This window comes from Lepeophtheirus salmonis, chromosome 14 (assembly GCF_016086655.4).
Source record: "Lepeophtheirus salmonis chromosome 14, UVic_Lsal_1.4, whole genome shotgun sequence".
NCBI classification, from domain to species: Eukaryota; Metazoa; Arthropoda; class Copepoda; order Siphonostomatoida; family Caligidae; genus Lepeophtheirus; species Lepeophtheirus salmonis.
The window spans coordinates 34,492,003-34,636,181 of NC_052144.2; the positions used below are offsets into that span (position 1 = coordinate 34,492,003).

Sequence of the window (144,179 nt, forward strand, 5' to 3'; positions counted from 1 at the left end):
CATCACAAAAGGTTTTCTATCATTTACTAAAAAATATATTTTTCGTTTTTTTCTTTCTATAATCCAAATATTTGATTTACCTAAAGTATGTTATAATATACATAATTATTACTTCTTTAAAATAAAAACTACAGGAATGTCCGCAGATGATGGGCTGGAGGGAAGGGTCCAAAACAAGTGTATTTCGTTTTTTATTATATATTTTTTTAAGCCAGAATGAAAAATTTGTACGTAAACATAGCGGAATTTTTTTTTCTATAAGCAGTTGTGGAGCACTATACATATATGATTACATTTTTATTTCTTAGATCAAAAATAAGAATATGAAATACATCAGTGAGTACTTTATACTATGCCCTCTGTTTACATTCTCGAATCTACATGCAAAACGCCTCTTGGATTTCATTAACCTATTTTACCACTACATATAAGTATAAATAAGTATAAATTTTCCTACCGACTTGTAACATTTTATTACTGACTTTCTGAGCATCTGTCGTTTCAGAGTACTTTATTTAATATTATATAAAAAAGGCTAAAAAGCAACCTGTTGACGTGGTTTGGACATGCGTTTATTTTTGGCAAAAGTTTTAAAATTAATTACGCAGAGGTATATAAACCTACACATCAATATAGGTTAATCCAGGAGTCCATGTTTCTATTGGAACATAAGAAAAATGTCTACTTCCCAGAAATAATCCCTCTCCATTCCACCATAACCACTCTCTGAGTGAACCCCTCTTTTCTACCAAGATTGGTACCATCATAATCGAGAGTACAACTTCTGTAGAAGCAGGCTCAGTAGACATATTTGTCATCAAATAAGGAGGTTATCCTTTAGACGAAACTGTATTGTCACTTCTAATCATAATAGACGAAACAAATGATAAGGAAAGTAATGACAAAAATTCAGAATTTGTGGAAGGGTTTGGTCTTTTTAAGAAAGAATACTGTAAATTTTTCAGACTCAATCCCTAAATTGAAGATCATTTACCACCAAAAAACATTGAATTCATAGACTACTAAGTGGTAGAGATAGCTATTCACAAACTGGATATGCCAGTATATGAACTATTTCACATAAAATTGCAAAGAGGTAAATAAAAAGGTAGGATGCAAATTATTGCAAAGGATTGGAAAAGTCAAAGTGTAAGAAACAGAGGATGGGCAAGGTATGGAAAGACCAAGGTTTCTTGTCATAACTTGTCAAAGTTTGAATAAAGTTGTGTCCAAACAATCCTGGTTTTGTTCTGTGATTCACCAAGACAGTGTAGAAGGGTCATCTTTAGGAAGTGAAGATAATGTGGAGGCTCATGATCCTTTAGGGACCAACAGCAAAAGTAACTCACGTAAGACAGTAGACGAGGCTCTAATAAATTCTCCTTCCTTGAGTGTAGATTTAAAAATATAAAGAAAAAATCAAATATGCGGAAAGAGGGGTAGACCGCATAAGTTATTAATTACTAGCTCCATAACTTATCCTCGAAGGGTTGCCCGAGAAGTCACGTATATCAAGGATGGCGGCTTTGAAGAAGTTAAACTCCATAACAGTGACCCACCATCCCAAATTGAAGATTAAATATATTTAAAAACACTAATAGGATTTATATGGGAACACTAATCACAAAAAAAAATGTAAACTCTATTTCTTGGTTGGTTGGGACATCAAAGATCTTTAATAATGGTGAATTATTTACGATTCCAGACATTTTGACCCTTGTTGATCGGTAGTATATCTCTTCTCGTTCCTGAATCTCATGCAGTTTTTTACGCGACGACAAGTAGAAGAACAACTAATCCGTCAAGAGGAGTTATATCACTAATGAAAAAGTCGTTAAACCTACGAGAAAGAGTTATTGACCTGGTTGGAAACTTTGTACTGACTCATAGAGAATTTCTGTGAAAAAGTACAACATTATAAGAGAACGTCGATTATAACGCTTGGTTCTCGAAAATTATTATATAAATACCCCCACTACCTGGAATGACATTATTCTTATAGAAGATCTCAATATCACCCGTAAACCTTATCGGGATACTTGTGGATATAATGGACATAAAGAATTTTAAAAAATGTCTAAGATATGAAAATTGTCATAAATAAATTGAGCTTGCAGGATTTAGGACTCAAATTTCTACCTATCCCAGGAATGACCTTCAAATCTAAGATAAGAGGTGGAAATAAAATAAGTTGAAGGTTTTATTATCTTTTTGACATCCAATGGAATCGCTTATTTATTAGTAAAATTTAAAATCATAACCAACCTGTATAAAATCCTTTAAACCTCCAAAATCTTACTGGAAGCTTAACATTTCTCTCTTAGACTCTGAGTTTGCATTTGGGAGATATAAATGTAATTTTGATTGAGAGAGCTAAAATAGATTATAGTTATTTTCTTCATGGGATTTTCTGAAACAGATTGAATCGAAAACAAGAGAGGTTTTTAAGCTGGAATGTAAAGAGAGAGCCAAAGTGAAGAAAGAAATCCGAAAGAAGATTATGATGTTGCGTGTGTTAATTCGATATCAAAACTAGAAGAAATAATCAAATATGTTACGAGAAAAAAAGATACAAGGGTTCCCTTTATAATAAAATTGGTGAAGCTAAACGTGAAGGGGAAATCCTTTTTTAAAGTTTAGAGGTCAATAACATAATCCATAAAAGTTTCTAATATACGTTTTCTATCGGAAAAAATAAGTGACAACACCGTTAAAGTATCAAAGGGAGTGAGTTATTTTCAAACATAATTATATGCCTTGAATATGCTCCCTAAAATGTAGGTGATTTTTTTTTATTATTACTGCGTTGCGGTGATCACAGATATGGAAGGAAACTGACGAAAGTGCATTAAGGAAGCAAGTCGAGAGTATCGAGTTAAGAGATTTTTAAAAGAGTTGGGCACACTAATTTTGGAAAAAAAAATTATTAGAGGTTACGGTAAGAAATTGTAAAACCCCTGGTTCCTCGGGGCTTACATTTGAATTTTATAAGACATGCTTCAATTTCCAGTGTAGGAAATTGAACTGTTGGAAAGTTGATATTAGAAAAATGTTAGAATTATGTCAGTTATGAAAAATAAAAACACTCTTTCATAAATTTAAGCAAAGAATTACAAAATGTCCTTTTTGGCCTCGAGCAAAAAATTCAAAAATTCACCACTCGACTCACAACTAACCCTTGGGATTGAGAATATCCCAGTTCAATAACCGAGGTTTAATGGCACAAGAAGATCCGTCTTAATGGGTACTTACGTGAGTACAAACTTCTTCAAATAAAAATAAGCATCTTATACAAATAGTAAGTATATGTACGGACATATTTTTTCTCTTTTTTTAATGTTGATTTAAGACTACATATATATACTTTTATATATAATATCATTTTTGTTCTATTTATACCCTTACGATAAGAGTCAGAAAATAAAGAAGGAAAAATGGAAGGCATTCAATGTCAAAAGGTCATAGTTTTGTAATAAACTTTAGAAAATTCTATGTATAATTATATTTATATGAGACCTCTTCAAATTTTACTTATGTTATTAAACATTTGCAAACTGATATTTTTCCCATTCTCTAATGTCTAAACCAAAGATCTATAAAATAACTTTGACTTTGGATATGCCGGCCTTAACAGCCATTTAGCTTTATTATTGAAGTTGTTTTTTTTTAATGCTGCAAAATTTGAGATACTTTGTCTTTATTTTCATTGCCTAAAAGTTGATCCCATCTTTTATTAATACACGAACATATATATTTTCTATGCTTGAAAAGGATGGCATCATAGGATATATAATTTTATCTTAAAATTTTTGCCCTTCATACACCCGTATAATGAGAAGACATTGATAAATATTTAAATGACAATGCAAACTTCCTACTAAAAGCGATGACCACTTGCAGGGGATCCATGTGAAGTCATGACAACGTGTTTGAGAATAAGTCTAAATTGAGAAAAACCTCCTGGAACAAAGAAAAGGAAGAATGTTATCATAAGTGACTGATGAATAAGCATGGACACGTTTGGTCAAATAAATAATTTTTTTAAGATTAGAAAAGGAAAAGGGTTGTTGTATTTCCTTTTTCTTTTTCTTTTTTCATTATTTATTAATAATTGCTGCTTACCTTGGTGCAATATTGAATATAATTAACTTTATTAGTCAAATACCATAAAAAAGTTCCCTCTCCGCCTGGACTGCATATAATTTAATCTCCATTGATACATTTTCCCTCGGAGTTCGTATTTTTTTCATTTGGATATCCTGGCAACACGCCTTCTGATCCTTATTTCATGTTCTGTTCAAGGGATCTCGTCTCTGTGTGCCTCACTTGATGGATATCATCTTCTTTAATGGAGGGATCCTTCATTGTTCAGATTCCCATCCCCTTTCAAGGTATGTGATAGTGACTTCTGACTTCGGGAATCGTTGCCTTAATGCTCAAAAATACATAAATTGTTCCAAGTCTTCTATGGAATAATCGTATACAGATATAAGAACCAATTAACTCCATAAAAAGAAAGAATAATCGATTGAAAACCCAGCTGAGGAACAGAAAGGATTTTCATCCTCCATTCACTGCTCATTCATTGAATTTTGAAGTCCTTCTATTCCTTCCCTTACTCTAAGAAAAATATTTCATTTATAAGGGTCTTCAGTTTCCTTGATGTATATAATCCGGATATAACTTATCTCAATCACAACTACATTTATTAAGTGGAGTTTGTAACGTATAATCTATATGGATAATTGTATAACCTGGACCTTTTTTTTATTACTTGTGTACTTCTTTTGTTATTGGAAAACAATTCGAAGAATAATAAAAGACTCTTAAAAATAATGTGCCTGTCTTTTCTCGATAGTTTTGTCTACATTTCCAATACATATTAATTTTTGTATAAAAATGTCTCATTTCATTTTGTATAATGTCATTAATAATTTATTGAATCTATTTCTTTTATTCATAACTTCTATAACGTATCATTTGTTATTTTAAATTTGTCTGATTCTTTGCTTATAACTTCTCTTAAAATTTATAAATAATATAATTTTTTTTAAATTGGATTTTTCTTTTTTTTAAATTTACTCATACATATTTAACTTATTTTTATTAACAAACGTTATAATATTTTAATAAATTATCCTAATAATGTTGAGTATTTCAATGCAAAGATAAAGACGTCATTCTTCGTAATTAAATAATATAATTAATATCACTTTATATAATACTGTTCTTCGTACAAATTTAAATAAAGTAAATACTAATTATATTGAAATATTGAAATTCACTACTCATTGTGAATTGATCTTTTCAATGTTGCAATCTTGGAATCTCCTTTGCAAGGAAGGAGTCGAATCTGCTCTCTTGAAATGGATGATCTGGTTATAAATATATTTTTCTTGATTTTCTATATCTGGCTTCGGTCCTACCTCTTGGAGAGTAAATCTGAAGAGTTTCGATCGAGATAGATTCGAACATGTAGATGGGCAATTTACAATAATTTAAAATTTATTTAAAAATAAATAATGTAATAAGTCTTCTTAGTATATTGAAAGTATGATAGGATGAAGACAGATTTTATTTCTATTAATAATTAGTATATCTATTTTTGTATAAAAATATCTAATTATATTTAGTATATATAAACTTTACATTTGTCGCTAATTATTTCTTCAATCTATTTGTAATATTTAATATCAATAACTTCTATGTTACATCATTAATTTGTTTGATTTTCAAATATACGTTATAATACTTTAACTTGTCAATTTACTAGTAATCTACTGCTACGGCTAAAGGGTTAGCCATTAGTTTTTGATTACTCATTGTAAAAAATATCATATTAGCGACTTTTAAGGAAAAAAAATTAAGAAAATTCAATGTTAATAGATTTATGATACAGAAATTTTTTTGGATGAGTTTCACGACTGCTAATGGTTGAAAGATAATAAAAGAACAAGACAAAATTTTCGAAAAAAACGTCAATTTTCAAAACTTTAAGTTCGTTGTGCTACCTCTAAAACTTTTTTTAAATTGTTCAAAATTTGTCACACATCTATTTTTACCCAAATGCATATTTTAAGCCTATGACGTCTCAACAGTTCCAAAAAAAAAGTGCAAATTGGAACAGTGTACTGTACATTGCTAGTATAGGCTATCACAGACAGCATCGTACTTAACACCACAAAGAGAAATAGAGTCATCAATATGTGAGCAGTGAAGCTAATTAAAAAAATCCAGAGAAAAAGGTGTTCTAATTTAATTTTTTGATTAAATATCAGAAAAAATAGTTAGAAGTGCATTTTGTGCACCACAAAGAATATTCAGGATTGGTACACTATAAACATGCCTTGCTTGGACAAAGACTTGTGGTCCCCAAACACTTCTAATTTCATTCCCTTGACTACAAGGTATGATGGAAAATAGAGAAAAAGGCCTGTAATACCCGACATCAAAATTTTAACTTCATCCGATGCTAGTATCAATGAGGAATGAGTGGTCATGAAGGCTCAGTTCATTATTAACGTCTGCAAAGCCTTCCTTGGCCGTTTAGAGGGTGTCTTTGCAGCCAAGGGGGGGGGGGTGAAATATTTTCTAACTATAACCTCGTATATGTAGATATATTAATTATTATAGATATGTAAAAAAATTGTTAAAAACGTGTTCTAATACGTTAATAACAATTCCAAATTTTCCTGCAATAATACAAACGCAGGAAGAAGCCTATTAAATTCTAACAGTAATAATTACACTATATGAAATTCTCAAACTGGACTATTATAAATGTTTATTTTAATTAGAACTTTTAATTGACTCCTTAAAACTTTGATTCATTGGGTGTATCTCTGGTACAAACTCTTGCTGTGTTTTTAGTAAAGTTCTCCATTCCTCTTTACACGGCATGATACAATATCAAGATGAAGGAGTGATTGACAATCTCAGGCAAAATGTTGTTTTTTTATTCATAACCTCAAAATGTGTCGTAAAGAGGCTTTTTCCATCTATTTTTAGCGTGACGATGTAATTTTCATGACTATCTTATGGTTTCTATATGTATATAGAAAGCTTTATTTTTTAATCTACAAAAGGAACAATTAATTTTTATAAATAGAAAAATATTGCTACAAACTGAAATTTCCTCTGTTGTCCATTTCCTTGTACAAACAATTTTCTGTTCTTATTAAAAATTTTCTTTTATTTTCTCAAATCATAATTCTTATAATAGTTTCAAAAACTTTAATGGAACGCTATTTTTTATTTTTAGAGTTATAGGGGAAAATATATTTTTATATTGTGTGAATATATTGCAGTTTAAGTGAATATTGAGCTTCTTGAAAAAATACAAATCACCCACCCAAATATCAAATTATTGTAATAATTTCTTGAATATATGTTTCGCGTATGATATTTTTGAATATTTAATTTTATTATTAAAATATATACATATTATAGTTTTTGGTTGATAGTTTCAGTTACCTTTTTAGTTAATTTATGAAACATATATCAAATGGTTTCATCCTCTTAGCTCAAGCTACTTTTTTTCATTAACATGAATACTAATGTTTCTTTTAAAATACATTATTACTAGAGACACTTATGATGTTATTCTTGACTGAATACACAGATATCTTTTCACGACCAAAACACTTTACAGAACACTTTTTCATTTGAATGTAATTCCTGCGCTGTATTTGAGTCCATATGTCCGAGTTTAAGTTCTATATAGTATTATCACACCTTTAGATACGTAAAAACAATATTGATAACCACGAACATAGAGTAATCACGCAGCCTTTTTATTGCCATATAAAGGCAATATAAAATGAATGATTGGTTGTAAAGCGAGTCAACGTCATTTTGTACTCAATTCCTTTAAGAGGGTAAATAAAGGCAAAAAATTTGATTACTCAATGTGTCTAAAATTCCATACCAAAACTCAATTTACTCATATTATGGATCCATCAGCGATATAACAATGAGAAAAATACAAGGATGAAGAAATTAGTATGAATAAAATAGTATAAAAACCAACTGTTGATCTATCCTTTTTAATTAAATTGGCATTATGAAACAAAGATGTTAATTCTTCATAAATTATAGACTTCCTTCAATTATATTCATCATAGAATGAAACTAATTATTCTCATATGGAGAGGAAGTCTAAAATGATTTATTCTTTATTGCAGATTGTAAAAGAAATTAATCGAGAAACGTTGGCTAAAAATAATATTATCCCATGATTCATTTGGATTTGGTTAAGATTGTTGTTTTTGTAAAGAGCCTCTCATAAAATATTAGTTGATTATTAATTAATGGTTTGACTCTCATTTGGCCAATGTTTAATGATTGATATTTGTGGTGTTGATTTATCCCGCAGAAAATAACATATCATCTTGTTAATGTGTTTAATTAATTTTAAAAGAACCAGTTGGTTTTTTAGAGCTTACAAGTTGGGGCATACTCGTATAATTCAAAAGTAGCAGGCCCATTGTATCTAAAAAAATTATTTCAACTTACTCATCTTTATAAACATAAGAAGGAAATTTTTTATGACTCTTAAGTATAATAAATAGCAGAATTTGTTTGCATTTTATAAAAAAATTATTTGATTATTATCATAATATTTCCGTTACTCTAATTTTCCATGTCAAAAACAACAAAAATAGCAGAAAAAAAACATAAATGCATTGTTACGATGTTATAATGTTCTACGTTATCTCCATTTATATTTACATATATATTGGTTATATGTTATATGTGCATAATCTCATATTATAGTTGTTTTTTTTTTCATCATCAAATTAAAAAAAAACATTTATATGTTTACATATTTATTTTGCAACAAAAAAGGTTTGAATAATGACATAGATATTTCAAGGAATTAAAAAAATTTTTAAATTAAACATTCAAATGATCCACGCTCGTATATAACTAGTTAAAGTATGACAGGTTTATTGATACGAGTATCTATATATGTACTTGTAAGTTTTGTTGAAATGCTTGTTAAACAGCTACTCACTATATGTAAAATCACGCACATGTAGCTGTAAAACCTTTGTGTAAGCATTGGGAAATATTCCATATTTATCTTTCTTGAACTTGCATACGTATATAATTTGCTATACCTATGCCAACAAAAACTCTCTTGGGTTTGTATTTTATATACCACACTTATACAAATGGTAATTTATAAAAAGTGGAACAAATTTAGGCTTAAATTAGCTATAAATATTGCTACAAGTTGAAAAATATAAGAATATAAACTTATACGCGTGTAATTATTGATTTAATTTCCAATTTAAAACACACATTATAAGTTTAATTGATGATAAATTCACTAAACTTATAATTAAAAAATGGTTAGAAAATATATTTTGAATATTTCTCCAAAAGTAGTAAATTTTCAAATTTGGTATGATGTTTTGTATAGAAGTTTTATTTCATGATGTCTATTGAAAAAAAATATTGTTTAAATTAACAAATACAGATTATGGTTTTTACATTTAAAGGGGGATATGATGGTCTATTTGATACGTGGGTGATTTTCTAAAAAGATTCTAGGAGTAATTCTTCAGGATATTCATTCGATAATAAAATATACACGCTACATTAGAAACGGTTTGTTGAGGGATCTGAGGGCACCCACACCTAAGTTGTGTTTCCTGAATTGACACACTTGGAGTAACTATTTCCATGTTAGTTTATATTATTCTGCAAATTTAAACTTACAATAGGGCATGAGCGACTATTTTTAGCTCGTAAGAGAATGGCACCGTGATAAAGAACAATAATAAAACTCCGACAATAATAATAGCTATAGGGTAGGGTTACCCAGCCATGGACGTCTCGATCACCTGGATAACAGACTAGAAAACGCGCCCTCCAAGGGCCGGCTTAAAAGAAGTTACCAAATATGTGACTTTTTTAATAAAAATATATTAATACGGTTTTTCAATACAGATTGTATGAGTTAAAATCTATAAATATTTATATATAATAGGACAATTAATAATAGTTCAACACTAAATAAGCTGTAATATATCACCAATATAATTTACATTAAATACTTCTAAAATATATATACACACCAGAAATATTAATGTTCATAACTTAAACATTATCAGATTAAAGTTTGGCAACCTTTCTGGATTTGAGCTTGTTTTCAGATGATCTTTTTCTGACTTCCTGTCGGATGATGTCATTTAGTTGAGAAACCAAATGTTTGCCCATGATTTTGAAGAGAATGTGTGAAATCTTGCCAAGAATGCTTGCTCATTTGTGACCTTGATCACACACAGTATCAACTATTGCTTCGAGTGTATATTCTGAGCTCTTTCTTGACTCTTTATTATGGGTTTCTTTAGTTGTTTGGTTGTTCTCGAAGCCCAAGAAGTTACATTTAACAAACTCGACTCTTTCTTCGAAATATACTTCATTGATTATAAATTGTCATTACGCTTTCTGCTGTTAAGGTGTTTTATCCTAGTTCAAAGTTATTTAACTATAGACGACGTTAGTCCAGTCTCCACGGTAACTGCAGTAGAGATTGTTCTAAAATACATGGGACATTGTACTGTAAGGTAATTCGACTTAAGTATTTGTTCATAGAGGTCGTAATAACATTTTACCACAGAATACAAAGAGGGAAAACAAGGTGAAAATCTCCTTCGTTGGGTTTCTTGAAGAGTAATGTCATCTGTTCTATGATGAAACACAATTTTGAAGAATGAAGTGGCTCCAAATCTCAGGATGCAAGTAGTTTGTTCAATAAGCCAATGATGATTTCATAAGTCTCTTCATTATTCAAGAACTCTTTTGATCCTAAATACGCAGCATTGTTGATACCTTCAGGTCTTTCAAAGCTAGACTTAATGTCAAGGACTTCAGTTGCTTCCAGCTTAACAAGGGTCAATTTGGGCTATTTAATTAGTGTAAATCCCGCGAGTAATGTTTCATTAAACAACTTTTCATAAAGCTCGTTAACTGTTAGTGCTCTTCTTCACCAAACATTTTGAGATTTAAGGCTTCCTGATACTCGTTTTCGAGCTCGAGTTGTAGCTCACAAGATGATGCTCGGGTGGGTCTAGGAAGAGGCGGAGGAGAAGAGAGGTAGAGCAGAAAGTTTTTTAACACTGAAGGGACATCAGTCTCCCGAAAAGTTAAGTTATTATTTTATTAAGTGCATATTATGTCAATTCTTGAAATAGTTCTACATTTTCATTTTAAAGTAACTTAGGCTTTTACCCAAAGCTGGAAACTGTTCTTCAGGTTGTGAAGTTGCGAATAATATATATTTTTATAAGGAGACATGATGTTATGAATCGCCTTTAAACAGTTCAAAATCGTAACTATCTAACAAAAATGTTAAATAAAGGTATGATATAGTCAAACTAAAATAATGTAAATGCTGTTTCAACTAGAAGACAACTTAACTTTAAGTACTTTTCTTTGTGTTTTGTGGGTCATCCTGAAGTTTTTTTTTTACTTTGAAAGATCAAGCTATCATTTAAACTTGCAGCAGTATTTTTGCACATGACAATATAGAGAATAACACAAGGTTTTTGTAAAATATTAATCTTTTCATATCATTCTTCATAATTCGACCTCATTATTGCATCAATTGCTGTCTCCAAACTATAAAGCATCCTCCCGACAAAAGTAGAGAGAAATGTTGCATTTGAGGCATTCAAGAGGCAATTATTATCCTTGTCATGTCTAGAAATAAAATCGAAGAGCTAATATGAATAAATGCATGAGAGGAATAGTATGTCCGAAGGGGTCGAAAGACATCCTCGATATTCAATTTCAATGAATCTCTGTAGCTCAACTTTTTATTCATTGAAGTCTGCAATATAACTTATGTTATCCGGAGGAGAGTCTTTTTGAGCTAATGATCCCCTGCAAAATAGATATTGCACTTTTTTGCGGAGAGGAAAAAAATCTATCCCACGACGAAGTAAGGGGAATTACTCACTCTAATTTAAAATTTAATTTTTCAAGGCCAAACTGCTTTTAAAAAAAAGATAAAATGCCAACCCTGTTAGTGCCTTAGAAAATATGGGATATCGTCAAGTATTTTTCAATGCTTGTACGTATTATATACATACGTTCTACGTGGTTTGATAATATTGCAATAATTTTGCTAAAAGATACTACTTGAATTGAGAATGAGTAGTGGGCCACACCTAAACATTTGGTATCCAAAGGTTGAACATCCCTGCACTAGATTACTCTATCGGAAATTTTATAGATTGCCCGGGCATTTTGCACATTGCCCATTGCATATATACAGATTATAATAGAAAAATAAATTTTTAATTTAAAAAATATACATTAGAGAGAAACCACCTTGTCGGGTGTGGTTCTCTACTTATTTTTTATTACTAAATTGAATACTATCACGACAATATGTGGATAATATACATTTCTTACTTTGCTCATATCTATTTTTATTCTTCTTTATTTATCTAAATTATTTACGATTAATTTAATATTTAACTCTATAATGCAACTAAGTTACCTCATATATCAAATATAAAACATATGGCGTTATAGAGTTAAAAATTGTTAATTGGATATATATTCAGGAGTCTGAAATATTCTTTTCGCATATTCCAAGCTTTGTATATCAATTTTTATGAAAAAGTTTGAAAATTTTGTGACAAAAACAGACAGTTATTTATTTAAATAACTTTTCAAAAAAGAGAAATTTCCGTCTTTACCATTTTCATAAACAACTATATTTTCTTCCTTATATATATTTACACTTTTTAACAAGAAGACTTTTAGTGAATATAAATATATATAGCGTTCTTCAAATTATTTCCCGTCGGGATTTTTAATTATTTACAACATGATCCTGATAGAGATTCTATATGATAGGAAATTAGAATAGTTAAATATATAGTAAAGTGAAACAAAGGATAGTTTTAGTACTTTTCGTGTTTTTTCAATTATCTTAAATTGGTTTGGCTCAAATATTCAAAAGTTTAACAAAACATACCAACAACTGTTTGCTATTGTTTAATCATATTTATTTATTTCGTAGTGTTTACATAAACTAAATATGAATGCAATCTATCAAATTTGGCTACTTGACTTAATAGGTCTAGAACAGTATGCTAAGCCCACGGTTCGGTAAAAACACCCTTTAGGGTACGCAATTCGGTACCGAATTTTGTAAAATGTTTTATTCATAAAATTAATTAAGTTTTTCAAGTTTTTTTCGATATTTCATTCTTTCATAATTTTTTTTTCTGTTCTCTAAAAAACAAAGCTGTATATAAAATATACACAGGGTATATAGTACTATTATTTATGAATTTATTTATTTTTGCAAAAAGATGAGCTTGTCTACATTTTCTGCTAATAAACTAGACCGATTAGCAGTCACAAAATCGCCAGCTGTCGAAAAAAATATTTTTCTTGATACAAATGTACGTGTAGTTACGAGGTATTGACAAGCTAAGTTGAGAACACTGGAAAAATTATTTCTATTATACCTTGGTGGGGGGGGGGAAGGATGCAGATGGTTACATCGAAATTTTTGATAAAAAGTACTACCTTTGGCTAGACATAAGTTGAAGGACAACTTTGTTTTCACTCATGATGGATCACCGAGTCATTAGGCCGCTAAGACGATAAGCATTGCTGAGAGACAATTTTCCGCACTTTTGGGAGCTCAACATGTGGCCGCTCTCCTCTCCAGACGTGAACCCCTAGTTCTATTCTATCTAGGTGCATCTAGATGAGAGGGTGTATGCTACTACTCCCAGTTGTTTCCTAGAGGCTTCCATCGAGAAGGAGTGGACAAAGTCGAGAGTCTGACTACAAAGTCAAGGTCTGCAGGGAATTTAGGCATCGTATGGAGGCAATTATTAGAGATAAGGGATCACATATAAAATAAAAGTTATGGTGAGCACTATTTTCATTTGATTTTGTAAAAAAAAAAGCCCCAAAAACCTCTGATTCAAATTTTACTCTTGAAAAATTGAAACTAATAAAATTTGTACCACTACATAAAGTCAACCCTGGATAAAAATATATAATAAGAAAGAAAATACAAAAAAATATTCAATACTCCTTATCTTTGTTCTTTTTACATTGAACAAGACAATTTTAGTAATCCACTGATAGCCAAATAGTTAGTAAATGAAACGATTTTACTTAGATTTTCATTATAAGAATAGCTTATATACAATGCCTCAAGGTAAAGTTGAAAAAATATTACATTTTTCGCAATATTGTGCATTGTATTATACAATTGTAATATCAATTTTGTAGTAGAAGCGTTTTTAATGTTCGAGAATAAGTGTTTATCAAATTTTATGAGAATGTTGGGTAAAATTGTACATTTAAAGTTGAAATTCGAGTTGGAATTACTGATGATGCTATTCATTTCCTTTTCCTTTTTTACAACTTATCCCAACTTATAGGTTCATTCCAAACAACTAGAGACATATGATGATAAATAAATTAAAATCCTGTTTTAGTTAGACTTTATATGCGATATAGCAAGTACATAACGAAGAAATTAGACATGGAAAAAAAATATTCATTAAAAGATAAATCCGTACTGCTTCTTAACTCTTTAAATCATGGTAGGAAATTACATATTCTTTCTCCATAATGAAATATTCTTTTTTTATTTTAAAATACTTATTTTATATAGTTATCTTTAAGTTCATATTTAGGGTCAAATATTTACATATGTTTTTTTATAAAAATAGTCCCCCGCAGTGCATATAAAATTAACTTATTTTACAATGAGTTATTAGAAAAAATTAATTATGTATGTAGAAGGATTTTAAAAAAAAAAAAACTATTTTTCTTAAAGAGTCACTATTTTAAATATTTCATTGTGGTTTTTTTTTTTAAAGAAAAGTATGAAACTGCAAAGTATAGTAAATATCTGTTTTCATAACATATTCAGATTGATATACTTCGGCTTAATATCATCACTTTTTACAAGAAATATTTAATATTACGCGTATACAGTAGAATTATTTTTGTCAAATTGAGTCTGGATTACATTTGTATAATTAATAGAATTATCCTCAATTTCTTTCATCAAATTATTATATATACCCCATTGGAGGTAGAGTCAATCCCACTTAAATAAGTCTAAATTGTCACTACAAAAATATAAGAAATGTATATATCTAAATTGAAAGGCCACATCGAGGTCAATATGAATCTCCTAAACAACAAAAAAGTTATAAGATATACTTAAAATTCTTGGGTATCTTAACTTACTGCAGATAAATGTTACACAAACCAATAATTAACTAATATATGTTAATGAAAAGTTGGCCTGTGCGTGTATATGAAGTAATATAATTATTAAAGATTAACTCCTCGTCTAACATCACCTCACATGCATATAAGATAAGAAAATTTTTAATCTTGCGTTGTATCACTCAGAATAGGGAAATCTTAATTAGTTATTTTCCAATCAGTCAATATATATACAAAATACACGACATATTTGGTTAGAAATCTCAAAGATAATTATCCACTATACTACTTGATTAATTGAAATCACAAACACCTAACTACTAAAAAAAAACAGACTATAAATATATTTATGAAAATATTAAAAAAGTGTAAATAACAATTACCAAAGATATACATAGTTGATACAAATATTAATCATATAATATTTGTGACATCTGGTCTATCTAAACGCCATCTAACGCAGGAATGCATTGACTGCAACCCTTTTTATCTTCTCTTTGTAGGTACTTCAACATTTTCTTTTCATTTCACATCTTAAATCCACTTCACATTTTTATATCAATTCTTTTCTTCTTAGTACTCTCAACTCGTTCATTCTCTTTCTCTTCATACTCTCTGCTACAAAAGTACGGTCCATAGACAACAACTTAATCTGTTCAGTATCACAATGAAGCAGCAGGAAGAAAAACGTAAAGTCATTGTAGAATTGTTTGAGGGTGGTGTGATGCTAAGGCAATTATCAAAGTCACAAAATATGTCAGGAGCACTGTCTATGACATCTGCAAACAATTGAAGGCGAATAAGGGGCTTTCCCATTCCTCGTGTAGTTTGCGAAAGCCAAAAAGGGGACTGGCCGCTTCCTGGAGGTGCTCAAAAGGTCCATTAAAGCAAATCCTGGCATCCTAAGCGCTGTCCATGCTTAGAAGATATATATCAGTAAGAAAACGGTAGTCAGGCCCATCAACAATAACCTTGGCCTGAAATCCTTTTCAAGAGAAGGCTTCACTTTCTTACTGTGAAGATGAAGGACATCAGGTTGCAAAGAGACAAAAAAACCTGCCAAATTCGTAAATCAAATCACAGGATCATAAAGCTATTCATTGGCTAGTCATACATCACCTTGGACGCTACCCACAACCCAAAAAATGACCACAGGTTGGCAAAAGACTGAATTTTCCTCCTGTGATCATCAGTGACGGCAATGTTACCCCTGCTCACATTTTTGACAACGGTCTCAAGTTTACCTCCTCAGTATACTTGTACCTGCTTAAAAATGTTGTGATACCATGACTAGAAGCCGCATATCCTCCAGGTATAAGATTTGAGGGGATGTAAGACTCATCACCTTGTCATTTAGCCAAAACTGTCATGCATTATCTCGACAGCTAGGTCCACGTTGATTTCAAAGCTGATGAGTGGCCTTCCAACAGCCCTGACCTTAACTTGCGTATTTCTAGTTGTGGTCAGAGCTGAGAATGAAGGTAAACAAACATCCCTATAGCTCCTTGAGATCCCTGAAGCTCTTTGTGAAGAGGAACATGTCCTGCTTCAACAAGAAAGATGCAATTAATGCCTGCTAAGTATTTATGTCCTGTTTACAGTTGGTGACCGAGGGAGATCATATAGAATGATACAATAGATAATTGTTCAGTTCAAATTCTATATATTTTGAATTTTGTCTTAAAATGTCATCCACTATTATCTAAACTTAATTGAAAATATTGTGCGTATATTTCTGCACAGCCCTGTATATTGTGTTGCAAGGGTAACTGTTTTTTTTACTTTTTGTATCCATCAAAAGAATAAACATATCTTATTTAGATAAATGTATGTTTGTAGAATAATACTTACAAGCATATCTATATTCAAGTCATTCGTATCCAAGTCTGAATAAGCATGGTATTGAGTCAAATTCAAGTTTCAGTCAACACTCGAGTACTATAGTTCTGAGTTGATAAAGTATAATCTAGGTACACATTTGACACAACAAATTTTCAAATCTTGACTACGTCCCAGTTATATTCCATACAATAATAGAAAATTGTTTTCCTAAGTGATTCTAATTAGCATTAATGTATTTATTCTAAAACAATAATATGTGATTAATATCAAAAATTTGGAGCAAGACACCACTTATTTAGTTACAGGTCGGTTTGAGGAAAGTCGCCGCCCAGACCATCACCGAGCCACCTGAACATGCTGCACTCGTTCAGAAGAAAATTCTTAATGCTCCAACCCAACACCCGATCGTTGTGGTTGTTGTAAACCAGCTCCACGGTAAAAATATTATCGTCGGTCCAAATGATTGAAACGTGTGTGCAAAAATTGAGAAATTTCAGAACCATCTTCTCCCGGATCCGCCTCTTGGCCACTGTGGGCTCGCTGAGAAGCTGCCGCCTTTGTAGACGATACGGCTTCATCCTCATGTCCTACGCATGGTTTGTAGAGACGTACCAGCCTCATGAGGTATCTTTCAAATGGAACACTTTTCACGGTTGATCTTCGATCTCATTGCCTGGATCAATCTGTGTGTCCTCATAGACCCTGAGAGACCACTCTTGGGCCTGTCATCGACACACCCGATCTCTTGGTACAGCTTGATCGTATAGTGGACGATTACTGTACAAATTGAGGTCCTTCAGAGCCTTGGTAATGGCCATACAACTCTTCCCTTCCAAATGAAGTGAAATGATGGCGGGATTCGGGTGCATGATGCCGTTGTTAGAGGCTCAAGAACACGTTTTAGAAAAAAGTTCATTTTCCAACGAAAAAATGGATGTTGCATGAATTATATGCAACAAACAAAAATAAAAAATATAAACCCTTCTAGGAGAAGTATTAAGTTGAAGTTGCTGTCCTAAGATTTATGGGTCACCTTCTATCTTTTAAAAAAGTTTGTCATTTTAAAGGTATAATAATTTAAACCAACATAGAGTCCAATCATTTTAACGTCCATCTGTTTGTAAGTTGTACCTTCACTAAACCATTTTTCTAATTTAGAATTGATACAAATAGGAAACTTGGCTTAAGATGTCACCTGCATTAAGTGCTAACTTTTTCAGTTTCCATAAATGTGAGATAATTACAGATTTGGCTATATTTTTTTCTTAAATGCTTAAGTAGAAACTCAATTTTCTTGTACTGTATGTCTTACATTTAATTTAACGTATGTAACACGAGGTAATACAGTACTTAGTTAAAAGTTATAATTTACAAAACTAAGTTAAGTTATAGTACATTTGAAGGATGATCAGAACGTATACTCAATGTTTTTGACTTTTTTTTGGATATAAAGATCATATTGCACAAAAAAAAAAAAAAAAAAAATACACAAGTACTTCATCAAACGATATGATATATTTTGACCTTGACAAAAATATTAATTTACCGAATGCATTTACAATGTACTTTGACGTATTTAAATATATTTGATAAATTATACTTTTATTCAAGTTTCAATGAAGTTAACAAATGGATAAGTTTTACATTCTTTTTTTTTTTTTAATTAAGGGATACTTTTAGTCTTCTACTTAAAGTGTAAAAGATTTCAAAATAATTTCCCAACTAAAAATTTAATAGTGTAATAATATTAATGTCCGACAATATTAAACTTAAAGAACGTAGGAAAAACATTTTTATTAAACCACATTTTCAATAAATCAATCAAAATTACTTGTCTTTAAAATTTATTTAATTTTTCCTCTAAACAAATGACATTCAAACTCTCAATCCCAAATAAAATCATTGTTAAACAAGGTAATACTTTAAATAAGAACTTTCAACTTGTTTGATGATGTTAAAGAAATTTAAGGTTAGTTTATAATTAACAATAAATTTACAGTTGTGATTAAAATGAATTTTACTGAGTTTGTAAATTCAAAAGTAGTTTTTATTTTAACTAAATTCTTAATAAATCTTAGAAAGTCAAATATGATATATTTTGCAATTTCTATCAGTTATAGAAATGGGATTAAAAAATTACATGAAATGATACTATCTATAATGGTTATATAGTTGTAATTATCAAACATAATAAATTCCTTACTGTATTGACAAAGTATTGCTCGTGAATAAATTGGAGTTACATGAATGCATCCATAATCGTCAAAATTTGTTTTTGGGTTGAAAAAAACGGAATTTATTATCAACTTATATTGCAGATATTGTCAAGGCGTGAATAAATATTACTACGAACTAATAAAATAAAGAAATGGAATAATTGTAAAGTGAAAAAATGGGATACAAGATTTTTAATTTCTGGCCTATTTTCTGCGAAAATACAGTATTTGTATTACAAGTTTTGCTTTTGAACTTTTCTTTTATAAATATATAATATAGCTAGAAGGACTTTATATACCTTCTATGAGAATAATTTAAAGTTTAAGACTCGAGCTTAAATAATATATAATTATATCATCAGAAAGACACAAAATATTAAATTCAAGGTAAATTTGAAATTATATATATTTATAACACTAATTTTTTTGAAAAATGAACTGGATACAAATTTGAAAAAATTCAATTTATTCATCAATACACATACATTGATATGTAATTCCTAATAGTTGATTTATTTCTTTTGAAATTTTTTTTAAAAAAACCAAAAAAACAGAAAGGAAGAATCTCTACGACATTCATTATAATAAGGTACTTATTTTTGAAGTTGCATCACTAGTACTGGGGGTGTCTGCAGGGGAGGCAGGAGGGCCGTAGCCCCCCCCCCCTTTTTTTTATTCTTACTAGAAAATTAATATTTGAAATTTGATTAATTTTTTAAAAAAAATTTCCGAATAATTTAATTGTCTGTGCATAGCTATGGATTTTTGAAATGTTTATCCAAAAAATTTAAATATTAAATATACTTATACAAAATTTGTATTAAGATTTAATTTAAAGAATTTCATTTTTTGTGAACAGCTGTAGATTTTTGTAATTTTTTTCACTTGAGAATAGCTATGGATTTTTAAGATTTTATTCTCATTTTTTTTTATGAATAACTTTTTATTTTTGAATTTTTTTTCCAAAAAAATTAATTTTCCAATTTTTTCAAATGAATTCCATAAAAACAACCCCCCAAAAAAATTGTATCAATTTTGACCTATAAAAAACATTTAGTATTTTTTCAAAAAATAATTGAACTATTTTAATTAATCCTGTTATAATAAATAGTAATTTTAATTTATTAGACCCGTCAATACAAAAGAAAGATAAATGGACTTTTCTCAATATTTGATGAATTACTGTCAATTTCTATAAGCAAATTATTATTTTTTTACCATTTTGGTGTGCCACAAATTGTACTTAATGTAGTCAAAATCAATCATATCCACAAAAAAGTGATAAATAGACAATTGTTTTTGGAAGGCAATATCCAGGGCCATCAAATAAAGGTTTTACACTATCACTAAAATCATTGAGATCTTAACTCATCCCTCAAATTTAAATACAGAGCCAATAATTGACTCAAATATATATATGAAATATTGGGGCTCATGTATGCTTATATGAAGTAAAATAATATACTAAATTTTTCTTGACTTTTCTTGAATATTTTTTTGTGTTGACGCACCACAAGTGTAGATGGGGAATTTGTTGGAAATATTGTAGTATGGAGGATAATTCCCTATGGTTGATTGATCAATACTTTCAGTGGGATCATTATTCGATGCTTACATGCGAGTGAGACTGAGATACCAATGTGCCTTTATTAAGGCTTTTCAATACCTTATTTAATATTTCATAAAATTCCCCCAATACTGAGCATATTTTCCATGACTTCAATAAATAAAAACGTTAACTTGATATAACTATCTCTCGTTCAAGCTAACCTTGTGTTATTTTGATTGCACTTTTAGAAAATGCATTCATGGAACTTTAGAAAAAGTTGGTTCTCGAGAAACTTTGAGGTTGGATTTAAGTGTAAAGTGGATTTTTTTTTTTTAAATGAGGAGAAATATCATTTTTGAAAACTGTCTGTGGAAGTGTTATTTAACTAATCATGTAAAAGTTCCTAAATACAGAGATTTCCACATAATAATAATGATGTCGTTGAGAATAAATATTATCAAGAGTAGCTATATATCGCCCTCGTTGACTGTTACTGTTAGAGTACAATTGTTATTCTCTATAACGTCAAAACCTTTGTTTTTTGAGTAGCAGTCGGTGCAATACATCAAATTGAAAATTCTAGCCAGCCTGATTACAAATATGGACTAACCTAGTATTCCTATTAAGCTTGATATGTTCTAATTTAAAAAAAACTGAAATCTTTAATACTTATTTCTTAAATATCATTAGTTTCTTAATTGAAGGAGAAATAACTATGAATTTATGTATTAATTGATAATTTAATTTTAATATATGATTTGATAATAATTTTTGATGGTTAAGAAGAGTTTCCACTGATTGTGTGATGTCAATTATTTCTGCATGATTATTTAATGATGCTGATGATTGATGAAGTGACATGTCATCTCGAGTGATAGCCTATCCTGTACCTGTGTTACCTTTCTTATCTTTGGATCCGTCTGTAAATATAATTGTATCAGGGTGTTCAACTTGATGGTTGTTAAACCAGATACGATTGCCGGTGATATAATCAATTACTTTATTCAATTCAACTTGATCAAGAAATATATAGCAAAGAAACGAGGCCCACGATCCCTTGGAAGATCACTGATTCCAACACAGGTTCACCGGAGAAGATACCTTGTTCTCCATCTATACTTCGTTACTTGGGATTATATGTAGAGGTTGAGGGAAGTAATCCCCAACATTATTAGGTATGAGTCATGCCCAAGAGTGTTTGTCTCTGAATGGTGGTAAATTTCCTTATTCTATCTTTCTTTGCAATAAAGGTGTCCCCCCATACAAGACCCCCATAGGTTATGATGGGTCTAATCTTGGCTTCGTAGAGCCAGAGAACATTATCTGAGATTAACCCTAACATTTGCCCTATGACTACCTTTACCACGTTTCATATACAGGAACACTTCGCAGCTTTTTCTTCCAGGTATTTGGTCCTAGTGAGTCCTTGATCAAACACCAGTTATACGTTGAACAATACTTTTTATATATATTTATAAATAAAGCCTTTAGTACTTTGTTTGCAAATTTGAACAATTTTTTTGAATTATATATTATATATTTTTTGATTTTTCTGTTGAATAATTATAATTTTTGAATACATAATTAAATTTTCAAATGAATATAATTTTTTCTAGATTTAAGATATACGAAATTGTGCAATGATTGAATGTGGGTAACAAAGACTTTAAATTCTTATATAGTTATAGTTAAACAAATTTTACTGTTTTTTTAAAGGATTCTATAGATATTGATGTTATAAAGGTTTTCATGACAGAAAAAACATTTTTACATATCGTATCATTTTTTCATTTAGAACATTTCTAAGAGGAAATATGGCATAAACTTCTATTACCGATATTCTAAAACCCATACCCGTTTAATATTCATTAGTCAAAGTTTTGAAATATTTTATTCAAATTGAAGGTATAATTGTATAATATCCGTTGACAAATCCCGAGCTTTCATGGTTGGCATATATCTAAACCAATTGAGATAATAGTTAATAACCAAATTAAAGATTTTTTTAATGATAAATAGAATGGAAAATTTGTTGAGCGCAAACCTCAGCCTATTTTCCTTTTTCCTAAATGAAATATAATTTCTTCTACTTTTTTTAAGTTAAAAATATGACATGTTGAACGATTTGAACTTAATCAAATTTAATAGTTATTGCATTCATTTTTTAATATATATTATAGATGTATTGTGTTCCATAAAGAGATAAATTCAAATCCGTATCTCACATTGTTCAAAAATAATGGTTTATTATGCATTTTTCGTAATAATAACTTATGTTTAATTTAAATATCTAAAAGTTGTATTATTCATATTTCTAATTTCAAGAGTTTCTTTGATAAATAAAACTCTATAATTAGATTGTATATTTTCCATAAGAATGCATATATGTACGTACGTACATAAGGATTTAAAGTCATTAAGAACATGATTATTGGAGAAAATAAATTATCCAAACAAGAATATGAAATAATGGGAAATTGATAAACTTTTCAACTTGTTTATTTTCATTCTTTTCGTAATAAACATATTAAAATCTTTTCATTAGTACAAATTTAATTTTTACTCTAATTAAATTATAATTTTTTATTCATAACAAAATATTTCTTGAAATAAATTATTTTTTGTTATGTTACATTTCTGATGTATTGAAAACAAAATTTTGGTGTTGGAGAAATTTGAAATTGTGAAAAGAAAAACATTCAAAGAATCACAAGTTATACTTTTTGCTCTTTAAAATCATAAAAAAATTATGATTATTATATTCAATTGAAAACCCGTTCCTAGTAAAATTGTTAGCACAAGCTTGAATTTCCTTATTGTGTGTGGTGGAATAAAATGTATTTAACATATATTATTCCCCAAGATAAAATATTGACACTCAAATATCAAATTTTTGTTTGTTACACTATGTATTTCTCGACTGTACTCAAATGTATTTCACTGCTTTTATTTGGAAAATTAGTGCAAATCAGTTTTTGCAGTTTTTTTCACGAATTTCGATTGGGCAATTTTTTGACAAAAAATAAAAGATGGACTTCTCATTTAGACAAATTATTTTAAACACATATATTGAAATGTCATTTGAAGTTTATAACTCATCTTTTTAAATTCATAATTATACATTTCATGTAATATAAAGGTGATATATTATAATGAATTATAGAATATCTTAACACTCGCCCGCACTAAAGTTTAAACATGAAGAAAATTGCATTAACCATTCTCAATGTGATTTTCCGCACCCTCCTTAGCTAGATAAATACTGTGTATCCCTTTGCTAGTTACATTGAAAAATGGATCCCCAATTTTGGGATCAAACCCATCTACTATCTCTTTTAAAATTGATTTCTGCTGAATTTTGTTTCGATTAGAGCTTACTATTAGGAATGATGTACAATGACAGGATCGTAAATTTTTGACTCTGTAATGAAGCATTGAAGATATTGGAGGGATAGTTGAATATTTTTTAGATTGTTAAATTATACCGGGTGCGGGAAATAAATCTTTACACTTCGTTTTTGCTATAAATCAAGGTTTTTGTAAATGTGATAAAATTGTTACAGTCAAATACTACAAAATTAATGAAATAACCCAAATCAAACTAGACCTTCTTAAGTGTTTTAGAAGCTGAGAAAATGCCACCTGAAAATGAAAAAATCCAAGGGAGATTGCATTGATATTATGAATCTAGACCAACTACCCGTACATGAACGTGGTTTTCCAGCAGGATGCTGCGCCTGCACGCACTTCCAAAACAAAGCAGAAATTGTTTGAGGACAACTTGCCTTTTTGGCCAGTAAAAATGTGGCCCACTCACCAGATGCCAACCCATTAGACTTCACTTTTTGGGTGCATGTTGAGTGCAAGGCCTGCACTGTCCGTCACCCAAATATCAACAGCCTAAAGGACACCATCAACCAGCACTAGGATGCCATGTCTGAGGACTACATCCGCAATGGGTACCATCATTGTAACCAAGGGGGCTCATCGATGATAAGGGTAGCCAAGACATTAGTTGTTTTTATTTTAATGACCTACCCTATTAGAACTGTTTCCTGAAATACATCTTGATAAATTTCTAAATTGAAATTGTAAAGATTTTTTCACTGCACACGGTAGTTTCAAAATAAACAATAGTTTCGTTAACAATTGATTATCATTTGTATCAAAGTGATTTAATTTCTAAGATATTCAAATTTATAAACTTCAACTAAAGACGTCAATCGAATTTTCTATTTGGCTACTAGGAATTGCTTTGTCGAAGTAAAACAGTTTATTTGTTCTAAGAAACAATACATTAAGAAGCTTTACTCCATTCTACCGGAGTTAATATTGCCAAAAAGTGCATATTTTATGCACTAAAAGGATAATAACGAAGAAATTAAACATCCTCAATATAAATATTTAAACCAAAAATATAATGTGTATATGATATAATCAATAAAACTAAGGAACTCTTTGTACTAAAATTGAATATATTATAATTGTGTACTATAAAAATGAACGAGAAAATATGTATAGAAAAAAGATTTTTGAAAAACTTTTAAATTGAACTTGAAACTAATGGTATATATAGTCTATATAAACAATTGATAAATATTTTGTTCTCGAAATCCTATAGAAGGAGATATCATTAGGACTATCAAAATATTATATAGGAGTTTAATTTTATATTTTTGTTTGTTATAATTACTGGATGGTCTTAATTACTAGTCAAACTGTAATCAATGTTGGAAGATAGCACAACAAAAGATATGTAAGACTTAAGTAATATAACAAGTAATTCTCTGGCTTGAAACATTTCATTATGATTTTTGAACTATGAGTAGAGGCCAGTAGCTAAATCCAACTTTTCTTAGATTTTGACTCCAAATATTTATGATTCCAAGACAAGGGCCATAAAAAACAGTATTCCAAAATCCAGACACGAGTACTACAACTTTGCTAGAGGCTAAGAGTCTTTCAATCTTAAATAAGGACCCATTAGAGACTAAAACTCCATAATTTGATTATATTTTCTTAATAAGGTCAAGGTGATTATGACTTGCCCATAGTTTCTTTTAACGGATTAGGTGAGAGCCTCTCCTGAAACTTATTTTCCAAAATTTTAAGTACTCAATAACTTCATTAGTTATATCGTTAGCAATGAGACGTGATTTCTTGTATTGATCTATCTTGTTTCTATTAATTAAAACTTAAAAGGCTCCACTCTGCGAATGTCTGAGGATTCCATTTTTTTTTGTACGTTTTGAAGTAATAAATATAAATTTCCGTCATGGAAAGCATTATAAATCACCTTGAACAAAATCCTCCTCATGTTCTAGAGTAAAAAACATGGAGCAAAGGCTCTAAAGTCTCTTCAAACCCCATGATTATTGGTTTGAGATAGTATCTACACAAATGGTTACGTTGTAGGTAATTATCCAGCACGGTGTTACCTCGCTAACACAAAAATACTCCATGTTTTTTGTTGTCAGCAGTCGATTTCCTCTTTTCCCTTGATGCATCATGGCTATTTCATAAATACACCAAGTAATAAGATATTCTATACATATGCTCCGTTTCCAAAAGAACAAGAATACAATATCTTGTTGATCCCTCGTCGTTTATATAACATATATATTGGCCATTTATTATTTCTATTAAGAAATTTTGTCTATTTCTTCATGGAAATAATATAATAACTAATCATAGCTACTCTTTTAATCAAATATTACTAAGAAATATTATAATACAGTATCGAATAAAATACAATGTTGATTTAAATAACATGTAATTTATTTTAAAAATGGTGAAGAAATAATATAATAGTCTGCGAGTATATAAGAAATATATAAGCAGTCGGTATGATTGATTTATTTGGCTAACTACCAGGTAATTTCGGGCTTTTTTTGTTTCTTTTTGGCTGAAAGGTTGCATGATACAATAAAGATAACGACGTGCCAGATGTGAAGACCCAAGAGTCAAATTTAATGGATTCTTCTTGGTTACTTTATAAAACTCTTTTAATGATGGACGATTTTTTAATTACAACAAATCGTTATATATACCCTTTTTGTATTTATACCTAGATTTGATCTACTTATTATCCTTTTTTGACATACCACATAATTACTTATCAAATTACGAATCCCATTTTTTTATGCAAAATGGTGTTCCTTCCTACATTCTTTGTTTATTTCATTCCTTGGGACGTAATATAAAATGTGTGGCTGTGGTGACCTGTTTATATACTCAGTAACGCCCTCAATATAGATGAAGAATCAGCAATCTAGACTAGACACCTTCCTTGGAAAGGGAAAAACAGGATCGAAACAATAAAGCGATCCATTCACTATGAGTAGAAAATTTTAATATTTCCAAATACGATCACTTAAAAATGCTTATTTATTAAATATATATATTTTTAAATTGAATATTTATATATATATATGTATGAGCTTTGATATTTCTCAAAACTATGTATTATGAATAAGTTATAAGGGTCTGAATAAGTGTGTCGTTCTCATCATTTTTCAGCCTAAAAATGGAAACATGTCGAGTTCAGAACAAGATACAGAATCATTTAAAACACTTTCACATAAGTGTTATTATTCTTAAGTTTAATTTGGGGATTATTTTAAATGTAAAAAAATTACTCTGAAAGATTAAAGTCCCGATATATTACAATCCTTGGTACTACAAAATTCAGATGACTGAGAGAAAAACTAAAATCCAATTTTGGATTTTGCGTTCAAAAATAAATTCCTTTTTTGGCTTGAATTCATTTGTACAAAATGAGTGTTCCCCGTTGTAATCAATCATATGTTACTATGTATATATAAGTGTTAAGATGAACCGTTTAATAATAAAGAACATTAAAATACACTTTTTGAGTTAAAAAAAAAATCCCAAAATGTCTACATTTTTGGTTCAATAATTTTTCGGATATTCTCCTAAAAAAATGGCTAAGATTGTCTATCAAGCTGCCTCTTAAAAAATAATATTATCGTTTCACTAATTTTATATACCGGCAGGACATATTTTATAGAGCTTTGAGTATCACTCAAATGGACAATAAAATATTTGCGTTTTTTGTATATAAATATTAGACCTGTAAGCATGAAACTTAACACATATATTCATATAGATGCAATTAATCATAATATAAAAGGATTTTTAATGCATAAATATTTATTTATAATATGAGAATAATTTTAGTAATGCGATTATGTACATATGTTTGAAATATTGAACATTTCAGTTACAGAAGTATCATAAATGAATAATCTTATGCATCAACTGTTAATCTAAAATATAAATTCCAATTGATCATGGTTAATAGAAATACAAGGTTATGCCATAACGTGTTTACGACTGATAGTTGACTTCCATCACCATTTTCAATATTGACGTCATAGTGGTTACGTGCATTGTCAAAACCTGTCTTTCTTAACCAGCAGTCAGTACGATGCATCAAATTGGAAATTCTATTAATATTGACGTCAAAGACTTATGATTGGTTTCTTTTTTTGTCAAAATCTGACTGTCTTGCCCAGCAGTCGGTACAATACACCAAATTAAAAATTATAGCAAGAATATTTCTAATGACCTTGCAATTAATGAGTACTTATGCGAAGTACAATCAAGTTCAATCAATCGCAGTTGATCCACCATCTTTATCAGCTGCAAATAACTAGAGCTGGCTGTCAATTCTACCTACTTAAATAACAGGAGCGTCTGCAGAATTATATTTTTTACGAGGGGAGGGCTTGTTTTTCGGATTTTTTATGAAAAAAATTCACAAAGATTAAATTTTTTTTTAAGTAGTTTGATAAAACAAAATAAAATATATTACAGAAGTTAAAAAAAAAAATAAATTGAAAAATTTAATGTAGTATATTTTTAAGTAGTTTGATACTTCATAACTTATTACAGGAGCGTTTGCAGGATTTTTCTTTCTTTTGTTGAAAAAAAATCCCCAAAATTAAAATTTGTTGAAAAAAGTTTCAAAAATTAATAATTTTCAAAAAAAACTTGAAAATTAAAACTTTTGTTTCCCAGAAAAAACAATCAAAAAAAAATCCGATAGATACTTTTTGAAAAATTTTAGAAATAACAGGGTGCGCTGGAGGGTCTGTTCCCCCTCAAATTACATTTTTGCTTTTTAATAACAAAGAATTTACTTGAGCAAGGCATACAATTTTTCCTTTCATTTTTTTTTTTTTTTTAGAGCTTATCTAAAACTCCCAACTCTTTAAAAACGCCCAAAAATATTATTTCAATAAACTAATACTTTTCAACATTTTATCAATGATATACAAGTTACGTACAATGATTACTTGACTTTTAATTATTTTTGAGTATCTTGAAGACGCCCCTGGGATTGCTTTTGGAAGTTGGTGTCCCCCCTATGTGATAATTATTATTATTATTCAGGGAGTTGTTTTATTTGTCGTAATACGGTTCCACTCTCTGTCCCCTTATTTACAAACTAATATAAGTGAAAAACGCACATGCACTAACATCCAAAAAAAAATCATTATTATATATTAAAAATAATAACTAATGTGTCAAAGTTTGTTATTACTTTTTTGAGTGTTAATAGATGCAAAAAAAAATATTGTACAAAAAAATATTTTATAAGCATTTTAATAATAAGATAATTAATTTTGTAACTCATGTTTTTATGATATTTTTTCTTCACATTTTGCAGATTTCATCACGAAGATATACGAAGAGATTAAAAATTGTGGAGCTAAATGCATCGATATATTGGAAAATATTGGTAAATAATATTTATTTAATTCTTATATATTTAGAAAATGATGAATATCATTTGGAGGGATTGTTAATACCAAATGCATTGTATATATATTTTTCCTAAAACTAGTTTCTGATATGTCCCCAAACCAATATCTGAATTAGTTTAGACTGAATTGTAAAATTTAATAAATTTTTTTTCCAAACTAGCCGAAGAAAAAGAGAAAATCTTATTGGATTTGTAGATTTTAATGTAAAAAGCAAATTGATAATTTTTAACCTGAAGAAGTTGAAATATGAATAAAAAAACTTGTAAAAATTGTGCTTGAAATCCTACAAAATTAAGTACAATGCTTATTGAAAAAATAAAGACAAAAACAACAAAATTTTACCAAAATAATACAGAATAGCATAAAACACCCTCTAAAGGAAAACATCCAGTAATCTACTTTTATATTGACGAATAATTAACTGAAGATTCTTTTTATTTCGTACGGACATCTGTGAGAAGTATTTTATTAAATTGGATGCATGATTCCACATAGCCCCATCGAAGTTTATATCTTAAAAGAAAATGTAGCGTGTAATGCAGCGGCTATAAGTATTGATATTATATCATTAAGACCAACCACCCAGCATACAGTATGCTATTAATGACTTATTATTACTAAGAGAAGCGTTTATTTCCTTTTTTTTTTCTTGAGAAAATTCAGTCCTTCGAGAGGAAACACCGAACAGAATATATCCTTTAATTGCCTCTTCTTTATAGTTCTCGATAAATATATGATGAATATGTATATCATGCTCCACTAACTCCTTGGTGCCTAAAATTGGTCAACATAATTTCTCTTTCCAAAGAGGCTAAGGAAATACTCGTTCTCAACCCTGATAATTCCTGGAAAAAGAAAATTGTACACTCTTTAAAGATAAATGATGGAAGGAAATTTATGACTCAATTCTTGGTAACAGCATAGCTGTTAAAGTTTTCAAGTCCTTACAAAGACTGTCTACGAATTTTTAATAATAGTGTCTGTGCTTTTGTTGACTGCCCAGTTCTTTCCATCATTGAGCAGTTTATTGTGCTTCAGCCTTTATCAAGTACCATTATATTAACTTTAAGCAGCTATGAGAGGACAAGGAAGGAAATAAACAAAAATCTCATTCAATATCTTGTAAGGACATAGGTAGTAAATACTCCAATATTGATCATCTATAACTCCCCAACAAATACTTTGTGTTATTTTTTGTCCCTCATGAGCAAACACGCACGTGACTACCTTATGCTTATAATATATAACGATAGCAGGATTGAAAAATAAATATTTCTTCTAAGATTGTCAACGAAACAAAAATTTTCACTCGTTTGAGTTCATGTTTGTTTCAACTTTAGATATGGATAAAAGAACTTATAGTAAAATTAATTTACCCAGAACTAATTGTGTGATGCTTATTTGTTTATTTCATATAATTATTACATAAAAAAACCTCTGTAGATGACACATTTATAAACATAAGTAAAATAGTTACTATGTTTATCTTTAATTTACAGACAAGCACAATAAGGCATTGTTGTAGGTTGCGTGAGCTTTAAATTTAAAGAGCTTAGAGGTAAACATTCAAGACTTTTACTCAATTTTATCTTTGAAAGTTAAAACAACTCAAACTATGGAATTACCAGTGAATAACAATGGTGAATTATTCTAGTGTACCTGGATGTAAAGGCGTAGGAGGCTTCAGGTTCCCCAATGAACCCACTTTACATGTGAAATGGAGGGTTGCAATAAATTGTATCAAAAACAAGGCCAATAATCTTTGGGCTCCTTATTTTCATTCAATAGTACGTCACGAACATTTTTGAAGAAAGAAGATAAGGATCTTCCAGGAGGATAGGATACTGACGTTCCTAGGCTTCGTAAATGCTTTTAAAAAAAAGTAGTACCATCGATTTTTTCCTAAAGAAGATCAACAGAGCCATCATACCGTGAAGAGAGGTATAAAAATTGTTAAAAACCAAAAGAAGTCAACACCACTCAAGATGATCTTAAAGTGACATACTTTTGAGGACAATGTCATTGAAGTTGAGATTGATGTTCGTGATTCAAAGGAAGAGCATATGGAAGAGGATGCGATTGGTCAAAAATGTACTGTTCAGACACAGACACATAATCATGCCTCATCCAGTCTCTTCCTTTCCATTAAGACCCTAACCAATGATTCAGAGCTATTTTGAATCTCAACATTTGCATCAATGACTAATTTTATTCAAAATTTATTGCTTTCTTCATCTCAGCTGTTACGAAACCTGTGAAAAAGATCGTAGAGTTGGATGGGCTTAAGGTTTTGTTGAAGCTCAAGTCTTCTATTGTTCTGTTATTCACTTAAACTGGCTTCAGTAACTGTCCTGAATATAGCAATGTCAGGGAAAATAGGGATGGGATCCACAGTAGCCACAGGATAACGAACTGAAATTACAGTTTCTATCGAAAGATTGCAGTAAATGTATAAGCTCATGTTTCCAGCCTGAAGTATGAGTATTTCGACGCTTTAATTAAGAACAAAGGTCCTTAAGCGTCCAGTTATTGTAGTCTCTCATTATTTTTCTTCGGTTTATAAGGAAAAATTAGTAGAAACAAGGTCAACAAGACTATCAAACCGGAGTAAAGATTCACAAGTTGGACATTTATGTATTAATGTTTTTGCTTACCTCTAACCATACCATCTGGAGAGGAAATCTTGCAACTTGGATAACATCGTCATTAGTTTAATTGATATATTTCGAACTCCTACAAAAACAACATAAGAAAATGTTATTGAATCCACTATCATGGGGAAACGTGTTTATCTTTTCTGGCATTAGAATGGTACACAAATAAATCTAATTAAAAAAATATTGAAAATTTGAATATTTTATATGTAAGGTATATCAGCTCTCTGGCCTTGGAAAAAGGATACTGTATCATCTTTTGATACAACTGTCTCAATATCAAGGGATTTTTGATTTCACTGCTACTGAGATGCTGTTTTTAGGATCCAACCGGTTTCTGCATTTAGTTTTGAGTTTTACAAGGGGGAAAAACCTTGTATGTTATTGTTGGTGGCTCCAACGGGTAGCAACATTTTAGTCATTTCTAAATATGCAGTTTCATAACCCTCTTCAGGTTTTGACATCTAAAAGCTTAAGAGCTCATCATTGGTCTCAAATTCAATACTTCTTTCACTGTGGAAACGAAGGTCAATAAGTTCTTCTGCCAATCCTTATAGCTGGTCAAGCAAATCAGCTAGTTCATATTTGAAGGGATTTATAACCCAGCTAATACTATATGAATCAGACTCTAGAAAGTAGTCACATAACTTTCGAGTAAGTTTGGTCAGGGACCTTGTGACTGGTTCCTTCATGACACTAACACTGCAGTCTTCCATTACTACCAAAAAATTTACAATTACCCATTTTGGATAATTTACAGCTGTTCACCTACCACTGCCTTAGGCAATGTGTCTGAAAAATCATTAAATTCCATTTCAAAAGTCCTGATACTTACTTAATACGATTTGGAGGTAAGTTCAGTGTTTCTCATTGTTTGAGTGCTAATTTTGCCCACAACAACTTTATTACGATTCTCAAAAAGTAGAATTATAAAGACATTGAGACTTTATATATTTATCCTACTTGATAAGAAATTAAATCTCAAAGTCCCCATTCTTGGCCTCTACCATAGCGTCGATCGCATACTTGGAGGCATTGCAGATCTTTTTCGCGTATTCCTCCGACATGTTATCCCACGTTTTCTCGAACAGCCTTCCTTATGGTATTTACATTCTCTGGATGGCACATCATACTCTATAGTGAAGAGGGTTGAAGTTTGGTGAGGATGGATCACAGATTCACCAGGAACAGAAATTCGCCAAGTTGTCTTCATACCACTTTTGAGTTTTTGCCTTATGGCTTCCAAGCTACCTCTCAAGGTGTTGTCGTCCATTAGCTTTTTAATCTTGCTAATGGCACCCTTGGAGTAGGATATTATACCAGAGATATCCACATAGTGTATTCCTACGTCAAGAATCGCTGACTCACGATTTCTTTTGACCTCCATCTCATTTGTTCGTGGTCTGATAAAGAAATTAATTGGACAATTACTATTCGTTTGTATTGCTCTACCAGTTTTTATTACATTAAAAAAGTCTAAAGTTTCATTTCGCTGTAGTTGAATTTCAAAGTTTTAGTTTGGGAAATCCATGAAGTTCACGCAATGAGATAGGAAGAACGTAACATTTCGTAAAAATGTTCATTAATAGTTCTTTAAAAAAAGTTGGACTATGTAGATGATGTACTCAAACATTTAATTAGCCATGTAAAGCAACTAAGGATAATGCTTAAAAATATTTTTGAGCAAACGTATGTAACAATTTATAATGTAAAGATATGAAATGATAAAAAAATATTATTGCACAAAGTGAAAGGATATTAGACTGATGTTAAAATTTCATAAATGAATGTAATAAGAACATGTTAAATATATTACTTCAAAAACAAAATTTAATCAAATGATAGAGCAAAAAGATTTAAACATTTAAATTGACAAATACAACATCAAAATACGCATAATATCTTTGTTCCTTATCTTGAGTCTTTCCAACACACTCGTTAGGACTGTATGAAACTAATCGGAAGCCTTGTTTATGTAGCTCCTGTATAGATTTCAAAAGTTCTAGGATATGAGATATAACTTTTCCATCAGTTTCTAACGTGGCCAATCCTAAATGAAACTCAATTCCCAGTTGTTGGACATTTTTTAATATTCCTGAGGACACCCATGTTGGAAAAGCCTTTAATTCTGATCCTTCAACATCAACTTTCATGTAAGTAATGATGGTACTCAAGTCATTGTTGGAAGAGAGTATGTCCTTTAATGACTTATTCTTTGTTTTTAATTCAGCATTGTTCTATAAGAAAAAAAAGGAAAGAATATATAATAAACTATAAACAAGATTTTGACTAAACTTTTAGGATTTTACCTTTAAATTATTTTTTATGACAGATTTCCCGCTCTTGACTGCAAGTCCAATCTTATAAAAATATATATTTTTTGATCGCTTAGAAGGGGACTCAATAGTGGGATCATAAGCATGGACCTTGCAATTTGATTCTGCTAATAAGTCCTCAAAGCTCCAATCATCTCCAATACCAAAGGAATATACAAGACAAGTCCCGTTATCGACTGCTGGTAGAAATTTGTCCATACAAATGTATTTGGAGCCATCCAGTGCTCCACAGTTTCCAAGCCATTTTCCCCCGAAAAGGCTAGACACCTGGCAATAGGTTTGTAAAGGTGAGGCTACAGCTCGATAAAATCTGCTTTTGAGTCGTTTACCGTCAATGGCTGATTGGAAATTAAAGCCCACTTGCTCCAATAGATACGCTTCTCTTTCTTGATCTTGTCTAAAGAGACTTGCCAATGGGTCTACAAGAATTGATTGAAAAGTGTTAAGAACTATTTATTAAAGAATGATTCTTATAATGTCGCCACATAAAAAAGCCATGAAAAAATTTCATCACGATGCTCATATATTTTCAACAATTTCTAGCTTTAACCCCAAAAAAATATTTCTAAAACAAAGATTGAAATTTTCCTTATTAAGAATTCGCACATTTTAAGGGAACATTTTTTGATTCGTTACAATATAAAAATCTTTTAAAACATATTTAACATATAGACATTTCGTCTTTTTTTTCAAAATTATTTTAACATTATCTCAAGATAAATGTGGTTGGTACTAGAAAACTTTACATTTTCACTAGTATGATTTATATTCTTAACTCTGCTTATGAAATATTTATTTATTCATTTTCATTTTTGTATGAATGTACATACATATACTTACATTTGAAAAAAAATAAAAACACACACTTACATTTAACTATTAGATATATGTATTATACTTTAAACGGAACCATATTTTACAAAAGAATACTCACTTTTTCCAACTTTTGTATCCTTATTTTGATTGCATTTTTCCAAAGAATCCTATACAAATATTTTCTCAATAAAGTAGTTTTGAAAGTAAATCCAATGTTCTAAATACTCACTAAAGATATGGAATGATAAAATAGAAGAGAAAATAGAAAAAGAGAATAACGACCATACCACATTATCTTCTACTTTATGAAAAAAATATGAAATGATAGTGTGGGTTTTCTAACTTTGTTGTATCATAGTGATTTAGTATTATTTTGACTTGTACAACAAAGGTAAACTCAACAGAAGAAGAACAGAGCCAAGAACATTTGGAAATGTAAAAACGCATGTACAACTATTCTTACGTCATTTTAACCTTTAAGACGGGTCTCCGCATCTATCTTGCGTGTAAAATTCTACATGTATATATATAAAAAATAAACATTTTTGAATCTTCCTCCTCCTTCGTTTTTTCTGCCAAGCAATATTTTTAAAACTACTAATAAAAATTGGAAGGGAAGATTGCATTAATAATAAAAGAAATCTGTGAAAATTGCAATTTCGTTTCTTTTAAGTGTAAAAAAATGAGCTTTCAATGAAATATTGGATTCATAAATAAAATAAAATTGTAGAAATTTGTCTGGAGATTCGTTTGCATATAAATTTGACACATAAAAATTGATGTTTAACTGGAATATCTGTCATTTTCTAATAATATATCATTGTATTTTTAATTTTCGGAAGATTTTATTAAATAATTTTTGCAATAATGAACCAGTTATCGAGGGTTATTTTTTCAACGACATTATTCTCCATAATTTTTTTGTGCAAGTTCGGAAAAAATATTGGTCGGCTTGTGTTTCTCTTTACATGCCAATATTTGCTAATTACTACTCTTTTTGCAAAAATTTGTGCAAAAAAGATTCTGCAATTTTAATTCAAATTTCAAATTGACAATTTCTTCACAAAAATAAAAGATGGACTTCTCATCTAAACATTTATCTTATGTTAGCATGTTATTTGAAGTTTATAAAACAATTATTATTTTTTTTAAATTCATAATAATATAACTTAGAATTCAAGATCCTATAGTGAGTGTATTTAGAGGGGGAGGGGAGGGGGTGCTTAACCGCAATTATTTAATGTGATTATTACATATAATATTAGAAACTGTAAGCGAAGGTTCAAGTGCATCCACTGAAAAGGGGTGAAAGAACTGAGAAATAACAACTATTACATAGTTTATATTTATAATGCCATTTGTCAACCATTTACCATATTTTTATGAAAAACACCTATTTATTAGATTGAAATAGTCAAAAGTATACTTATACTTAAAAAGAGTCCTGTTGTAGGCTTGAAATTGGAATTAAATAACTTCACAAAAAAACTATGATTTATGAATTTCAATGCCCTGATTTTGTATATAGGTATGTGTTAGACTACTTAAATCTAATGAATACTTTTTTCCCATAAAAGTATGACAAATGTTAGACACGTGGTCTTTCGATCTTATGTTATTTCATCATAGTAATAGGGCATGTGCGTTGTTTACTTATATTCGTTTGTAAACACATCACCAGTGAGTAGCGCCCCATTGCGGAAAAATAATAAACCACATTGTACAATAATTATGATTATCCAAGCAACTAACTATAGAAAGACTTCAGACAAATTTCAGTCGCCTGTTGACAAAAGTACTTTCATTTTATTAGTCATTATTATTACTTAAGACTTATGAAAGGGATTTTATTAAGTGATAATTAAATAAAAAGTATTTTTGACTCAAAATGGTTCTTCCAAAAATGAGTTGGACAACCCAAGAAGTTAATTTCAAGAATCTACTCTTTTCAAGAATTAAAAAACGTATGAAGCCCTTCTCAGTTCTCACTAGTAGTCCTTGAATTACAATTTGGATTTAAATCAATTGCAACTAATCCATCTATTAGTCAATGTTACTATTACAAGGTTAGGCAACAAGAAAATATCTTTTTTTTTTCTCCGGAAAGAGTTTCTAGATGAGTATGGACTACCTCTCCTCATTTCGATGCTAATATCAATTAAGTTCAATCCTCGGAATCTATTTTTTTAGTGAGCAAGGACTGACTCACCAAAATAGCGAAGAGCCATCATCCTTTTAGATCAGGATCTTTTAAGATAATATGAATATAGTCAATTCATGAATTACTCATTCTCATGAAGCTGAGGAAAGAATGACAACAACAGTCAACATCTATAAAGAATTTATCTTAATATAATTTATATAAATCTAAATACTAGTCTTTTTTATGTTAATATCCATATGGTTCTTTTAAAAATATTTTTGTATTCTCAAATACATTTCAATTAATCTACATAGTATTTACCTTACAATTGTTTTTATTAAGTTAGAAGTTTAAATGCAATTATTTTTTTTAGAATCCATTGGTTGTGGCTAATACCAAATTATTTGATTTAAGTTTATTTAATCCCTCGTTGGAATAAAAAATAGTAATTTCCATACTACGCATACAGTTTCATAATTTAGGAAGATGAAGGGCATTAAGGATTGATGATGAGGATTACGACATTTCTTTTAAATATTTGATAAGAAATCGATAAGATCCAAGATCATTATCGTGTTTGGAAATTTCGATACTACGATAACTCTTCATCAATTGTGTGCTACGAGAACTTATCTTTGACCTAGCACTATGAGGATTCCACTCGGACTTGAGGTTAAAACTTATCCCGGATTAAGACTGCCTAAATTATGTGCTAAGAGAACTTATCTTTTACCTAGTAGCATGAGCACTACACTTGGACTTGATTTTATTATTACTCATCCTATACTAATTGCCTACCCTTGCTGTAGATTATATTTACTTAATCAAAAAAATAAACTTTTTGCTTCAGATTCGAAATATACTTTTTATTAGAACAAATTATTTTTTTATTGCGTTTAAACATTAACAAACAATACAAATTATTTAAAGCATTGAAGATATTCTGATAATAAAGTCTTCCTGCTTACTCTCTTCCTGCTTACTCGCTGTTAAGATTTTTTTAACTCTTTTGATTTATTATATTGATATCCAATTATTTTCTTTTTTTAATGATTTTTATTATTTACCTCAGGGAAGTATTTTTTGCCATATAATTGAAAATTTTGCATACTTAAAAGTATGATTCTCCTCACATTCTACTTTGGCAATGCTTGAAGGATAAGGATAATGTTAAAAAATCCTTTATTTGATTAAATATTGCCCGTTTATTTGTAAATTTGAAAAAGTTTGAAAAACATAACAGCAAGTGAGTAAGGTTAAGTCCATCAAAAATGGTTGATATCGACCTCATCCAGTAAATTTTGAGACATCATATATAGTCTAGTTGATGTTTGTTTAGCTGCTAGAAACATATCATTGGTGAGACTTGTTACTTAATCTCTGAGTCTTTCCCATTCATCAGGCCAACATGAGAAATCGTTTAAAAAGTGAAGCTGAGAGCAGTCCATGATAATTGGTTTTTTCCATTAATTTCTCTTGGTTACTTCCAATTCGTGGAGATCGTGTATTTAAAATCATCCACCACGTCCAAAATACTTCCAATAAGTCCGTCGTGACAAGCCAATCTATTTTACGATTTCTTTCTCCATAATGTCTAAGTGCAGCGATTGTTGACTTATGAATCAAAGTAAAGGCTTTTTATGGAGCACTCTGTATAAATCCCTTGAAAAACTTTTCCATAATATAGACGAAGCATACATCCATGTGGTTTACCTCCTCTGTGAAGAATCTTTTAGAAGGAGGGATAGTTGTGAAATGAGGATTGATGTTTTTGATACGCTTAATAACTGATTCTATTTCATCTTCAACATTGGTTTCAGTTCAATTTTCAGAAATAAAATAGCAAGTAGTACAAGAATTCAAATAGTCCAGTATATTCAATAAAATATCACACTCATTAATATGATTATTGTAAATGATGTTTTTCAGTAGCTGAAATGAAAGTTCCTTATTCCTGTATCTGAAAAATTGAAGTAAATATGATCACTAATGCATGTACATTTTAACAGACTAAAATGCTAACCACATTCTAATTTATAAGTCTAAATTAACTTTGGCACAAAATCCAGTGAAAAGTACATCTGAATCCGAAAGTTTAAGATTATGAAATATCAGTGCCTGATCAATGGATTCAAAGCGCTCATAAACCCTATCGTGTAAGCGAGCTCTGTCCAGTTTTAAATTTAGTTTTGATATCGAAGAAATAGTATCGGCCATTTTGAATGCATGAATTTTATTCATAATATTTTCTTTTTCTTATAAGATCCGAGTGGAAGAGAGAGAGAGATGCTTTGCATGTGGGAAACAAACGTTTATCTTTTTAATCAATCCAAAGTCTCTCCAAGGAAATCGTCACCCAAAATATTTAGTCCCCTCCAAAAATATTTCCATCGAAAAAAAATCCGACTGGAATGATTTTCTGACCTCCAAACGCAACCAGAGAGGGTAGATTTTATTTTTTGGATATATGAGGGGCTTACTTAATTGGTATAATAGACACTTGTACACCTGAGTTGAAAAGGGAAGTTAATGTCCTTGTGGTGGTTCTTTATAAAAAGTAAATCTTTGTTTGATTTGAAGGCCTCAGCTCTAAATAGCTGAGGACTTGCTAGTTTTTTTAAACCAAAGAATGAAAAGGGCAATAGGATACGGCACACGATCTTGCATTAGCTCCATATTCAAAATTCTTATTCCACCATTTTTGTGGTTAGAATATGGTTTACAACAAAAATAAAGGAAAAATAAATGAAGATATTAATGAATTGTCTATCTGCGATGAACGAAGACCCACCCTCCATGAAACTAAATCGTTATCCTGGTTTTATATTGCAATAGCATCAACAAACTTAAGTTCATGTTGAAAATAAATTAAATATATTTATATATTGGATATTAGAAGGGAAATGGAAAAACCAGAACCGCTAAAGCTGCCTATAAGTATAAGCAGAGCTATTTAAAATATGTCTTGCGGTATGTAAAAATAAAAGAATCCGAAAAATTAACGTGATAATCTTGACAACTCGAAAAATGTTTGGGAGTAAAACAGCTTAAGTGTCATGAGTTTTCATTAAATTAGATCCAAGCCACCGTGTAAAGAAGGAAATAAAATGTATAATGCCGCACAATATATTGCATAAAGCAACGAACTGAGAAGAAGTAAAGATTTAAACCAAGTAGCGAAACGAGGACCCACGTGATCAATAGCTGAAAATTGTGTTGGTGCACAAAAACTTTTTTCTTTGCTAGAAATAATGTTTAATTATTATTTTTCGATAGAAAATGCTCATTCGAAGTCTAGAAGATGGACTTAGCTCAACTAGGGAAGAATTTTATAATTATGGAGTTTTGTTAAAACAATAATTTGTTTATTCTAGATCTAAGATTATGATGTTTATTCTGCTTTATTTTTTCTATATAATTGATTTAAAATTTATTATTTTTTTTCCATTAAACTATGGAGTCAAAGTTTCCACATCTGACAATAATTGTCCATTGTCTCTTAAATTATACATTTATTATTATAATAACAATCAATAAGTCATTAATGTATAATTGAAAACTCCAACCACTTGGTGGGAAATTCAAAAAAGGAAAAATCAAAGAATAAAATAATTTCTTCTTTCCCCACAGCAATTTTAGGGTGTGAGCTAGGCGTGCTTCATTTATTACATCCCAGCCTACGTCAGTAGTAAGAACAATGACGAAGTAACGTCATATGAAAAGTAACATCTTGTAAAAAAGTGTCAAAACGCTGCACCAATGTATCTCCTGAGGCTAACGGTCGCGTTTCCCTACCTGGTTTAAAACTTTAAGAAGAAGTAGGGTTGCAGAGAAGAAAAGGGATAAGCTAATTTATTTGTGGGCTAGATGGCGCACTGCTAGAGTTGCTGTTCACAAACTATTACTTAAATGAATCTTTTCGTTGATAATATTATTATTTCAAATTAATTTAATATTTTTATTATCATTGTCATGTCCGTGATCTAATTTAGGATAAAATCCATTTAATTTAATTACATAAAGAATAATGTAATTTATCCCATCGATTCTGAAGATATATGTTATAATGATTATATACATTATGTTTATGTATTTAATAAAAAGAGACACCCTATGTAATATTGTGATATTGTTAGCTTGAACTCTTCATATAATATTCTACAATTTACCATTTAAGCTCCAAATTATTATAAATTTTGTTGAAATAAATATAAAATAAGTACATTTGATTTTACTTTAAGAATTTTACATTAATTACCATAAGTTGACTTTTGTATTACTAAAACTAGTTGCTCGAAGTGTTATGAACTCAAATAATAGATTATCTTCGTTTAAAATTCATGATTTCATACTCAGTGATTGACCAAAGCTGCAACTCAATATTCATAATAATGCATAACTATTTTCTAAATAATAATTAACCATTGGCCAAAAGAAAAATCCATAAGGTTATCTTTTTAAAATGTTTCCCTCCTTTTGGATGGTCGAGGCTCAGAGTGTATAAAAAAGTTAGTCGAATATATAGCAAGGTCATATAGGCTAGAATTAATCCTACGTCAATCTTTAATTATACTCCAAGTATTACGATTACACTTATAACTCCCGAGAAACCCCTTATTGTGACTCTCCGTCTTTCATGAACCCACAAAATTGATTATTTTCAAATTATTTCATTGTGACGATGAATTTTTTCAAGTTATATGCGATTGGCAGCGGCTCCATTAAATAAATCAAAATAGTTTGTTTATAGACATAGACGACAATTCATCAAATAATACAAATGTAATTTTGAAAAAATATTCTTACTAATTTTTAAGGCCGTATATTTAGTCTTAGTACTAAGGAAATTTATCAATTTGCTCAAATTTGAGAACGAACAAGCTTATTATTCTATTTGGCGATTTGAGATGTTATTTGTCTGTACATGAGTTTAACTGTTTTTTTTTTAAATAATATGCATCCATTCATACAAGAAAGTTTGGATTTGAGGGGCATTGCCTCGTGAAACCTTGAGTTGGTCAATCAGACACAAATACAATACTAATTCCATTTGTTCTTAATATTTGTTAATATTTGTGATCGTCTAAATGGTTTAAAGTCATTAACAAGAAACGACTTAGATACTGTGATATTTATTTTATAAATATCAATAGAACGAAATGGCACAATTGGTATCGCGCCCGGGAGAAATTATTATCGGAACTGAATGTGCGTAAATTCGCGTCTCGGCCATCCCTACAGAAGGATATTTACGTAGTTTATATTACCTTGGTAATTAGTTTGAGATTATTATAAATTATGATACTTTTTGACAAATGAATTCAATATAAATAATCACCGTTTGTTTATTAAGGTTGATAAAAAATTTCTTGATTACTTCAAAGTTATAGAAATAGTAAATACTGCTTTAAGCTAAGCCAACTAGCATGTGCCAATAGATGCTGGAGATAAGGAAATTCCATAAAAAGTAGTAAAGCTCTTTATTATTTTCCAGGCATTCCATATAAAGGTCGATTGTGATTGGGTATTCTTCGTGTGCAAGTTCAGCTACGTTATGGAGTCCATGATCAACTTTTTTTAATTGAGGTTAGCTTTTTTGAAGGTCTTCTTCCACTTTATTATAGTATGATACTCCATATGTGATGAAAACTTTAAATTTTTTTCTTCAGATTCCAATACAAGAGTTAGTTGAATACTCTAAACAATAAAATATACCTGTTATGGATCGTTTCCGATCGTCTTTAGCCTCAACAACAGCTATGAAAGTATACTTATCTACAATTTTCTCCTCAATTTTGGAGATTAATCCTTGCTAATAACCTCCATAAGTCTAAAATTAAAAATATAATCATTAAACCATTAATGTAGGGTTATTCTAAAAGGAATAGTTTTACAGGTTTCTCTATAAATTTCCAAAATTGAGATCCTCCGCGGTGGAAAGAGGTATATTACAAGGAAGAAGCATTTTTAAAAGATCGATATTAAAGTTTGAGTTTCTAGAATCATAAAGAATTAGATATTGTTCATATAGATTAATATTCTTGATGTAGGACGAGTTCATAGAGTGGCATATGATTATAGATAGATATCATGTCTCTGAAAAGATATTTATAAATACTTACTTTTTTTTTCAATATTACCTATATTTTTAGAATATAAATCTCTTGGCAAACAAAACAAACCAATATGGCATGAATAGATTAAAAAATATAAAATATATGTTAGGTGTCGTGACAGTAAACAATTTAGTAATATACAAATAAGTTAAAAACTATCACCAACCCTTCGGCATTCGCCAATAAATAATTGAAAAAAAAATAAAAAAATAGTCAGAGAAAACTCCTTCATATTCTGGGAAGACAAATCTCTGGATTCTTATCCGTTATACGTACTACCAGCTCTGCCTTGGAGAGGAATAGATTGTTTCAGGTGTCATGATTGTACTTGTACATCAATTCACAGGATTTCTTCACTATATCATTCACGGTTTATTCATTGCTCCGGTTTTAACTCTATCCAAGGGTTTATGGAGTCCCTCTAAGTCTGAGGCACTCAAACTAATTATCTTTTCAAGGATGTACTATAATGATCTGCTATTGTCCACTCTTATCTTTTGTACTCCAGATCAATAATTTTTGAATGTTCGATCGTCATTTCATATAAATAATGGTTTATTTATATGTTTTATGATAAATATTTTAATGGAACTCTTCTATGCGCAAGTTTATATTATAGGGATAATTGTATCCATCAATTATAGAGTTTTGGATCTGAAAAAATGTTAATACTTTACAAAACCTTTTATCGACTTCACTAATATGTTAAATAATCATAGTATCAATTCAATTCCAATGGAAGATATTCAATTTACTAATATCCCACTTTCTCGTTTTAACATCTTTATGAAGAGTTTTTATGGACTCTTGGCATTATAATTCTACAAATATTCTTTCTATTTGTCTATCCGTTTCCTTATACCTCTTGTTTGAATCCTATTTAACTTGGAGTGATTTTTTCTCCATGAAATTATATGTATTTATTTTCTTAATTCTATTCGTTACTACTTTTTTTATTTGTTCAATAAAACTTTATTTGGATTACAAATAATATACCTAGTATTTTTTATTGTTCGATTAATATTTATTAAACTTGGTTCCTACGGGTTTTTTGTAATCGTCATAAAAAATACAACCATTCCGAGTATATGTTCAAAATATTACCTCTAAAAGAAAAATATAGGATTAAAATAAAAACAAATTCAATCCAAAATCTTCATTATATATCATATGTGTTTTTCAATCTTTAAGACATCTGTTTTAAATTCCTTGTCCCTAAACAGAGGCACAAAATCAGTTATTTTATTTCCTAAATAGGGTCTATCAAGTTACTCCATACCATTTCTCATTCTTCAAAAGTGGTAGACACCTAGAATTGTATTCAAGCTCATATAGTTATGAATATACTTGAGTAATACAATTATATCAACATTATATAATTTATAAATGTGGACTTAGTTCTATAAATAACTATTATTTAAAAAAAAGGAGATATTGAAATACATAGTATATTTCATTTATTATAAAATATATTTACGATGGATAAAATGTAGCATATGATGACAATTATAGAAAATCTTTGAAAAGTTGATGAAAGAAACTCCATACGATCTTTAGCTGGAGTTAGAATCTGAAGCAAGGAATACACCGTGAATGAGATAGTAAAGCAATTCTAGGAATTGGTATACTATCATGACACATGATGCAATCTATTCCGTCCTAAGGTACAAACGGTGTTATGAAATTTGTGTTCCCAGTTTCCTTATTTCCTTATTGTGACAACACAAAACAAATGTATTCCGGGATACTGGTGCATCTAATCATTTCCAAATTTTGGAGTTGAAAATATTATGATGTAAGCACAGTCATGTTTTGATGCTAACTTTTGCATGAAATCCACACATAAATTGGAAAAGGGCCACCTTAACAATTTAAACAATTTTTGGGAGGTGAACAACTAAGTTGTACAGGGGCATCCGCAGGGGGAGGGTTGGAGGGAAATATCCCCCTAAATTAGGGAATTTTGATTAAAAAAGAAATTGCAGTAATTTAATTTTTATATTCAAAAATTTTAATAAATGAAGTTTAAATAAATTTTCCAAATTTTTATAATAATACATAATTAGATAATTAGAAAATTTGTAAATTTTTCTCCAAAATTTTTTATAATTTATTTGATTAGATCAGCTTCAAGCAGCTGTAAGAGAAAGGGTATAAACACAAATACCCCTCCATATACTGCAAAAACATAATGACTATAATTACTCTGATGTCAATCCTCAATTCTACTCCGAGTCCAGCAAAGACAGACTTATCCTTTTAACTCCCGAGCCAATTCTGTCAAGCATAAAAATAATATTGAAGCATTGGAAAATAAAAAAAAAATGTTCAGATTACTAACTAGAAAAAGTCATTCCCACTTTTAAGAACAGGTTTCATATACCTCTGTTTATAATTCCCCAACAAACCATTAGCTTTACTCTCCGTCATTCCATGACCACAACATTCGTGGTTAAACTTTATACTTAAATGTTCTCTACTCAAGAATAAAATAATAATAATAACAGCTACATAAAAAATCATTGTTTAGGTTACAATTAGACATATTCTAGCACACTAAAAAATGCTATGGATTTACAGCTCTAAAGATTCCAGTACTTTTTTGTTGGTAACAGAGAATACCAAAATGGAAAACCTTAGGCTCACAAACACTGGATGCTTCAGTGAAGATGTTTTTCCTCTTATTACCGTTTATATTCCAATGCTGATTCTAAATTTGGATTTAGTTTTTTTATATATATACAATTTAATGTATAAAAACTCTGAAAGAAAACAATTCCGTAGCTATTTTTTAAGTGTATCATATTTTTTAAATTATGACTAAATCTCTCATTTTTGGGTAGATAATAAAAAAATATATCTTTAGTTATTAATATCTTATTAATTTATTTCTTCTAATTTAGTTTAGTTTTTTTTTTTTTCAAGTTTGTGAAGAATGTAACACTTCGGAAAAAAAGTTTATGTATTTGCCGAGTGCAGTCATCTATCTTCAGTGTTCATTGAAATAATTTTTTGAAAGTAGTTTCAATTGCTGTTATATTGACTTTTTTGCAGTCAATGTGTTCATAAGGACTCATTTCATCTCTTTTGGATCTTGAGGGTTGCATCCTACTATCTTATTAATAAATAAGAAGGTAATTAGGATCCCTACGATGTATTGCATCATATCCTACGTCTTCAAAAATGAGTTCTTTTAATTGATCTTCAAAAGAATCATGCTAAGAATGTCAGGGCGCCTGCTAGAGGTAAAGGTTTAAACAAAGTAGCGAAACGAGGACCCAAGTCATTAATAACTAAAGAATGCATTGGTACACAGATACTTTTTTTCTCGTCCGATGTACTGTTCAGTTATCATTTGAAGATATAATTAGGAGTGGTGATATTATATAATATATATTTTACTTATTAGAAGATGATCATTCGAAGTCCAGAAGACGGACTAAGCTTAACTAGAGAAGATTGTTATAATATGGAGTTTTGCTAACCCAATAACTTGTTTATTCCAAGGTTAATAGAAATACAAGGTTATACCCTAACTCGTGTACGACTGACGTTTGACTTCCACCACGCTTTTAATATTGGCGTCATAGTAGATGAAGGGTTGCGTGTTTTGTCAAAATCAGTTTATACCATATATCAAATTAAAATTTCTAGAAATAGTGACTTCATAGCCTATAAGTGGTTGCGGGTATTGAAATTTCTTCCCTTGTAATTTTAGTAATCAATAATTGCATTCGGAGAATGAAAGATATGAAGTTCTGGAGTATGCAATGTTTATGGAAGATACTGTTCTTTCGGCAAAAGATATCAATCACAACTCTATTCGGAATCATTACCTTGGACTTCTTGTTGCTTAAAACTCCAAAAGTTGCACTTGTCAGAATCAATTTTTGTAACAACATAGAGCTAAATAAGATCTTTGATAAATGGCACAACCATTAACATTGTTTCAGTTCTGGCCTCAATAGTGAGCAGCTCCTTAGCCAATATAAACTGAGCAAATGTACAATGCTGGACTCCTTTCCGTCACTTCCGTCTCGCAGTTTGATTACGGTAGAAACAGGATTACATTCATCCACGACAAAGTGCTTAAAAGCACGAATTAGAGACTTGAAGAGCAGAGAAAAAAAATGTAACATTGATGATCGACGACAATTATTTTGCCCAAAAAGTAAAGTTTGTTAGAGGAAAATTTGTGGGAACTACAAAAAATCAAACTTCTAAAACTGTCCTCATCTTCATGATCATGTCAGCCACGAGTTTAATACATGGACGTTGTTGCCCTCATACTAGTGGTAAACTTAACAGCGGAGTTCCTGTTTAATAAGTGTAATCCCATCATGAGGACTCTTTGAGAAATAGGTTTCACTGTTCTGGCATTATCTGTTGACAATCTCGTAGTACATAGAAAATTATTCATTCATCCATAATCTGTCTGGAGGTAATCTTCAGACCTCAGTTCCTCACCCTCAAAATAGTTTAAAGCGAGTTCATCTCCTCATCGATGCGGTCCACAATTTGAAGAACATTTATAATTATTTTCAGAGAAGGGAGAACTTGGTATGTCCAAATATTTACCTTGCTGAATCCCCCCCTCTGCGCCCCAGCTTTCCTCACATAAGAGAAATTCATACGTTTGAATCCACCTTTAAAGTGAAACAAGCTCACAAGCTTGCTCTCAAGGCACTCAATCCCACATCCATCGAGAAGACTAGTGTCAAATTTGCAGATGCAATTTTCCATGAGTCCACTATTGGGGCACTCAAGTTCTACTCCGATGAGAAACCAGAGTTCATGGAAACTGCTGAGTTTGCTGAGTACGTGAGAAACCACTGGAACGCTCTGAATATAAAAACACCACAAGTTGAGTACATGAGGACGGATGACCTCAGAAACCCCATTTCAAAGAACAACATGATGAACGTAGGGTTCCTCAGAGAGTTTGCAATATTTCTAGCTGATTCCAACTAGTGCAAAAAAGTGAATTATTCTCGTCCTGTCAATCTGTGATGCATATATCAACAAAAATAAATTATTGAATATACTTAGTTGTACTTCAGTGAAAAATTGTTTATTTAACAAATATCCAAAAGATACTACTGAAAGGTAAATAGTTAACTTATTTCACACAATTAAATTTGTTCAAGTTGATCCATACAAAGCCGAAGCCAGAATAATTTCTAAAATCTTATCCCTGAAAGTAGATCAATATGATATGCAAATTGAGAACATTATAGGGAAATCTTTCTGCTATATAACTTTCTCGAAAGGATCTTCAACACCAGCAAGGAATAGTATTTATATTGTCGGATATATATAACAATCATTATCCAAAAACTTGTTATTTCTGCACATCTCTAAAAATATATAACTATGATATGACCTTAAATCAAGAAAATAATAAAAGTAAATCCTCAACTACCGTTAGTTTTCATAATAAAGACTCATCAACCATTGTGTACAAGCCAAAAAACCACATCTAAATCCCGATATTGTTTTATTGTCTAGGACAAGGTTTGGCTCGGTATCAAAAGATCTTCTTCAACCTCCGGTCTCTCCCCAACGAAAGAAAAAACTCCAAATAAGCTTCTAAAGAATTAAAATGCCTTGTATAAAATATTTATTTCTACAGTAATTGGTCGTTTTTAGTTAATCAACACATATGGACAGAATATGAAATACTTTGCCTTCTTTTAGGTAATCACCAACGTCTGCAAAAATGACATTTATCCTCTCTTTTTAATTGGTGATCTTAATGTAGGTCTATATAAATCAAACTTTCGGTGCCCTAATCTTCAAATATTGACCAAACTTTTGATGAAACATGATTATGTGATTGCATTAGAATTTTTAACCCAAAGGACAGTTTGTCTTGGAGAAGTGGAAACAAGTCCCCAGGGATAGATTTAGCACTTGCTTCTTCTATTTTTCCAGTCAAAAACAACTAATGCATTATATGGCCCTCATCCTGGATTAGGTCATAAAACGATTGAATTTGAAATTTAACAATATTATCCAAAGAAACCTTTTAAGGCCTCAAGGCAGGTAGTGATGGATACAATTTTTATCTAAGATTTTAAATAAAAGTTTATTCATCGATTTAATTCTACTTTTAATCAAATGAAAATAGCTAATTTGTTTACCTTTACTGTTAAATTCACAACTCTAAAACTTATTAGAAAGAAAAGGAAGAGAGCAGTATTATTTCAAAGAAGATGTTATGAATAACGGATCTTTCTTTTTTGCTTAATTACAGAAGAAACTGCCACTTTGTTTAGTTCATGAGATATTGTTGAGATGGAGCTTAAACAAAAAATTCCTTGGAAACAAACGCATCTAGAAGATTACAAAATGTTCCCGAAAGACCGATCAACTACCTTAATCAATAAAAATGTTGACGAGGGGCATCTATTACTGACCCAAAGTGAATTTTGATGCTCCTTCATAGGCACTTCCAAAAGCTTATTGAGGGTGAAAGAGCTAATTTTGCCCGTCCTATGCTAGGAAAACATTCAATCTTTACGACAAATATCGTATAAAAATACATCAAAAAGCATTTTAAGGATGAAAACGCTTCTGGTCTAGATGGCATTGGTTTTAAGATTTTAACCCAATGCGTAGATGAGGTTGTTCTCAATTTAGTTGAACTCGGAAGTCTATGGAAATTCATGGGAAGCTTCCACAATCTATGAATAAAGGGTGGCTACAGATATCAATAATTGGAGACCAATCATGGTGCTCAATGAGAACCATTGCATTCTTTTGTATGTTCTTGCCAGTAAAATAAAAACAATTTTGAACTCCAAATTTGGCAAAGAACAAAAATGCTTCCTAAAGGGGGAAAAAATTTCCCACGTTTCAATAAATGAACGGTGTGCTTTTGAAATTTTACGCAAAAAGGAAACTTTTGGTGCAATTATAGCTGTGGAGTTCAGCAAAGCTTTTGATTCTGTTATACGCGGTCATATTTTGAAAGTAGTTAAAATACTTCTTCAAATGAATACTTTAATCCCATGACAGCTTTTCTTCTCAATGGCACGTCAACTATCTCGATGGGTGATGGAGAAAGTGCCCCAATTATGTTAAGTAAGAGTTTCCATCAAGATTTTTAAAGGGTTTGGAGAGGATATTGGGACCTTGAGATATATAATTGATATGTATGCCGACTACGTTACATTGATGTTAGAAGCCAAGTCTGAGGGTCAACTAACTAAACGGGTGATTTTAAATTATATCAAGAAGTATGAAAGGAAGTCCAGTTTGAAGATCAACTATAAAAGAAACCGGTGTTCTTCCTATTGGTAAATGGAGCCCAAGTAAGGATATAAAAATTACCAACTGTTCAATTCAGAAATATTGGGAAGTATATGGGATATAATAGGTACTCTTATTCAAACTGAGCAGTCCTAAAAAAGTATGTGTGGTCTTCCATTTACCAATGGAGATGTTTCAATCTTCAAAAAAAAAATTGTACTGTATAGTTTCCTAATTGTTCCTAATATACTAAATGAGGCAACAGCTATTCCCTGTCTCGCTGAGAAGAAGAAAATTGTTGGTTAAAGAATTTATTTAACTGGAGGAACATACAGCTCTGAAAAGAAACTTGGAGGTGGGTTGGCCTTACTGTCGCTAATAATTCCAAAAATATATCAAAAAATATTTATTGATCTATCCAAGAATACAGAGATTGAATGGCGTTCGTTCATGACCAATATCCCGATCTATAATTGGTTGATTCTAGACACTGACTTGAGTAATAATATGATTTTAATGCATACCCTATTAAAAGGCAGCTAGCCAGAGAATTATTTGAAAAATACTCCAAATTTTACATCTTCCTCAACAATTGACATTTTGCGTCGGAATTATGAGAAAAAGTTTTTCTTTAAAAATAAGTTAGACACAAAAAAGCTAGAATAAGAGGTTTTATCAAAAAATATTATTACAATTCACAATATTTGCATTGGCTCAGTATTTAGTTACGGAAAATTTATGGTCCAACTTAAAAGAGCAGCATTAAATCATTTGCCACCTGTACCGTGGCACTTCGTAATTAATTATTAGTCTCAAACAGAAGCAGAAGCTACAAGAATATATGAATGTGAATGGACAAATATAAGTATGGTCTCAATCTCGAACATTAAGGAAGGGAAAAAATTTCTCACCCAATTTCAAATTTCATCAGGCTGCATTTAATTTAACGCTCCCTCTAAGCATTGTAGTAGAATGTTTAATTTGACAGTTAATGCTATTGTTCATTGCCTGGCTCCCGAAATTGTAAGAAAGTTTATCACACTGAATGTTCCAAAGATTACAAAGAAATTTGTTTCATTGTTATTTGGACTTCCTTCGAAAAACTGTAATGCTAAAAATCGAGTATTTGAACATGCTATTTCAAACTGCAAAAGCTTGATTGCACAAAAATTAACTATTGCAGAGTCCATTAGAGTAGAAAATCTTAGAACAATAAAGATTACAGCTGCAGCAAGATATTTATCATTTTTAATCAAGATTCCTAATATTGGTTTAACTTCATGAATCTATGCGGGAGATTTAATAAGATATTATCCTTCTTGCTCAGATAAAAGTTTAAAGTTCCTGCGTCGATTTGTTTGCAATCTTAGAAAGTTTCAAAATGAATCCATTTCTCATTTTAGTTTATTGTTCTTAGTTTTTCCTTTTATTTTCCAATAGTTTTTAATTGCTTAATTAATTTAACAATTTATTTCCTAGTCAATTTGAAAGCCGTGCATTTGAAGTCATCTTTTTCAATTATTTCAAAAAAGTATACATACATTTTTCTAGTCGAAAAATTGTATTGATTATTACATGTCTCAAATGTCAAAATAATTTTCATGGGGATAACTTTTTTCTAGAGGCCTAATTATAAACTAAAATGCTTATTTATGTACATTATGTGTATAATCTCTCTAGAATGAATAAAGTTTTTAAAAAAATGTAACAACTCTCAATATATCTTATGTAATTATTAAATTAAGATATTACCTATATGAAATATATATCTTGCATGTAAATAATGAAAGAGTTATAATAAATTATGCAACATACAAAAATTCAATGATTATAATTAATTAATACTTCATTAATTTTGATACTCAAATAACTATTTATAATATAAAACCTGCTTCTTAGTATCTTAAGAATGAATGTTTAAAAACTATGAGGGAGATAAAATGAATTTATATTCCTTTCCAAAGTAATAATTTATTCAATATTATTTGCCATGTTGCATTTTACTAAGATGCCCACGTTTATCTATATAATGTTAATTTTTCAGATATTTATAAATTATCCTTCACCACTTTTATATGTATCGAAGCTCAGATGTTTCATAAGTCGTCAATTTCAGACAACTAGTGATACTTCTCGACATTGACCATAGTTATTAGGTTACGATTAACAGAGAAAATTTATGTTATATATTTGTTCTATTGATATACATTAGGGTGTACCGTAGTAACAAAAGTTGGGAATTTGGTATCGCCTGATATTTTTTATTTTGCATTTTTCCCCCTCTAAATAAGAAAATAACTATCAAACGTCCGAAAAAATAGTCCTTCATGGACGCGTTTTTATTTGAAAATCTATAAAATGTCGAAAAAAAGGAAATTTAGACGCTGTTTCTTTAAAATTATCGATTTGAATCAAGTTACAGGATTTTAATTTTATTAAGTATTATAGATAAAACATACATTTTTCAACAATAATTTAACAACATTTCTCTAACTTGCCTCATTATATGAGTATTTTATTTCCTAACATACTGCTATTAAATCAATATTGTCTTTTGGGACAGCGTATTACGCGCATTTATTTTCATGTTCTTCCTCATTTTTACAACTGAAACCTCGTTTTTTGATACCAAGTGTCAAATATATTATTATCAAATATACTTTTCATTTATTCAAAATAAAATACCCTATTGTACCAATTTATACTTTTGGAATAGGAAAACTCTTTTATGTAACTCTTAATGCGACTTTTAATGATCTACATATATATGATTGATGTCAGTTTTTCAATCACTATTATTGATTGTTTATTAACATGAATATCAACAAAATACTCCTCCGCTAAAAATGCTTAGGATTTATAACCAAATAATCCCCTTTTCTTTTCTCTTTTAATTTGACGTTCTAAGCCTACACAAGCTCATTGCTAAACCTGGTCCAAAAATTGTAAAAGGGATTGGATTAAAGACATATTTGGTTTAATAATATAGAATTACATACTGATAATGCACCATAATTATGAATGATATACCTAAGAGATCGTTAAGAAAAACAAAAACAAAAAAGATCTTTAAATATAGGCACATGCCTGAAATATTTCATTTTTATTTCTTATATTTAAAAAATGATATTTTTTACATCAGGGAGCACTATTTATAGAGTGCTGTATATACACATTCGATCCTATATGGATGCCCTTGCAATATTTATTTAATACATTGTTCTTTAGTAGATCAAATATATTTATAGATATACATCATGGAGTATTATATACAGTAAACTATGTGACTTTTTTTCATACATTCAGACAGACAGAAAATCATACTTTGCTTTAAATATATAGAAAATTCCTATCTCATATTTTATACAACTCAATACCAAATACGATATGAACTACAGAAAAAAAATTCTACTGCTTTACATTAGTTGTAATAATATTTCCTTATTCTTTTATATACGACAGAGAAATTCTCCGCGTCTTGATTTTTTTTTTTTGCACTAATTAATGATATGATATAAGTATCAACCTGTAAATGGGAAGTATGTGTAATTATGTATTAATATATGAAATAAAGAGTCAGTCTGTTCTAAGTATTGGAAGTGTATTTATTAGATCGTTCTAAACGTAACAAGACGCAATCGGTAGGATCGTAAAGATCGAGTTAACGATTCCATAATGCCGACTGAAATGATTAACAATATAATGTCTAAGGGCTTACATTATATGGGATAAACTAACTACTGGTTTAATAACAAGTTCATCTATTTAATATTTAAAATATATACATAATTGGTAATAACTTGAACTTTGGTTTTTATATCATTCTTCCCACCCCAAGTTTTAATATAGTCCTTGAGATATTCAGGTCTATTTATAATTCGAGATGAACTTCTAAGAGTTACGGAAGAAGAAGATGTAAAAGGGGTTTCTTTGCAATTGTTATTTTGGAGTCAAGTAGCACGAACACTAACCGGTGAAATAGTAGGATCTGGTTCTTGTGACACAATCTCCGAGGCAGTATTGAATTGATCTTCTGTTGATCCTTGTGAATTTGATTAATTATTATCACCGTTCTTTGGAGCTAGATTTCTGAGCCAAACATTGGTTTCGATTCCGTTGTTTTGTCTTATTAAGGCAAACCCTGAGTTATTTTGCTGAAATAAGATCTACTTCTTCGACTAGAAGTTCGCATTTGCTTTGTCGAACTTTTCTTTTGTGAAGTATCTTTGCCGGAGTCGTTAACCATGAAGGAAGGGCCAAACCATTTGTTGTTTTTCTATTATAATTAAATATACGCTCGTGAGGAGTGCAATTGGTAGCAGTACACAAGAGTGATCTGATTGCATGAAGAGCTTCCGGTAAAACTTTTTACCATTGTTATTGCATTAAAATATTCGTTTTTAAGTTAAGCAGTATTTTCATCCATATTATTCCATTGTAGCGTTCTACTTGTCCATTTCCTCTAGGATTATACGGACTCGATCTACTTGTAGCAATTCCTTTCTTTGTTAAAAATTTCTTTAATTCATTCGACATAAAAGCCTTCCCCTGGTAGGAATGAATGTATGATGTGACGCCAAATATGATAAATATATAACAAAATGCTTTAATCACCGTTTTTGAAGACATATCCAAACATGGATAAGCGAAGGGGAATCTTGAATATTCGTCAACGATAGTCAATATATTTTTGTTATGGGAAGCACTTGATAAAGTTCCTATGAAGTCGACTGATAATCTTTCAAATGGGATAGTAGTTTTAATCAAAGTTGCCGCCGATCCCTTATAAAAACAAGGTTTACGTTCAGAACAAACAAAACGATTTCGGATTACTCGTTTAGTATCTTCTAATGAATGAGGTAGATTACGTGATCTAATGAAATGAGATAATCGGGAGACCCCGGAATGGCTTAAATTATTGTGTAGTGTCTTTAAAGCCGGTGCATCCTGAACTATTGATCCAAAAATTCGTGAAGCATTGTCAGCGACCACATTCTTTCTACCATCCCTATGAACGATGTCGTACTTAAAGCAGGCTAATTCAATTCTCCATCTCATAATTTTTTCATTTTTAATCTCATTAGAAAGGTGCAGATCAAACATGAAAGATGCACTTCGCTAATCCGTAATCAATCTGAAGTGATACCTAAGAAGAAAGTGCCTCCACTTTTGAGTGATTCGACAATTGCGTAAGCTTCCTTTTCGATTGAAGAGTGACGTCATTCCAAATTAGAAAGAGTTCTCGAAAAGAATACAACAGGTTTTCCTTCTTGTGTGAGTGTTGCTCCTATAGCGTTCATAGTAAGATCATAATTCTTTGCAGCTCGTAAGAAGGCGTCTCGATTTTCTTTATACTGTTCCTGGGTTTCCCCACAGATAGTGACATCGTCAATGTATGCATAAGTTTTCTTTCATTTCCCTTTGTTGATTATATAGTCAATGGTTCTTCGAAAACTTGCCACTCCATTAGTTACACCAAATGGTATCCTTTTAAATTGATATAGTTTTCTCCCAGCTTAAAATGAGGTATATGGTTGTTCTTTTTCTAGAAATTTGGATTGATGCTAAGCATTTTCTAAATCGACAACACTTAAGACTTCATTTATGGCAAACTTTTAAAGTAATTTCTTCAACATTCGGAAATGGGTAGGTATCTAAAAGTGTGAATATGTTTATAGTTCTAAAGTAATCTATAACAAGTTGCTTTTTTTCTGTTCCTTCCATGTTACCAAGACTTGGGATCTCCAAGGTGAACAACTATTCTCTATGTTAGAAGGAAATCTACCATCGGTCGATGAAAATAAGAAGGATGATCTGACGATGAGAATGATGATAATCTTAATGGAAGAGCAAAAGTGAGCTCATGAAGAGTCCTTCAGAAGAGATGAAGAGCACCGTGAAATGGTGGAAAGAATGTTTTAAGTATTTAATGGTAAAGATTCTGACGGAGTAGAGGAACAACCTTTCGAGGAAGAAAGTGTCACAAAAATAAATCAAGAAATAAAAATCTCGACCTCAGATTGAAGAAAACATAGAATATAAAGAATTTGTAAATTGGAGGACTTTATGTGTTAGCTCTTGGATTTGGGGATCAGAATGAAAAAAAGAAAAAAACAATTTTTAAGTCCTGGTGTTGTCTGGGAATGCTGGATAAGATAGAGCATCCCATGTACATCGAAATGGATGAAGAAAATTATTTCAAAGAAATCATGGATCTTATTGAAAATTACCTTAAGAAGAAAATTAATGTAGCATTGGAACGGGGCAAGTTAGTGGGAAAAAAGCAGAGTGAAGATGAGTGTTTTTATTCATTTTACACGGCAAAAAATGCTAAATTAAGGAAGATGGGATTTGAAGACTGGATATCAACACTAATTATAATTGGAATAAATATTGAAGAAACGAAAAAATACCTGTTGTCTAAATCACGTGAGTTGTTACTTTTAGAGGTCATATCCATTTGCCAGAGCGAAGAAAAGGGTAAAGTTCAGGAAGAAGCTTTGGAAAGAAAATCAAGTTCCATATCATGTTTAAAAACTAATCATGGAAAGGAGGAGACAAGAGAAGGTCAAAAATGGTCTTATTGTGGAAGAAATTATCATAGAAATGGAGAAAAGTGTCCTGCATATGGGGAGAAATGTAATCAGTGTCAAAAAATAGGCCGTTTTAAATTAATGTGTAAATCAAAGAGAGTATTTTTCAAATCTCGTGCATTAAGAATAAATGGGATTAAAGAAGATAAAAATAATCAAATGGTGTTTCTGGATGTAATTTGTGAAAAAAAAAAAAAATATTGGTAAATCTAAAGCAGTTCCCGATACAAAAGCAGAAGTAAAGTTTGTTAAAAAGATGGGATTAAATAAGAAAATGTTGAAAAAGTACGAAGAAAAGAAGATTTCAGGTGTTGATAGATCGCAATTAGAAATTATTGGATAGTTACAAATTACATTAGCGTTAAATTCAGTAAAAAGTGAAGATAAATATCATGAAGTACAAGATGCATTATCGAGGTGTCCCATCCGGAGGAAGATGAAGAGATGGATAGAGATGCTGAATATAACAGAAGACAAGTTATTAAAGTTGCTGTTATTAGAGCTAATCATTTAGAAGATGAAGAAAGATTCGTTGATCCATTAATAAAAGATATTAGAAAAGAGGCAATGAAAGATTAAACATATAAAGATTTAGTCAATGCAGTTGAAGTCAATTGTATAAACGATTCAGTACAACCCTTTTCCAAGATATTATATGATTAAAGTACTGAAAATGGTCTTGTTTTATATGGTAATAGGCTGATAATTCCAAAAGAGAGGCAAGTTCAAGTTCTTCAGGGATTGCACAGTTCACATCAAGGTATCGAGAAGACGAAAAGAAGAGTTAGGCAGACGATTTATTGGCCTGGAATGAACTCAGATATTGAAGAAATGATTAGAACATGTAGAAAATGTATAGAAAGATTACCTAGTTTACCAAAAGAAACGATGATTAGGGACCCAATACCAATGAGGTCATTTGAGAGCACGTCTGCAGATTTGTTTGAGTATGGAGAAAACCATTACTTGGTATATGGAGATCGTCTTTCAGGATATCCTTATGTAGAGGAATTCAAAAGAGTTCCATCTTTGGGAGAGGTAATAGTGACATTAAGAAAAATATTTTCTGAACATGGGATTCCAGTGAAAATAAGAACAGATTAAGACCCTCAGTTTAGTTCCAGGGAATTTCAGACATTTTTGAAGATGTGTGGAGTAACATGGGGACCTTCTTCATCCCATTTTCCGCAAATTAATGGACAAGCTGAGAGTTTAGTTAAATGTATAAAGAATCTATTATTGAAAACAGGAGAAAAATATAGATCTAATAGATTCTTACATGGAATCCTGGAATTTTGATACACTCCAAATGCAGATGGAAGATCGCCAAATGAGATCGTATTTGGTCATACAATAAGATCGTGTTTACCTATTCATTGGAAGAGCTATGGTCCAAGATCCGAAATAGAACAAAAAAACTGTTTGAGGAGAATGAGAAAATCCGTTATAATAATAACAAGAGGAATTTACCGGAGTTAAAAATAGGAGTGAAGGTGATAGTGCAAAACTACAAGAATAATCGATGGTCGGATGACGGACTGATTATTGGAAAGGAAAAAAATAGGAAATACCAAGTCCGATTAAATCCAGGAAGAATTATATGGCGAAATAGACGTTTCACGAGGCTGAAGAAAGGGGAAGAAATGGAATGTGTAGTAGACAATGGGGATACACATGAACTCAGAGTCAGAAGATCGAAAAGAATCTGAGCAAGATCGAACTTGAGAGGAAGATGATATCATATAAGTATCTACCTGTAAATAGAAAGTATGTGTAAATTTGTATTAATATATGAAACAAAGAGTCAGTCTGTTTTAAGTATTGGAAGTGTATTTATTAGATCGTTCTAAACATAACAATTAAGGTTTCAGATGGCATGTGAAGCAATTTTTCAGATACACGTATAGTTTTTCCATGGCATTTTCTTTTATTTGATCAGAATCGGACAAAAAATAAGTGAACAGGAATTAAAACATGGAAGTTGTTCCAAAAAGAATTTCATACATTGTTGGCGTGACTGTAAGGACAGTCCAAAACATGAGGGTGGCCAAAAAGAATGGGAAAGGAGTCAAAAGGAAGGCAGGAAGTGGAGGGAATGGGTTGAAGTGAGATGAAATATCCCTGGAGGCCTAGATCGAGGAAGATCCTACAGCATCAATGCACCGCTTGGCTGACGAGTTAAACGTGGACAAGATCCCCATCAGGAGGGTAGTTCGTCATTAACTCAGCCTTAAGAGCTTTGATAGGACCCCTCCAAGGCATCTCCTCACCAACTGGGTAAAAGCCTTAAGACTTGAGAGATGCAAAAAAAGTCCTTAAATACTTGAAGTACTAAATTACTCCGTCGACTGTGAAAATTTTCTCAGGAAAGAAAATCTTCAGGGATTGCACAGTTCACATCAAGGTATCGAGAAGACGAAAAGAAGAGTTAGGCAGACGATTTATTGGCCTGGAATGAACTCAGATATTGAAGAAATGATTAGAACATGTAGAAAATGTATAGAAATATTTTCTCAGGAAAGAAAATCTTCACAGTCGACTAAGTTTTTAACTGCAGAAACGACAGATTTATAGCAAGATCACTTGAAGAAGTACAAGGCATCTTCAGGACAGAAACATTCGTCCCAAATAATTTGCTTGGGAGTCGATGCCTCTGATGGGAAGAAAATGGATCTGTTCTTCATCAAATTCATTAAGAATATCAGGGCTGTGACCTACTATAGGGTACCGATGTGGAAAATTTGCCATTGTTGAAGGCTAAATATCCCTAGAATAACTAAGTGTGGACCCAAGATGGTGGCCCCAGCCATACAGCCTTGAAGTCACATAACTTCTGCAAGGGCACTTTGCTGAATAGAGGGACAACAACTTATAGCCCTCATTCAGTCCTGACCTCAATCCCCTCGACTTCAGTGAGTGGAATGTCGTAGAGAGCAAGGTTGGGAAGACATGATACAGAAATGTCCAAGAGCTCAAGGCAAGCATCAAGAACCAATGGGCCAACATCTCCGCTGATCATATAGTGGCAATTATCGCTGAGTTCTGACCTTGTGTGGAGGCTGTGATGGAGGGTTGCGGCGACCATATTGACAAATTCTTGCTAAGATATATTGGTAAAAGTTTTTTCAATAATATTTTTAATTATATTTTTCTAAAATAAAAAATAATTTTGATTTTGCTTCTTGATCACGAAAAATTTCCCTGTTGCACTCTGAAGACCAAAGAAACTCAATCTCAAAAACTTTTTCAGGGATCTATTATGGCCAAGAATCATGATGTAGGAAGTGTAGTCAAGTCTATATTAATAAAGTAAATTTTGCTTATTTGGATTCAGAAGAGGAATTTTCAAGATTGATTAGATACTTTAACTATAAAATAACAGTATAATCGAGAGTGCTCATCACATTATAAAAGAAAAAGAAATAGAATACATATTCATAAAATTCCCTAAAATATAATAATTCATCTAATTTTTGAACTCATTTCTCGAAAAATTTTCAAAATTTTGAAAAAAAATTATATTATTTATTGAGTGTGTATCTCTATTTTGGATATAACGACTGTGTGATCATCACATAGAAAGATAAAAGTGTAAGTATATAATATCAAAAATGTGACTCAGTATAGAATGTAGTTGTATCAGTATCAATAGCTAAGTGTCTAGCAATAGAAACGTCATAAGTTGATAGCTTAACATTGTGCAGCCGACAATTGAAGTACCTCATCCAAAAATTGAAGCGAATGTAACTCGACAATTTACAGCACTCAGGGAGGAGTGGAGTCCTTGACATTGGAGGAAAGAACGTAGAATATGATGAAGAAAGTTCAGTTTATCATGTCCAAAGTAGAGGATGCCTTACAAGAAATGGAGAAGAGATTTAACTCTGAGTTAGAATGGGAAAACGAGGAGGCCAAGAATGAGGAGATTATTCTTGAAGAGTTAAAGGCTATCGACCCTAAAACTCTCAGAAAATTCTATAAAACCAAAAGAAAGTAACCCCCGCATCCGTCCAACAAGTCTAACTGCAAAAATAAATAAAGATTTGAAACCAAACAGACTTACAAAGACTCAAAACTGGCGGAATTAAGATCCTGGCAGACAACTAACTGCTAATGATATTTATATGAAATATATAAAAAAGTTATCCAGACAATTCCCCTCCTAACGCGACAGTATAGCTTCTTTCAATGTCATCGAAAGCAAGGAGAAAAGTTCTCAGACTGGCATCTCCGTCTTAAGACTACAAGGAGGAGAAGCAGAGCTCAGTAATATAGATAAAGACTATTTGTACACCCTATGCTTGATCACGGGTACAAATAATAGACGTCTACGCGAAATGTTTCACCGTCAAAGTGAGCCAAACCACGAAAAGTTTCTACAGATAGCAATGGTCTGGGAGTCGGCATCATTTATGAAGGAAAAAATAAAAGATGAAAACAAGGAGATATTACAGCTCTGTCTATATAAAAAATTAACAACGAAAACAACAACATCAGACCACAAACAAGAAGCATCATCATGCACCGGAACTTAAGTTTAAGTCCTTTAGATTTCATCGACCTTTTAAAGGTCCCACTAAAAATGAGACGTATAAGAAATGCAAAAGAAAGGTCATTTAGAGAAAATATGCTTACGTGATGCTAAATCTCCTGTGCAGAGTAAGGCCACGACAATCAAAACGTCGACAATCCGAGTGAAAACTTTATCAATTGGTCAGGCCACTCCATTTCTCGAGGCTGATGTTTATCCAAGGTTGGGTCAACCTTTTACCATGAAAGATCTACCTCATACAGGAGCTACTGAGTCTTATTTTTCACGACTTGGTATTGGAGTACAAACTCGAAATAGACTCAACTAAAAGACTCTACATCACAGCAGCGAACAATTCAAGCTTGAGATACATGGGGATCGTCTTTCTTCGTATCAAAATCGGAGAAGTCTCCTAAACAGACATCACGGTATACGTTACTCCATATCTGCAAGAAGAATTAATTGTTTCATGGATTGGTCTACAAAAACTGAGGATTATACCTGAATCTTTTCCTGAAGTCATTCAGGTCTCTCCAAATGAATATATTATCTCTAAGATAATATCAACGACAGGAAGATATCTTTCCAAAATATGAAAAGGGAAGTACCTGTAATGTCAAATGAAATCAAAAAGTTGATATCAATCAGTAATTCATGCAATAACCTAGGCTCTTCATTATCTCTAGAATCAAATTCAGCGTCAGCGCCCCTCTTAATTTAGTTACGAAGGGCTTCAAATAAGTCAGTCACTGATATAATGTTGACGTTTTTGAAGATTGGGGGCTTCCCTTGCATATTGGAACGGATAGTGGGCCACAATTCCCGACGGAATTTGGGGGCTTCTGCAAAGGTTTACGCCTTAAACATGAGCTCGCATCCCCATATTCACCCAATCCAACGGAAATCCACGGGCTGTCGTCAAATCCATGAAGATGATCCTCAGAAAATCTAATGACTGGGCTTCCTTTAGTTCATCACTCCTGGAATGGAGGAATACACCCAGATCTAACGTATTCAGTACAGCCTAATGGGCATTTGGCTACTCACAAAGAACTCTTGTCCCAGCATTGCCAATTTTCTATATTCGCATGTCGCTTTCCAGCTTTGAGAGGGCGGGAGAGAAGAAGAGAGAGAAATACATATCATTAAAAAAATACTACGATTCCATCTCCACAGATCGAAGCCTTTTTGATTCCTGGAGATCACGTTAGGATCCAAAATACAAAGAGGTGGGACACGCGTGAAGTCATTATTGATGTAAAAGGCAAAAAAATTATACATATTTAATAGACTGTTCCTAAAAACGGATCAACCAGAATGTCCTTAAAACTACTTACATAATATTGATATTACATAATTATCCGTCAATGTTGTATATTAATGTTTTGTTAAGTGTATTAATATTATGTTTTAGTAATATCATTATATAATGGTATTTGTCGTCTAGGGAGGGGGGGATGTGAGGTCATCACATAGAAAGATTTAAGTATGTATGTATATAATATTAGAATACACCTTTTTATAGAATGTATTTGTATCAGTATCAATAGAATCGTCTAGCAATAGAAACGTCGTAAGTTGATAACTCAACAACGACTAACGCATTTGTTAGTCCCTGCTGTTCCATCACTTGTTAGTGTATCCCATGATGTTTAGTACTTTGATCAATATATACATTTGTCAGAAACATTGTTAGTCAATTGATAAGTTCTGTATAATTATGTCTGCATATAGGTACTGATTATATTATTAAGTGCAAATGAAGGATTAATTAGTGGAAATTAGTCTGGGACCATTCTTTACTATATTGAAAGGAAAAAATATTTTTAATTTTTTTCAATACTCCCTAAGATAAATTATTACAAATTTGTATCCGTCGAAAGATGAGGTAAATATTTAATAAAATTTTGTCATTGTTGGTGAAAAGAAGGAACTTTCAGTGCTGTATGCAATAATAAACGACGTAGGCTGATAACCATTAAAACTCTTTAATAATCCATAACTAATAGGAACTATCTCCAATGGTGCTAGGTGATTTCATTCCTAGTAAATGAATTTCCTGTCTTTTCATTCCTAGTAGTTTCATTCCCAGTAAATTAATTCCCTGTAAAATTCATCCCAGAACATTTCATTCCCAGTTTCAAGAGGGATATTTATTGAGGGCATACGGTTTATGTTTCTAAACTACTTGGTAGTTATTGTGAAGTCTATAGAGGGATGGCGGGGCAGTCGCCAAGTGGGACTGGAGATGAGAGATGAGTCAACGATAACTAGTCACGGATGGGAGACGAATATGAATGATTTAAGGTGTTTGTTTATACTTTAGGAAATAGTAGAAGGAGAAGAGTAATACCGGATCTTGCATCTATTTCACAAGGTATATTTATTAGCCACGGATGGGATTCCATTCCTAGTCACTGTTAAGATTTATCATGACGTCATGTCGAATCCATAAGCACAATATATTATTCATGCCCGTCTCCCATCTATTACTAGTTATCACTCATCTCCAGTGCCCACTGCCCAGGTCTCCCTTAAAGCCCTACTCAAAAACTAATGATTAGTTTGGATACATAAACCGTAAGACGTCACTAAGCATCCCTCTTCAAAGTGGGAATGACATTTCCAGGGATGAATTTTACGTGGAATGAATTTCTCCATAGGTCATAATCTCCAACACAGCTTTTATTATAGGATTGTTCAAAATTAGAATCTTCTTTGTGTAGAAGTTAAAGTATTCCCATTCGCTCTATAGATTCTATAAATATTTAAATTGAACTAAAAATACCTTGAATATTTTGATTGTGTCTAATTTTTGTTAATCATTTGACTTGTATAAAAACTCTACTTTTTTTAGCTTATTATTGTTATGTTTAATCTGTTACAAAGAGTCCACAACATTGAGCATCCTTAATTAGTAAATAAATTAAAAATGAATAGCTCATTTAGCCGAACTTTGTTCAATAAATCACACGTCTGAAAGAGAAGTATTAAATCGATTTAATATGAATGCATTGACTCAATGTTATTTACGCCTGCGATATTTCATTAATATCACAACATTGTTAATTCTTAAATTAAAATATTTTTATGATAATGATGTGTATTTACTATTTATCTATTTAAGAGTAATAAAACACTTATCATTTATAATTCTCGTCATCGAAAGGGGTAGGCCCAAAAAGGAACCAGGCACGCTAGTGACACACGAAGGAGGATGAAGGATTCCGAAAGAGAAACACGGATACCGAATCAAGGATAATAGACAATGATCAAAGGTCTTAATACATTAGATTCCCATCTAGAACTGATTACGAGTTACTTCATTCGAATATATATATATTAAAAATGTACATAAAGGAACCAGTGATTAAGGAAGGGTTAGAACGACTACTTAAGTATTAAAATATATAACGGATATAAATCAGGACCACCGTGTGACTGTTTTTCATTCATTCTTACATACATAACGCTACATTTTGCCTTACTAAATAAATATTTAATGTCTTAGAAAGAGTCAACAATATTGAACATCCTTGATTACTAGTCTATTGGTAAATAAATTGGAAATGATTAAGGTGATTTCGCTGGTCCTTATTGAAAAAATCACATGTTTGAATATGAAAAAAGAGTTTTCAAATAATTTTAATTTTTTAATCTACCTAAGGAGTTGGAATTTTTTTTTTTTAAATATATTCATTTCTTTACTTATTTATATAATTACATAGGACTTTGTGCACTTTAATTATATGAATTGGACTTGTACATAACATTATTTTTTTAATGATGCATTAATCACCATGGTAATTAAAAGAGTAATAGACCTTTTGACATATTAAATTAATATACATAGTTCTTGCATGAAAAATACTTTATATTATATAATTAATGCAATATGTTTTTGTTTTTTAGATGAATTTAAACCAAAATACGATTCTGGTATCGTTTACTTCGCTCAAAATTCCTTTCATGAAGATAAATTTTTAAGCCTCACAAGAATTTTTAAGAATGCGGGAAAAATTACATTTTTAGTCAAGATACAAAAACCCTTATTAAGGTATATAATTTTATACAGTACTAGGAAAGCTGTACTGGGAAAAATTGCCCGTATTTTGTTCAAACTTGATGATGAATAATAACACATTATAAATTCGCTCAATATAATTTATGACAAATATCAAAACATATTTGTTTGTTTTATACCGCAAGGGAATACCTTCAAATGGGAGTAATATTATTGTGATATAGGGCGAGGAGGGGGATAAATAGCTTAGGGCCTCTTAAAATATTTTGGGGTGGATTTTAAGGATCTAGGGGTACCCTAAGTTACCCTGCGCCACCTGAGGGCCTGGAACTATTTGTTGATATTAGTGGGGTTCCTTGGATGTATGTGGTACTTTGCCTGCGGTTTTTAAGGATCTAGGGGTACCCTGCGCAACCTGATGGCTCGGAACTATTTCTTGATATGAAAGAAGGTCCTTGGATGTATGTGATGCTTTAGCAGTGGTTTTTAACTACCCACGGGATCCGGGACAACTCGAGGGATTTGATCTAGTGTGTGGTATTAGAGGGGTTCCTTCGATGTATTGGATAAATTGGCTGTGGTTTTTAACAATCCCATACTACCCCCATGACACTGGCCAATCCAAGGGCCAAGAGTATTCAACTATATTTTCAGAGGCCCTAAGCTATTTATTCCCCCCTCCCAGAGTAATCTTCCACGGCAATTTTCTCCAGGGCAGTTTTCCGCGCACGTTTGATTCATGTGTATCTAACTGGTAGAAACTAAAAGTTTACACAGTTTGCATGCTTTTCTCTAACACTTAAGATATATTTCAAATAATATATGTAATAAAAATATTATTTTTTATAAAAGCTATCTACAAAATTGTCAGCTTTATTTATTCAATTATGTTAACATCTATTGTTAATGAGGTAGTAATTATTTTCCAGAAAGATAAGTAGTACTTACGGATGTAGTACGGATCCAAATCAATACATGCCTGTTCAACAGGTGCCTTTATTTATTCTACGCTTACATGATGTTCTTTACATGCCTTCATCTTAGCATATAGCTAGAAACAGGGACCACATCAAATGTTTTTTGATTAGAAAATTTGACTATTTGTCTAACTTGTGTAAATTTAAGATAATTAAAGTCCTTAGCTACGTTGAAACGGATTTGTGTCATGTTATTCGTCAGAATTAGTGATGTGCTAAGAGCAAAACTCATAAATTGCTACTCGAGTTTTATGGAGTAAATAAAAAACGACACAAAAAACTCGGCTCGTGGGTGAAAAAAGCCAAGTGTTACTCGTAACTCACCTTGTAACTCGTCAAAGCTTGGGATACTTCGTTTTCATTTTTTGATCCCATTATAACATGTAAATCTTCCTAGACTGACATCCTTTTCCTGCAAAATTTACAATTTAGATTTTCCCACAGGCAACACAATTAGAAACATGTTGACTTTTGTACAATGTGTACTCGTAATCGTTTTTGTTTTTTTTTAACTAGCGGGAGTAATCAATATTGCTTGGAATAATGCAATTTATTAAGCACACACTCAAAAAGTTTTTTTTCATACCAATAGACATAAGGGAAACATTGCTGCATTAATAAAATTAAGGAATATTTCTTAATGTATAAGGGAGAGACTACTATTAAACATAAATTTGAATGGTCCAATTTTATTTTCTATTTACTAGCTACTAATTTTGTTTGTCATATCCCTTGAGATTTAAGCTTTAACATAATCCCCATTCCTCTAGCACTTGCAGTATTTCAGTACTAGAATATTATCTTAGTTACTATCATTATCTTCATTGTTTAAATAGTAGCTACATCTTAGAGTAAACTTATTTTTAAGTGAATCTTGAAAAATTAATTACAAAAACAATTTTAAACTAAAAGTTTCCATGATTCTTTAAAAAATATGATTTTTTTTTTGTCTGAAGAGTTTTTCATGGAGCAAAAGAATTAGAGTGAGTAACGAGTATTCAAATGAGTAACGAGTAAAGCTTGTAATTCTTCGAGTATTTTTTAGAAACTCAAAAATACTCATCCAGCTAAATTTAGCAAATCACAAGTGAGAATAGATCTTTTTTTAAATTTGCAAAAATTTATTACTAAGCCTTGCGACTGTTTTTTTTTACTGCAGTGTGAGATACTCCCAAATATGTAACATGATTCCGTAAATATTGAGTTTATTTCAATTATGTTTTTGAGATTATCTGCATTGCTAATAGGCATTCTACGACTGTCATCCTTCTTTTTAATGTTCCCATCCTCCTCTATCATTTTTTTAATATTATAAACAGGATTTCTGGCCACTCCAATTAACTTTAAATTCTCAGTTGGAGATTGACCGGCACGAATTAAAATTGTGACCTTGAGTCTTGTGTCCCACTCTGTAGCAATTCTTCACATTTAATATAAAATAAAAAAACTTTGCTTGCAATTAATTATAGATAACATGTAGTACCGGAATTTTTTACATCAGTCACGTACAACCCAGTAATTTTGAATAGTAAAGTGTGTAATTTTTTTTTTCCAACCCGTAAATGTAATGTGGGGCACCAAAATCGATTTTATATTTAGGTTGAATTAAGGTAAGAAAGTATCAATAAATTACTTAATGTACATAGTACCATATAAAGGAAACTCATTCATTATTTTGTGTTTATTCCTTGCATGCTCCTTGCGATTAATGCCATTTATTAGACTTTTTAGATTCATATTAGTATATATGCTTTCATACATATAGGTAATGTATACACCAATAAAATCGATATTGGTAAATATTGATGATGCTTATATTAAATACACTTTTAATCCAATGTTTACACCACTCATATTTATTATTTTTTTTCATTTATATGCAGTACGGAGTATAGCTTTGTTCTTAGCCTTTATGACAAAATGAAGAATCAAAAATTTTCTTTTAATATTTTTCTGGCCGAAAATTTAGAAGATGTGCAATGTGAGTATTTACATATTTATTTCTAAGATAAATTTTTTCCACTAAATATATATAATTATAAATGTAAAAGAATCCAAAAATATTTAAGTAGTTTGACTAGTATGAGCCTGCCCGTTTTACGGACGTATGGTGGATGATATTGAAAGTGTGATGTGATGTTTGTTATGAAATGTATCGATATTTACAACCCCTTCCAATATAGAAAGATGATGTTGTCTTAAGTAATCAAGAAGACATATTACCAAAGTAATTTGTCAAATTAGTTTTACAATGTCACTATTTTGCTTTATTGACAGATTAAATTCTCATAACTGTTCATTTGAATTGAAGCACTCCCAGACGAATCAACTGGTTAATGTAATCTTCCCCTCTAATTTTTAATAGTAGGATTGTAGAAAAAAAAAATGTTGCTAGGCAGAAAAAACGGAGGAGGAGGAGGAAGATTCAAAAGTTAATTTTTGTATATATAAGATATACATAGTAGATTGAAATTATTTTTGTCTTGTGTTATTCTGTATATATGTGTTAAAGTGGTGCATGGATAATAATAATAATTTCTATATTATTTTTCAATGTAATCACCCTCTTTTATTATAGATCAATCAATTTTTTTCATTTCCTACACCTTTCATTAAAAGCAGTTTGTTTTAAACACTCATAAACCTTTCCAAATTATTTATTGATCTCCTGCAGAGACCCAAAACACTGGCCAGCCATTTTTTTAATCAAGAGGTTTGGAATTAATAAAAATTCTATTCGCACATATTTACACAATTTATCTTCACAAATGATGGCATGATTAAAAAAAATTTATATAATTGGTTTATCAGTTAAAATATTGTACGCCTTGTTTTGAATCACTTAAGGGGTTTAAAAATAAGATTTACTTAAGTAATTGTAGTTTTTCACCATATAAGGTCAATTTCTTTTGAAATAATTTTTTAACCCAAAAACAGAATTTTTTAGTATACGCCTTGTCGATGTCTACCAGCATTCATATTTTTCATTCTTTACCGTTCAGAATTAATTCATTTTTCTTCATATAAGAAATTTTAACAAATATATAGGTATGAAAGATATTAGAATCAATAACAGAATTATCAATAGGTCCATATAAAATTACATCGAGATCCAAAATTTAAAAATCATCTGTAAGGGAAAACAAAATTTATTTTATTAATTTCCATTTTTAATAAAACAGTTGATTTGATTTTTAATCATTTTAAATCCACTGTTAAAAGTCTATGCTTATTATGAAAATAAAACATATTTCATTTAAAGAAAAAATCATCTTATCGATTCATAATGAATAATTTACTTTTTTTGTTTTGACAAATAAACTTACTTGAATAAATATTCAATTTTTTTACTCTTGAATAGAATTGTTGTGTTCTTGACTGTTATTACCTCGAGAAATAGTAAAATTATCCTTATAGTCCGAAATTATTGATTTTTTGGCCAACAATGGGCTTTTTTTTAACATCTACTTAATTATTGTTATTTTCCGCATTGAAAGATCTAAATAAAATAAAAAAACATTTCAAATTCGATTGTTCTTTTTAAAAATTTATATATATTTTTCTTAATTGGAGTATGACGCAGGTTTTTTTTTCTGTTTAAACTACAAATCTTCTCTAAAACATTTTATTACTTTTTTTAAATTAAACTGAAACTTCAAATTTCAGAATGACGAACTAAGTAAAACATACTTTATATTTTATCTTTATTAATACTAAAAGTTAAATGCTTTCATATGAAGAAGAGTATTTAATAAGGTAGAACAAATTTATCATTGAAAATTAATAGTATTTCCTGGATAGAAAATTTGATAAGTGCAAAATTAATAGTAATTGATTATTCAATTAAATGAATAATGTGATTATTTTTCATTTTGGAATCATGACTTCAAAAACATAAATCAAAAAAAAATTTAGAATCGATTGGATTTTAATTTTTAGAATGCTCATAAAACGTCCAGTCAGAAAAAATGTATATCCTTTTTTTTCGCTGAAATAATGCTTTTCTAGGAGTAATATATATTTTACAATTAATAATCTATATTTTGTCGATTTAATAAATTTGTTTGCTTATAAGTTATTCTTTTGTATGAGGCTTAATTGAGTGGTGTCCGGACATAATGCCGAAAGACAAAACGTAGAAGGAGAAAAGTGTCGAGCGTAGAAAATGTAGTAAGGACCTAACGTCAAACGTATGCTTATTTACGTTTAAAAAAATTCCTTACTCCCTTATCTATATATTTGTTGTAAATTAAATAGATTCAGTTAAAGTTGTAACATAAGTTTTTACGTTTATGCTATTGTGACTTTAAACTATCATGGGAAGACTTAAAAAGGCCGAAAGTGATTTTTGCATGATAGGTATGCATATCTACTTAATACATAAAGAAAATTGTAATTCCATTTATTTTAAATTTGAGGAAACAGGAGTATTTAGGGACATAGCCATTTCAAACAACAATTCAATCATCATCATAAAAAGTTATGCCCTCAGGTCTTTTTGTTCTTGCATTTTCTTCATTTAAAAAAAAAAATATATATATTCCGAAATATCCTTATAATATGGTCTATTCTACTTTTTGAACGTTCCACGCTTTGTCCGTTGTACATTTTCCGTTTCTAAGTTTTGTACGTTTAACATTTTTGTCCTTGTACCATATTCAATCTAACTTTTTTCTCTATTCTCCATTTAAATATGTTAAAATATCACATTTATATCTTACAATAAAATTTTTGTTAAATGAAACTCATTATTGAAAAAAAAAAAAAAAAAAACCTTACATTGGCTTAAAAACATACATTTATGTTATTTTGTTGTTATATTCTCATAATTGATAATATATTTGAAAGTAAAAGACGGCCTAATTTTAATCAAACTGCGTTGTGTGAGTCAATTTATCCTATCTATAATACTCATCAGTGATCCATAATTTCAACCTTGTTATATCTTTATCTGTCTTAATACACGGAATGTAAATAGTTTAACACTTAAAAAAGGAGAATTATTTAGAAAAATATTATTCCATATATTTTTCTAAATTTAAAAACTCAAATTCATTTTTTTAAAATAGTTGCAAAATTTGAAAGGTTTGTTTTTAAATCACCTTTGAGGAAAAACTATTAACTGGTGTAATATGTTGTTTTAAATTTTAGCGTACCCGAATCTAACCAACTCCAAGTTATTGAAATAAAAAGTAAAATGCTTAGAATTCGCTCAAGTTGATAGCTTGATAGCTTTTCATAATGTGCTCCACTAATTTGTAGATATATAAAGAAATGAAACGGGCAACACTTTTTTCATCACTAGTTGGGGAAAAAAGTCAATAGATTTATGCGCACATTATTTAGCAGACAAGTGAAAACTGTTGAGCAATATACATTGAAAAGATAGATGGTCAAATATATTTATATTTATCTCTTTAATTTTAATGATATATAGGTAATGGTGATAGCCCATGGGGATGGGCGTTGTTTACTTATTATTAGTTTGTTTGCATATTCTAAGATTGTGGCGGAACGTTAATTACGACTAAAGGACTCTAGGCAAAGAGTAGACACTCAAGGCAAGGAAGCTAGGGGTTAGTAGTTCTCCCTTCTGATTGGCTTAAAATTAGAAGCTGCTACATGTTCCTCCAGCTAGGTACGCAGCCATTGGGGAAGAGAGTGACGGAGTGAGTCTCTCCTACAAAAAAAAAAAGAAGAATAAGGGCGACTATGTTAGGAACATTGTCTTCCTTGTTTTTAGATTGAATTGTTTATTTTTCCCTTAACCGCTCTTTCCCTTGAGTTATTTAATTATGACAACCCTTTATGTTTCAGCCCTCCGGCTGATTCTAATGTTTATTTTTTATTCGCTCCTGCCCCATTAAAAAATAATTTGACCAAATAGTTTATAAAATAGTATTTACCAACATCAGTGTGCATCTATTGATGCATATTGACTCAATTTTTTGTTCGATAAAGTTTAACTACTAGTATAATGAATTGTGATGCAATGCTCCAGAACTTTTTTCTTATAATTTGACAGCATTTGATCTCCTGCCGTTTATTATTTGGTCGATAAGTGACGCATCAGAAATTAAGGGAACTATCCTTAGCTTGGAATCCAATCTAGTTACCATGGGTAAGTTTTCAAAAATTATATTATAACCAATCCTTTTATAGAAATACCTTTTGTCAAATATTAGAGGTGATGACTCTAGACTTAAGTTTAAAATCAAAGATGATAACTGATTACATTTTATAATAAAAAAATTCTAAAAATCAATTCAATTGTTATAAACTGTATTTCATCTACTCCTCAAAATATATATAAGAAAATATATAGGAAAAACTCATAAAAGCATCTAAATATATAATAATGTTAAATGAAGTCCTACTTTGCAATTAATATTTCGCCGTGGAAATAACTTTTGATTTAGTATTAGCAATTTATTTTGACTCGAGAAAAGAGTAAAGGCTCAAATCTATAAGTTTATAACTATAAACTTGAAATCAGCTCGAAAGAAATTATGAGGAGTTGATAAGCAATTTAAGCGATTGAATTTGACTTGTACCTAGATATTTTAGATTTTGGACCCAACTTGAACTTGCAAAATAAGGACATTCTCCTTCCTCTGTGAAAATCTTCATTTTTTTTTTTTACAAATACCTTATTTATTTCAAATAAAGTAATTCCTTAGCTTTTCAACTTAAAAATACTAATCATGGATATATTTCTTACAGGAAAACAGAATAATGCCGGCGCTTCTGAACAACAAACGGGTTCAGATATGATGACAAGTGTAAGAACTTTTTAAATTTAATTTTTTTTTAATTTATAACGGTTCATTGGAAGAATAACATGGGGATTATGTACAAATTTTGAGACTAGTAAATCCATTTTTTATTTAAAAAATATCATTTCGATCTGAGGTAGGCTTTATCACATGTTTCTTGTTTAGACAACAATTAAGATTATCTTCTGTAAAATTTTTTAGGCATACCTTTTTTCATGTTATAGTCAGAAAATATAAAGTATATAAGTCTTATTAAAAAAAAGTACTGATTAGCTTTAAAAGTAGATAAACAAAATCGTTAGTAACTTGTGTTCAGGCTCAAAATTTTTTTTTTTTTGTAAAAAAACAAAACAAATCAGCCCCCGCAGTTAAACAAAAGACCAAATTCTAGACAAATTTTTAGTGGGATCAACCTCAACGCCAGAAATCACTTCTCAAAAAGAGCGAAACAATTCACATTTATATAAGATTGTAAATGACTATCCATTCAGAATTGTGTCGACATTATCTTCCCTTCCTTCCTCCCCCTTATATTAACCCATTGCAGGCGATAATTGTACCACGAATGTTGGGGGTGTTTTAGGATACCGCCGGGTTCCAAAACAAGATGAAACAGGGAACGCTAAAAATGAGATTTTAGCGCCCCGTTCCAATAGGTAATAGTAATTTCGGAAAGGGTGTGTTGTCCACGGGATAAGTATCCTAGAAACAGGACTATGCAAACTCAGGGGCAATTTTTGAAATTGGGGAGAGACCTAAAGCCTCCATCCCTGCAGATGCCCCTGATATTAATATTCATGTAAATGTGAATTAACCACTATAAAAAGTATATAATGATTATTTGTCCCTTTAACGCACTAATAATTAAATTTCTCTTATACTCAATGAAACACATTCTGTCGCTCTTTGTTTTTATTTTTGGCTGTAATTTTTCATATGGATTTAAAGTACTTCACATTGAGGGGATATTTGAGTTAGATATTATGTTTAACGTTACTCGCTGCCATCAAGGTTAATAGTATTTCTATTAATATTGGCTGCAATGTATTTGTCAATGTCGCCTACATGTCTGGGTTTAGTTAAAAAAACTGTTTATTTTTATGAAAAATACACGTATCATATAATCATATATTCAAAGGTTCAATCATTTATATTTATAAAAGGACAGGCAATATTTCAAAGAGATATTACGGTCAATTATAGGCTATGAATTCAAATTTCTGGGATGAATTGAAATACCCAAGAGTGTTAACTGTTGTTTAAAAACTCTGTTTTATCTACTAGACTTAATTGGGCCCAATCTTGTCTTAGAAATATAATTTATTAATTTTCAAATTCCATAAATGTGGCGGTGAGTTTTGGATACTTAAAGTACAATTTGTGGTGGCTCCAAAGGATTAATCAGAATAATTTTTTCATTGAAATGAACTATAATTTGTTGGAAAATCTATTCATTGTTCAATTTCGATAAAAATTATTCTACCCTCCTTTTGGGTTGACGTGCTACAAATATGCAATTTTATTACAATGACTCAGTACTATTAAGAGTTGTTCATAAGTTTTATAGAATAGATTTTAATTCTTAATTATGACTTAATTCTTCTATATTTACATATGGGATTAAGAGAAATCGATATGAATCACAACAGACACAGCTATTCTACTTCTGTGAAAATAAAATATTGTTATTTTTAGTCGGCTATTGGTGTTTTGAACTTTATTTTGATTAATTTTTCCATGATTCCCATAAACATTTTTATTTGTCATATTTTGATTTATGAATATTATTTTCTATTATTAAAAATACATATTTTTTGTGTATTGTATATTCGATTGAAAAATTAATCTAAATGTGATAGAAGTTTGTAATGAAATAAAATATAAAGTAATGTAATATATATATATATATTCTTATAAATCACTAGGCTTACGCAAGGTTAATTTAACCTTGGGCTTACCCTACTGGCGAGAGGTTAATTTTTTAACCACCTAATTTCCAAATGAAATAAAACTGTAAAAAATGAATGGAAATGATTAAAAATTAATTCCTAGCAATATTGAGGATCATAAAAACATTTGGAATTGAAATTTAATATGAAGACATTATTCTTCACGAGATATTTGCCTTTTCCTGGAAGCCATAATTTTCATTTGAACAACACTCTATTTGAGCTTAACTCTTGAGTAATGCTACACCCCAGTAAATAATGTATACTTTTCTTTTTTATATAATATTTAGTAAAGTACTCTAGACGACAGATAAATCAGAAATAATTAATAAAAATCATATTTATATGTGGTGGTAAATTAATAAACCTATCAGATGGAAGGAGTTAAAATAGTCTTACATTTCATACTGTACATAAAAATATGAAGTATTTCCAACCTCTAAACACATTTGATTGAATAAATTTTGATATAGACAGATTGCACATTTCAAACTTATTTTTTTATGTAATTGACTAACATATCAAAATTTGAACGAAATTAAGTATGCCATATTTGAAATTTTTCTAGGTCAAAGATTTGACCGCGTAAATTCAAGAGGCATTTTATTGGATAAAATTATTGATTATATAATAAACATAAACCTATCAAAATGTGTTTAAAGGAGATTAATATAATAAAAAACACAAGAGAAATAACAGTTTAAAAAAGTGGGTGCCGACCTCGATGCTGAAACTTTAGGGTCATTTAACTTCTAAAATAGAAGCCAAAGGGAGCTAAAAGTTTCAATTTTTGAGCTTCTATCTAATTTTAAAGTATATGTAAGGTTATAAAATATCGGAGATAATATAAAAACGACATTTTCTATGACAGGTAGAAAATGACAGTTTTTTAGTATTTAAACTTACCATAACAAAATTAATTTAACTTAATCAAGTTAAGATAATGCAGTTTACAAAATTAATTAGTTAAGTTAAAAGTTAATTAACTTATCTAAGTTAAGTTAAGTTGCATTAACTTGCCCAACTCTGGATTTATGCAATCAAGTAATATATTTTATCTTTTAGTTAAATAATAAGTTTACCAAAATGACAACAACCGAAAAAGATATCAATATGGGTGAAGAGGCGACCAATGATAGCAAAGTTTTTATACCTGTAAGTAATATATTGATTTTTTATTAATTAACGCATAAATATATGGATTTATTGACAATTAAAGCATACATAAGAAAACTTAGATTGAAATTTTTAACAGAAAAAAGTTTTCTATTGTGATTTACTATTTATAAAAAGTAACAACATTAAAATCCATGACAGTTTTTTGTATTCTTTTGAAACAATTGCTTGATGTTGATTAAAATCCTTACATTATATTATTTTATTTTCATTTAGATTTTGACAGTTCTATTGAAGAAAGTTATATATTCTTTCATTAAATATTAAACAAATAATTTTAGTTTAAGATAAATTTGTATGCATAACAGATATACAAAACATGTTTTGTATATGTCATGTCATGGTACTTAGGGGAGGGGCGGTAAATTCAGTATTTGTGCAACTTTGACCAAATAACGGATGTTATGTCGGAGAATATAGCATAGACCAGTGGTTTTTAAACAGTGGTATGATAGATCCCTCCAGTGTTATGTGGATGAGCATCATAAATAGTTTGAACCTCCAATATTATATAATAAAGATGTTGGTATTTCCTCCAATGGCACATGATGAAAAAAAATTGAAATTTTGACCTTATGATATAACTCTTTATGTAGCTCGTTTTTGACGTGTATTTCTGCCCAAACTATAAACTTCAAAGTATAAACGAAGGACTATGCTATATGATCAATATTTTTATAAATTTTTATATAAGTTTGTACATACAAATAGCATAAAAGAGAACAATAACTGATTTTACAGGCGCTCTTACACTTTAGGCCAAAAAGAAAGATACCTATAATAAATGCAGTGTCCAAGGGTGGTTTATACCAAAAACGAAAACATATGATCTGGTCTCGTTATATTTTGTAAAAATATCTTGGTTATTGAATATGTTTAGTTCTGGATAAATTAAAGTTGTTAACTACAAAAGATCCTCAAGGATAAGGTTCAAATATTAAATAAGTTGACAATTACCAAACATTTGATAAAAGTAGACTAAGACGAATACGTAACTGTTTTAGAAATCAAACTTAACCAAAAATCCTTGTTTTCTATACTTGAGTTTAGATACATAATAGTTTTGAGGCTTGATCCAAAAGCAATTTTTGATTATTTCGATTCAATCTTCTTTGAATTTGTCTAGGCCTACCTGTACCAATATTTAAGTCCATACACTGGTCTTACATCGTAGACCATAATATATTTTTCTATTAAAAAATAAGGTTATATTCTTCAATTAAAAATAAAGTTTTCAATTTTTCTCTCTTTTAGAAAAAAAATAAATGAGATAATTTTTTTCAAATATTTATTTTGCAGGAAATCAAACCCAATTTTTTGTGTAGACAGAGATTTTTATATAGGTCTTAAATGAATTATTTTTGTCTCCACACGGTCTAGGATTTCCGAACCGAAACCACAAACTACAAATACTAAAGTAAAATGTTTTTGTAAATTTGCATCCTATATTCATTAGAATTATTAACTTTTATATCATGCTTCGATGTAACTATATAAAATTAATTACATAAATTAATTATAGTTTACTAAGCTATTCCTATTTAAAAATTGGTGTTTAATTTATCGAACTTTTACATGGTATGTCAACTTTTGTACTCATGGTGAGTTTTTGAAATATTCTACTTATTAGGTGGACAAACAATGAAACCCATTCCGTCACAACTTAATGTGTTTGAAAATAATGCGTTATTTATATTTGAAATACTCAAATATATTCCTCCAAAGTGCAAATATTCTTTAGTTACATCCATACATAGTGTTGCTGTAAAGACTAGTTGACTGTATAATTCAGAAATCTACCTAGGTAACCTTGTGTATGAATAGAAACCCTTGACAATAAATATGATAAATATATTAAATAAATAAATAAAAACAACAATATTTGTGATGAGAATAAGTTTATTTTATTTAGAACAGAAAAGCAATTTAGATCTCTTCCTGACAATAGTAACAAAATAGCATGGGCTGAATTTAGGTTTGTTCAAAATTCAAATGAGATCAACCGAAATTGATCAGAAAAAAGTCCATATTAAATTAAGCCTTTGATTCTAGTTATAGGGTGGATTCAGGAATTACAATTGGTGATAAATTTCTAGGAAACAATCCAATAAATTATTCAGACACAGGATGCTGGACTTGCAGACTTAATTCCTGCCAATAAAAATCAGATTCTAATTTGAAAAGAGGAAGTGAATTTGGGAGTCAGGACCAGTAATCAAAACTCCAATAAGGAGATAGCCAATAGATTATTCAAACAGAGGATGCTGGACTTGCACACCTTATTCCTGTCGATAAAACATGAGATTCTAATCCCTTGAAACCAAAACTAGACTTTCTAGCTCTTTTGAAAAGAGAAAGTGCATTCGGGAGTTAAGATCAGTAATCAAAACTCCAGGAAGCGAGATAGCCAATAAATTATTCAACCAGAGGATGCGGGACTTGCAAATTTTATTCCTATCGATAAAATGTCAGATTCGAATCCCTTGAAAACACAACTAGAAAGAAAGAATTGCTATTAAGAAGGAACCAACAGATAATCATTAAACGTAGATCTTGAGATTTCTCTCAATAATCCGGCTCGAAGGACCATGCAAAGACTAGTGGACTGCATAATTCGGAAATCTACTTCGGTAACCTCTGTATGAATAACAACCCTTGACAATAAATATGATAAATATTATTACCTCAATATATAAATAAAAGTAACAATATTTGTGATGAGAATAAGACTATTTTATTTAGAACAGAAAAGCAATTTAGACCTCTTGTAACAATTATTGGACAAGTTCAAACTTGCAATAATTATTCGACCAGTTCAAGCTTGTAATGATTAACTATGCTAACGTGGTTTGTGTAATGCAATGACATTATTTCGCTAAAATGATAGATTTGCCACGACACTCCCCCTTGAGACGTTTAACGATCTTAAGAGATATAATTAATAGTCTCATAATTGAACAACAAATTCATTTTAGGGAATATGCAGATCCCTAGATGTTGTTTAGTTAACAATTGCATCGTTAACCAAAGGTTAGATTATGTATCATTTCTTTAATTGGACCAATAACGTAGTCCATTCGTTAGGCTTTGATAAAATCGTTCTGGTAGTTGCAAACATTCGCACAAAGTTTTTACTTGGCACCCAACTATATAAGTCCGAAATACAACTCGACTATCGATCCGATATATATATATATATACTCCCCCCATCATCGGAAAACAATCAAAATGCATCTCAAACCAGATGGTTGATCTTCAAAACCTTGCCATCCTTGATGAAACAGACCGAAGTCAGATTCTGCTAAGGAGTCTCCTGGCTAAGGTGAAAAACTTCACACTCCAAATAAAACCGATAGCTCGGAAAAATGGGGCATATGTAAATGGGGAACGCCTGCTTTTCCTGTAGCTTCCAGCATCCTGAGTCTCCACCAGGGTTGAAATTTATTCAGCTGTACTCAATATCAAGGAGTTTGAAATTCATGGGGTTGTAAATGCCATAAAGAACCTCTGCCCAGAAGGTTGTAAGGATTCTGGCCCTCGGCAGGTCCAACTACTGCTGAGGTTTCCAACTTGATTCAAATTTATCCGTGAGTTTCTGTCGGCTGTTCACGGATGATAACTATATGTCGGAGTGAAAAGTTATGCCATCAAAAATCTCTTTGAGGGGAACAAAACGGGTAAAACTTCTGATGTAAAATGTGTTCAACTTCCTTCCAAAGCTAATTCATTGGTATTTATTATATTTTTAATTCTATGTATATGAAGAAAAAATACTCGCAGTATTGAAAAAAATATTTTTCATCCTTCACTAATGATTTTATAATAACCTGAGAGGTGCCTTCTCCCTCCTGCCCCTTCAAGGCTTTCACTGTTAGCAGATTCTTTGTTTGAAAGCTCTTCAGTGAAACTAGTATAGTACTCCTCAGCATCTAAGCGCTGAGGTGGAATGAGAGCAAACTTAGAGGTTGCAGTTATTGCCTCCTACCGGGTGACTGTCATTGGTTTTTCCTTCATCAAAGTCCTGGACGGGTTCACCTACGACGGAAGATCGGTCGGTCCATCCCTCAAGAGTGATCAATCCCTTTCTTTGGGTGACCTTCAACATCTGCCATCCGCTTCTGACACATCCAATATCTGAATTCAGATTTCCCAAGCCTTTACTCTTATCGTCCATCTCGACGGGAAATTGTGAAGACTCAAGCAAAATTACTTGTCTAACGGATCCTATGATAACCGTGTTTGACAAAGTTACAAAGTTTTATCGAGAGTTCTTTAATGGTTGATTTATTCCTTTGAATAAGCACTTTTAATTGCTTTTTGAAGATAGCCACGATAGGTTCTGTGACTCTGTTGGTCAAAGGGGCCTCAGGGGTACTGAATTTCCATTCAATATATTCTACTGTACAATTCTCCTCTTGAATTTTCTTAAAGTCCAGATTTTTAAGTGTTTGTAGTTGCTTATTTGCGACTACAAAATGACGAGCACTATCCGAGTAGATAATTGCCGGTTTGCCATATCAGCCAACGAATCTTCTGAGAGTTTGTAGAAACTCTCGTGTGCAACAAGATTCAATTATCTCTTATGAAGGCATATAAATAAAGCCATCCATACTTTGAACGTTGGTGGATGACGACAACGATTCACATATGCTTCATCACACTGATGTTTACAATGAAATGGACCCAGATAGTAGATTCCTACATTTCGCCATAGACTTGGATTATCCATTCTCATAGTAGGTGAATGAGCCATTGTTGGGGACTCAAACTTAACATATCGACACCTAGGAACTTTGCATAACTTCCTAACTAAAGATTTGACATATCCATAATTAACTATGAACCAATACCAAGCTTTAAGCGTATTGAACAATGAAAGAGACGCTGATGTGTATCAATTGCAAGTCTCTCAGCCAAAGTTTCCTTAGGTATAATTATAGGATTAGTAATGTCAAAAGCAATAGTGGATGACACGTGTAATCGACTCTGAAGTCTAATGACTTCTGATTCTTTGTAGTAAAAAACATGAAGATTCCTGAGAGGTGATTCCATGACAAGACTCAGAGCAGTTGTCTTTAAGGATTTTTCTTTCGTTCACAAGCCTGGTTTCTTGTTCGAATGTAAGTAAAAGAACTTTTGCCCTTCCCCATTCTTCCGTAGATACGTTTTGGAATTGAAGGACCCTTCTCCTTATTCGGAAAAACACTCTTTAAATTATAGATAACTTAGAGCATCTTCGAATAAGTTCATCTATAATCGAAGTAGATAGGGTTGGTGATTTATAAACAATAGCTTTATGACTTTCAGAGGCCAGGGCCTTATCTCATTAAAATATATTGCCAGATCAGGCCCATTAGTCTTAGATTTGTTATCAAAGACTTCAGTTGGCCGTGGCTGTTTTTGTCATTTGTCACGGCATTCCAAGAGAAACCTTGGGCCGTGTTTCCAAAACTCTATTATTTCGGTAAACGCATTCATATAGTACCCTCTACTAGGCAAATCTGCTGGATTGAGGACTCCTGGACAAAACCTTACTTGGACCAGAAGAGATTGTCAAGTACTTTGCAAACTCTACGTTCTTGCCATGGCTTACAAAATCCTTTACCTCTTTGTATCCGCTGCAGATTTATTAGGGAGACGGTAAATATGACTGTGTTATGGGGTTGTACCATTGGTTTAAGTGCATTCTGAATATAATTTGCCATAGTCACAGCCATAGATAGAGCAACAAGTTCTGCTCCAGCAATCGTCAACATGTCTTCAAGCTTACTTTTCTCACAGAGAGTTTTTGGCTTTTTGCCTTCCTCAATTTCTACAACAAGATAGGCAGCGACACCCATTCCTACTTTGGAGGCATCTCTGAAGACAGCAAGAACCTTGATGCTTCCCCCGCTTTAACATGGGAAACGGAGATCTTTCATCAAAAGGATCTGTTCAACCCATTTAGTAAAGACCTTAACAGCCTCTTTAGCAGCTTCGGTGTCTTTTTCGCCACACTTAAACTTGTCTTACCATAATAAAAGAAGAATCAGTTTAAATAGCATTATAATTGGTGAGACATAACCTTGTCAAAGACTTGACTAGCTAGAGATACAATGTCCCTTCTTGATAATGAAGCACAATCAGGGTTAAATTTTTCAAATTGGCTTGCAATATCAAACATAAGTTCATTTGTACATGTGCCCAACTTTAAACCAGGAACTGAAATCTCACGTCGTGGAGGAGCAATTTGTTCAGGTTCAATCTCTGAAAGAATTTCTGGATGTGAAGATGCTATCTTATGCCCTTAAAATCCTCCACTTTTCAGAATTTTTAATATCTCTAAAGTAGTTTGGATAGTTTCTTCAGGGGTATCTTGGGTAATGTGTATTTCGTCCATGTAGGTCATTTTATCCATAACTTCTGAAGCTATTGGGTATTTCTTTGATAGCTTCTTAGCAGTTTCTTTAAGACACCACATAGAAATATATTGTGCTGAAACTAGTCCAAACACAACGACCTTGAACCTCATCAACCGGGGCTGCTCGCCGGGCCTTCCCCAAATAGAACAGAACATATCTTTATCAAGAGGGTCGGCAAGATTTATCGAAACCAACATCTTTTTAATGTCTACAGCGACAAATTACTTCTTGCATTTAACCTTTAGAATAAGCTCCATTATTTGCGGAAGCATATTCTTACCTGGCATTAGAAGCTTATTCAAAGATTTAGTTTTATCTTTTACATCAGGTAAGGATGCATTTACCACGATCCTACATTTTGCAGAGACAGGTCTTGATGTTAGGACATAGCTGGGATGTTTTGTAATTCTTTCGTTAGAAGGAACTTCCTCAACATAATCAAAATCAAGAAACTCTTGATAAGCTTGTTCAACTAAGTTCATATGTTCAGGTTTGACCTTATCGAGAACTCGATGCATGACAGCAATGGCTCTACTGTAGTTATCAGATAGAACTCTACCATTAGGCTCACTATCAATCCATGGCTTTTTTATGAACCACTCACACCTAGATGTATCGAAGACAGCAGTTCTTTCCATATGCAAATCAGCCTGGAGCTCCAATGAGATAAGTTCTGCAGTAATTGTTTCTTTAGGATTTATACCCACATTCCCCCATTCCAAAACTTAGTTAAGTTAAACTCAAGAGAACGATAAATAGTATGAAAATCAAAGTCTTCATACTTTTTAATTTGAGTAATAATTCTAGAATACAAGGAAGCCTTATAATCAATGGTAATTGGTTCTGAAATACCATCTGCTCCACTAAGGATCCATTCTAAGAATGTCATGTCAGTTTCTCCTATGGTAGCAAAATCATCTTTTTTTCTTTAAGCATTATTGCGGAATGATAAGGTTCCGAAAGAGAATTGGAAAATCTCTAGTTCGTGTACTAGGTAACAATTCTGTGAACTTAATGTCTGTAGTGTAATCCCATTTCTTAGGATTAAATTGAAGTGGATCTAAGGAATTACCAATTCGTTCCGTTCACATGTAATAGCTACAATGGGGGGAGTACAAGTAAAATGCTTCAAATTTCCTAATTAAACATCTTGCTTTTCTTTATTTGAATGTATTGCAGGGGGAGCAAATAATATCGATATTGATATTATTCCTTTTAATCCTAGAGATTTTGCTGTAGCACATTCAATCATTGATAGGTTTGCTCCTGAATCAAGTAAAATTCGAAACTTACATGATTTCCCATTTACAGGATTAATAACCCAACAGCATACAGTAGCAATGAATGCTTTGTATTTAGGGATATTGTCAGATATTTTACTACAATTAATTGATATCCCTTCTAGAGCTCTTTCAAGAGGCAAGTTTTTTGTATTATCTATGTTCCCCAAAGCACTTATGTTTCTGATATAATTTCATCTCTCTTATTCAGAGGAGGATGGGACTTTTCCGATACATTCACACCTTGTCGAAGATTAAGATTACTATTGGAAAATGCAAGTTTTAAATCACCCCCAGTAACAGGGTTTGACATGGTAAATGAATCATAATTTTTCTGAGGCTCATTGTTAAAATTATTCTGCAAAAAATTCTTAACATATTATCAACACTTCCATTGTAATAATTAGATTTGAATGTTTTACATGGAACAAAAAATAAAGAGTCATTTATATAATTTTTACTTGAATTTTTATTTTTACGATTAATATTTATATATTTTTCTTTATCTTTTGGAGGATTTTTTGCTTCTCGAGATGTAATAAAAGTTTTTATGTGATTATTAGTATCTTACTGAGATTTTAGAAGCTCTTGAAGCACATTGGTCATTGCAGGACTTTTAGCTCTGCTATTAGATCCGCTGCTTCTCTCTAGCCTCCTTTTCCGAAGAAATTCTTTAGGATTCTTGTTTTCCTATTCGGATTTTTATCGCATACAACGACGTTGTGACGATCCCCACACAAAGGACATTAACTCAAGCACTCCTCTCTATGTTTCTCATTGAACGTAGCCAAACAGAAAGCTCATTTCTTAGTACCAATGCAAGCTCTCATCCATTCTGATGGAGAAAGCACTTATGCTTTAGTACATGTCTCGGTGGAGTGACTATCCCCATGGAAAATGCATCCTCCTTTAGATTCCCAGACACGAAAGACGGATTTTACTTCCTCCTTTTCAAGGTTGTCTTTATGCAGAGTGGCATAAGCTTCCAGGCAAACAGAAAAGTCTTTGATATTAAGGATTGATCCCGAGTTCCAAGCCAAGTCAGATCCTTCTTGAACCCTATTTTCTTTTGTGCTCCTCTTCTTTTGCAAGACGAATATCCTCTCAATCTGCCACCACTCTCAAATACCTGTACCTGATACATAGCGGGTTTAAAGGATTTTTGGACGTGTTGGATCGGCATACCCCCCTTTACTTCATCAAGGTATGCCTTGGCTAATTTAAAACAGTTTTCATAGGTTCGATCAAGCTCCTCTACAGCCAATTCATACGAGGCGGCCTCATTAGTGAAGAGATGCACATTGCCCTCCAAGCAGTCCATGAACTTTTCAAAGACGATGGTTGGTGAAAATCCATCGTAATTAGCCTCGATATCTACATTGATTTGAGCCCACTTCTTTTTCAAGACAGAATAAAGGCGGAGAACTTCCGTGGAAGGACCTTCACTGGAAAATTTTAGTCCAATAACTTTCTCTGCACCGTAATGCAGATCAGGTTTCCTTTGTCTCTCCACTGTGATGGTAGTAGGGAGGTGTTTACCTTGGGAGAGCAGGCTCAAAAAGGAAGCGGTGATAATCCGCCGCTTCCACTCCTCTAACAGACAGCTCCTCCAACTTATCAGACACTTCTGTCAAGGCCATTGTAGAGGGCTCATCGCTGGTATTATACCAGCATCTGGAAGCGGTATTTGTGAGGGTCATAAGATCATAGGGCCTCAACTCTAGCTCTTGCCAGCTTAGAAAATAATAACTTCACACCAAACGGAATTGGCTCTTGTAGAGTCGGTGAGATACTCATCCATTCTTCCTCAATAAACCACTCGGTAGTCTGCAAACACCTTCTCATACTTGGAGTAACAAGATGCGGTAATGCGGAAATTCTCCTTGGCGATACTCTCAATGTCTTCCTTAGAACTCTCAGTGTAGAGCTGAGAGAAAAGTATCTTCAATGTTAATTGAAGCAAGCTTTTCTCGTAACAAGAAAGACCATAAGAAAGGGCTTCGACCTGGCGAGACGTTCATATTTCCTTTTCTTTGAAAAAAAAAGGAATAATGGATTTAGGATTATTCAAAATTCAAATGAGATCAACCGAAATTGATCAGAAAAAAAGTCAAAACTAAATTAAGACTTTGGTTCTAGCTATAGGGTGGATTCAGGAATCAAGATTGGTGATAAACTTCTATGAACCAAGCCAATAAATTATTCAGACACAGGATGCTGGACTTGTAGACGTAATTCCTGCCTATAAAAATCAGATTCTAATCCCTTGAAACCACAATTATAGTTTTTAGGTCTTTTGAAAAGAGGAAGTGAATTCGGGAGTCAAGATCAGTCATCAAAACTCCTTGGAAGTGTGATAGCCAATCAATTATTCCAACACAGGATGTTGGACTTGCATACCCTTGAAAACACAACTAGAAATAAAGAATTGCTATTCACAAGGAACCTACAGATAATCCAAAATAATCCTAAACGTAGAGCTCAAGATTTCTCTTAAGAATCCGCCTCGAAGGACCATGTAAACATTAATGGACTGTATAATTCGGAAATCTTCCTTGGTAACTTCTGTATGAATAACAACCCTAGACATTGAATATGATAAATATTATTACCTCAATACACCAATAAAAACAACAATATTTGTGATGAGAATAAGACTGTTATATTTAGAACAGAAAAACAATTTAGACCACTTCCAGACAATAGCAACAAAATAGCATTGGCTGAAAAAAGGGAGAATTATTCACAGCGCCAAGTTAGAACTCTTTCTCTCTTTTGGCTCTAATAGACAAAAGGAGAAAATTGGAAAAGTTCAAACTTGCAATAATTATTCGACAAGTTCAAACTTGTAATTATTTATTATGCAACGTGGTTTGTATAATGCAAATTGCAATATTATGCTAAAATAGTAGATTTGCCGCGACAGTTGCAAACTGTTAGCATTTTTGTTATGAAAAAGAATAGGCATTATTACAATAAAAATAAGAACCCTTTAAAGAATGAAAAAAAAAAAAACTTACCTGTCATAAAGTTTTGGTAAATTAGCATTTAGCCACTTTGTGAGAGAGGAAATAAATACTTTTCTAACTTCTTATTATGGGTAATTTTTTTAAATGTTGCAATTTTGACTGGCTTCATTCCATCGCCCTAAAAATTAGTTTAAAAATCAGCACACACTAATGAAGAGTCGGTCCAACTCAAATGTCACTCTACCAAGTCAGGTGCTCATTATTCTTCCTTTCGACAACACATTCTCGTCTTATTTTAACCAGTAACAAAAACACTGTGCATTATTGTGTATTGTGTGCAATTTAAAAGGTACAATAGTCCACGCTTTTTTGGATGAAACGGTCGGGTGGACTACTCAATTCGTCTCAAAATTCAAAAATGTGTTAAGAAGGATGGTGAAGGCTCACTGACGATGATTTTTCTAAAGTCTTGTGACCTGAATGCGGCCAAAGTCGTCCCAAGTCCTGCTTTCTTAAGGAAAATCAACAAAGAAAAAAAGAGAATAATCCCGCCAATCGATTAATGCAATTACTGTTTCTTTTCAACTATCCATCGTGCCATCAAGGAAGACTTACAGTACCATAGCTAAGCACGTCACAAGGAACAGCTTCTATCACTATCAAGTAGGGAGAAAAGGGTGACGTGTCCCCTAGCTAAAACAGAATCTTACAGTGGAAGATCTCGTCCATTCTTGTGATATGAGAAAAAAAAATTGTAGACCCAGAAGCATAACTCAAGGAACAATAGATGGTTGGCAAAATAACGTACCTAGGATCAGAAAGGACAAGTAACCGCAACAAGTTTCTGTTTTTGGATTTAATGGAAGCAAGGATCACGTTATGCCTCTCTTCAATTTCTATTAGGGCCTGAAAGTCAACACAAAGTTCTACATCAGTTTTTTACACATCAAAGTATTTTTCTGGATCTGCAACATCATAAAAACCAATTTTGGATCTGGCAGACGGACGGGGTACCCTATCACACCAGCCAAACAACATTTGATTTACTCTATTTCTGAAAATTTGATGTTCGAATACATGCTGCAGACTTCTTGGCCTCCGAACTCGACTGAATTAAACCCTTTAGACTATTTTTTCTCGCTATGTTGAATTTTTTAGCTGCAAGAGCATATGCAAAGCACTCTAGAAAAAATGATTTTTAAATAACAGCCAATGAAAGAATTTAATATATCCAAAACATACATTACAAATATAAAAAATACTCATTATGGTATTTGAATGGCAGTTTGATACCTTACATTGCAGCAATATTGAATTATTTTTCTACGAAATTTATTTTTCTATTTCTTTCTATCTTAATAAACAGTTTCCTTTATCATTCGTTTTCTAACTATATGTACAACAGTAATTTGTATTACTTTAGCCACTTGCTTGAAAATTTAAGCCTAATACTTATGTGATTTGATTACAGTATTTCTGATCGTCTGACTGTCCAAAGCATTTCATTGGGCTAAAAATTGTTTTTCTTCAAAATGAAAAATAGGGATTATATTCATATATTCACTTCAGAAAAGGAACATTAATTAAACTTTTGAAATTCAGTAACATAATTTTAAAATTGAAACTTCTAAATCCGTTCAAAAATAGAGAATGTTGACAAAAGAGTCATTTTTAAATGGGCGTAGGCTGATAAATAAAAAAAAGCCATTTGGAGACTGAAACTTTTCAAACATCATTTTTTCATCCAAATATAACAGAAAATCGATTTAACAGGTCACCCTAAATATGGTATACTTTTGTACATAGGGTAGAATAAAAATTTAGAAGACGTTTATATTTTTTGTGACCTTTGATGTTATTTGTATTACCTTAAAACAATACTTTATTAACTTAAAGTACAGGGTTTCCCCGTATAACGCAGTTTCAAGCACCGCGTATTTTGCATAACACAGTGTTTGGAATTATTCTGACTCTCCGTATACTGCCGTATATTCCCCACTTATTATTGCTAGTTAGTTAAAATTTATTACTGTTTACCGAAGACATACATGTGAAAAAAATATAAAAAATACGAAGGTAAAGAACACGACCACACGTTGGGCCATTTGTGCTACTACAATAGAGCCTGATTACTTGTTAGGCATTAAAATTGTATTCAACAATTCTCTTCATTTTCGAAAATTCCATTGGTTTTAGCACACGAACTTCTTTTTTTTCTTCTTGCATTATTTGATATGAGTGCAGGACATTTGATTTTTGTAGACACATTGCGCAAAAATATTTTTCAGATAATTCTGGAACAATTCATTAATAGTTCGATCGCAGGCCCTAAGTTTTAAATCTAATTTACTGTGAATGGTATATCCACATAGATTAAGTGCAGTTAATGAGGTGTGGTTCTGTTATTAAAGCTATCTGATATGTTCTAAGTTTAAGGTCTGAGTTTGCTGCTTTACCATATTGGGTATTGATGTAAAGTTCCAAAAATTTAATATTTGAAATTTGTTTTTCAAAACATTAATTTTTTTCAAAAAAAGTTCCAAAAACCAAGCCCCCCCCCAATATAACACTGCAGACGCCCCTTTGCAGAGTAATTCCGGCCCATATTCTTGCTAGATACAGAGTATAATTTTTTTACGTTTTGCTCCTCCCATAGCTGCTCGCAGCTGATCTAATGATTAATGTCATGAGAGCTGAGCTGTTTTTCTCAAACATTCTTTAAATTGTAAGGATTACAAGATTAAGTCTCAGTTTCTTTCATTTATACATTCCAGCTAGTCATATTATATACAGCTCTATTTATTATAGAATATCTCAACATAAGTTTATATAATGGGAGATATCCTTACCCATGACGCTTGAAGCAAATGTTATTTATGAATTAGTAAAAATTAAATTATTAAACAATCAAACAAAAAAACTAAAGTATTTTTAAATTAAATTTAAAAATATAAGTAACAAAAAGTTTTAAGAAAACAATCTAAAAAAAAAAAATAGACGAAAAGTTCAGCTAGTCGTAATCAAATGTTATAGATAAAATTACATTTTTGTCGAAATTGACTTAGAAATATTTATGCATAAAAAAACATTTGTAACAGCAGTTCATACAAACTTTTTAAATGTCATGATAGTTAGTTGTTTGAGTATAATCTTACGTATCAAAGTAAACATGAGCAATGTCGCATGCCTGAGAGATTAAAAAGGAGTTTATTCTTTAAATTTTATAAAAACTTGTCCTGTATGTTCTCAAAATGTTGTAGTTTTATTATAAAGATATAATTCGCTAATTTTGACCCGTTTTGAAAAATATTTATCGATAGCTCAACATTTTCGAAAATTGTTTTTGGGTTTTAATACCATTGATACGAAAAAAATATTTTTGTATCAACCTAATTTAATAATTATCATTATAATTTCAACAAAATTAAATCCCATAAAAATATGTGTGGCTGAGCTCTCTTAATCATTAATGTAGCCACCCTCAGCAGCAATGATGGCGTCCGGGTTGCGGCGAACGGCCTGGCACCCACTGCGGATGTAGTCCTCTCTCATGGTGTCCCAGTTCTGGCTGACAATGGCTTTCATGACTTTGAAATTTGGATGACAGACACTGAAAGCCTTCCCCTCAACATGCACCCAAAAAGTGTTGTCGAGAGGTTTGACATTAAGGTTGTAGGGGACCAAAAGTTTGTTTCATTATTGGTATAAAAGGAAGGCCTCTCCACTCTCACAAAGCTCTTTTCACCCACTTTTTTGATAGCTCTCTGAGCAGTTTGATGTGAAGCCCCGATATATCTTGTGTTGCGTCTTGACGAGGGAGAGACACAAACTTATTTATAGTAGGAGAGATTCAGGACGACCGAGAGACAAATGAGAAGAAGAAATGGCGTGGAGGAATAAGACTACACTTTTTATAAGAACATGTGTATTCTTTATAATACAAGACCATACTTTAATTTATTTACAAAATACACGACTATTTATACTATGTAAAATACAGTACTTTAATACATAAAAGAAAATACAAGAAAATAAGAACATGAAAGGAAATATGAAATACATAACATCTTGCATTGGCCTCATAGACTTGAGGAGATTGGGCTGGGCTATTTTATTTTACTCTTCTGGGTCCAGTTGGGCCTTTCTGATAGAGCCCTTCTTCCTTTCCTACGTTTTGAACTTGCTGATAGTGGTCCTAAAGACGCTCAACTGCTTGGAGTGTGGGAATGGAAATTCGCTTATCACATTCAAGTGTAATTTTTACACTTGTACGTAAAATAGAGAGCTCAGTTTTGTTTTGTTTGTTAATTAATTGTTTATGCTTTAATGTATCCAAATATGAATTAATTTCAACCTTCATTCATTATTGAATTAGTAAGTGTTCTGTTTTAAATGGACCACCCCGGTACCTGTTAAAAAGAGTAATAATTGTTATTTAAATAAGTAGTGGCTCTCTGCCGATCTCTTTTTTTTTTAGCGTATCAGAGACCAGCGATTTGACTGGTACATACAAAATTCTTACAAATACGTATATTTTTTGTAAAGAAGAATTAGTTCAAGTTAATTTTTTTTAAAAAGAAATGATCGACGAAGTTTTTTGAGGACGAGAGCAAAGAAGGACTCATTATATCTATTAATATTTTTACTATTACTAAGTATCAAAATGTAGCACAGCATAATAATAATAAGATAAATGAAAGCTATTTGAAGTAATTCTTATTTTACAGGCCCAAGATTTAAAAAAATTAAAAAATATACGCCACTGTACTAAGAGATGAACTTAATTACTTCAATAAAACTTACATATACATTAATTAATCATAATATATATATAATCTGTTTACTTCAGTTTTTAAAGCAATTTAGAAGTAAACAGATTTAGAATAGTTGGATGCATTTTACTAATGTACATGTACTTTAGTTAATAGGGAAGGGATATACTTCTAAAAAGTTTAGCTTCACCTATGGACCTCTTAATTCTATTCTTTATTCAATGGGGATTGGAGTATCTTTAGTGCAAGAAAATGGACTAATGTTTCTATACGAAGATCATCCAAAATTTTCAATACATCCAGGATTTGCTGTTATTCCAACCATGGAGTGTTTGAATGAAGTCATTTATGGGCATGTTCCAAATCTTCATATTGAGATAAATAATGTAAGTATAATTTAGTTGTTGGACATTTTGTTGAAATCAACTTTCCAGAGTAAGATTTAGTGGAAAAACAATTCGATAGTAGAATAATTGCAATAAAATTGAGGTTCTTATATTTTTTCAACTTACCTTTTTCAAAAAAGGCATTTACCAAAATTTAACACAATTGATTTTTATATCAGATGGGTATATAAAATATTACCTACCTGTAAAACCCCAGATCAAATGGAATCAATTTAAAAGGATCCGTATTTGAATAGTCTTTTTATGATAAAAAAGGGTTGCATTTTTTAATTCATTTCATCATGAAATACTTCTATTTATAAAATAAATCCAAGCTTCATTTGCTGTAAATATTTTGTTCACGCCTCTTTAGACAATCTTTATATCCATTAAATAATGCCTATAATTTGTATTCTATGAAAATGTCATCCTTAAAGATTTAGACATGTACATAGATTAATCAAGATTCGAATATATATTAAAATGGCACATCAATTATTGCAAAATAAGGATACTTATTTTTAAATACATGGTTAAATCTGAAGGAAATTAATATACCATAAATTATAATCTAATGTAGATATTTTTATTCATTTAATTTTTGTATTGGCAAAATTGCTTTCGGTAAATTGTTTGTAAATGGTTAATGGTACATATTCCAAAAATGATTATCAGCTTACTCTAATTGATATCAATGCATACTAAATGTTGCATAATTATCTATGGGTTTTATAATCAGACTAAATAAAGGATCGAAGGATAATCGTGATGATGTAAGAAAATATTTAAAATTAAATAAAAAGTATTTAATTTTGATACAATGAAAGATAACTAACAGACAATGTAACCACCATTGACATAAATGGTAAAAACTTTATTTATTGTTATCATGTAACATCCAACGTGTATTCAGGATGCAATATATGCTTATAAAATACTCCCTGAAGTAAGTCATATAAATATTTTTGATTTAAGAAACAATAATGTAGCCGTACCAATACGGCCTAGAGGAACGTAAATATATCTTAAGTTTATATAGCTATGATGGTCCATCCTTTGTATCTAGATTGTTTTGAATTGGCTTATCCAGTTAATATATGATAGTTCTTTGATTTGAGATCACATTTAGATTAAACTATTCAATAATTGCTTCTCAGCACGCGAACAAAGTCAAAAAAGTTTTGAAATTTCAAATATCATGAAACGTAAACATCCGTTCGTAAATTTGAGTATGTTAATTATTATTTACTATTTTATGATTGCTTCGAACTTTATTAATAGACTTTGGGCTACAATTTATTTTTAAAGAAATTTTCAAAAGAATAAATTATTTAACATAAAAAAGGCTCTAACATATTTCCACGTTCCTCAGAGTACGTCTGGCATGTCTCAGAGTAAACACACAAACATCAAATATTTGCATAAATAGAAAGCAAATGACTATAATTATCACAAAGTATATGAAAAAATGAACCGAGTGTCTTTCTTTGCTCCAAAAGGAATAATTTCACTATAAACACACTTTTATCCATGAAATTTAGGAAAAAATTCACTCTGAAGGAGATCCTAGATTTACATGAAGAAGAAGACATCGATGAACCTTTAGACTTAGTAACCTTTGGTCCAGATGAGGGGGATGAGGCAACTGATATTGATGATGAGAATGAGGAGAAAGCTGGTCCCATGGATATCAATGCTGGAGGGAGAAATATTATCAGTCAGCAATGTGAGGTTGTATCTCATACTCAGAAATGGGTCAATGATGAAGATGATAACGACAACTTCTGCGGGATTGAAGAATGAAATTCTGGAATAGTTAAGGCGCTAAACGATGTAAACGGGATTAACCTTCTAGTGATCACAAATATGAGAGTCCTCTATTTGCCCGAATCAAGAACACAAATGGAAAATATTCCAAAACTGTGAATCACATCGGCAGTAGGGTTCAACCATTATATTCGTCCAAGCTGTTTCTTGATCTCAGGGATACTCTTGCGAAAAAGGAATTGGTGTTTTTGTCACTTTCAGATGGACCAGACTTCAAGGACTCGACTGGCCAGGCAAATCTTCTTTGGTAAAAAAAAATGAAAGAGGTGATATGGAAAATGTTTTCATCGAAAAATATGTGAACATTACTGCCTTGAAGGATTCAGCAGGAATCTATAAAGTGTCAAATTTTGTAGGAACTAATCCTATTGGAACTGTTAGTCGGTATTGTACAGAAAAAAAAGAAGAAGAAATGCATTCCCTGACCTGATTCAATTATCAAATACACTTCATTTATGGGAGGAGTAAACTTGTTGGACCATAACATCCCTAACTATAAGATATCATTGCGAACAAAAAGATAGTACTGGGCCATATATAACTTGCTCTTCAATGCCCTGATGGCTTAGGCCGGGATACATTTTTGAACTGTTGGCAAGTTCAATAAGAATAAAAGGGAGGAGCAGATGAGCCAAATCGACTTTTTGAGGAAGTGTACGTCTGGAATGCTTGCCAATCATGTTGTAAGATCCAAAAACAGGACAACCATAAATACAAATGCAGTCATGAACCATAAAAGGTATGATCAGGGCAATCACTTGATATACTTCAAAGGTGACACAAAAAGTGTTTTCCTAATGTGCAAGGGGACCCAAATCGGACAAATGCGTAATTATTATCGATGCAGAAGATGCAGTGTGGGTATTCATCCACAATGCTTTGGATCTTATCATACTCGGCAAGAAAGACAATAAACTATATTTTCCTTTGCTGATTAGAGTATATCTAAAGTATTGAATATGTATTTCCTTTTATTCATTTTAAATAAAATGTTTTTTTTGTTTGGTGTATTTAAAAAAAGTACAATGTTTACGGGTTGTGCCCAAACGTTCCTTAATGAGCGTGTTTTCATAGCCCATCGGGGGGAGGGGGAGATCCAATTTAAGTCAAAATTAACCTTATTCAAGCTGATAAAAATATCATATGAAATTTTTGGGGGGAAAACAAATATGATAAGGGTACTGGGGCAGTAATGGCCAATGGGGTAATGAAATATTGCAGGTGTGTGCGTATAAAAAGAACACTGTTTCTGGTTTTTTTTATTAGTCTATTTTGCATATATTCATAATCAAGGTTGTGCCCAGTGTTGCCAGGCTATCTGATTTTCAGCTTGATTTAGCTGATTTTTGACTTGTCTAGCCAGAAAAAATATCATTTGCCTGATGGCTGGAAATCTTAGCCGATTTTTGTCTGACTTTGGGTCTACTAAAAGAAGACAGTCCTCCATTAGTTCATATTAGCTGTATATTTCATTCAGCAGAGTTGGTTGTTTCGCACGTACGTTCTGATACATTGCCCAGAAATCTATAATTTCTGGTTAGCAAAACCTATCACTGATTTGATAAATCTTCCTCAAGAAAGCAGGCTTACGTTAATTTATTTAAATTAATAAATGATAAACATGAACCTTTAAAAATTGTGTAACCTAGCCATACAAGATGGTTATCAATAGCTTCTGATATACAAAGAGTTTGTGACCATTGGATGGAGCTAAAAACTCATTTTTATTATACCAAATCAACCAAAAGTTGTTACACATCCGAAATGCTCCACTTTTATAAAGTGATGAATATAATCACGATTATGTGTTATTTTTGAAATCTGTGCTGAATGATGTCTAAAGATCCAACAATATTTTTGAGCTCAATGATAGTTATCCATCCAAATTGTTTAAAGACTTGACTCTTTTGGTAGGAAATTTGGTAAATAAGATGATACTTCCCACCAATCAAGCATCGGGTTAATCCTTGCACCTACAATCTGAAAAAATAAATTTTTCTTCAATTGTACTTTGGATATGAAGCTGAAAATTTTCTCTCTAATATAACTCATCACTTGTAGAGGATCGAGATAATAATCTCAGAGATCGATGCTCTCAAATTTGGATTAAGCTTATTAAAGTACTTAGAAATAGGCTTCCCGATATTGTGAAAGTATTAAAAACAATATTAATGTTTAGTGTTGGAAACAACTTGTGTGCCGTGAAAAAGTCCATAATATCCTTATTCAAATCTTTGGATATACCTTCAGAGGACATCACAAATATATAAATTCAATAGTCTAATACAGGGAACACTTATTTCAATGTTCCCTTTCTAATATAACCCTTGTTAAATGGCTAGCAACAAAATACATGTAGTAAAATTTTGGACGGAGGTAGACATATACATCTTTTGCCTCTACAATTATATCTCAATCTTTTGTTGTTTGGGATCGCTGTAATAAATTCATTGTAATTAATTGTAATGTAAAACAACCCAAAAAATATTGCTTTGCTCATATGGTACCCTGATCATTATTGCCAGATTAGTGTGTTCCGTTTCCGGTAATAGTTTCCATGAATATTCCCTCCACTACACTCTAAAACATCCAATCGAGTTTGCCTCATTCCAATGCTAAAATTGGAAGGGTATTCAGCCAAATTAATTTAATAAATACCAAGTTAAGGAATAAAATGAATCCTGAAACAGTAAATGCACTACTTTATATAAAATATGATAATAGATTTATATAATAAAAAAAAATATTTAGCAGATTTTTCAGCGGTTTTTTGATGAAACTTATTTTTAACCGATTTTAGAAGTACATCGAGCTGATTTTGCTTAAAGCACCTGTCAACACTAGTTGTTCCCAAGGTTATTGGTTGTTCCCTTGTCGGTTAAGTAGTTTTTGCGGCTCAAGCGGTTTCATTTATTGAACTGCTCGAAACGGAACCAACAAAATCAAACCGAGACCTATATTGATTATCAGCATCGTTTCTTGAGCTAATTTTCGTTTGTTGTATTTCTTAGTATATTCATAACCTTTTAATATTCCATCTACATAATTTTATGTACAAGAAAACTTTTATTGTATCACAAAACCTTTCCTTCAAACTGAAACAGACAAAAGTCCGAAATCATCAAGTTTTTCTTTGAAGTACTACGAGACTATTATTTTCATATTTTTTTAATCACAATTTTTAAGATAAATTCAGATTTACATCTACTATAATTTAATATAATATTCCATTATATTAATTATCATTTCAAATTTTTTGTGTACGGCTGTGGATTTTTTATTTCTAAAACATTTCTTAACAGATTCTAACAGATTTTAAAACATTTTTTTTGGAAATACAGTAAATTGCTATCATGCGTTAGAGTAGTGAGGAACGTGCCCTAAGGTGTCCCATAAAATTTAAATTAATTTTTCAAAAATGAATACCCTCCATTTTTTTTCTATTTAATCTCAGCTACTCAATTATGAAAACAAAATTTATCTAAGATAACGATAACAGGTGCCGATGAGAGCTTAAAGTCAATTTGATGACTTGATTGTTGGGTGGACCGGAAAACTTGCATTCAAATAAAGATTACACAAAAAGTACTTATCGTAATTTTTATGTTAACTCTGTTGTGTCTTGACGAGGGAGAGACACAAGCTTATTTATAATAGGAGAGATCCAGGATGACCGAGAGAAATGAGGAGAAGAAATGACGTGGAGGAATAAAGTTACACAGTTTATATGATCATGTGTCTTCTAACTATACTCTAATATATTTACAAAAGACGATACTATTTATAACACGTAAAACACAGTACTTATAATACATAGACGAAGAAGATAAAAACATGTAAGGAGATATTAAATACATAACAACTTATTTCACTATTAGTAAATATATGTATGTCTGCTGTGTAAAACTTTGGTATGACTAATTTAAAGTATCTCCAAGTAGTTCAATAAAACGTGTTTTAACTTTGCCTGGTCCACCTTACTATAAATATAAAGTGATCATGTTGAGTTTATTTTTCAGAATTGATAAATAAAAGTACTCTATTTTATATATTAGGATTATATATACTTAATAACGCAATAAATTGATTTTTTTTGATATATTTACTTTTAAATATTTTATTTTACATTCAAGATATATAGATATATCCTGAATGTAAAATAAAAAAAGAAAATCTTCTTGTGTTCATGAACGCAACGTAGTATAAAGTTCTTTTGTTCCTCATCCGCTATAATAAAACCATGGAATTCTTTGTTAAACTTTTGAAGCATATCTCAGTCGTAACATTAACTGCTCAAAGAATTTCCAATTTTTTTTGGGCTCCAATCCAAGCTGAATACTATTTCATAAAAATGGAGCTTCACGAAGAAAATAATTTTCAATTTTGAAACGGGAAAACAGCTTTTGACTGATTTTAAGTAACATATTTTTTTTTCTGAAATCAAATTTCATATAATGATAGACGAGTTGTTAATGAAACAATAAATAAAGTTATCACTAGATGTAATGTTCTACGAACACCCCCAACAGACGGAAGTAACAGGCTGGAGCAAAGCCAATAAGAACACCTTTGGATTGGGGGTACAATCGTACACTAAAACATATATTCTATAAGGGATTTAAAAGGATGTACATACATATAACTTTAAAATATATCAACTCGTAAAAACAAAAGGTACATTACTATCTATTTAAAACAAATCCCTACGTCATGATCTAAAAGTAAATAAAAGACAATACATAACACTAGATTTAAAAACATTCACACAACAAACTTAGAACCATCAAATGCTCCATTCGATGTAACATATCTTTTTTCCCATGCCCCGAGATATTTTCATTATTCAAGTTGACGACAATTTTTTCTTTAGCTTCTTGATGGACATCATCATTGAAGAATAAAAGGGGGCAGCTTCCTCAGTCAAATACCATGACTAAATTTCTTTTAGGCAGCTCATGATATTGTTTCGTCTATAACGCATAACGGTACTATAAAGACGACCAGTATTTGAAGTTGTGGTATCACAGCTCAGAGAACTTGCACATTTTCTTTGAGTTCCCTGTCTGGGATTGCTTTCCATATGTAAAGACAATCAGCCAACTTTTTTCTTTCATCTTCCAGTTATTCAAAGCAGTCAGCAATTTTCCATCCCAAAGTATAGCTACAACATCTGGTACTTTGTCTTTAAAATGAAATTTTATGGAGTTCCCCAATTTTTTCTTCGATCACTCCATATCCTTTGGATAGAAGACTTACAAATAGAAAATTCATGAATATTCAACCCCAATCTATCAATAGTTGCTTCAAGAGTAGGGTGGACCGGAGAAAGTTGAAACACGTCATCTGAATTACTTGGAGATACTTCAAATTAAACAGACCAAAGTCTTACACAGCAGACATATATCTATATACTAATAGTCAAACGAGTTAAAATACATGTGTGCTAAATATTTTTTGAGTAATCTTTATTTGAATTCAAATTTTCCGGTCCACCATACAATCAAGTCATAGAATTGACTTTAAGCTCTCGTCGGCACCTGTTATAGTTGTCTTAGAATATATTTTTTTTTCATATTTGAGTAGCTGATATCAAATAGGAAAAAAATGGGGGTATGCATTTAAAAATTTGAGAAAATTATTTTATGTTATATGTCTTGGGACACCCTAACGTGCCCGTTCCTTCAAAAATAAATATTACCAAAAGTGGGATGACAAACTACTTTATAAAATAATTAAACTAACTGCAGTTGAACTCTTGGGTTTTTATTTTGGGATTTATCAAAATAAGTTAACTGCTTCAATTTCTAATACATAAAATACGAACCTTTAAATTTATTATCATATTTTCAGTAAAATAAAATTTTTTATTGTATATTCATTATAAAACAAAAATAAAATTTTTCCAATTCATAACATTTGTTTAATTGAGTTTTTGGGAAAGGAAGTAATATTGTCCCACCCTGTATATGTAGTGCGTCAACATAAAATAGTTATCACTTGAGTCAATTATAGGCCTTGTATTCAAATTTGTGTGATGAGTTATGTTCACTCGTAATTGAGTGAGTGTTATGTCTTGACGAAGTTGAAAGACACAAATTATTCAATACCAGGAATCCAGGACGACCGAGAGAAACGAGTAAAAGAGACGCGGTGGAATAAGACAAGGATTGTTTAATAGGAACACGTATATTCTTATTAATATTTAATACACTACTCTGATATATATATATATAATACACGGCTATTTATATTGATAAAAGGTAAAGACTGTACTTACATACACATAAGCTAATAATAAGAGAATAAGAGGGAAGGAAAGGAGACAGGAATATATTACAATTTGTAAGGTAGTGATTCTGTAAATAAATATATATTTATGGCAGCACTAGGTTGGGATTAGAGTAACATTTAAAGCAATGATGTAAATCCGGTGTGTTCCTTAGGTAGTCCTGTTAATTTGTAATTGGTAGTATAAAGAAGGAATTTTATTTTCCTTAGCCGTTGTCATTATTATTTAATTCCTGAGTAATAAACATCCTTTCCTAAATATATTCAATTATATTCAAAACCTGATTGAACGTTCGTGTGCGCTCATAAGAGACGGAGCGTAACCCTGAGTATTTATTGCGGAGTTATAATTGTAAGTCCTTGTTGTACTCAGAGTAGAGTGTGGGATCGATATCCGATTAATTATAGCAAATGTCATTGTTTATGTCCTTTTTTTCCTTCCTCTCTTGCCACAGCTGATTGTAACTGATCTAATGAAACGTCTTGATCATTATTCCTTTCTCCTCCAAAAAATTCTTCAAATTGTCCGGGTTACCATGTTAATTTTGGATTTTTTTTAACTTACTGGCATTGGAGACTAGATTTAAGTCGGTGTGGAATGTGACTCCTATGTATTGACAATAAAATAAATATAATATATTATACTAAAGATAATTACAGTTTACTTATATTAAATTATCCACGTTCTGTCCAAATGGTAAAGAAGGGAAGTATACCAGTCATATGTACTCTAACATTTGGTCCTTCGAGCCAGATGTATTTGTAAGTGAATGCAGACATCGATCATAGTAACGGTTATTCCTGGACAATGGGCATATTATTAAATACTTTTAAAACTGTACGGAAAAATTCAAGTCATCGAAGCTGTCAACACAACCTTTTCTATTTATTTATTATATTTCTATTGATATGTTAATTATGGCTATTCATACTAACTAAGAATTACTTGGCTTTGCTAGAGCTAAGGAGGAAGAGGGAAATCATATTGAAAATGGTCAAATTAATTGAGAAAATTAAAAAAATATTCAGAAAATACTTGTATATACTAATAATTATAATATGAATGTTTCGTTGTTGTCAGAAAAAATCCTGATAATTCTATTTCTCTTGGATTCTTAACAATATATCAATCCCGTTAAGAAGATAATATACAAAGTCTCATAGACATCATCCAACTCCGCCCCCCCAAATAAATACTCTTATTATTTATTGCCTCTTGTAACCTTAGTTGTATTATTATGAATATAAAAAAAATAATGTACTGTAAACTTGAAATAACATACCAACATATATGCATATAAAAAATTGTCTAGATGATAAGTACATTTTTTATTTTATAAAAAAAATTCTCAAATCGAAAAAGAAAATTGCAAAAACTATTTTGCATTAATTTTGCAAAAAAAAAATAGTTAATAACATTTACTGGAATTGTAAAAGCAGCAAATACCTACCAATATTTTTGCGTATTTGCAAACACAAAAACGTTATGCAAAATAATTTTGTCTAAAAAATAACACTCGATAAATGGGTTAATTTTGCAAATATTACAAAATTATGTTATAAAAAGTTCTGGAAATTGAAGATACTACGTAGTGCCTCAACCTGAGGATTTTTTTTTGCTCAAAAAGCATCGTCTTGTGGCATTTTTTCTTAAAAAACAGAACATTGACGTTTGATGAAAAAATAAAAAAAGAGAGAGAAAAAATTTCAAAAATTGAAAAATTATTCAGAAAATGGCAGATATTTCAGTTAAACATCAATTTTTATTTGGCAAATTTATATGCAAACGAATTTCCAGACAAATTTCTACAAACTTTAGTGCATTTACTAATCCCATATTCCATTGGAAGATCATTTTTTTGCATCTGAAATGAACAAAATTGCAATTTTCACCAATTTCTTTTTTAGATCATAACTTTTTTGATTTTGAATAAATTTCGAAAACGCTGTAATTCCTATAATTGTGTTCGAACCCCCCTGGGGAGTAGAGTAAAACAACCGTGATAACATATAGAACATAAAATTGATCTACAAAATTAATAAAATGTGAATACAAGGTAGTAACAATGAATATTATCCGGTTGATAGGATAGAAGTACGTTATATCGAGATTGTATTATTGTACTCAATTATTGGTCCCTTTATATTTTATTCAATAATGAGTATACAATTTCTCTCAAATACAAATAGACTACAAATAATATTTTCTTTCGTTAACTATTTAAACCATAAGTACTTGAAGGTCATGGCACACATTTGTCTCTGTTTTTAAAAAGTTTAAGGGACAAAAAAACTATTGGAAATATGGTTTTGATCACTTCACATCAATCTAATAACGATGTGCGTGATTCCTACAACATATATTTGATGATTGCTAGATTTGGCAAGGCTGACACGATTGGCAGTAAGAGAGATTATGTACACAAGCACATTATGCAGATTTTGATCCACAATTAAAATTATGAGACTAACAAGAACATACAATTATAACTCTGCAACAAATCCTCAGGGGTTCGCTCCATCTTTTATGAGCACACAAGAACGAACAATCAGTTTTTGAATATTATTGAATCTATTTAGGAAATGATGTTCCCTACTCAGGAATTAAATAATAATGACAACTGCCAAAGAAAAGAACATTCCTTTTTACATTATCAATTACAAATTAACGGGCCAACAAAAAACACACAGGATTTACTTCATTGTTGACAGGTATATTATTATTGTAAATAAAAGTGGATTGTAGTGAATTTATTCAAAATTAATAACAATATTATACAATACAAATAGACAAGCAAAAATTTTTCAAAGGTTGCAGAATATAATCAATATTCCTCATGAAATGAATCATTATTATAATCCCTACATATTTAGAAGTATATAATTGTAATAAGTGTAAGTTGTAGTAAATTAATCAAATATCAAATATATTATAAGGTGAGACAATTAATATAAAATAAAAATATAAACTTAAATCAATGGAGCGCATAAATAAATATATATTTGCATTACACCATTATTTACAATTGATAAATATGAAAATGGTTTTAATGCTTAGTGTCATATTAATATGCTTTACAATTGTCAAGGAACATAACCTATTATTTATAGGCAATGAATACTTAAATAATTGTTCGTATATATAGTTTTGTTACATCGTAAGCATTTAGTGTAGTCTATAATTTAAAAATAATGACAAGTGATTTAGTAATTCAGAAAATTACTTCCTACTCACTAACTTTTAAGATATGTTAAACGAAATTCATATTTTCCAATATAAAAGATCACCGATAGCTTATTATCATAATTATCACGTAAGAGTTTCTATGAATTATTTATGCAAATATGGAGGTAATAGGAAAGTTGAAAATGTTTTGCAGCTTTGCTGATAAAGATATCTAGAAAAGAGGACCACATTAAATTTATCCTCCAGGATCTTCTTCTGCTTTTTTCCAATGAAAGAAGAGAATCAGAAGTAATAATGGAATCTGAAGCCAGGATGAAGTGTTTAGAATTACAAAAATAACACAGCCTTATAAATGGACTCAGTTGCATAGATATGAGTTGTTTGTTTGTCATGTAGATCAATGAAATTTAAAGACTCAAATTTACAATATTTTACTATAGTAAAAAAATGAAATATATGCATAAAAAACCTTAAATATAGTCTGCCGGGAAATAATAAAATATCTACATAAATCACTTCTCTTCTAGCTCTTTATTTGACATTTACAGGAGCTGCTTCTCAAAGTTGTCGTCTCTCAGCCTCTGTCTAGTCCTCCGTAGGATCTGTTTGATCGGATTGCCTTTTTTTTTTTGGCTATTTCTGTTGCTATATAGCGATATGAAGATAAGGACCGATTGCAATCAGCGATATAATATCGCAATATCATAATTGATCGCCGATCAGAAAAAAATTACGATCAACAAGCCTGTTAATTAGTAAAAAAACTGTTTTACGTTTTTCTATAATATCATGTAAAATATGATAATTATTACTTTTTTTTTAAAGTCTCAAATTATAATTACAGTTTTACGTTTTTGGTTTTTATCATAAATATAATTTTTAAATCTCTCTATTTTAGGTACTTCATGGGGAACAATATACAGAGATTCTATCTTCTATTCCCCATTCTGGAACACTTGAATCTCAATTTAAAATAATTGACATACTGGATAAAGGAAAGACTGGTGCTATAATACTCATCCATGTTGATACCTTTTGCAAATATAGTGGGAAACATCTAATTAAAAATCAATTTTCTCTCCTTGTTTTGGGCAAAGGTGGCTTTGGAGGATCACGAAAGTCCCCTTTTAGTATTGAAATACTTCTTACTAAACCTGAAAATATAGAGCCTGATCATGTAGTTGATTTCAAAACATCATTTGATCAAGCAGCACTTTATAGATTAAATGGGGATAGGAATCCTTTGCATATTGATCCTTCCCAATCTGCCTTAATTGGATTCAATACACCAATTCTTCATGGATTATGTACACAAGGAATTGTTTTAACTGGTGTGATGAATACATTTGGGAACGGAAAGTCGGAAAGTATATCATCGATCAAAGCTAGATTTTCAAAACCGGTGATTCCTGGACAAACGATTAGGTGATTATTTATTTCCATTAAATTTATTGCAAGATATAATCAATATATGATTAATTTATTATAACAATAAAAAAAATACAAAATTCCAGATAAATACGATTTCATAACTTACTACTCAAATAATTAATACTATATTAATTATAAATTAGTAATAAAATCATGTAGCTTTTAAAAAAAAAAAAAAAAAAAAAAAAAAAAAAAGATAAAATTACTCAGAATATAAAAAAATAACTACGTAATTAATATATAAATTGTTTCTTTAAAAAAATACCAAATAACGGAAATATTTATTCTTATTTATTTACGCAACCTCTTTTTTATTATGCAGAACAAAATTGTGGAGATCCTTGAATGATACACATATTATAATATTCTCATGCATTGTTCAAGAAACTGGAGAAGAATGCTCCTTGGGATGGGTTTGTCTGAACTAATTACAAATTGATTAAATAAATTAAAAAATTAAGATATAATTGTAATATAGAACCCTTTAAAAATACTACCTGTTGTTTCTTTGTAAAAATTTAGAAGGAGGTTTATATTTGTTGAATAGGGATTTTTAAGGTATAGTTACTCATACTAACATCACAGGTAAAAAAAATAATAATAGCATTATATTTTATAAATATAATGTATAAAATATATAGTTAAACGTTACATTTCTTGAAATGAAATTATGAAGAAACATATTTGCAATCACCTCGCCCAACAATTAATCCAAAAATATATATCAACTATTGCTTTGTTCAGTCTTATTTGTAAGTATTTCACACCAAATCATTGATAAGTATGTAATTCATTTATTTTTAGATGATAGTTCATATGCCTGTAAATTTGAGGGCCTGATAGCCTCATGCCACAAAAATGTTGGAGGTATTCCGCTTCAGATCTCAGCTAGAATTAATCACTGCCATTCTCCACTGGATATTTCTTTCCTAATAAAAAGTCCACGACACTACCGCTTAGGAGATCGTAATGAACCTTTGTATTGGGAACATACCTATGTAACTACAAATCATGAAGAATCAAGGGAAATCCCGGGATTCGACAAGCGCATTTTTTTCTGTCTACATGCAGAGGAGAAAAAAGAGGATATTTTTAAGGGGCCCACAATTGAACTTGTTGCCTATTTTCGAATGGATGAAGAAAAAAGTGAATCTATTGATCTTATTAGAGATAATGTGACAATTTTTAATAGTGATGAGTGTTTATACGCTGGAGAGGATAACCATATTACAAAAATAGCAATTAGTACGTTATAGTTTATCTTAATTTTTTGATTATGAGGGTTGTGGTGTTGATTTAAATGAAACAGGCTATAATCTTAAAATAATTGACTCGGGGACTTTAACAACGTAGGCTTAAGAAACAAATTAGAGTAAAGCAGACCTACAAAAAAGTTAAATACATAATTCACGAATTTTGTTTTTTAATATTTCGAGAAGTCGCAAGTCCTAAAATATTGTTACTCCCTATATTAGTAATAATGTGATACTGGAGTACTGACACATTTAAAACTGTACTTTACTTTTTTGTATGTAGTATACAAATCAATAAATTTGTTATTAGTCAAAAAATTATCAAACAATATAAAAACACCGATACAAATGTTGGTAGCGGTATGAAAATATTAGTATAGCGACAATACTATCCTAAAGTAATTGATATTCAATCCATTTTTTCACAAAATATATGCTAATGTTCTTTTAGCACTCTTATGGAAACCTCTCCAACAGCTTCATATTTGTAAAATCTGGTCCAAATCATATCTATAATCATTCAATTATAATTGCCAATTTGATTATTCATTGTCATTTTTAGTTGGGTTGTCATAATGACCATCGATTCACAAAGTAATATGTATCTAGATCTCAATTTAATGAATTATTTTTCTTGCTTACTTTGACTCCATTATTTTTAATGAATCTTAAAGATTCATTTTTAAAATTGAGGCATATTTATTATCTATCTGGATTCGATAAAATGATAAACAGGCATCCTTATTTACTTTCCTGCTTCGAAGTTTCAATGTATATAATTATCAGAGGTTCCTGACAAAATGAGTCGTATTCAGATTATGCAATATTTTAACACGTTGGTGTAATCATTATTGTATCATAGAATTATCAATTTAATAGCAATAATACACCTCTACCAGTCTAAATTAAGTCATTTGATTATGAATGACATTCATGGGGTTGAACTTATCATGTGCAACCAGGGCGTCCACAGGATTATATTTTAGGGAGGATACTTTTTGAATTTTTTTCAAAAATCCATAGCTATTCACCAAAAAGGATAAAAATGAAATTGCAAATATTGAATTTTTTGAAAAAAAGTATCAAAAATCTACATTTGTTCACAAAAAATTAAACATTTTGGAAAATAATTTCAAAAATTATATTTTTGAAAAAAAAATTTAATTAAAAATATTAAATTTTTTGAAATTTTTTTTCAAAAATCTATAGGGATCGACAAAAAAAAATTGTGAAAAAAAAAATGAAACATTTATTTTTTTGGAAATTTTCTAGGCAAGTTTTTTTTTCAAAATTACATTATAAATATTAAATGTGACGAATAAAAAATGAATTATGAAATAATTGGAATTTTTTTAAAATCTATAGCTATTAACAGAAAATTAAATATTTCGGAAAAAAAGTACTGAATTTTTTGTAAACTTGGATATTTGAGGGGGGAGATACAGGCCCTCTAGCCCACTACCAATGGACGCCCCTGGTAACAAATATTATAATAAAATAGACGGGTGGCGAGTTGCAACAAGTCCTTTTTTTTAAAACATCAAAAAAGCTAAAGCTCCAAAATTTACTTTAAAGTTGTATTATATAATGCAGATTATTGTTAGAAAAATGTCATGGTGGTCAAATATTCTTCAACATTTGGGATAAAAATTGATTTAAAAGGGTAAAAGTAATTTCTGGAGGATCATTATTCTAACAATAATTCAGTCCACTTTTAATAGTTTTACTTTTAACTTATTTGTTCTTTTGCTATGAGATAACACAATTTTATCAAAAGTCGAAACTTAGTCATTTAGGGAACATTTGAGATATTATATTGATCGGAACACAGGGATTAGCAAGTTCATAAATTTTCTTCGTATACTCGTAATTTATTCTTTTGTATTATTTTATACATTCACGCTTTACAACTAGCCCGTTTGTTGGCCAAAATATGGTCATAACGAGGCTTGTATAAATGAATGTATAATATTACATCTTAATCTGCTATAACAAATTGAAATTTAATAATGAACCACCTTAAAGGGTTTAATTATTTATTCTTAAAACTAATATAATTTAGTCATATTTCCTTTATTTTTATCTAAATTTCGATTTTTTCATTTGTTGCAAAATTTTCTTGATAGAATAAGAATTTACATTCGAATGTTATATATTGCGAGTTCCCTTTAGTTCTACAATGATATGCATTTAAATCATCGCTTCTTAATTGCTTTTCATATTTCCAAATTCATAGATTTATTAGATTCGTAAATATTTTTTCATTTCAGCTATGTCTGTGATTGTGATAATTTTATTTCTAAGCTGTGTTTCTGCATGTGTATTCCATAAACATCGGAAACTGAAGCAACAACGAATGAAGGACGAAGATAGACAAAATCTTGTAAAAAACATGGTCCCTCAATCAAAATCTAGATTCAAATCAAAGAAAATAAAGAGATCGGCATCATCAGGAACGGAAAATATTAAATACGTTGTTCCAAAGGACAAATCAACAGATGAGTTGCACGAACTTCAAATTTATGTTTCTACAACAACTGGCTTAGAAAAAATTGATTTTTCTTCAAGACCTGGGTATTGATTTTTCAAGTATTATTTATTGTTTATTAAACAATTGAATTGATCCTTATTTGACTTAATTTGATATGAGCATCAATATTTTTTAATGCCATATGTGTACACGTACTTATAGTCCAATAATTCATAGACATATTTAGGTCAATTATTTACTTTTTTATTTATTGTTCTTGGATAAATTGAGATATCTAAGAGTATTTAATATAACTTAGAATCTACATATAATTATTAGAACCTGATATATGTGAAAGTTTCATTTTGACAATAATTGTTTTCTATTTTTATTGGAATTTGCAACACAATCAAAGATTTAATAACAATAGTTTGTTGAAAGAAATTAATGATAATCCGTTAAAGAATACAAATGTCTGAAACAGGCTCAATTTTGAGAAAAAGTTATTCATTTTGGCTTTTGTATTGACGAGCCACATATGTAGACATAAAATTATGGAAAATGATTGTCAAATACTTAATATTTACAAAAATAATTACTGGATTACATCACCTTTTTTAAATGATATGTATATTTCCAAATGTAAGGATATGTAAAGTTACATAATTTGTAATACATACAAATTGTAGCATTTAATACAACTATTACTTAATTTTATAGGAAAAAGATGGAGTCTGATGTCGTTCAAGAAGAAAACGAAGAAAAAGCATAGTACCCATTTTTTCATTCAAGATACTTATTTCTATTGTTAAGCTCATGACACTCTTTAGTCCTGCATAGTTCCTTATTTTTATGTTATTTGATTTTTAAAACAAGATATACAGATTTACGTACCTATATAAATATATATAGTCATTTTATAACCTGTGTTAGTATGTATACAAATACATTGTGCATCTGATCTCAACACATTAAAACAAGTTATTATTAAAATATTTTTATATTTACTATAAAGTATAGAAAAATGAGTTTTAAAAAATATAAAATAATATTTTCGTATATTTCAGGTCGAAACAGTCTAAATTAGACCTTCAGGCTAACAATTAATTTACCCTTTTGATTTTGATTTCTTTTTGAAACCAAGGATCATTTTGAAAGGAACAACTTACCCTTGTATATACTATACCTATTTATATAGTAGGATATTTTTCTTTTAGGTATTTTCATTTTAGAATTATCATTTCACATTATTGAGTAACCTTGACTTGACTTTGTTCCATACTAATGATAGTATTTTTCACTATAATGACTTTGGAAAATAAATTGTAAAACTCTTATATATAAGCTATATATTTTTTTTTTCAAAAAAAACTTTTTGTACCAATTGCTTAAGTGACCTATAATTATTATTATAAGTAATTACTCGTAAAGGTGTTTTTTATGATATATTATTGAAAAAAAACCAGATATTAAACAAATGAAATTACAATAAGGTCTTTCAAACAGCCATTATCGATATATGTATACTTTAAAAAACAATACTCCTTTAAATCCAGGCTTCACTATATCTACCTCGTTTTCATTTCAAGACTTTCAAATAAAATGCATCATGTACATGCTAAAAAGTTCGTGGCACTGATAATCACGAAAAATACGTATTTAAATAGTCTGGTATATTCAATAAATCTATTATTCAGACTATTTGGGGGTATTTCTGTAGTTGGAAAAATATTCTACGAGGTTACTTATGAATTATGTTGTAAAACAACGCTTATATAAATTTAATCAATTGGAAAAAATGGTTATTCCATGACAAAACAACCGGAAGAGTTAATCACATGTTTAAATATTTGCTAATGCACGTTGAAAATTGGAGATATACTCATTTATGAATTGATATATATATATATGGGCTCTAAAAGTTATCAAAATACAATATAATTTGTATCCAATTATGTTCAAAATTTGTATGTACATTAATTAAAAAATATAAACATTACAATTTAGTACTTAATGCATGTTAAATGGAGTATTTAAGATACATCACCCTTAAAAAAAAGCGTGAAAAACTTTTTAACACACATTTTATAAGGTCAATTTAAACTATGTGCCGGAGAAAAAAAAGAAGTTTATTTTCTTGAATATTACATACTTAGCTTCACTAAAGTAAACTTATCAGTTTGTTAATTTAGCAAGTTTATCGATTGTTCAAATGTAAAGGAAAGGTCATATTATAAAACACAATAACAAAAAATATTGTAGTATTTTAGGAATTATATTTGGCACATTTTTTTTTTAATATTTAATATATTAATTATTAAGACTTTTTAATATTAAATGAAGAATATGCTTTATTCAACTTTACAAACTTGAAACCCTCAAATATATGGCTTTAATAAAGTAAATAACATGAAAATTTTATATTTTTTATACTGATATATGTTATTACAAAATTGGTTCATTGTAAGATATTTATATGTACAAATAATCTCCACCCAACGTTGGAACGTTTAATGACCAGAGCAAATTTTTATAGATACATGAATAAATATCCCCCTGGTTCAATTCTTTCTCCTGATTTTTTACCTAAGTGTTGCTGAGTTTGTGTAGTTAAAGAAAATGAACTTTTTTTTTTTTTGGTGTTGCGTTACATACTATAATTGGTATTTAAAATTTGGTTTATAAATTACTACAAGGTATTTTTGAGGGACCATGAATACAAAAATGCTTCCTTGAATATGTAAAAAATTTACATTCTTGAAATTAATGTTTTTATAAATCTACACACGAATTTTATAATAATTGGATAAAAATTGTGAGAATTGTTGATGTTGAAGTGAGAGTCGAGTCAATTTTGATGTCTTTTGATTAAGAAAATGTTTTCTATTTTATTAACTTTAGACACTTATATCTGTAGAACTAAGGAGGAAATTAGTTTTCTTCAGTATTTTACAGGCTTGTGGATAGTACTTACGAAAAGTTCAAGAAATCAAAGATTATATTTTTCCCCCTTTTAAAATATGATTTGAAGAGTTGATCAAGCAAAGACGAGAACGCTATTCGTGAACGAGGCACAAGGAGGGGTCTGAGTGGACGCTTCTTGAAGGCTCTTATTGACCATGAAAGTTTCTAGTACTTTACATTAACTCGAACATTAAACTTGACCAGTTCAATAATTCTGCTTGATGGGGCCAAGGTTCATCCTTTGACCCTCAATGTTAGCAAATGGGATACTAAAAATTATAAATTCTGCTTTTGTCTGATGCTAGGGCACAGTATAGCTTCCCAATCATTAGTGATTATAATTGCAATGTTGCTGGAAGTTATTTTCATCGAAGAGATCTGAATAACTGTAGTAATTGAGAAATATGATTTTTTCCGTACAATGAACGAGAGTTGTGACTCTTTCGACGTGTGATGTGACTAAGATAGTGAGATATCGTTCGATATTTACATACTATTTTTTGGTTTTGGTTCTCTTTTAAATAAAATACGCGACAGCGAAACGACCTTTTAGCCTAGAATGCCAAAAATCGACTTCCTCTAAAACAACATAGTGTTGAACGAGGACGCTATATACCTATTATTCAAAAGAACAATAATTACAAAGTTATTTCTCGAAATGACCTCCCTTTGCTGCCACCATGACATCGAGCATGGACCAAAGGGCTTTGTACACCTTCACGTCATGTCCCTAAGACATGGCCGCCCACTGCCTCTTACCATGATTTCTTTAGCGCGTCAACACTGGGATTGGGAGACGGCACAGACCCAGATACCAGAGTCGAAAGGGATTAATGTCTGGGGACAAGGAAGGCCACAAATCGTGTTTCCAGAAATTTTAAAAATTATTCATGAGCCATTGCTGCATGTTCTTGGGCCTTGTGCCTCGAGGAGAAGTCCCACTGGAACACATAGTTTCCCAATGGATAGTTTGACCTAGGGAAAGACATACTCCTTTTAGGACGTAATGGTACTCTTTGGTCCCAATTTTTAGGTCATTCGTGAATTAAATCGGCTATACTTTGCCTTTTGGCTTCTATCTTGACAATGAATGAACCAATTCTACTCAGGTGTAGCTCATTTGAGTGCTAATATTATTGTGTTAGAAAATCTTGAAACTGTGTTGTTTAACGAGGTCTTTCCTTTTTACAATAACCTTGATTTACATAATCAGCTCCTCTAGCGTCTTCAATATGAGCCCATGTTAATCCCGGTATAATTTTTCAAAACCTCAATATTTTACTATCGTATAGTGATTATGGTACTTCTTTATGATTGGAACGCGGAGCGGAAATTTGGCTGAACGCACAAGACTGAACGATTTGTTTTTTGAAAAGAACGTTAAAATAGCGGAACGCTTACAAGTCTGGTATTTTCATACCTAAGTACTATCTACATCGTTTAAAATATCATCGTGTTAATATTTATATAATTGATATTTTTTTCCCCTAGTTCCAGTTGACAAATTGTTTTTCCTTTTCATAATTTTGTAAGGCAAAAAAACAATCATTTTGGAGGGTCTACCAAAAATGTGGATCTGCTACCACGAGGTTTCTAACTCTGATATGAATAGATAAATTCTTAAAAGTACCATTTAAAAAAAAAAGATTTTTTTCCCCATCAATTTTACATTAAGTAATTGGCGATTGAAGTAATAAATCTGTTTAATATTTGTGCAAATTAGGGACAGTCGGTAGTGGAGGCAGAAAATAACCTTAAAATGCACTCCAACATTCAAGAATAAGATTAATATCCATTGAGAAACCATCTTAGAAGACTTTAATTTCAGAGAAGTCTGCTGAAAAGTCGAGAATTGATAAGACATAATTCTTCTTGTAAAAAGGATTACTTTTAGTAAATACACCATCCTTGTAATTAGCTTTATTTCCAATAATATCAGTTTACTGTAATTGGACTAATCATAAAAGAGGCACATATTTGGCAACCCTCAAGAATATTTATTCAATTTAATAAGGAATATTTCGATTACTAATGTTTTTGTCTAATATATCTATGAAAACTATCTATTAATGAATAATTTGTTATATGCATTCGTATCCATATAAGAATAACACCTTGGTTTGAACAAAATATTGTTCTTATCCGATGTGCATCTAAAATTTGATTTTGAAAAAAAAAAAAAAAATATGCACAATGCACATATTTAAGTAAACATTTTTTTATATTTAGCTCATTATTATTTTTATATTTATTTATTCCTTAAAATATTGTCATATATATATTTTTTGCAAATAAAGTATGTTATAAGATTATTATTCCTGTTTCACCCTACAGTATAGTATTGGAATTCATGTTCAGGCTATCTTAACTGTTACAAAAAAAAAAGTTTGAACAGTTTTTTTTGTATATCCATATAAGTAATGTATTTCTTAATAAAAATAATTTAAGAACTGATGAACAGTAGGACAAGAAGTTATTTTTTTCTAAGTCATTTATTGGTAAAAAAAATAGGTTTTTGAAAAAGTTGTTCCAAAACACATATTACATCCATATTGCTGCTATTTACCGGTTGGTCAATTGAAATCTGAACAATTATTAATTCAATAACTAATGAAGGTTGAGTGATTGTCCAAATTAAAGCTTCAATTCCTATGCCTTTTAAATTATCTTTTTACAAATGTTGGTTATATTCCTTACCATTTGCATTTTCCACTAGTAAAAAGGATATTCATAGACATGCAAAAATTGTCTATTGGGATTGAATATGTTCTATAGAGTGGCAACTTTTTGCCTCTGCTTCGGGTTTCTTCCAGGGAGGCAAATAATTTTATTCCGTCTTCCCTGGAAGAGATGTGAAGCCGGGTCAAAAATATGTCAATATCGGCATGTTAAAAAAAAATACATAAATAAAAATGAAAGATTTGGGTTGAATTAATTTATTTAGATATTAATTTTTAAAAATAGACATAAATAAATGTCTGGTAGCGTTTATCTTATGCTAGATGTCAATTCATAAATACATTATATGTATTTATAAAATAACCCTCAAAAGTTAATTATTAAGCCTTTAAATGCCATTTCATTAAGTACGAGTAGTTAAATGACCATGAATTAGGATATAAAAGTTTTTTTCACTCCATTTTATAAAAAAAAAAATATTTAATTAAATTAAGCCCAGTAATAAATATAACAAATTACCATAATAAGGAACATGTGACGTGGATATTGCACTTTATGTAATGGGAAATCCAACCTTGTAAATTTTGGATGTTAATTATTAATTGTGAATCATGTAACAAATAGGGTTTTGTGTTAAAATATTATCTTTTATTTATAACTTTATAGCATTATGAAAAATAATCGTATTTTATACTTCTTATTGGATTCATTTCTTTTTCTTTGAAGAAAAGTAAAGTAAGCCTTATCTACGAAGGCTGTCAAAGAAGTACCCGGGCCGACAGCTTAAATAATAATAATTGTATTAGAAAGTACAGAAATTATAAAAAAATATTTTTCAATTAGGTTTAGCAATTGTTTTGCAGTCATTAATACTGACCGTTGTCAGTGAATTTGTAAAAATTAGTCATTGTTATATTATAAAATCCTTTTATTTAAAAAGCCTCAGAATAAACAATATAAAACTTGAACTGGATTCGACTCTGAGTGAGTCTGCTCCTTCGTTTATAAATGTAAAAATCTGGTTGACTGAGTTTATACGAGGCTGTATACTTATGAAATTTTGCATTCATCGTAGTAATTTAGTAAATGAGGTTACTATAGAAATTGCTAATAAAATCTCAGATGTACTCTTGGATCATTGAGAAAGTAAAGAAACAAGCAATGTAGTTTTTTTTATTTTTAAAACAGTATTCTAATTTATGAACTCATATTAAAACATGGTTTGTATTTTAGCCTATTTATATAGTTGGATGTGAATGATATACAAACTTAATGAAATTTTGGAGGCGTTGAGGTAAATATATAACTCTATACTATAAAATATTTGTGAAACAATCATTCTTAACAATGATCATAGTTAGCTAAGGCTCAGCCAGGTATGGATTAAGCCACTAAATTACTTCCTGGCTCATCACGTTGTATTATTTTGTTTTACATGCTGTTATTAATATTCTTTCATTCTTGAGGAGAGATCATCTATGTATTGAGTTACTATGTGTGAGTGTGCTCTGGAAAAGCGTAAGTAATTGTGACGATCTTCTATATTTTTTAAGTAAATTTTATCTGTTCGACAACCCCTAATAACTACGAGCAATGCCGTGTACTATCACTAGTGATACAATAAACTGGCACACATATGTTTGTACATAGAAAATAAATGTTCAATTAAATATATTAAGCTTTAACATAGTTAAAATAATAACACCAATTGGTATTTAAAATTACGAAATTTAAAATAAATCTTGGGATGTTTTTTGACTTTTTTTTTTGTTAATGTTCTTTTTTGCTAGCTTGAGCCAATTTTCAATTCAGCTACTCTTGAACTTTAAACAATAATGTATCTTTTAATACTCAACCGATTAGTTCCATGTATTGATTAAAATAATCGAAAATAACACTACTTGACTTGAATTAATGAATAATTCAAGAAAATACTTTTTGTTGTTTCTGACGATGTGAGGGAAACACATCCCATTAAAAGAGATCAAGAATGACTGATAGAAGTAAAGAGAGGCTTAGACGAAATGAAAAAAATATATAAATAAGTATATTATACAAGAATAAAGATGTCAAACTACCCCGACATTGACACACGTCAGGATATTTTTAGTACAAGTTGTCTGGATAGTACTTATAAAAATATACACATGGTATGTTGTTACCTTTATTGTATCACGAAACCATTCTTCCAAAAAGGAACCAAAAAAGGCCCAAAATCATCTGGTAGTTAGCCAAATAAGTAAATCACAGCAACTGTTATTTATATCTCATGCTTTCTCATGCTTTCCTAGACTATAATTGTCATATTATTTCCCCATAATTTTTAAAATGATATTAGAGAACATATTTTGAATTTGTATTTTTATATGATAGCCAAAACTTTTACATAGATATGATAAGATGGCCAATACATATATGTACGAGTATATACAAGGAGGTATCAACTAGAAATGGTATATTCCTGTTCTTTTGGAAACGGAACATGAGTATATAACAACTTATTACTTCGTTTATTTTTCAAAAAGAACAAATAATGAAATAGCTATGACGCATCAAGTATTGACAGCTGATATCAAAATAGATAGACCATTTTTGTATTAGTGAGGTAACGCTATGATAGATGTATTAAATAATAACGATAACATATAAGAAGAACGTGGCAGGAGATCCCTTGGATCAAGGAACTTTTACTTTTTTCAGAATATACTAAACTTTTGTTTCATAAGACAATTAATAAAGATGAGATAAACTATTCCGTAGTTGTACATTCCGAAAATGAGGCACACCCCACAAATGGGTTTACTTATCAACTTTTTTAACGCTCGAAAAAATGATTTTTCCAAGATTTATGGGATTTTTTTTATGAAAACATTTTAAAATTAAATTTAATATTAGACAATAAAAGCAGATGTTTTGTTTTTTAAAATAACTTGTCTGATCAAAGACGCTTGAAGAACTATACAAAAGATTCTTTTAATATTCTCGCAGTAGCAGATATATTGAAGTGCGTAGGAACAGTTAGAGTTACTTAACGTTTACATAAGCAAAATGAGTATGGAAGCCAAGGAAGATATGGATAGACATTCTGGCTCTGCTAGTTAGACCAAATTGGATCCCAATATTCTGAAGTAGGCTGTCAACCCTCTGCATAATACATTCTGGCTTTCATTAGAAATAAAACCTGAAGACTTCGCCAACAAAACATCGGCAACATAATTACGCAGTGAATGAGCAAATTATAATGTATTGACTTCTGGAAGAAATATGAGGTTATCTGTATTGTCAATGGAGTCAATATTGATAAAAAAGTACTTTCTTTCCTCTTATTTAAAAAAAAAAAAATTATAAGCTTTTCTACTGCTTAATGAACACCAACTGTATAGATTTTCCCCCGTTACACTCGATAGTGTACGAGCTCTCCCAAGAAAAATTTAGAATGTGCTCTGATTGTTATATTGTATAAAAATGGATTGTCTCAGAGCATTATTTCTATAAAAAAATTATTATACATAAATAAGTTATCTATTCAAACATCTATTGAGAAATTCATCAAGAATATAATTTATGGAAACTCCAAGAAGGTGGAAGACATCATAAAACAACAACACAAGATGGCGGTATCCGGAAAGTCAAATAAAAATATAAAGTATGTAATTCGATTTTTTTTGCAAGACTATATTCCATTAACTTTCCAAGATTCTCATAATCATTTAAAATAGTCACAATCACGATATCGTCATTTTTGAACTGGCGGAGGATGACCTGGAAGTTGTTGAATTACCCCTATGCGATTAATATAGGTCATTAATATACTGGGTATAGTCGGTTATCCTTGTGAGTTTGTTGACCAAGAGTCTTCTGTCAGTACAGGTACTATTTCTTGCAGATTCACCAAAAAAGTTGCATTAAAATCTTAATAACCTATAGTTTTGAAAATGTGAATATTTCTAAAAATCATTTTTTTTTATATAAATGATCCAGTCCTTTTGCAAATTACTGTAGAAAACTAAATAATATGTTTGCTGTCTTCAAAATATAATCTCAATACGAAATCAATTTGTTTACGATGATTGTACAAAATGATTTTAAAATAGTTTTCGAAGTAATTATCAAACAATTAACAATGTTATTCAAGGCGTTACCTCGCTTATACAAAAGTATAGAGTGTATTTTGTTGTAAATTGTTGATGTTTTTTTCTAATGAAAATAGAATGATCATAGGATTTATTTTCTAAATTTGCATTTGAGAGTTAAATGTCCCGATCATCTCTATGATTTGTGTTGCTAACACCCAATGGAAAAAAGTAGGAGGTACCGGCTGGTCTATTGAAATATGAATACTTACTAATTCAATAATTAATGAAGATTGAGTTATTAAAATTAATTCATATTTCGAGGTATTATAGAATAAAGAATTAGTTACTCAACCAAACAAACTTGATCACTCTAGCTTACATACAAGTTGAGAAAATGACTCTTGAACGTGATAGACGAATTTCCATTCGTGCTCTACAAGCAGTTGGCATCTCCAGGACCACTGCCACCGCGACAGCAAGTCAAAAACGTTGGAGAAGAAGAAGGGCTCTATCAAAAAGGCAACACTAGACCCGGATGAGTTAAAGAAAACAGTCAGGCCAATCTCCTCAAGTACCTGAGGGACCATGATAGATATCTCAGGGGTTCATACCAGACTGTCCAAAGAGCTCTCAAAAAAGTGACTGGAAAGAGCCTTGTGAGGATGGAGAGGCCACTTTTGACACCAGCAATAAAACAAAGAAGGGCTGCAGTGTCCTACATCCAAAAACTGAGGTCCTCAAAGCCACTGTCAGCCAGCATTGGAACACACCATGACAGATGACTACATCCGCAGCAAGTGCCAAGCCTTCTGCCTCCGCCTGGAAGCCTTCAGTGCCGCTAACGACATCTACATTAATGATTAAGAAAGGTCGAACACATATCCATTTATATTATTAATTTTGTTGAAATTCTATTTTTAATTAATAAATTATATCGTGTTGAAATTAAAATTCAAAGAGTTTAGATTTTAATGAACCACTCGGTATATATTGTGATGAAAATACTTTTTAGAAAGCTTAATTCATCCATCTTTTCCTCTTATTATTATTAAAATTTTATGTTATTGGGATTATCGCATTCTTGTCAAATAACTCAAAAAGCAACTAACTTTATTCTCTGTTGTCAATTCTTTAGGTGTTCACCTTCTAATATATTATGCATCATAATGGATGCATAATTTTTGGAATCCTCAATTTTCCTCTTTTCTTCACGGATGCAATTGTAAATGTATCATCAATTTTTTTTTCCAGTGTAAAAAGTAAATTTGTTGATTATGTGTTGGAAACGTTTTGCCTCATCAACAAAGTGAATAAAACATGTGCTTTTTGAACATTAAAAATCTAATTTTAGAGGGTGTTATATAAAGGAAATCAGTCATTTTTTGAATGACACTTGCAAAAACAGTCAGTCAGTTATTTTGAAGAAATAAAGCTTATCAATTTGTAATCTAAAAGTAAAAATATTCGACATTTACAGATTTCAATAATTATTTGGACCCAGTGCTTCTTCATTTCATGGTATGATAATTTCAGTGAAGATTGTGTAAGTCCATGAATTATGCCACCAGCTTCAAATGTAAATAGTGGAATAGAAATATCTTTGTATACACCTACTTAAAAAGAAAAGTTTGATATGCATATTAGGGCTCATAATGGACCAAGGTCATTTTATTTTTTTAACTACACATACATGATATTATTGTAATGATGATATATATATATATATATCATCATTACAAAGATGGAAATTTTTGTTTACTTATTTACTTCCTTTTTAGATGATAGAATGTATTTATGATATTTTCAATGACATAAGTGCTATTAACCCGGATTTAGACAGTAGTAATAATAATATTTCATTTAGATTATATCAAATAAATACCTATAATTACTTAATAGTTTAAATTGTACAGTAAAAATAACCATAATAGAGAGAAAGAAAAATAGAAGCAATTTTGATGAAGGATACAATATGTCAAGTTTTTGGAGCAATTTAGCTGGAAAAATTGTACTTTATCATATCAAAATAAAGTTTTAAATTGGTTATTGAAGGTTTCAATTTATTTACAATATTTATGTCAGAAATGTTATTATTTTTATAGATTCAAAACCATATTGACTTAAATTTGGAAAAAAATTATGTTTAACGTAGTTTTGCCACTAAATTAATATTTTTTTGTACCAGGTTTAACATCAAAATTAGTATCGGTATGAGGAATTTTTTAGGTACTTTTCCACTAAAATTATAAATTAAAATGTCCCAAGGGTAATTTAACAGGGACTAAAAGGGTTCAGTTTGGTGCCTAAAAAGGATGGTATAGGTTTTAATATACAAAATTATGACGATTTTCATTAAAAGTTGGATAGTGTAGACATTTGGAGAGATACCTCGTCTGTAGATCAATATTTTATGACGTATTGGCATTTGAAGTACCAGATTCAATACCTATTTTGTACTGAATCTGGTGTTTGTCACGTCGTTTTTAATGCGTTAGTACTGCTACACCGAACCACACTAGTAACATTGGGATATCTGTCAATCAGACAAACAATCGTTTAAATGTACTTTCTATTAAACTATACTTCATTTAATTTTAGTAAAGTATGGCAAAAAAATATTTCATAAGATTTTCAAAATTGAGCACATTTGAATGTTGAAGAATATATTTGTATTTAACAATTTGTATCAATTAGTCATAATTTTGCATTTATGAATCGAAATCTAATTAAGATCCTTTCCCAATTAACTATTTATTGTTTCAAATATTTTTAAGAACTGATGCAGGAATTGGAAAATTCGTCAAAAAATACAAAATCGAATATAAATCTTTAGAAATGGATTTTTTATAAGCCTTTTTTTAAATAAAGCATGATATATTTGTCTATGGTATTAGCTATGATATTACCTATCACTTTGAATGGTGACTATGTTATTAGCAGTGATGCTAATCAGTGACAGTTTGTGTATGTTAAACAAAAAGAAATCAAAAAACAACAGCCTTGACAAGAAAGAGGGGGTGAAATAGATAAACAAGTCAATACATTGACATGAATTACTCCCCCGCTGATCTTTAATTCTACTCTGATTCCAAACAAGGACTTACAATTATAACCTTGCAAAAAATTATCAACGTTACTCTTTTTCTTCAATTTGGAGATGCAAATGTTCAATCCGGTTTTGTACACATCAATAACAGCTTCTTTGTAGTAGAAAAGGATGTTCACTCTCCAGGAACTCTCTATATATGATCTGCAGCAGTTGATACATTCTTGAGTAAATGATTTACGAGATTAAAACTCATTATCCCGGACCTTCATGTTAAAGTATATCTTCACAATGAAATATTCTTCCATTAATGGAGAGGAGAGCTAATGAGTGAATCAAAGATCATATTCAAAGGAACAGGATACGGAACATCAAGTTAAAACTAAGAAGGAACAGCTAGGATATTCTATTTAATTAAATGAATTAATTGAGGCAATGGGTGTATGTAGATCCATGTATACGAATGTTTTGTCGAACAGATCCATCTAAATTAAGTAAAACTATAAACTAAAGTTACTATGCAAAACAATTCAAAGTTTTATCTTTCAAGGTTATTAGTAACGTACTTTTATCCTACAAGGTTTTTTGGGGGTTCGCATTCCTCTTTACTGAATAAAAAGTAAAGACAAAATATCCTTAGGATAGATTAAATTCCCTACGAGTGGCAACACTGGTAGTCACCACACACACTCCTCGCAAAATCTCACATCGCTTAACGTTGACTACAATAATTTATGTAACGAATTAATTTATCCATAATGAGCAATCTCTACATCATACAATCGTTCATATTTGATTTTTTTATAAGTGTTGATTTCTATGAATATTAAAAAAAAAAACCCCTGTACATTTCATTGTAAAACTTTATACCTTACACGAATCAAATAAATTGCTGAAAAAATAATAATTTCATTTGTACATTTCCATTGTTATTTTCATCGAAATAATAAAAAACAAAGTTTATTCAGGAATATACAAATTTACTGCATTGATTTTCAACCATGACCTGAATTTAGTAAATTAATATGTAATGCTATTTGGACTAAGAAAAAGGCCTCAATATAGGAAATATTAAATCATGTGTTACAATCTCATTTGCCAATAGACTGAGTGTAGCTCAATTGACCTAAATATCTAACCATCTTTGCATATAAATACTATTTATTCATTGTTTATTTGATTGAGTCAATTTATCGAACTTTTGTGTTAGAGCATATTATATTTATTTTACCTTTTATGTACATATAAACCGAATTTATTGTGATTGTACTTAAAGCAATGAAAAAACCTTTTTTTTGAAAGAAAAATGAAATTCCCTTGACCTCTGAGAAAGAGGATGTCGCATCCGGTTTCTCAGGAAAATGAAGGTCAACTTTAAAGAAAAGAAACAAAATCAAAACATAACAACTTCCAAAAAAAAAAAAAAATATTGAACAATGTATCTTTAAATTTCGAGTTTGAGGGATAAGCTTAAATTTAAGTCGGGTATTTTTTGTTTAACGACTGTAACTGAAAAAAATAATAATACATTATTAAAAGTTGGGCAACCATCAACCTCCTCCCTATCAAATGTACCTCAGAAGAAACGATATGCCCCAAGACCCTCACACCCTAACCAGATGTGCAGTATGACGGATGTGAGCATTTCTCACTTCAATTTGACAAGCAGAGACAATGCCACCTATATATATCCATAGGTTGTGTCCTGATGGAAATGTAAAAAATGCATGTTTTTCCTATGTTTGAACACAAACCAGCAATGCTGTGCATCAAATTTTTTTACTGTTTCACTACCTGACACTGAAACAAGTCTAGCATGTTTATTTCTGCAATAGTTTACAATTCATTTAATTTTGTCTACATTTTTTTGTATTTGCAAATTTATTTTCCTAAATAGGCCATTATAATTTTTTGCAATATTGAAAGTATGTTTTAATTTTAAGATTTTGTACATTCAGTCATGTTCACAGACAGTTATATATGCTTAAAAATATATTTCCTTTCATTTTTATGCATGAAAATGAATGCGCTTTCTTTAAAATGTACTTTTACTCTGAAACGACATCTCTTTGGGTGTGTTTTTTTTTGTCCCAGTGAAAAAAAACATGCAAAGAAAAATTTCTCCATTAATTCTTTCCTGGTAAGAACGTTAAAGGGACATTATAAACTGTATCGAATAATTTATCATATAATAAATAAATGTATCTAAATAATTGAAATAAAAACATTTTCTGAACAGAAAAAAGTGTGAGACTTGTATTATTAAAATATTTACAGAAGTAGTTGAAATTAAATTTTATTATAGAAAGAGGTAGAGGAACAATTTAAAAAGTTGGGCAGGAGGGGTTGTATTCCACCCGCCCCCAACTAAAGGAATTTTTGGGTTTAAGCTTTAATTTTTGCTCGTCAGGGTAAAAAAAATTCCGGCAAAGGATAGAAAAAAAAAATATTTTGATATTTTTTCGAAAAAATTCTAAGAACCAAGCCTCTCCCCAAAAATATAATTTTGTAGAATGGGGAAAAACAAAGGCTGATAACTCCTATCTTACTTGATTTGAATCGGAAATCCTTATATTAAATATATAATACAGGCCTTGGCCAAAATCATTTTTATAGGCGTAGTATTTATCGTTCTTTTAATGATGAGTCATCATTATTCTTTATTTTAACTTGTATTTATAATGGAAAATAGAAATGGCCTAAAATTATATGGTACTTAGCAAATCATGTCATTATTTTTAACTATTTTACTTTTTATATTGAATAATGGGGATATACTCATTGTCTAACAAGATTTAATTTGAGTTGAGTAAATCAACGATAGAACGCAAATCAAAAGAAGACATTACAACATATAGAAATATTTAATTTTTGATTAATTAAAATACACTTAGTGGGTGTGTGAGTAATTTAAAAATATTTTATATTCACATTTTAAAATCTTTCGCTAATTTAAATTTACTTTTTATTATCGTTTATTGATTTGTAATAAATAAATTCTATGATGATATAAAGAATGTTCAAATAGTTAGAAATTGAAAAGTATTTGGTTAAAGATTAACTAAATTAAAGATTTTTGTTTATCCCTTTGGTTACACTTCTTTTATGAAGTTCTTTTTTATAATTTGTTATTAGTGAACTGGGGTAAGCCAATGTTACTAGAACAAGGTTAGGTAACAAGAAAATGGCTGTCAAGCATAACATATTTGTTAAATAAATCTCTCTCATTTGGACAATTCTTGGTTATGAATACTACATAAATTTAAAAAGTAAAATTTAAATAAATGATATCATTATCTATATTTCTTCAGTGATATTTTACTAAATATAATGTCAAATGTAAGTTTTTAAATTTCATAAATTATCAAACATTAAGGATTAAAATGATGAGCACAAATTCTGGCTTCATCAGTATTGAATAGGTCTTTTCTTCGACAAGCCAAAGCCTTCCTTTTTGCAAAGTTTTTCAGGAATCAGTGCTTTGAAAGGCCTCTTGATTGTTACAAATAGCCACTGCACAGACTCTTATAGTTTTATTTATCTAATTAAATAACATATTTGAATAATCAAATATATTATTTAATGTTATTTATTAACATGTGTTACGTCTATGTTTTAATAATTTATGAAATATAAAAACTTACTTCTGCCATTATATTTTGTAAAATATCGCTTAATAAATATCGAGTAACCACAAATTTGGACTTTTTAAATTTATGTTGTATTAATAACCAAGACTTGTCCCTATGATGTCCCAGAAATAGAAAGAGAGAGATTTATTCAATAAATCTGTTGTGCATGCCCAATCATTTTTTGGTTGCCGACCTTGTTCTAGTAACATTGGGTAAAACATAAAACTACTTTGATTTAAAATATTTTCTTTATTATTACATTCATTTTGCACTCGTTAATATCAATTCAATTGCTAAATAGGTTTGTATTATGAGTTCAATACTCAAATAAAACGTACATTTACATTTTTTTTTTAAATTAGCCATAAATATATTAGTTTGGTGACTTGACAAGATTTAAGTTGGTAATATTATTAATAAAATTGAATAGACGCTCTGTATAATACAAAGCTTCTCCTAAAATCCTTTTTCCAAAAAATTAACAATTGACACTAATTTAAGTTACGTATCTCAATTTAACCTATTATATTGACCTATCACAATTAAATTAGAAGTATTTATTTCAATTAGTCTAAAAGATGGGATTAATTTTGAGGTTTTAAAATTTTGTAAAATCTTGATCTCTAAAAATTTAATGGTTTTTTACTATTAACATATACAGTCTTTCTACAAAGTTTCCTTAAAATCGATATGTAACTATTTTAGTAATACTGACTACAAACAAACACATATGCAAACTGGTGTAGATATTATGCCTCCATCTTCAGTACATATACTCAAAACTTTTTGTATCAAATTTGTATTTCTCAGTTTTAATAAGGTTGCATTTGATTTTGTATAAAATATTACCCTAATACTAGAGGTAGAAAAAGTCCAAGATTACTAGCAAAAAGTTAACAAAAGGCTTGGAAATATATAGAATAAAAACTTTAAAACACAAAAGTTTAATATTTGAGTAATTTTTATCCATATTCTATAGAAAAATGAATAATCAAAATGATATATTAAAGATTGATCTTGTTCAAGTTGTTTACACTGGAGTTTTTTTACACTGTATCTCATGATCACCTTAATGAACTGCATACGTGCATCTAGACAAACTTTGCTTTAATAATGATAATCGTATTCGCTACTCATTATTTTGCACTTTATAATCAGGATTTTGTAATGTATTATAATTGACCTATGATATTAATATCTAGACAAAAGAAAATTAATTTACCAAAGAGGGATAACACCAACAACACTTCTTGTCCAATTCCAAAAATATTTATTAATTCATAAATTCTTTATGAGTTCATCAAATTTGGCTTTTTTTTTCGATGGAAAAGTTCCATTTTCAGACTCGATTTTAAATAAAATTTATATTAGTTATATAAAATATTAAACTCACATTGTCAATATGAAGTTGATACTTGCAGGACATTATAATCTGAAAAATATTTTAATAAAAAAAATGAGATGGAAATCTGAAAAATACTCAAATTGTTTATCAATAACCATACAATTTAAATAGACTTTGTGCAATGGTCTGTTAGAAACCCAATAAATTATTCATGTTAGGATTTTAAGGGAAAGTAACAGTGAATTAAATACAATAGTAAATGGTTGATCTTATCTAGGGGTACACACACTTTATTATTTTCAATCCAGACGAGGACAACAAGGTTGTGAATCAAGTTGAGTAGGTAGTCCCACACACGAAATATTTTATGTCAGTCATGCATTATTATTTTGATGTTTGAATAAGAAATTGTGTAGACAGTTTTTATGCAAATAAACTTTATGGGAATGATAAGTTAAATAGGTACAATAGAGCATGAATTACTAAATATGTGGATGAGTGGAAATTTTAAAAGTCAACGAAACCTCAGAAGTTCACTTTTTTCTATTAGTAATAAAGAAGGACAAATATTATTTAAAATCTTCAGTAGTCTTTCATAAATATATTGAATTATGAAGTAAATAAATGGTTGTGTTTGAGTTTTAAACATTGAGTTAGCTAAAAATCTTACCCTGGAATGTTTTGGATTTAAAAAAAAATTAATGTAAATATTTTAAACCAATATATATTATCAATATGCCTGATTGTCTAACTATAAGTATCGGTATAAGTCTTCTAAATTCACTTTATACTAAATTTTAAAACGGTATTTTCTTATCAAAAATATAAATACCATCTACTTGCGTAGTTCCATTTTGTAAAGTTGGAAACATTGCCGGAAAAGATGTTAAAGAGCATAAAGAATCCCATTTTCATCAATTTTCTAGCAAAAATCAAGAGCTTTTAGAAAAATGGACAAATATCTAACCTCAAAATTAGATGCTTATTAATTATAGTGTGATACTTCTCTAAATTTTGTAACAAACATAATTACACTCAAATATAGAACCGAATTGTACTTAAAAAAATAGATTTACATAAATAACTGCATTAAAAATTCAAGAGACATAATAAATGTAATTAATTTGTATTTGACTTTGAACTTGGAAACAACTTATTTGCTTTTGGAAAATGATTTAAGAATTATGTTTTTTAAATACATTTTAAAAAACCTCACCCATCAATTTTTTGTAATATTTTCAGATGGAAAATTAGTTGATATTAAAAAGAAACTTATATGTTCCCTTCATTTCAAAGACGAAGATTTTCTTATAGTATATATATGCTCTGACAAGCCTATCAAACACCGTTTGCTGAAGGAAGATGTAGTTGGGAAATTAAATCTTCATTATACTTCCATGATTAAGCAGAACAACAGAAGAATATCAAATTTTTCTTGTGCTGAAGCACAAAGGAAGAAAAAATTAATAAACTTGATCGATTGTCTGAATTTTTTTGGACAATGATAATGTTTCATCTTTATTTGAATTGAAGGAAAAGTTACATTTGAATTACGTTCCAAAAGGAATGCAAGTTATTTGGATAGAAAATGAAGCTCAATTTTAATTCATAAAAAAACTATGCAGGTGTAATAAAATTTAATTACCATATTGAAAGTAGTAATCTATGTATTGTTTTATATAATAATATTAAAAATTCAGTTATATAAAAAATCTTTATTATACCATAACTATCAAACACAACCAACAAGAAATTTCAACTATATATTTCAGCTTTTAAAAATTGTATTATAAATGTATAAAAATACTCAACACTATATTAGAAACAATTTTCCTTATTTGGATAGGTCTTGCAGTTTAAAATCAAATAATTAGAAACTTTTTAGAACAAACTATCTAAATAGTAGGCTTATACTTAAATTTATATGATATTAACGTTTTTGAAATGAGAATACGCTTCGTTTAATTGTACTTTATCCCGTTGTTCCGATGGTTTATTATGGGTATCCAGATTTAAAAGTAGTTGGATTCTGAATCGACTGATAACTTTCTTGAAATATGGATGGAGCAAAGTCATTTTAAGTTTTTTTATAACTATATGAAGTTCGAGTAAGCAATTAAATTCACCATTATTTTGATGAAGATTTCAGGAACACTAAATGTGAAATTTAATAATAATCTTAATAAAATACTTCAAATTAAGGAGTTTTTCAAATAACATATATGAAAAAAGTTCAGATTCATACGTGTTTTGAAATTGTAATTGTATAAGAGGTAAACGTTAAGTAAATTTGCTATAATTTTGTATATGTTCTAATTCCCAAGTTGCAGTACCAAAATTGGGGTCTGCTGATTCGGGAAAGGAATTATAATTTCAAGGAAAACTGCATCACCCTAAGATACAGCTATAAGGAACTATAGTTTTCTCCGATACAAGAAATGTTATTTTTTGAGACAGACATATGTAGAAATGTATAGACGTCTCATTATTTTTTTTCTCCTTCAAAAAAATGTAGAAAAATATTCATAAAAACGGTTACTTGGATCCTCTTGCCATGAATTTTTTTTTACCACAATGGCTTATAATATAGTTGTTTATTTGGTATATTATTATTTAATTGAATATTGAATATTCATCTAATATTATACATATATTCAAATAAAGAAAGTCACATGCATTCGTCAAATAAATGAATAATAACATTAAATATGTATATCTCGAAGGTACACATATTTGCATAAATTCAAAACAGTTACAATACAAAGTCACTCAAATGGCATAAGTTCAATATTTAGTCTCTGATTAATATTAATGTTGAATTGGAGTGAAAATTTTCGAGTTCACGTTATTTTTTTCTACAAATATTACTTTAATTGGTTAAAAACAATTCCTCAAATTAAGTATAAGTAAACATTATATTATTACAACTACACCACCTTACCTAGGAATTGTCTTTGAAGCTCATATACATCAAGTATATTTTCTTTTCTAGGTGTGGTCGTAAATCGAACATACTTACTATGGGTTAAATTCCTCCTTAGCACGTTGTACACTGAGCTACGTCACACTGTTTTATGTTATATGTCGATGTTTTAGCCGAAATAGAACATTACCGTTTTCAAATTAACTCAAGTTTCCAAGTTTTGATTATCAAGTAAAAATTTAATTTTCCACATATATATCTAGAGCATTTGAGTAATTTTCATGAATTGTTCGCACTTGTAGAATGACATTTTTTATCAGTTCGAATAATACTTGAATCCAACACTAATTTTTATATATGGAATATATTTAAAAGTGGTTTTTATGACACCAAAGTTAAACTGCTTTATTTTCTCGTTAACCTATTTTATTATATTGAATCGATTCAATTTTCATTACAAAAGATGTATAAATGTATTTGTCAATTTTATGCAATATTGATGATTTTTCAAGTCTGCTGATATAAATATATGTACGAGTATATAGTTGAATGATTGATGAATAAACTATTTGAACAAAAAATTGCATTCGATTGATTTTAGTCAATTTAAAATATAACCCTACTAAAACGTCTACAAGAAGGGTAATTGCACATTGGTCATTGATTAATTATCCTATAGAGGCTCAATATAGTAAATAATGTATATTTTTGATAGAATCTCATTGATTGAATTCATTAAAATGCAAACAAGACACTTCTGTTTTGTTTATACATATGTATTAACAAAATTAATTATTATATTATATATATACTAAATATATATTTGTGTGTTGAGTCCTGGAATCAAGGCCAAAACAATGGACACATTTTCTTCAAATTTTTCATATTGGTTCTTAAATCTCAAGAAATGGTTTTAAAACTTTTTTTTGGCCTTCAAAACCATGGCAGCTTTAAAATTTGATTTTTCTAAGAAAAATATTTTTGACTAACAAACGACAATTTTATATATGAAAAAAGATTTTAAGAATGATTTTCACTACATGTTGGCACTTATCTTATAAGATTTAGAAATGAATAAAAAGAAGAGAGAATAAGACAAAGGATTATTTTTGACATTCATATGAAAGATAATTCAACTTGAATATTTTTTTATTATAAAAAACCTTATAATCTCCTTCAAAAAAAAAAGCAGAAGAGTTCAGAGTTAGTTTTAATGTCCCGGGCAACGCCGGGATATCCTACTGTATTTCCTTATAACAAAGGATGCAAAGGTACATACCAACACAAAATGCAGCGATAATAATTCTTAAAATTTTTAGGTCTTCATTTTTTGTTTTACTGCATATCAATAAATCAATAAAAGATGTCCTCCTTTTTAATTTGCCGCTTCTCTAAAAAGAAGTTTAAAAAAATGAAAGGTGAAATAATAGAAACAAAAATCTGTATGAACCCAAATTTAAGGTAAGAAGCAACTTGTATGCATTTTTTTCTTAATTGAAATTTATACATGCCTCATCACTGCGATGCAAAGGAGCCGAGAAAACGGATCGGTTCTGATGCGGAAAATGTTACCAAACATTTTATTGCAAGACGGAACTCCTACTCATCTCACGTGCCTCAAGCATGGGCTTAGGCTAACTTGGACTCAATTTGGACAAAGGTTACATGTGCTAGCGACAGTCCAGACTTGTCTCCGATAGAAAATCTATGATCCATTGTCCAATAGTATCAATAAATTACTGCCTGCAACCAATGAAGAAACTTATTTGCCTGTATGGCTGAACGCATTAAAAATGTATAAAACTATAGGGGGTATATATTGGGAAATAAAATTATGCAACAATGCTAACTTTACTTTTATTTATGTGCGTTTGAAAAGCAGGACATCAATTTCATGACATACTGTATACTAAGTAGAAGAATTCTAACCTAACTTAATTTTTTTAATGTACCTGACAATGCCTTGCAAACCTACTATAGTATATATGTTGGCAGGCAGCTTTGCCTCAAACATGTTCTCTTCGCACTCTTTTGCCTCCTGCACCCTCGCCGTCAATTTTTTTGCCGTCATACATGCTTGCCTCCAACAAGTTTGCCGTTCTACATACTTGACGTTCTGCATTTTCACCGTCAAAATTTATGTAATAGATCTTATACAGTTGAAAGTCTGACTAGTCAAATAGATCCAATATTCACATCACTTGCATGACTTTTAAAACTATTCACGTGAACATTCTGTATGGTGCTAAGCCACTCCTGGATGTCTTTGTTGGAATGTATCTTCCAGTATCATCGAATAGTTATGGAACGGTAAAAAAAAGAAGAAATGTCAAGCTAATAAAGATATGTATTTATTTTATAGGTATTATGGAAGTCAATTCATTATTACATACCCCATCTAGGACTTCAATTTAGAACTAAAAAGTATTTATTTGTTTCTTAAAATAGCAACGATATGTCAATATTTACTGTATAAGTTATATTTTATAACTTTTGACGGCGAAAGTGTTGGGCGGCAAGTATGTAGCACGACAAACATGTTGGGTGCAAGCACGCATGACGGCAAAGAAACTTGTCGGCGATTCCACAAGAGGTAAAAGAGAGCGAGGCGAACGTGTTTGAGGTAAATTCTCCTAGAACCAGTATAAATTATTAGTAATTAGTAGCAATCGAAAAATATGTTGATTTTGGAAAGGAAATATTGCATAAATATGTGGGAAGTAAATGTTAAAAGAATATTAAACAAAATTCAAAGAAAGCAAAACTGTCGATTTTATTTGCTTATATTCAAGGTATGATCTCTAATTCCGAATTCTTTTTATTATGTTGCTACACATATCCTTGATATTTGCATTGTAAGTTTGTTTTTGACATCTAAAAAAGATTTTAATGTGCTCTACGATTTTTTATTATTAAAAAATGGGGGTAAAATTAATTCAGGGGAAAGTTCTGTACAAACATTTGAAAGATTAATTATTTTACAAAATTTAGTATTTCATAAACAATAGCTATTTTTAGAAGAATAAACAATTTTTCAAATATCATATAAATAATTTTCTCCTAAATTGATTTTTCCTTCCATTTAAAAAAATAGTAGAACATACTTCTGTTGGTACAGAAAAAAAATCCTTGACATTTTCGTATGTTTACGAAAATGGCATTTACTTCCTCTGGCTAAGTATGTATATATTTTTAGTGTAATATAAAGGACAAATTTAAATCTTCAATTTACATCGAAGACTGATAGAATACAATTCCATGTTAATCATTTATAAAAATAAAAAATTATACTAATGTTTAACTACGTTTTATATTCTGATTAATATTATTATTATTTGCATTGCACATTTAGAAAATTTAGTTTACAGCAATATGTATTGTCTGAGATTTTATACAATATACTGATTTTTTTTAGTAGATGAGTTATAAATTAGATTAAAATGACGATTTTGTAACAATGTCTCTTTGTAGTCTTCCGAATGATACAAATAAAAACCTAACAAAGGATTGCAATCAATGACTAATTTTAATGATCTCTTCTATAAATAAATCATAAATTATTTCAACGCAAAAATCATCTATTGAATCATAGCCTTGATTTTGATTATTCAGCGTTTGAGGAGGAAAACCAATCGGAAATGAAACTCAATCACCTGAAATTACACAAGATTGTATAAGTTATAAATACACATTTTTGAATATTAAATGATTTCCACATCACATTATGCAAAAACATTTTTTGCATGCCGGCTGAAACTCACATTAACTTTTGTTATTTAAGCCGTAGAACACGAAATAACAATTAAAACTTTAAATTTAAATAGGTTTGGCCTCTCGAGGCTTTATTAAAATTTTGCTTTTAGTGTATCATGTCGTTTCAGACCCATATTTTGACGTAAAAGTACTTTAATGATTAAAATAAAAGTTAAAAATAATAAATAAAAACATTGCAGACTACGAAATATGGAGGATTTACCATAATATCTTGATTACAGCACCAAAAAATGTGTAAACTCATTTAAAAATTAAGCTAAATAAAGGATCTTATTTGGAAGCTAATACTTTTTCATTTTCTACATATTATTGCTATAAAAAAAGAATAAACCTTATATTACAATGTAAAAAAAGATTGCAATATTTGCATGTATTTCTTTTAACTATCTTATGGAAAATTTAATTAATAAGCAATAGAAGGTTCCAAGAAAAATGTTACGAAATTGAATATGATTAAAATATATTATTTGAGAAGGAGGCAAGGAGTTCAATCTCGATTTCAATATGCTTTATATTCAATAAATTTGTTTAGTATTTCTTACAGATTGAGTCCTTAATACGACTTGTTAATATTTAATTTTAAATTTTTTCACGTAACCTTTAATTACGGTTTTATTAAAATTCCATTATAAAACTAAAAACTTTTTTATTAAATTAAGAATCTATCAGGGTGTTACCTCATAGATATATAATTAAAAAACAACAACATAGGAAAAAAAAAGGAAAAAATATATATATATATCGGTTTGTATACAAGCTGCAACTTCTATAACAAATTGTACAAGTTGGAATTTCTTCGGCTTAATAACAAAATATACAAAATTGTTTCCAAGGTCTAGTAGGTGCATGTGAATCATATGAACAGAACTATTCCACTCGGGATCACAAGCTGGGTGTCAACATGGATTAATATCATTTACTCCTTCTCTGGTGAAGGCACACACCTAGCCACATAATAATCCATAGCTTTATCTTTGGTGGAGCAAAGGGCAAATAGAAACTTGTCTCTTTGTCCTCTGGAGTCTTCCTTACAACGTTTGTGGCTGAGTCTATAGGTTGATTTTCGAGGAAGTATCGGGCAAAGTAGAATTTTATAAGTCATACTCTACAAAATCCACAAAACAACGATACAGATAAGAATCCATCGGGCAACAAGGCGTATTTTTACTTTGCCTGTTGCCTCCACCAAAGATCAATCTATTAATTACACTCTTGACAAACAACATCCAACCAAGAAGCGTTGTTTGTCAGTCTTGACCTAATTCTTTATCTGTGAGAATTTTTAAGAGAAAATTGTATTGTTTTGAATCCTTTTTGAGTGGGGAAATAAGGTGTACCTTTTCTTTAAAAGAAAAACAAGTCGTCTTTGATTTTTTATTCTACGATCCATAAGGTTATTAGCATTGATGTATAAACTAGTAATAATTTATATAAATCTAAATTTAAACAATTAATGTGTTTTTGTACATTTGGTATAAAACATATCAATTGTTATTTTTAATTATTTTTTTTTACCCCTAGAAAGATCAATCGGTTATAGAATCCCAATTAAAAAAATATATATTTATTTATCCCTGAATGATGAACTTATCTCAATGATACTACGATACTTTAGTTAATAAATTTATATATTTATATTTGTACAAATAATTGAAGGACAAAAACAAAACAAAAAACAATTAATTGTTACTATCATTTAATTTTGATTTGTTAAAATTACATAGTTATTATGAATTGATTATAAATATAACACGGGGCATTTGAACTTTATAATGTGCCACAGAATAATTATTTAATTTTTAATTAAACATTAAAAAATGACACTACTTATATGTCGATTATCCATCATATTTTCAATTATTCCATTATCCTCATCCGAAGTACTGTAAATCCTTCATTTAAAATTGTACATGTCATTTTTTGGTTTGCAACTTGTACTATTTGCATATACAAGTTACATCTTGTACACAACATATATATATATATTTTGTCGTTAACATTCTCCAATTTGTTCATATTTTAATATTTGTTCACCATTAAAATTTAAAGATAAACAATTCTGCTCCTGAATTAAACCTACAATAACCAAATACTGTTTTGTACTATTAACTAAAATAACAATTATTTAAGACTCAAAATAATTATTTGATGCTAAAAAATCAATTAAAAATCTAGCCTTTATTCCTTTTTTAAACAAAACTCTGCGAAACACGAAGTTTTTATACCTTTAAATTACAGTTTATCAGAATTGGATAACCTCACATACAAAATAATGTCATACTTGAAAATAAAATACAACTATACATTAAATGAATTTGGTTTTTTATATATTACTGGATTTTCCTTTCTCAAAGATTGAATCAAACCCACAAAAAGGGTAAATATACTTCAAAGGATTCAAATTCTAAATTCGTCATAAACAGAATTGATACCAAAAAACTAATACGTCATTTGTGCTTCAAGTACTACTATAATTAGATATGAAGCTTTTTGTTGACTAGTGTTGTCAATTAATAACTAAATGTATATTCATGTATTATCTTTGATTTAACAATTAACAGTAGATATTTAATGATGAATATAGCTGAACATAGAATAGTTAGAAAAATTTAAATATTCAAAATAAAATGCACTGTTAACTTTGGGGGTTCCGATAGCAAACGATATTTGTCAAATAAACATTTTCAATCTATAGTGCTTCCTTAAAAAAGATCAAACACCTATGTTGAAATTTAGTTGTCATTTATGCTAGATGTGAAGGGCCCTGTGAATCTATTCCGCTTCTACTTCACTGACATATCTTTTTTTATGTGTTTTTGCGGATTCTTTCACCTTACTTTATAGGGCATAATGGCTATTAAATAACACTACGCAACAAAATGTAAGTACTTTACGGCTCAAACCCACGTTTACTATTTCTATTTAGGTCGTAAAACACAAAAAAAGTACCATTAAAACCTTCAACGATCGTTTGGGAACTCCTTATAACTTTTTTTTTTTTTGAAAAATACGGTTTTTTAGAGTGCAAATACAATTTTGAGTCCTAATTTGACATGAAAGAAAAATCAAATGAAAATAAATGTCATTATCTTCATTATAATTTCTAAAAAATGTCATACAAAAATCAAATAAAATGAAGTATGTTATTTGACAAAAAAAATTTTATATTTTTTTTTCAATTGCTTTATATTATAATTAAACTGATGAATTAACTTTATTATAAAACTTGAAAGGTTTGCTGTCAAAAAAAAAGAAAGAAAAAAGAAGATCAATTTTGATTGATTTTTTTTCGATTTTACTTTTTAATTTTAATAAAGAATACCTGCAAAAGTTTATATTTAAAAAAGGCTCTAAATCTAGGTCTGGTAAAGATTTGAACGTTCCATTTTGTGTTACTCCACTTAAATAACAACAATAAATCTGGAATTCAGCCCACGAGGTAAAAAATACTTATGCTCCCTTTCCAGAACACTACTTTTTGATGATCCATTGCGATATATATATATGTATACCGTGTACAGTAGTTACTTGTATGCCCGATGTAAATATTTTTGTCATTTTAATATTTTAATGAAGGAATTATGGGTGTAATTTCAAATTTTTAATATTGAGAGTTTACAACTCAGTTTCGAATATTCTTTAAATTATTCCTTCAAATATAGTCGACCTTATTTTTTTGATTGTTTTGAGACTGAAATGAACGAACTAAACAACGATTTATAATTTTCTAAATATAATTTATAATAAGGATATTATGAATAATTAATCTTGAATATGGCCATTTTAGTCAGCAATAACAGCTTTCCTGCAGGTACTTTAGATGTAGACCTCTGACATGGCACCAAACATCTCATTGTGTGAGTCCTTTAAGGCTTCTAAATTTGGTTGTCGGGTTCTAGAGGCCTGGGACTCTATTTGTCATCCGATACTATAGTCTAGGAGCTCAGATCTGGCAGTTAGGGAGGTCAAGATTTCTTGTCCAGGAATTCACAATTGTATCCCAACTATTCCTGGACGTTCTCGCCATGTAAGTTGGGGCTCTACCATGTTGAAAGACCAATCTAGCCTCCTTGCAGATATCACTAGCCTAAGGATGACCTTGTACTCCAAAATCTCCAGGTAGTCATTTGTACTTAGTCGGTACCTTCTCGGAAGCTTGACAGGGGTATATACTTGTACTTTGAGGTGGTGCCGCAGGGCATAATCACGCTAGCTGGATATTTTGCCTCGGGTTTGCTTTAGTATACGATGTCCCTGGTGCCCATAAAGGGATAAACCGGTTATTATAGTGGTTTTTAACTCGATTGACAGTGAATCTCTGTCGATCAGAAAAAAGATAAACTTACAATTTGCATCGTTGCTTGGACTTATTGATGATAAATTTGTTTGAATCCAATAACCTTTTGAACATCTCTGCTACCACGAGTGCTACTTTTTGGGCTCGTAGAGAGACACCATTTGCTTCTTTAATTCATCTTGACACGATGAGACATTGACGTCCATGTCCGTCTCTGTCATTGATAAATCCGGATGTTCTTTAAAGTATTTGATTACAACTTCAAAGTAATTTTCTTGGAAGACCACTCCTGGGGGCTTCTCCAGGATTATCATCCAGACACTCCTTAACACGGTAAACGGTCACCTTTGAGTCATAAATGGGCACAATAACTACTATTCAGGTCTTTCCAGTGGAAAACCAGGTTGCAATCTTTCGCCTCTATTGATCTTACGACATTAAAATAAACTCCAATGTTTTGAATTTAACGTTAATTTTGAGTAATACATTCGTTTAAAAAAGGGTGTGTAATCAATAAAAGTACCTGAAACATGATTGTAAAAAAATAAGAAAGTAAAAGGTGGGAGTGGACAACACATTTCAAGTGAAAGTAAAATTGTTGCATGCTCGACTCATTCCATTCTCGACTAGTTGACGCACCTGTTCATAACATATATTTACATTGTACATATATATATATATATATATGAAAAATTACTTATGTTTTACCAAATTCCATTATGGATAAGTACGAGTAAATAATATGTACTACCTATGTACATATAAAGATAATTCCATTTTATGAACGTATATATAATCAATTATTTATATCATTACGAAAAAGGTCGTGGCATGACATTTCATTCATAGTAAAAGAAACATTTTAAAACTTACAATCATATTATTTTTTATTAATTTTTTTATGTTCCTTTAATTGGTCCGATAGAGTTGCACTGAGTAAGAATAATTAAAGATCAAGTACTACATTTATTCCATTGATATAGGAATTGTCTTTGCAGTCCATATACATAAAGTATATTTCCTTCTCCAGGAAACCTACGCACTTTGGGATAATAATTTCTCCTGAGTGCATTGTCTATTGAGCGACGTAGCTCCATTTAATAGCGATACCTTTAGGAGTAACCATATGAAGTGAAGTTTTAATTCGAAAATGAATAATACTGATATGAACAAAAGTTTCAAGATCCTCATCCGTTCCTTAATAACATTACTAATATGAACATATTAAATGTATATATAAAAAACCATAGATGATCATAATTTGGTTAGATTTTTTCTTTCATTACACAATCTGGTAATGAAGGAAAATTACATATTTAAAGCCATATGTTGGAAAATATATATGTATTAACAAACAAAAACAATAATAAAAGTTGTATACGTCAGTAATCATCTTTCTTAATTTCGTTCCATTAAATATAATAACATATGATTTAGATACGAAAAAGTTTAAATTTTCGTACACATTATCTTAAAGCTTTTTTGTTTAACTTAAAACATTATCTATTATTTGGGTGTTATTAAAAATGTCGTTCAACGATTTGATAAAATTATTAAGATATAATTATATTTTTCTCCACCGAAAATGTGAGTTGATTCACATTTTAAACAAAGATATAAACATATATTCACAGGATATACAGGTAAAATGGGACATTTTTTGAAGCACTACAACTTTGAAAATTTTAACTTACAGGATTTTTTTCACAAGAAATGTGAGGTTGGGTTTTTAGTTTAAGCATAAAAAGTTTTGTTCAAAAGAGTAAAAAAAAAGCAAGCATGAAGGTAGGGAAAAGGTAGGCCGTTGTCTAAATGTTTCGCACGGACACCAGCTTCCTGCAATTGCCAAGACGCTATCGTACTCCAGGTCGACGGTATACAGGATCTACAAAAAGTGAAGCTAACCGGCCAGTCCGAACAGAAGTGCCACAATGCAAAAAATTACTAAAAGAGGAATCTGACGTTTCCGGTGGTCCTCAAACAATCTATTAAGGCTAACCACAAAAAATAGAATAAAAAATTGGAGTCACGCTGACAGTCCAGAGGGTGATAAAGATCGAATTGAAGTTGAATTCCTGCAAGTACTCTACGAGGCATATCTTGACATCGAAGATCAAGGAAGTCCAGTTGGTCAGCTGCCGCAAATTATTGAATCTCCTCGAGTATAAGCGTCGTGCTGTAACTTTCATCAGCGACAAGAAGAAGTGGACCGTAACTATAGTATACAACAGCCAAAACGACCATTTCTTAGCTTACAAGAAGAGGAAGGTACCCATAGTCTACACAACCAAGTTTCCGGTCTTAGTCATGGCGTTGAGGATAAATGGGACAGTGACGCCAACGATCTTCTTTAACCAAAAAGAGTGGGTCGGCGCTGACAAGTACTGCGAGGTGCTGAAGGACAAAGTCATCACGTGGGTGAAAGCCAATGATGAGGGTAACGGGTTTACCTTTCAGCAGGACTTTTTTTTACTCCATTTTTATAAAGAAACCCTCTATCATAAAAAATTGTTTTTTATACCTAGTAATAAAAAAATTATGTAATTTTAATTACCTAATTGATCAGTTAAATTAAATTAAACTATTTCTTCTCTTATAATTTCATAAAACATTCATATATCTCTCTCTTTGTGTTAACTTTACCCTTTAATTAATTAATTTTTGAACTTTTACACATAACTACTATAAAAATAAAATGTTGTTATTCTTCTGAAATTATGTTGGGTGACTCGGCATCGACAGGGGACAAAATGCAACTCATCGGGTAAAAAATAACTGCATCTAACTACTTGGCAATCTTGAAGTAAAGTAATGCCATAGATCATGAAGATAACCAAATTTTTACGCAAACCATCCTATGTATGTGTGTGCCAGCTCACACAGGCATTTTTGTTTAGATCTTAATAATAGAAAATATGAACTTCTTGATGAATTTGTTTTGATTACACCAGAACCTCAATCTGCTTGAATACAGCATCTAGTGGCATGTGGAGCCTAAAGCCTATCAATTCCGCTACAGTAACATTCTCGACCTTGAGTCCTCTATGGAGAAGGAGTAGAAGAAGATGATCCGCAGCTACATATCATATATGTGTGCAGCCTTCACGTCAGCTGAAAGGTTATCATTGTCAATAATGGCATCCAAGTTCCCAAATAAATTATATGTCACAGTAGAGATTGAAATCCAATAGAATTGTTGATTCTCCTAGTAGAGATCATGATCGTAATTTGTCCTAGGACAGATTACGATCATGATTTCTACTAGGATAATCAATAATTCTACTAGCAGAGATTACAATCCTATTCTCTCCTAGGACAAATTAAAATTTTACTGAGGGAGATAGTAGCATTGAATATTTGAAGAGGTTATGTGTTTTCGAAAATATGACGTAAAGCCATACCAGCGATGGTACCGTGACCGGTAATTTCATTCCCTGTATAATTCATTCCCATACTTTTCATTACCACTTTGAATAGGGATATTTAGTGACGTAATACGGTTTATTTTTCTACACTAGTTAGTAGTTTTTGTGTAGGGCTGTAGACGGAGGGCGTGCCACTGGGCAGTCGGCACCGGAAATGAGTGACGATTAGTGATGAGTGGGAGACGGATTTGAATGATTTATGGTGTGTATGGATTAGAAAAGACGTCGTGATAAATCTTTAATAGTGAGTACAAATGGAATCCTAATCCGTTGATATTATTTATACCTTTGGAAGTACAAGTAAATACCTCAATTGCTCTTCCTCTTCTGCATCGTCTATTACTTCTCGCTCCTACTCCTTTTCATTCATCGACAATCATCAATTTCATCATCCTCTATTCTCTTCCCTCCTCTTTTCAATTCAAATCTATGTAAACAATAACTATAAGCAAATAGCTCAGGCCCCTAACTCCCTTCTCCGGATCAATTACTCTCCCCACCTTCAAGGTCAACTCTGGAGTTAATCCTACAAGTTACGACAGTCATCATTATTCATAATATCATGTTGGGTATCGTAATAGATTTCTAGAATATATCATTCATCTTTTTCACATCCAATCACAGGTGTTCAAACTAAAATACGTAGGTTTCAATGCATTTTAAAGGAGACACGGAATACTAACTCTAAGGTCCCTTGCGAAGAATCATTGAAATTCATATGCAGTCAATTACTTCATCAAGGTGCCATAGAGATGATTGTACTAGAGTTATAGAACTAGATCAAGATATGGACCTCGTCCATGAAAGTCTGCATGCATTTCTGAATATGATATATAATGATATATATTTCTAAATATTTTATTAACTTATCACAATTGTGTTGTGCTCACTTCGACCCTTCACTTGTACTTCCCTCACTGTGCCTCGGGGAAACAACTCTGTTCTTGGTAGCAATTAACCATCTTCATATTACTTGGAGGATTTTTGATCCTAAAGAATGTAAGTAAAAACACTATTTCAAGACCCTTCTGAAATAAAACATGATTTTTAGTGGTTAATATTATTCGTGACTCTTTTCCTACCTTCTCATCTTTTAGTTATTGTTATTATTTAATATATGCATAAAGTACTGCCCTCTTTATTATTATTATAAATAGCCGTGCATTTTGTATATTTGTTAGAGTTGTTATGATTATGTATTAATAAGAATATATACGTGTTCCTATTAAATTACATCGTTGCCTTATTCCTCCACGTCCCTTCTCTCCTCATTTCTCTCGGTCGTCCTGAATTCCTTTACTTAATTGTATCTTCAACCTTGTCAAGACACAACAGTTAATAAATACAAGAATCCGATTGATCTGTTGAGTTGAGATTGAATAGTATAAGGAGATCTTCATATTTTGAGGTTTATGGTTGAAATATCATTTACTTATATAATAATAACAATAATTTTTATTTCACACTCAAATTCATACTCAGAAAGTCCATGCCTAAGATGGACATTGGACATCGTTAATTACGAAATTATAAGGAACTTCTTTCTGAAAGAGCGGATCGAACTAGATTATATCAATTCTTGTTTTTCTAAATATAAATGATAAAAATATACTTAAAGTCAAGATTTTATGTAACCTATAATTATCTTAACGTGTGTACTAGGGTATCTCATATTTTGGATGATCTATAGTGTATGGATGAAAAAATATATTTAAATAGTTTCAGTTTTCAAAAACCGTTTCTGTGACCTATCTAGCTCTTTGAAAATGAAATTTGTCAAATTGAATTTACTATTAGTTAAGGGATTGAAATGTAATTTTATAGCTATAATTCTAAATTTTGAAAATTTCATTAAAGTTCCTTCTGCAAGTTGTACAAAAGAATATAATCCTCAATTTCCATTTTGAGGAAAAAACAAATTATTGCACAAAGAACTATTTAGTATATAGGGAATAGACTGAATGCAATGAGGTTTTAATTTCCCTCAGTAGAGAAACATCCTCAAAACATACTTTTCCACCACCATGCTTGAAGAGGGTATGGTGTTTTTGGGGTTTTACTAAGCATTTTTCTATCTCCAACACTTTTTTTTGGTTCATATAATGTGTCTCCCTGTTAAAATAAACCAACCATTAAAATTATAGATTGTTATGTTCTTTGTTAGTGGGGAAACATACAAAATCGACAAGGGATCAAATACTCATTTTCTTTATTATATATTAAGATGTCCCAAAAAAACAAAATGTTTTGTTATCATAAACCAGTGTTGTTTTATTACAGTGAGGGTTTTTATTGTATAACTAACATTAAAAATCATACAGATATCTTCAAAATTTAGCCAGCCCTAGAATTTTGAAGATTTACTCGATTTTGAAGGGAAAAGTTGATACAAATTTTATAGTTCCAGCACATGATAACTTTATATTTCAGTGAATATGACTAATTCTATTAATTATATTATTTTGTTTGATCTATATTTTTATTCTGATACAAATAAAAATCACGATTATACTTTATAGTGTTTTAAACTAATTTTTTTTTATAATTTAAGTAAATTTTTGTTTCATTTTAGTCTTTTTCTTCATAAATATACCAGCTTGAGTTAGTTATATCAACTTTAAAGTACACTACGGCTAAAGTTAAGCCCAGCTGTACGCCGAATAAAACTAACATAACCAGCTCTTCTGTAAAGTACCATTTGTGTCTTAGAAATGCATCGACTGCGGCAATATTGACTTCCTGATCCAATCGTTAATAAGTCCTTGTAAAATTTTAT

General features: G+C 30.4%; 2 protein-coding genes and 1 long non-coding RNA gene across 9 annotated transcripts; 1 reads left to right on the plus strand and 2 right to left on the minus strand.

Annotated features, from left to right (window-relative positions):
• Positions 1–14,441: 14,441 nt before the first annotated feature.
• Mfe2 (peroxisomal Multifunctional enzyme type 2) lies at positions 14,442–109,347 on the plus strand. Of its 2 annotated transcripts, XM_040725581.2 has the most exons (12): positions 14,443–14,597; positions 29,537–29,608; positions 65,989–66,133; positions 68,961–69,058; positions 73,103–73,198; positions 73,801–73,859; positions 76,868–76,957; positions 92,550–92,786; positions 104,987–105,513; positions 105,842–106,271; positions 106,324–106,764; positions 109,043–109,347. In XM_040725581.2, exons 1-10 carry the CDS (start codon positions 14,501–14,503, stop codon positions 105,945–105,947), a joined length of 1,527 nt encoding a protein of 508 aa, XP_040581515.1. In that variant the 5' UTR covers positions 14,443–14,500; the 3' UTR covers positions 105,948–106,271; positions 106,324–106,764; positions 109,043–109,347. The 2 variants fall into 2 exon arrangements, with proteins under 2 accessions (XP_040581516.1, XP_040581515.1); XM_040725582.2 differs by lacking the exons at positions 92,550–92,786; positions 106,324–106,764; positions 109,043–109,347 and having other exon boundaries at positions 14,442–14,597; positions 105,842–106,012.
• Positions 34,096–35,843, minus strand: LOC121129873 (probable methyltransferase-like protein 24). The gene is made up of 4 exons (XM_040725583.2): positions 35,669–35,843; positions 35,558–35,606; positions 34,597–35,042; positions 34,096–34,524 (listed from the first exon to the last, which is right to left on the minus strand). The coding sequence occupies exons 1-4, from the start codon at positions 35,729–35,731 to the stop codon at positions 34,144–34,146; spliced, it is 939 nt and encodes a 312-aa protein (XP_040581517.1). The 5' UTR covers positions 35,732–35,843; the 3' UTR covers positions 34,096–34,143.
• On the minus strand, positions 42,291–63,518 carry LOC121129876 (uncharacterized). Of its 6 annotated transcripts, XR_005868552.2 has the most exons (8): positions 63,124–63,518; positions 62,741–63,056; positions 62,578–62,684; positions 62,181–62,522; positions 59,016–59,299; positions 58,825–58,963; positions 43,477–58,749; positions 42,910–43,412 (listed from the first exon to the last, which is right to left on the minus strand). It is a non-coding gene; the product is annotated as an uncharacterized lncRNA (long non-coding RNA). The 6 variants fall into 6 exon arrangements; XR_011783748.1 differs by adding an exon at positions 42,291–42,817 and having other exon boundaries at positions 42,921–43,412; positions 58,825–59,299; positions 62,741–63,518; XR_011783747.1 differs by having other exon boundaries at positions 58,825–59,299.
• Positions 109,348–144,179: the final 34,832 nt, after the last annotated feature.

Coding starts and splice junctions, on each gene's coding strand:
- LOC121129873 (XM_040725583.2), bottom strand. CDS start 35,731: ATGTGGTATGGTCGTTATTCTCTTTTTCTATTTTCTCTTCTATTTTAT. Junction 35,043..35,557: donor GGATACAAAAGTTGGAAAAA/GTGAGTATTCTT, acceptor CAATTCTTGTAG/ACCCATTGGCAAGTCTCTTT. Junction 34,525..34,596: donor TCATAAAAAATAATTTAAAG/GTAAAATCCTAA, acceptor TTTTTCTTATAG/AACAATGCTGAATTAAAAAC.
- Mfe2 (XM_040725581.2), top strand. CDS start 14,501: ATGCGATATAGCAAGTACATAACGAAGAAATTAGACATGGAAAAAAAA. Junction 76,958..92,549: donor ATAGCAAAGTTTTTATACCT/GTAAGTAATATA, acceptor CATGTACTTTAG/TTAATAGGGAAGGGATATAC. Junction 105,514..105,841: donor ATTCCTGGACAAACGATTAG/GTGATTATTTAT, acceptor TTTATTATGCAG/AACAAAATTGTGGAGATCCT.